The sequence below is a fragment of the Coptis chinensis genome, chromosome 9 (assembly GCF_015680905.1).
Source record: "Coptis chinensis isolate HL-2020 chromosome 9, ASM1568090v1, whole genome shotgun sequence".
NCBI lineage: Eukaryota > Viridiplantae > Streptophyta > Magnoliopsida > Ranunculales > Ranunculaceae > Coptis > Coptis chinensis.
Genome location: NC_141464.1, coordinates 2,095,022 through 2,239,200, shown reverse-complemented (window position 1 = coordinate 2,239,200; position 144,179 = coordinate 2,095,022). Strand labels below are relative to the sequence as shown.

General features: G+C 38.4%; 2 protein-coding genes, 1 long non-coding RNA gene and 2 pseudogenes across 7 annotated transcripts; 2 read left to right on the top strand and 3 right to left on the bottom strand.

Annotated features, from left to right (window-relative positions):
* Positions 1 to 50,907: 50,907 nt before the first annotated feature.
* Positions 50,908 to 76,372, bottom strand: LOC147474380 (putative purine permease 11 pseudogene; annotated as a pseudogene).
* Positions 76,373 to 83,524: 7,152 nt separating this feature from the next.
* On the top strand, positions 83,525 to 85,080 carry LOC147474379 (protein LIGHT-DEPENDENT SHORT HYPOCOTYLS 5 pseudogene; annotated as a pseudogene).
* A 9,418-nt stretch (positions 85,081 to 94,498) lies between these two features.
* LOC147474378 (uncharacterized) lies at positions 94,499 to 96,576 on the bottom strand. Its single transcript, XR_015207495.1, has 3 exons — positions 96,531 to 96,576; positions 95,722 to 95,806; positions 94,499 to 94,756 (listed from the first exon to the last, which is right to left on the bottom strand). It is a non-coding gene; the product is annotated as an uncharacterized LOC147474378 (long non-coding RNA).
* A 6,854-nt stretch (positions 96,577 to 103,430) lies between these two features.
* Positions 103,431 to 124,616, top strand: LOC147474377 (uncharacterized). 5 transcript variants are annotated; one of them, XR_015209619.1, is made up of 11 exons: positions 103,435 to 104,738; positions 105,023 to 105,072; positions 106,952 to 106,989; positions 107,156 to 107,215; positions 108,491 to 108,539; positions 108,635 to 108,744; positions 109,486 to 109,583; positions 121,868 to 121,916; positions 122,012 to 122,121; positions 122,837 to 122,929; positions 124,073 to 124,287. XR_015209619.1 is itself a non-coding variant. In XM_086585030.1 (10 exons), exons 1-9 carry the CDS (start codon positions 103,603 to 103,605, stop codon positions 122,900 to 122,902), a joined length of 1,668 nt encoding a protein of 555 aa, XP_086441156.1. In that variant the 5' UTR covers positions 103,432 to 103,602; the 3' UTR covers positions 122,903 to 122,929; positions 124,471 to 124,616. The 5 variants fall into 5 exon arrangements, 4 of the variants coding, with proteins under 4 accessions (XP_086441158.1, XP_086441156.1, XP_086441155.1 ...); XM_086585030.1 differs by lacking the exons at positions 109,486 to 109,583; positions 124,073 to 124,287 and adding an exon at positions 124,471 to 124,616 and having other exon boundaries at positions 103,432 to 104,738; XM_086585029.1 differs by lacking the exon at positions 109,486 to 109,583 and having other exon boundaries at positions 103,433 to 104,738.
* Positions 124,617 to 126,463: 1,847 nt separating this feature from the next.
* LOC147474376 (uncharacterized) lies at positions 126,464 to 127,141 on the bottom strand. The gene has a single exon (XM_086583617.1). The coding sequence runs from the start codon at positions 127,139 to 127,141 to the stop codon at positions 126,464 to 126,466; it is 678 nt and encodes a 225-aa protein (XP_086439743.1).
* Positions 127,142 to 144,179: the final 17,038 nt, after the last annotated feature.

Sequence of the window (144,179 nt, the reverse complement as noted above, 5' to 3'; positions counted from 1 at the left end):
AACACATTGAGGACCAAGTATTCGAAAAAGTGAAGAAGGAAATGAAGATATATTTGCAAACAATTTTGAAAGAGGTCCCTAACACAGTGGCAGCCAGAGTTCTTCTTGATAGGATTAGAATCCAAGTTTCTTTCACTCCATGTGTCCCCATCTGGTGCAAATTGTTTAAGCCTAAACCAGGAGAGTTAGTAGTAAACAGTAAACACTGATGGCTCTGCCTCGGAAAACTTCAATGGATTTGGTGGTGCTATCAGAGATGAAGCATAAGTAGTTTAGCTTGCCTATACAGGGAGTTCAACTAAGAGATCAGTCATGACACAAGAATTATTGGCCGTCGAAAAGGGCATGAAGGGTGCAATTAGTATTGGTGCTAAACGTATCACTATATGTACTGACTCTAAGTGTGTTGTAGGAGCAATAACTGGATTAGAGGAACCTCCCTGGTATTGCCTCAACATTGTTGCTTCTATTGATCTCTTGAAACAACAGTTTGAATTGGTTGATTTTAAGCATGTGTATAGATAAGCAAATAGGGTAGCTGATTACTTCTCTAAGTTATGTAAGGCTCATGAGGATTTTGTTTTCTATTTTCGTCCTCCTTTAAACTGTGCTCTAACTAATATTGTAATTGAAGATGCACAAGGTAAAATGTACTTGAGATTATAATTAATACAGGTTGGGGTTTGCCTAACCTTTAGCTTCTTCAAAAAAAATCTTGTTATTTGCCTTTGTTATTCAATCAATCAATCTTCTTTCTTTGTTGTTCTTGTTTCAATATTTCATTTCATTTCTTCAAGTTTGTGTTCTTTCAATCATTTACAGCTTAAGCTTTTCAATGTTCTTCATAAACTAGTAAACCAATACAAGTCCTAAACTAAAGATCCGACCTTCCTTTCTTCAAAACTCCCAACCATTCAAACTCTAAACAATCTATGGTGAACCTCACTTCAATATTTTTTGAAGACTCAACACTTACCACAACCTCAAATGGCGTCGCTGATAAATGTTAAATGTAATAGTCTACCTACGAAATGAACGATGAATTCACAACGTAAGTAAACTAAAACTATATTTCTTTCTATTATCAAATCTTCTACTCTCGATGCAAATTGCACTAAGTGGAGTAGGAAGTTCGTTCCACTCCTAGTTCCCTAGCATGGATTGTTTTCTAAGTCTAAGAAATCAGTCTTAAGTCAATGAGAGCTTTACGAAATGTTATGCTAACAAGACGCGTTATTTTAAATAACTAGATATAATAAATAACAAGATAAAATATAAACTAAAGATAATCTACTGAAGCTACGAAATACGATTGTTTGACTCTAGATAAAAGAAATAGAGGGAATTAAATCCACCTCGAATCCAACTTAATAACCTAGTATAGATTGTCGTGATTCTCGATTCTTACGCTTTTAACGGCAAGAATTTCGAGTCTAATCCCTAGTGTTCATGGCATTCCTACCGGATACTAACTAGCATGTGAGGTCGCCCACCCATTCTCATGGCTTAAACACGACCTTCTAGAGTGGAATAGATTCTACTACCAAATTCTATACTAACCACTAAGTTTTCATCAAGGCTTCATCAACCCCTCTAATGGAGGTTTAGCCTTGAGTCATCAAACCAACATTTCCCATTGAATCTAAACTAAACATAATGTAAGAAATTGAGATTTACTTAGTTAACAATAATGAATCTAATTTAATGGCTGGAATGGAATAATAACAAGAATTTAATTTAGGTCTAGAATGGAAATGACGAAATTCAAAATTGACAACTAACTATTTTATTAATCTAATCAATCAAGAACAATCATTCAAAGATTTAATCTAAAACAGGAATTGAAATGGAACTAAAACTTAATCTATTAATAAAACTAGATCTAGAATTCTATATATTAATTTAGGTCTAACTAGCTACCATTAACAAAGAATGAAGCTTTTGTTTTTATACATCCAGATCCAAAAATCGTGCATGGGCTTGGAGCCATGTTTTGGGCCAGAGAATCAGGCCCAAAACCCAATTCTTTCGGTCCAAAAAGGCCTCTTCAGCTGCAGTTCTCTTCAACAGACTTTTCGTCCACTTTTCCTCCTCTGATTGGGTCAAGGCTTGGACCATTGGAAATCTCTTTCCGAGCCGGTCGTTTTGACATAAGGTAGGCCCAATTCGAGGTCTGAGTCCAAAGATATGGCATTCGAAGTTCTCATTTGACTGTTGCCCTTTATCTCGCTAAAGTGGCACAGCTTTATTACATAATGGACTTTGAAGCCCGAAATGCATAAAACACGTAATCAGTATTAACTCTTACTTATTATTCACATAATTGGTCTAACAAGATGATTATTAAGGGGTTAAAACTACAGTTTGGGGCTCTTATCAAACCACCCCAAACAACATTTTGCTTGTCCTCAAGCAAAGATGAAAAATTAGAATAAGTGACCAAAAATGGAGTTCTAACTACTCTCGTTTATTGAGTCGCGATTGCATTGACCATATGCAACAAGGCCTTAAACCACTAGGAATTCCCTAGTGGACGAGTTATAGCCTCGTGAGAGTTTTTTTCGATGAAGGTACTCACAAACTTCATCTATACTACAACGACTAAGAAATAAAACTATTGTTTTCTCATTCATGTCTCAACTATCTATACATAGCAAATACATAAGAATAACCCAAATCGAGGAACCCTAAGCTAATATATGCATAATAATCAATCATCTAAAATAAACATATAACAATGAGTAATACTATGAAATGTAATAGCGTGTCCGTTTAAAAACTTCGAATAAGCGTCCTTAAGTAGGTCCTCACATAAATGTCAAGACAAAACCACTCTGATTTTTCCACTCAAGTTTAGCTTCTCCGATTGTGCAAGTAAGGCACTTTACCTTACAAATCAATGACAACAAGGAAGCCGAGTCGATCAAACACATCTGCCACTTACTATCACACTAACCTATTCCTAATTGAGCTAGAGGTCTTTATTAGGTGTTGCGGGGATTAGGAGATGGTTTAAGAAGGAAGGAAATGGATATTCAAAAGGACAAGTCTGAGATAATAGAGTCTTCATATTATGTAACTAGAGAAACCTTGTTATTTACTTTTGCTTCTACACTTTGTTTCCATCCTTAGCCATATTTTTTTTTCTTTTCTTTGGCTTTTGACTCCCTTTATTCTATTTTTGGAGTTTTGATTTATTTCTATTTTTTTTTTCTTTTTCTTTGGATGGAAACTTCTTTTTCTTTATTTCCCAAGCAACTAACTAATTTTTGTTTATACAGTGTTTTTCTCTTCTTCTTTCTTCATCATTCTATTCTCGGACTTATTCTAAATTGGGTAGGTTGATTTATTATTTTTTTATTTTGTTTTGTTTTTGTAACGAGGGTAAAGGAATTGTGGTTTATGGAAGGGCTAATGAAAGGCTCGAGGGGCTTACTAGCGGAAAATAATTCATAGGTTTGAATTTCTGGCTATATCGATCCAAAGAGGGCCTAAATTCTCGCTTAGGATATGGCATAGTGATCAAGCAAGTGGACGTGTGATTTCTCTATCCGGATTTTACTTCTCCCTTGTGTCATTTCTCAAATGTTTCACTCATATAAGGTTTTAGGCTATATTCTCACAGGATTTGTAGAATAAGTACTCTAGCCTAGATTTCAGAAACTTACTGCCAACAATCATAGATACTCATGCAATCTATTTATAGAAAGATACAAAGATTATTACCTACATATTAACCTAAGTTTCTAAAAACTATTCTAACGCAAAAGCTAACGAGAAACTTCTAGATTTTTAAGAACATAGAGAAAAAAAATAATACCAATATTCCTAAGTGTGTAGCATAACATTTATATAGCCTAAGTGTGTATCTAAGGCTTTAGGCTATATTCTCACAGGATTTGTAGAATAAGTACTCTAGCCTAGATTTCAGAAACTTACTGCTAACAATCATAGATACTCATGTAATAAATTTATAGATAGATGCAAAGATTATTACCTACATATTAACCTAAGTTTCTAACAATTATTCTGATACAAAAGCTATGTGAGACTTCTAAATTGTTAAGAGCATGGAGAAAGAAAACAATACCAATATTCCTAAGTGTATAGCATACTTTTATTTTTTTTTTTTTTTTTTTTTTATTTATTTTTTTTGAATTTTTGAAATTTTAACTAGAAAACAAGTGCATATTATACATATCTATATCCTAACAGATGTCTTAATTACCGTGTTTCTATGCCCCCAAAAAAGAAGCATGCTTTGTCCTCAAAGCATTTAAATAAAGAGGGTAGGAAAAATACCATTGAAACGCGTGAAATTCGGGAACATCTGCAAAAACAAAGTTAAAACATACAAATATAGTAATAAAATATCTTACGGACGAACTCTATAAGAGTTCCACCCATTATGGGGTTAACAGATTAAATTGTTTGGGACATAAGCGGACACTAACTTAACTAAAAAACTTACCTGCACCCCAAAGATCTACTCGCCATCTTCCTCTTCTATATGAGGTTCTTTTCGCGATCCCGCCATGCCATAACAACTTGCCACGCCCTTCCGTGGGTGTATCATCAACTAGTGCTAACCTCTCTAGTGTTATTTGGTCTGATGGGGTGTAAGGGGCAACCAAATGTGGTTGCACCTGCCATCCCGCCAAGTCATGGCTCGAATGATCTTACCACATGATTGGTAGGTCTCATGATTTCGACTCCTTTCCCAATCGGTATCGCGGTATGCATTATATGGGTAGGCAAGCATAAGGATAAGGCAAACCAAGACAGGCATAAGAAGGTACTTATGCCTCAAAGGAATGGCCTCGCTTCCAGAGTAGCAACTAAAACTCGGGGGGGAATGTCATACCGACGACGCCCCTCGACTAAAGCAAGGAAAACGTCACCAGTGATATTATTGGCAGAAGTAAACTGCCGTTCCTAGAATGTTCATCATGATGAACAACATGGTTGTGCCTACATTCAACGATAGGCTACTCAGGGCGATGTTATATTGGTCTTGGTCCATGATACGAAACACCCTTCCCCCATAATACTCATGGAAATAGGCATATTCATATAGGTATGAGTTATCTGTCATATATCCCCACGTGTGCATAGGGTCAGGTAATGGCAACCCCGAAACCAAAGCTATCAATTGCTTACTGAATTTCATAGTCGTGCCATCAATAGCAAGGGAAAATTTTTGTTCTCCTTCTTGGGTACAATAAAAAGTAATATTATTATAGAAGAATTCAGTTAGCTTAGGTGAAAAAGAGTCGTCATCACTCACCAGAGAAGATGCCGCCATCCTAATCGCATCGATCCGGCTCGCGAACGATGCTCCATAGGTATCGGTTCCCATCAAGTCTTCAAATGATCGCTCAGGAATCACTATAGGAGGTGTCATCTCAAAACTACGTGGTGAACAACAGCGAAAACCTGGAAGAAACCTCGAGAAAAATTGGAATTTCACCGTTTTACGGAGGATAGGCTGGCGCTTCCATTATAGAGCGTGAAGTCGCTTTAGGTTTTTGAATTACGGTGTTTGAGCGCGGGTCGCTTACTTGGCATGGGCGCCGCTCGGAGATTTTTCGATTTACAGTGTTTTAGGGCTGGTCGCTCTACTTGCGCTGGCGCAGCTCAACAAAATTTCGACAAAGTGTAGCGAGCGCGAGCCCTCCCATACGTGGCGTGCGTAAAACCGAAGTTGACAAGAGAAACAAGAAGAAAAAGCTTGGAGTAAAAAAGTGAGAGATGATTGTGGGGTGTAGTGTGGGTTGTGAGTGTAGAAAGATGGAAGTTTAAATAGGTTCGGGTTTCCAAAACGAATCGGCAAGTTGCCAAATTGTTTTAAGGCAATTTCGAACTTGAAAACCGCCAAACCCGAAAACGGAAACTATCCATAGTTTTGATTTCCTAACAACCATGGTATCTTTTAAACTTGGTTTAGCATAGTAACTTCTAAACTCTCCTACATATCATGCTACCACTACAAAAATCATAGCTATGCCGATATCGGCCCTAATTTTCAACTCTAACTCCAAGACAACCTTACGAAAAGATGATCAAAATAAATTATATTAAAATAATATGAAATCCAAGCAATCTAAAACAAACAACTTAATATTTAAATCTAACTACTGAAATAAAATTCCACTAACAAAACAATAAAAACAATGAAATAACAGACCTGGCCGATGGTGAACACCTAGGGTGCAGAAGAAGATGGTCCCCGAGATGGAGATCGGTTCTGGTGAAGAATGGCTTGAGCCATCGGCTGCTTGGCGGCGACCAGACGCTTCATGCCTCTCAGACTCAGCTGAGACAGACTCATCCACGAGTGGCATACGTCGTAGCATCTCTATCCTGAACAAGCGCTGTGCTTCCATCTCAGTCTTGAGTACTGCATACTGGGCTTGGTGATTCTGGTGGATAATCTCCAAGTTAGACAAGATATCTTCCTGACCCCTTTCGAGCATTTCAACTCTCGTCTGAAAGTTCGTTTGCTTATTTCGAATTACAATTTGTCTATGTCGGATATCTTCACGATCACGATAAGCGCATCGCGAACCCGGTTCTGGCATTATCATTAAGTTCTAAATTAGAAGTATGACTATCGAAATTATCCTCAACCAACATGTCATATCTTAGCCTTCATTATTCGACTCAACTTTATTCTCTGAGACAACGGCCAAGTCTCTTGGATGCATTCCTTATACATACCGACGACGCCCCTCGGTGCTAAAGGAAAACGCCACTACGATATTATTGGCGAGTAAAATGCTCTCTAGAATGTTCATCATGATGAACAACATGGTTGTGCCTACATTCAAATGATAGGCTACTCAGTATTTATGTTATATTGGTCTTTGTCCATGATATTTAAACACCCCCATAATACTCATGGAAATAGGTATATTCATATAGGTATGAGTTATCCGTCATATATCCCCATCGGTGCATAGGGTCGTAATGGCAACCTCAAACCAAAGCTATCAATTGCTTACTGAATTTCATAGTCGTGCTATCAATAGCGAGGAAAGTTTTTGTTCCCCTTCGGGTACAATAAAAAGTAATATTATTATAGAAGAATTCAGTTAGCTTAGGTGAAAAGAATCGTCATCACTTCACCGTAAGATGCCGCTTTATCCTAATCCGCGCACGATCCGCCATGAACATGTCCATAGGTATCGGTTCCCATCAAGTCTTCAAATGACTGCTCGGGAATCACTATAGGAGGTGTCATCTCAAAACTACTGTAGAATAGCCGAAAACCTGAAGAAACCTCAGAAAATCGAATTTCCGCGGCTTACGGGCGAGGACGCAGCGGCCAGATAGGCGCGAAATCGCTTTAGGTTTTTGAATTATAGTTGTTTGAGCCGGGTCGGTCGCGCGGCTGGGCGCTTCTGAGATTTTTCGATTTTCGATTGTTTGAGGGGCGAAGGGCGGGTCGCTGGCCGCCTCGAAAAAAATTTATGGAAGTGTATAGGCGCAGCGCCGCCGTGAAGTGCGTAAAAAAAAGGTTTACAAGAAAACAAGCTGAAAAAGCTTGGAGTGAAAGGTGAGAGATGATTGTGGGGTGAGCTGGGTTGTGAGTGTAGAATGATGGAAGTTTAAATAGGTTCGGTTTCCAAAACTAATCGGCAAGTTGCCAAATTGTTTTAAGGCAATTTCGAAATAGAAAAATCGCTTAAACCCCGAAAACGAAACTAACCATAGTTTTGATTTCCTAACAACCCTGGTATCTTTTTAAACTTGGTTTAGAATAGTAACTTCTAAACTCTCCTACATATCATGCTACCACTACAAAAATCATAGATATGCCGAGATCGCCAAATTTTCAACTTTGACTCCAAGACATCCTTTAAAGATGATCAAAATAAATTATATTAAAATAATATGAAATCCAAGCAATCTAAAACAAACAACTTAATATTTAAATCTAACTACCGAAATAAAATTCCACTAACAAAACAATAAAAACAATGAAATAACAGACAATAACCGACGGTGAACACCTAGGGCGCAGGAAGAAGATGGTCCCCGGAGATGGAGATCGGTTCAGGTGAAGAATGGCTTGAGCCATCCGCCTTCATTTGGGCGACGACGCCATGCCTCGTGACTCAGCTGAGATGACTCATCCACGAAAGTGGCATACGTCCGAGCATCTCTATCCCGAACAAGCTACTGTGGCTTCCATCTCACCTTTGAGTATCGCGATATCGGGTTTGGCAGGATTCTCGTGGATAATCTCCAAGTTAGACAAGATATCTTCCTCGATTTTTCGAGCATTTCAACTCTCGTTCCAAAGTTCGCTTTGTTTATTTCAATTACAATTTGTCTATGTCGGATATCTTCACAGATATCGATAACCCGATCGCAAAACCAGTTTAAAGATTATCATTCGCTCTAAATTAGAAGTTTGACTATCAAATTATCCTCAACCAACCATGTCATATCTTCTTCATTATTCGACTCAACTTTATTCTCTCGCAGACAACGCCAAGTCTCTTGATGCATTCCTTATAAATACTTGCATTAGAATGCAATTTGATCTTAATAGGAGCAGATTTAGCGACAAAATTTCTAAATGAGAGCATAATCTTAGTGATCAATACGAAGAAGCCATGCTCTTTCCCACTCCTCTAATCACATTCAAAATTAAATCGAGGATGCAGAAATTACACTCATTCGCTTGCAAAATCCAGAGAACGCGCAGACATCAAGTCCTATGTCACTTGACTTTGTCTTTCCCGAGATCGCCTTACCAATCCACCGAAGCTATGACCTACCGATTGGTTCTCGTCGTCCCGCTTAACGAATGAGATATCAGATTGTATTCACCCTCTATGACCGATCTTTCATCAAAATAGGAACCGCAGTATACCGATTCCCTGAATGGTCGTGATCTAGGTTGGACATGCGCGGATTCCTAATAGCTCACCAACAACCGCCTCCTACATCCCCTCCTCGCTCCTCGCTATCCTAATGAAAATCCTATTTCCCTCCAATTCTCGCTCGCTTTATAAACCGTTTCTACCAAATCATAGTGATAGAAATCCTCGATCGAATACCATAGTCCGTTCCAATCCCTCTTAATCATATTGGCGCCAGAAATGGTGCGAAATGGTCGGCCAAACGCTGCGTCTTAAGAACATTCTTCGTCAGTAGCCATTGGAGTTTGAACTGATTTGGGGGTTTGTAGATGGAGGTGGATGCAAGTTTGATGAAAAACAAGGAGAAACAATGGTGGTGGCGGTGGTGGTTACGTGGCAGGTTTGAAAACTTGAATTGGTGGGTGGTTTCTAGGTGGAAACGGTTGAGATTGTGGTTGGTGTTTCACAAAGGGCATGGATGTCTTTCTATTTTGATGTATTCTATTTTTATTTTTATTCTATTTTTTTTATTTTGGTTGCTGTGGTTTGAATTTAAATTTGTGACAAGCGGTTGGAGAAGATGAACTCGCGACGGATTTTGGAAAGAGCGCTGGCGCCGTAGGTGAGCGAGTCAGCCCAAGCCCAATTTTTTTTTCGACTTTCCGATTTTAGCAACTTCAAACTAAATTTCCGCTTCATTATCGGTCCGATTTTTTAATGAGATATGGAAATGATCAGGAGAGAATTTCCAATCCATTGATCCATAAACTACTCTATTCACTATGGGTGACATATAAGATAGTGGAAAACGCCTCGAAGTGCGTGCATGACGAAGTTATGCTTAACTTAATGAACACTAAATTAGATGACATCAACCCCAATGAACTATACTAATGGACCTAAGCAACACAAATAGAAAGTTCGAGTAATCCGGATGGAAAGATCGAGTTCCTTGAATTCCCCAAAAACAAATTTTAAACACAAAATTTGTTTTAACATGGCTTTTAAAGTCGATTCCCAAGACTTGTTGGATTGCTAGTTCTATGGGTTTAGATATATATCTATATCTAAAAAATGAAAACAATTATTATTATTATTATTATTATTATTATTATTATTATTATATATATATATATATATATATATATATATATATATATTTTTTTTTTTTTTTTTTTTTTTCATTTTTTTTTTCAATAATAAGCAAAAACATTAAGCAAAGAAAGACATAATTCACACCATAGAGAAACATGACTCAAAATCCCGAAAAACATGCAAGAGTGGAAAACGCGGAAATATGTGAACCGTGGACTTAGGATCCCAGATTTCATGTACCGACCACACACTCCATGTGGAGGGCCCGTTACCTTTAATGGTGCACTTACCATTAAATGGAAGTGAAAGGAAGTACACCAACGACAAGGGTCATTCCTCATATATGTGGTCCCGCAAAAGGACTTCCCTCTATATCGTGACGGGTTCGCGGAAAATGTTTTAATCGCTGGACCGTTAACTTGAAAGGTACCGTTGTCCTGGATTTACCAAGGTAATTGCCCCGTAAGTGGGTGACTTCAAGAACGAAAAGGACCAGACCAACGGGTTTTAGTTTCCCCGGGAAAATATGTAGACGGGAGTTGTAAAGCAAAACCTTTTGTCCGACCACAAACTCTTTTGCTATAAGATATGCTTATCATGAACACGCTTCATGTTAGCTTTTATAATCCTTCTCGAGATCGTAAGAATCGCCACGGATTTCTTCAAGCTCATTTAATTGTAACTTGCGCTTGACACCACTTTCATCAATATTGTAGTTAAGGCTTTTTATAGCCCACGCAGAGCACGGTGCTCTAATTCAATCCGCAAATGACATGGTTTCCCAAATACAAGTCTAAAGGGAGACATACCCTATAGGAGTTTTGAAAGCAGTTCTATATGCCCATAAGGCATCCGATAGACGCTTTGACCAGTCTTTCCTATCGTGGTTTATTGTTGTTTCTAAAATCTTTTGATTTCCTATTAGAAACTTCTACTTGTCCGCTAGTTTGTGGATGATAAGGAGTTGCTACTTTGTGTGTAACTCCATACTTTTTCACTAGGGATGCAACAACTCTTGTTGTAAAATGTGTTCCACCATCACTAATGATGGCTTTAGGAATGCCAAACCGACGTAAAATATATTCTTTAATAAAAAATACCACGGTCTTATGGTCATTGTTACACGCAAGCTAGGGCCTCTATCCATTTAGACACGAATCCACGCAACTAGAATATAAATATAACCGGGAAACGGGGAAAGGGCCCATGAAATCAATACCCCAAACATCAAAAAATGTCTACTATCAAGATTGGATTTAATGGCATCATATTACGCTCGCGGATTCGGCCCAAGTTGTTGGCAACGAATACACGCCTTGCAATGCATTTGAGCATCCTTAAAAGGGTAGGCCAATAAAATCCATTGAAGAACTTTAGCGGCTGTTTTTCATTCCGCTAAAGTGGCCACCTACACCATTTTGTCATGGCGTAACGATAGAACTTCATTATATTCCCATCGGGAATGCAACTACGTAATAATCTGATCCGCACAATACTTAAAAAGGTAGGGCTCATCCCAAGAGTATAACTTGACTCGCCAAGAACTTCTTACGCTCATTTCTTTGTCCAATTATAAGGCATAACATCAGCCGCTAAATAGTTTATGATGTCCGTGATACCATGGTGATGAAAAATAGCATACAGATGCTCATCGTGAAAAGAATCCGGTATGAACTCGTGAATCACTACTATCGCCATTTGTAAGTCTAGATAAGTGGTCGGCAACTACGTTTTTGACCCCTCTTTTGTCCTTTATTTCTAATGTGAACTCTTGCAGGAGAAGAATCCATCGGATTAATCTCTGCTTAGCATCCTTCTTTTGCAAGAAGGTACCTAAGGGTCGCATGGTCCGCGGTAAACTAAAGTTTTAGAACCAACCAAATAAGGACGAAATTTATCTAAAGCATAAATGACAGCTAAGAATTCTTTTTTCAGTAGTTGTATAATTCCGTTGAGCGCCGCTTTTAATGTTTTACTAGCATAATAAATAACAGTTGGACTTATTATCTAGTTTTCGTCCCAAGACAACACCAACCGTGATAGTCACTAGCATCACACATGAGTTCGAAAAGGTTTTAGACCAATCAGAGGCTGATAATAGGTGCAGTTGGTTGTATGCTTTTAAGGTTTCAAAAGCCCGTTTACAGTTAAAATTAAAATCAAAGATTGCATCCTTCAAAAGCAAAGTTAGTTAAAGGCCTAGCTATTTTCGAAAAAATCTTTAATGAAACGCCTATAAAAACCCCGCGATGGCCTAGAAAGGCTCTTAATCTCACGGACAGTCCGTGGTTTAGGTAAATTTTATCTTATCTAGTTTGGCTTTATCTACTTCGATGCCATCACTAGATACAATATGACCTAGTAATTATGCCCTTTTTGACCATGAAATGACACTTTTCCCAATTTAAAACGAGGCTCTTTTCTTCACACCGTCAAGACCTTAGATAGTTAGACAAACATTCTCGTAAAGGAGTCTCCATAGATAGAAAATCATCCATGAACACTTCCATAAAGCTTCTACCATGTCACTAAATATATGAAGCATACATCATTTGGAAGGTACTGTGGGCATTACAAAGGCCAAAAGGCATTCGTTTATAGGCATATGTTCGAAGGGACATGTGAAGGTTGTCTTTTCTTGGTCATCAATATCAATAATAATCTGAAAATAGCCGAGTAGCCATCCGTAAAACAATAAAAGGCATGACCGCCTAGACGCTCTAGCATCCGATCTATAAATGGTAAGGGAAAGTGATCCTTTCGGTCATAGCATTTAAACGCCTCAGAATCAATACAGATTCTCCATTTCATAGACCATGAGTGACAACATAGTCACCCTTCCCCGCTACGCATCATGGTAACTCCCGATTTCTTAGGAACTACATGAATGGGACTTACCCATTCACTATCGGAGATTGGGTATATAATACCCGCATCGAGTAATCGCAAGACTTCTTCCCTAACCACCTCTTTCATGGCAGGGTTCAAGCGACGCCGAGGTTCGCGAGAAGTCTTCGCGTATCCTCCAAATGGATAACGATGAGTGCAAACATTCGGGGTCAATTCCCTTAATATCGGCTAGGGACCAACCAATCGCAGACCGATGTTCCCTAATCACCCTTATTAAACATGTCTCTTCATCCTTAGTTAACAGAGAAGATATAATTATCGGGTGACTACCATCCGGATCAAGTTGAATATATTTTAACTCGGGGAAGAGGTTTAAGACCGTGGGACTTTGAATGTCCGTTGATGTTTCATAAGTGTCCTTATTTTGCGTAATGAAGACTTGCTTAGGTAGCAAGTCTTCGTGAATCAGTATATGGAGCAACCGACGGGTCTATAATTGGTGTGGACTCCAGGATGGTGTTGACTTCCTCTCTAAGTAGGAGTCATTTACAAAATCAGAAGTTCCAAAAGAAAGGAATTTGTACATATTATTTTCAGGAAACGTGTTGTTAAAATAATCTTGAGCTAAACTCTCGATCATGCTAACCTCCCCATCTACGCATCGAATCGGTAATCGCTTCATCATTTTAAAACATTTACCTCCTCGATTGGAAAGATGGCCAAAAGATAAGGACATCTTTCCATCACGACAATTTATAAAGCGCATTGGCGGTTGCCAAGAAGGGCGCCCTAAAATGATCGACAGAGTCATTAGCGACTTCAGATCGAGGATAACAAAATCAGCGGGATAGTAGAAATCCCGAACCTTAACAAGCACGTTTTCCACTACACCTTTAGGATACTTAATTGACCGTCCACTAATTGCAACGCGTTATTTTTGTAGGTTGCATTTCCGTAGACCTATTTGTTTATACAAGTAATACGGAGTAAGTTAACACTTTCGCCCCCGTGTCTAATAAGGCGGTCGTCGTGGTGGGAATCTCCTAAGGTGCACTTTCTGAGTAGGATCGACCGGGGTCCTTGTACTTAACAATTCCATTGTTTTCGGATAACGTGGGAACCGCTCAGCTTAAAAAGGCGCCTTTAGGTATATTGGTCTTACTCCTAGTAGTGCACAACTCTTTAAGAAACTTAGCGTGGTTAGGTAGCTTTTTAATAGCTTCGAGAAAAGGAAGGTTTATCGTTAGATTTTTAAAACGCGTCCTAATTTCCTCAAAGTTTGTATCCCCGGGTTAGCATGGCTAATTTTTAGGAACGGTGGTTTCGCTTCTATATTTAGTGTATGGCTCGACTTGAAGTGTAACCTTGGCTTTCTGTTTCTTAGGTTGTGGTTTAACTGGGACCCCTACGCTGGTAGGTTCTTCAGTTTCTATTTCGTATCTAGTTCGATATCCGTGTGGAGTATCATGGGGGTAACTATAGGCATAGTTACTTTGTTATCAACCACTCTTCCGTGAAATTTGAGAGTGGTGATGGCATTTAGGTCACCTACGATTGTAGTTTCCGTTACTAGAATTACCGTTTACCTCAAAGGCCGTGGTTTCTTTGTTTTAGGGTTTGGTATTGCTTCATTCCGAAACACGCTTTTGGTTGGGCTTTCGCTTGGGCTAACCGTTATGTATGATTTATGGTTTGTAAAATCATTGGTTTGATTGAGTCATTGTACGGAAAAGTTGTTGGGTAACTTGTATAAAGGCATCGACGATCCGGTTGTGTAGGTGTAGTAGTCGGGTGGTGTGGACCGAACTATCTCTCATTGATTATTTATGGGTGGGTTGTGATAGTTATTATTATTAACCGAAGGAATGATACCTCTATTGGTATTATAATTATTATAATTATTCCGACCTTGTGCTTGACCTTGTCGTGGTTGGGGGCTTTGGTTGTTATAATTATTATAATTCCCTTGACCTTTGTCCTTGTCCTTGCCTAGGTGGAGGTTGGTTATAATTGTTTGCTTGCCTAACGTTTTTGATTATTGTACCGGAGGTGTTACTTGTTGATTATTTCTCAACCAAGTTGGGATGTTGTCTCAAGGGGTTAGGAATAGGATAGTTATTAATAGAGTAAACATTATCTTGTTCGGTGGTTGTTGTTCATAAGCTAGAGGACAATAATCGCCGTCGGTGCTCTGGACTCAAACAGAAATTACATGGGTTGGAGTTTACATTCATGACTGAGGGGATAGGCTTTTGTTGAGCAAGAAATAGCCTCTACTTTTTAGTTAGAGATTCGATTAGATTTTTAAGTTCTGGATCGGTTTTCTTCTCAAACATACCGGCGGCCTTTACTGTTGAAGAAGAACTAGATGAGCGGGGGATATCATCACTACCCCCCCAATTATTATTCCGTTTAGTTTGGTCTTCTAAAAATTTATAAGCCTCCGAGGCTCCTTTACTTAGGAAACTACCCCATTCATTATGTCAAAGACTTCTTTTTTGTTGTGTAGGAGACCCTTTGAAAAAGGCACGAACTAACGTGTCTTTAGCTAAGTTATGATGTGGACACTCTATAAGGAGATCGGATTGAAACGATTCCATGCCTCGAGAAAATGATTCATGAGGATTCGCGGAAAAAAATGAATCTTGGAAAGCATCTCATCCGTCTTTAGGGGTGGGTAAAAATGTTCCATAAACAGGTGAACAAGTTTAGCCCACGAAGTCCACGAATTAGGGCTTGGGCGCTTAACCAAGACAGCCTTTATCGGCTAATGTGAAAGGGAATACCCTCGGTTTAATTTGTTCCGCACCTACCGTAGGATGATGGAATGTTGTAAGGACTTGTTCAATCCTACGCGATAAGCCGATAAGGTTTTTCATGGTCTAACCCATGAAAAGCGGGTAACAAATTAAATATGTTTGGGGATTCGAAAATCCCTCTAATCGGTCGCTAGAACGATGCACGATTTAGGGCTATCGCTCAAGGCTTTGTAAAAGTCGGGAGAGGAGTCTCTCTTTCTTCACCATTATGTCGTATGGTGTGTGTGATAGTAGTTAGAGGTGTCGTGTGTGGTATACTAGATAGACTTGTTTGTTGCCGCGGTAATTACGTTTGTTGTTTTGTTCGACCGGACCTTAATCTCATGCAAGACTAAGTTGAGCTTAACTAAACATGCAACACTCCAAACAATTCTAATATACTAGTAGAAAACCTCTAACCGGAAATGCGAGGTATGGAATAAAGGAATACCTCGATAGCGTCCTTGCTTCGGCTTATGAATAGCGTCTTGTGTAATGGCGTGTTCGGTGTATATAAGAGATTAGAACACTGAAAAATATGAAAGATCAAAGTTTGAATCAAAACCGTGAGGAAATCCGGGAATTTTAACCTTTGGCGGTCGCGCAAGAAGCCTCGCTCGCCCGAGTAATTTTCAGATTACGGTGTTTTAGGGTGGTCGCGCCCAAATGGGGCTGGTCGCTTCGGGAAGTCGAAGTTCCAGTGTTTGAGCACGGTCGCTTTGGTATGTGGCTTCGGTGGTAAACAAAATTCCAAAGAACTTAGCTGGTCGCGCTTCTCCTTGAAGCTGGCGTGCTCGTGTATTTTCTCGAATTTGTCACTGAAATGGGCAACCACACGGTATGAAACAAACAAGGGTGGGTGGGTTTAATGGGACTTAAAATTGACTACTTCTACTATGAAAACAATGCTAAAGTGTAACTAAGATGGCGGGCCCATTTGATAAAAGTAAAATGAATAGTCTACCTACCTAAATGAACGATGAATTCACAACGTAAGTAAACTAAAACTATTTTCGTGTCTATTATCAAATCTTCTACTCTTAATTGCACTAAGTGGAGTAGGAAGTTCGTTCCACTCGTAGTTCCCTAGCATGGATTGTCTTCTAAGTCTAAGAAATCAGTCCTAAGTCTAATGAGAGCTTTACGAAATGTTATGCTAACAAGACGCGTTATTTTAAATAACTAGATATAATAAATAACAAGATAAAATATAAACTAAAGATAATCTACGAAGCTACGGAAATACGATTGTTGACTCTAGATAAAGAAATAGAGGGGAATTAAATCCACCTCGAATCCAACTTAATAACCTAGTATAGATTGTCATATCTCGATTCTTACGTTTTCACGGCAAGAATTTAGAGTCTAATCCCTAGTGTTCATGGCATTCCCTCTGGGATACTAACTAGCATGTGAGGTCGATCCACCCATTCTCATGGCTAAAACACGACCTTCTAGAGTGGAATAGATTCTACTACCAATTCTATACTAACCACTAAGTTTTCATCAAGGCTTCATCAACCCCTCTAATGGAGGTTTAGCCTTGAGTCATCAAACTAACATTTCCCATTGAATCTAAACTAAACATAATGTAAGAAATTGAGATTTACTTAATTAAAAATAATGAATCTAATTTAATGGCTGGAATGGAATAAGAACAAGAATTTAAATTAGATCTAGAATGGAAATGACAAGAACGAAATTGAATAATAACTATTTTATTTATCTAATCAATCAAGAACAATCATTCAAGAATTTAATCTAAAACAAGAATTGTAATGGAACTAAAACTTAATTAATTAATTAAAACTAGATCTAGAATTCTATATATTAATTTAGGTCTAACTAGCTACCATTAACAAAGAGCTAAGCTTTTGTTTTTTATACATCCAGATCTAAAATTCGTGCATGGGCTTGGAGCCATGTTTTGGGCCAGAGAATCAGGCCCAAAACCCAATTCTTTCAGTCCAAAAAGGCCTCTTCAGCTGCAGTTGGCTTCCACAGACTTTTCGTCCACTTATGCTCCTCTGATTGGGTCAAGGCTTGGACCATTGGAAAGCTCTTTCTGAGCCGGTCGTTTTGACATAAAATAGGCCCCATTCCGAGGTCTAAGTCCAAAGATATGGCATTCGGAAGTTCTGCTGACTTTTGCTCCTTTATCTCGCTAAAGTGGCACATTTCTGCACATAATGGACTTTGAAGCCTGAAATGCATAAAAACACGTAATCAGTATTAACTCTTACTTATTATTCACATAATTGGTCTAACAGTATGATTATTAAGGGGTTAGAAATACAGTTTTGGGCTCTTATCAGTAAACGATGGGTACCTAAAATTTAACCTCCTTCCTTCTCTTCCCTTTTCTACTCTCTGCCTCACAAACTTCAGCTAATCATTTAGTGTAAGTCTCACTCATCACGAATAGGGAATGGTCATAGTACTTTTTCTCATAAACGACGTGCGCGATGGATGGGCTGGTGTATGCATTGTCAAACACCCTTTTGTCTAGGTCTTGACTTCCTATCCGATACTAGCCAGTTTAAGGTATACTTTGTTCGACACCGGTGCAAGCAGATAATCTTCATCGCCCATTTCTTTTCTTCCATGAGGTTGGGATTCGTCTTGAGAATCTGACGTTAAAAGACTCACAAACGTCTTGAGAATCTAACATTAAAAGACTCGATTCGTCTTGAGGATCTGACATTAAAAGACTCACCTTGTAGATATGTTTATATTGTTTCCTTTTCCCTTTGCATTAAGTTTGCACAAGAGATTCGTGTTCAACCTCAGATGTCGCATACTTGGAACACAAACGGGCAATGGATTCCACCAGACCAACCCTACAATTGGTTACTTTGAGTTCCCCTTGGGGCGGTTTGAGAATAGCCGTATGTAATAAGGGCAATATTATTAGACCGTAGCGCGCACGGTCCAGGATGGTACCGTCCTGCCCCTAACCCCATAATACATAGAGGTAAAGCCACAGTCTGGCTGGATTTGGTTCGCTCCAGAGCCGACATGACAGTTGTCTATGAATTTAGATGGTGACTCTTTTGGACATCTAGTGTTCTTCACATATATCTTCCTTGTATATAAATAAATTCTTTGTTTATAAATAAAACACCCTCCTTCTTTTCAAAACCTCTTGTGACCTTCAAGAATGACTTATACAATTGGATAGCATTTTTCCTGGTGATCATTTCGATATCTCATTCATCCAATTCGGACTCCAAACGAGTTGTGGGTAAGCGTTTAGATTTTTTAGGCTTAAATCGGGCTTTAGGCTTGATTTAGGCTTGGGAAAATTTTTGGCCCAACCAAAATATCGAAATCTCGGGCCCTTTAAACATGACAAACCTGACCACACGCGTCACCATCACTCACTTCGTCTCCCCAAATTTTCGGATCTTGCCCCCTCTCGTTTAAGTCTCGCACGAGACAGGCCCACGTTATATCCAGGTCTCGCGCGAGACCCCTACAACTCCGACCACAATTCCCTTCCGTCAGCAAGTCCCATTTCTCCCCCTCATCATTAATCAATAGCCAACCTCTCCCTAAGACCAGTGATGGCCGGAAATAGGCGAATTTGTGTGGAGAAATTTTTTGGAAATTTATTCGAAAATGGGATGTTTGCTCCATTCTTTGATAATGAAATTCACTCTAGAGGATGGGAGTACTTGTTATATGCTAATGGCGGGCATTATTCCAAGGATTTGGTGATGAAATTCTACGACAATGGGAGCTTTAATGGCGACCATTTTTGGGTTACCATCGAGAGTGTGCGCCACGAAGTCACACTTGTTTTGATCTCCGGGATCACGGGCATTCCTCTGATCAACCACGTGCTGACTCAGCAGCAATCCGTATACCCACGGACTTACGACCTAATGCTTAACACGCTAATCGAGGGAGAGTATAACATAGATGGGAAATGCGCGTATCAGCGCTAGGTGCGACGGAACCAGCTGGCTGTGACTCAATGGCTGGGACTAAACGTCATTGGCACCTCGAAGCCCTCGGACATCAACAAGACCTTCCTCTACCTTCTCTGGATCCTCCAAGAGCGAAAGGGTGGCATCTTTCTTCGTACGTCTTCTACAATGGCAGCTCCAAAGATAATTCCAGAACAATCCTTCCATTCGTTGCGGAATTCTCCTGCGTATGGAGATCTCTTTAGAGATTTCATCACACAAGTTGGTTGGAACTCCCTTATTCTACACCCAAAGCAGACATACTGATAAGCACCCAAAACTGTAATATTAAACCCCGAGAGACATAGCATTTTGGTCGATTATGTGTTTAATAATCATGTAATAATTATATTTTCGTACTTTTGCAGGTTTCCGCAATTAAAATGAATATAGTGATAAAACATGCATCGAAGTACGAGAATATGGGAATATTTGAAGTTTCCCACTCAACCCCCGTGAAGCCCAACAAAGCCTGACTAGAGCCGAAGTTTCCAAAAGAACAAAACCCGGTAAGTAAGCGGGTCCACATATAAAGAAGCAGCAAACTTCCGAAGCTCAAATCGGATAAATCTAGATGCCGACGTTGGCTAGTGAAGCTGCCATAGCGACCCGAGCGACGAACTCTGCGCAAGGACAGAAAGTCGTAAAAACGCCAAAATCGGCGCCGCCACTAGACACACTCTGCAGGCCCAAAGGCATGGCGAGTCAGCATAGGCAGGTGGCAAGTGATGGGTTCAATTTGGTGCCACCTTGCAAGAGGAAAGACACGTACCAATTCAATGTTTGAATTGAATTGGGCTAAAAGACGAAAACAAAACATATAAAGACAAAACCTTATAAAGCTTAAGGACAAAATTTAAAACAGGTAAAACAAAACTTTGATTCTCAAAGTTTTCAACAATTCAATTAGCATAAGGCCAAAACTCAATTAAATCATTCACGGGTAGCCTTCATATATCAGCCTATATATATGAGGGGGCTGCCTTCATATATCTTCCTTCAGCATTTTCATGCTTTAGCTTCCGCCTAGTTTAGTTTATTTCTTCAGTACTTACATTCTCATATTTTCATTCCAAAGCAGCCTTAAATATCGTAGTTATTTTTACCCTTAATAACGGTCAATTCTTTTCTAGTTTAATTCTCGTCCTCCGCATTTACTTACTTAATGTATACAACAAGTTTTATTATTCCTTCTATGACCGTGAGCTAATCCCCGTGGGGAGGGTTATCTTTTCGTGTAAAAATCGGATTGACTCTTTAATATTCTAGAATCACTACTTAGGATTTAGGCATAGATTAGACATCCGTCCCAAAATGGCGAGACTGTACCAATTTGGAGATCCGATGCTCGAAGATCCTCGCACCGACCAAAAAATGTCGAGCGACTCTGCGGTGTCGAATGACTCTCCAATCTGTCCAGCTGATGTGAAATTGAGCCAGGAGCTGAAATAATATACCAGAGATGAGATATTAGTTAAACTCCTTATGCTAGTGTAATGCGGCCTAGAGATGTGGGCATGCGCTAGGGATCAATATTTCGACGCCGCGTCTCGAACACGCGAGGCGAATTAGAGATGTAGTGATGTGGTAGTAAACTGTTGAAAAACGATTCTTGCATGAGCATGATTAACTCTCTCCCTGTTTCTCCATCTTTGTTTACCTACATCAAAATCACCATAGTAATTTACATTAATTGCATTACCGTAAAATTGATTAAACCAACTAAAAAACCTAAAAATCCTACTCACCAAAAGTTGTAATTCCAGTTGTGAACCTATCCGAGCCCTAAGGTTTGGACGATCCCTTACTCGACCTATCCTACCAAACCCAGTGAGTAAGGTAACTTGACTAAAACGTACGACTAATACGAACTTTGGACTTTGGACTTTGGTCTTCGGACTTCGGACTTCGGACTGTGGACCTCGGACTTAACTAAAGTATAAAAACCAAATAATGTGTGAAAACGACGGTTAATCAAATGGCGCCGCTGCACGCCGAAGGACTCTGGACTTAACGTAATAACTGGAATACATCTATAAAAACCCCCTCCCCTACCTCCTCATCTTTTTAATTTTCATTTCGGTTACAATACTAACAAGTTACGTAATAACTTTTTCTACTAACAAATATCTGTGAATCAAGTTTTGTTTATTTTCATTAGCACAGTCTAAGTATTCCGTAGGAATTTGAAGTACTGAACAGACAAAAGAGTCTCGGACGAGACTGAATTAGTAGCATCACGAGACTAACCTGGAGTATCAACACTCCTGTTTTCAGGTACAGGCCACTTTCCTTTTTAGTACTATTTTGGACTCTCTGGTCCTGTTTTTCTAGTAAGCATAAGCTCGGGAGTTAGTCGATCGCTATACGAGGAATCGCAGGACGCCAGGTTTCAAACTCTTAAACTCCTCAAACTTTGTCGAGGAAATTATTTGCTATAACATGTTTTACCTCGTATATTTGTATGTTGGCATGAGAACTCCTTGCATGTAAATGTGGTTCGTCATTACATATTCACGTTAACACAATTAATATGATTCGAATATATTTGGATATATGCGTAGTTTCAAACCACCTGCTTAGAATATTTTTGTATGTGTATGTTACATCAATTCACGTACGCGGTATTCAATTGCATGAGTTCGTTCTCGACATTCCCCTAGCTCACATATAACTCACATATAGTTGCACGTATAAGTAATATAGATTTGCATGTGTAGACTTTCTGCGTAAACTAGCATGTTTAGTTTCTATTTTGGCATCTATCGTTTTTAATTGCATGTTTCGTAATCACGTCTCCATAATACATTAATTACGTAAACACAAAATACAAAAAAATAATAATAATAATAATAATAAAAAAATCATAGTAATTAAAAATTTCATCTTAATAATCTTAATAATACCCCGCATAATACACCATCATAAATCATCATCCTATTCCATCAGTGTCTAGGAAACTCAAAAGATTGAGGTTGTCTAATTAAGGAATGTGCTAGCACGGACAACCTCCCTCAATCCTCTCAGGTGACCTGGCTGCTGGAATATTCACACGTTATCCTAGCTTACCTTTCGAAGTTAGCAGCATTTCGGGGAAGGCGTGCTTCACCTCCCTCCTTCCTAAAATCTAAAACCTCCGGGTCATTATTAAGTTCCTTATGAGCCTTAAATTAAAATTTATATTTGTATGAGACTACGATGCGGTAAGCATAAGGAATTAGAACTTACATATCATCGTCGAAAATACAAGAAACAAACTGTTTATGTTATCACCTAGACATAGTTCCTCCTCCAGTAAATCAACCTCGTCCAAACGTCTCCGTTGCCATTATCTCCTTTAATTATGGTGAGGAAAATATCACGATCGAGAAACCCCTTTCGATTTCTATATCGCCTTTACGGGAAGGACACGCTTCTGCATTAAACTCGATCGCGATTGTAGGTAACTTTTCGTGATTCCGCCAAACATTTTCGGTTTGTTACCTGTTTACCATGGTTTAGACCATGAAAAACCGTATAATCATCTTCGGCCGGATGCAACAAGTAGTCACCACTTTCTGCCATCCGACCGTTTATAATGAACAAGTCTTGCTTAGGTTGTTTCCCTTCACCTTAGGCGATAAAGCTTCGGTTTGGCTCACCGGACAAAGCGCCGCCAATCCATCGACACATGGGCCAAACTTGTTCAAGCATTCATGATAAAGTTTTATACTTTCGTAAGAAAACTACATAAATGCTTCAAAAGATTCAATTCTTTTCGCCAAAGACCCCGGGGAATCCTTTTCGGGCGTGGAGCAGATTTTCGATCTACTTCTCGAATGTCCCCATCATCAACTCGACATTTGTATTAGTCCTTTCATTCTTTAATGGTCTCTCGACCATCAAAAGAAACATTAGATATCATGAACGGCGGTTGTTGTTTCATGGACAAGGGCGCTACTTAAGCATACACTTTTCTTGAGAAACAGGCTTCACGAAGCACCCATTGGGGAAACACTGATTCTTCTAGATCTTCTAAAGACACTCCTACCAAAGTTACGTCTATGTTCGAGGTCAAACCCGATCCAGAATTAAAAACTCTAATCGAGTCCCTAAACAAAAAGGTCGATGCTCTTTCGGTACAAGTAAATGATCAAAAACCCAAACAGGTCATGGCTGCTAACGCTTCCCCATGCCCTCTTTGCTTAAGTCCTGAGCACGCCGATTCTTATTGTGCTTTAGTATACGAGTGCCCTCCCCAACCTTCTGAAGAGGCTTGTGCTTTCAACATCCCTAATGCACCTTGGCGACAACATCCGAATTCCCCTGTCCAACAACAAGCTCCTCCAGGTGGCAACAACGTTCCTGTACGACCACCCGCGAACTACAATTCCTATCGTTAAGGAAATCCTCCGCAATTCCAGCAAGGGCAAAGCAATTTTCCCAACAACGCAAATATAGGGTACCAAAACAACTGCAACCTTGTTCCCGCTAATCAAGGATATGGCTACGAAATCAACCCGTGAATAATAAACCGTGAACTAGTTCCTCTTTGCTCCTCGGTACAATCCATAGATAAAGCGGTGAAACTTTTCGACATACATGAATCAGCGAGAATCAAATCCTAGCTTCTATCCGGTCTCTTCATTTGTTAGCTTCGGGATAAAAGTCAAAAGGCGTGTTCCTCGCCAAGCGGTTCCAAACCCTAAGCCTACAAAGACTGCTTTTGAACTCAACAATGCCCCAGGATCTAGTAATCCAAGCCAGGGTGAGGTAAATGCCATTACCACTCTTCGTTCTTGCCGAACCATCGACAATAATATACGTATGCCAGACGAGGAATCGACGGAAGCCACGACTGATGTCCTTCCAACTCCTACCTCACAACCTATAACGGACGAAGTTGTACCTTCCAAATCTGCACCCACGTCCCTAGGAAAAGATACCCTGATCCTTATACGCAATTTCGCCCAAAAGCTCCGTTCCCTGTCCGTTTGGTAAAGAAGAAACATGACGAACATTTTGATGAGATCCATGAAACCTTCAAAAATTTGACCATAAACTTACCTTTCCTAGATGCGCTAAAGCATTTGCCCAAGCATGCCAAGTTTTTGAAGCACATGTGCACCACCAAACGACGTACGAATGTTCCTCAACAAGCGTTCCTCACTGAGCAGTTTCCCTCGATTACCACTACCAATGGTGTGGTAAAGTACAAGGACCCAGGTCGACCAACTGTACCATGCACGTTGGGCGACAAGTATATCGCTACCACACTTTTAGACCTAGGTGCCAATGTTAACCTACTTCCCTACTACTTATTTAAGCAGTTAGGTCTTCATGAATTAAAACCTACCAATATGACTCTGTAACTTGCGGATCGCTCCATCAAGTACCCAAAGGGCATAGTAGAGAACGTTATAGTAAAGGTCCAAGATTTTTACTACCCAGTTGATTTTGTCATTCTAGATACTGAGGTGGCCTGTGACTCCATTCCTATCATCTTGGGACGTCCTTTTCTTGCAACTGCCAACGCTCTCATAAATTGTCGGGACGGTTCAATGACATTGTCTTTCGGGAACCTTTCTGTTGAACTCAACGTGTTCAAATTAATGAAACAGTTTCCCGATCCTATAATGGAAGGCGAGATTAGCTTGGTTGATAGTCTGGAACAGGATTATTTCACAAACTCTTTTCCCCCAGACGAGATACACCAATTTCTTTCTTTTGATAATCCGGAGTTTGGCGATGACTTCGTACATAAAGGATGTCCATGCATTATTAGAGTCGATTACCACTATTTGACCCCTAATCTTTGCATTGCAAACCGATTCAGGAAAAACCAGATTCGCTCTTTTCCATTGAAGAGATGACCCTCACGAATCCTTGATCCCCAATCCTCCACTCTCGGATATAAAACCTCTACCCCGAATTGAAATACGTGCATCTCGATCTCGATGGTAGTCACCTATAATAATTTCCGCTCACTTGACTACCCGGCGAAGAGGCACATTTGATTCATGTCATTCGTGAACACCGCTCCATTATCGGATGGTCCTTAGATGATATCAAAGGGAATAGACCTTAGCATATGCACGATGCATACATCTTGATGACGGCACAAAGACATCGTGAGAACCACAATGCCGCCATAATCCCGCCATGAAGGAAGTAGTGAGAGAGGAAGTTTTCGTTTACTTGATGCGGGTATCATATACCCTATCTCGATAGTGGACTGGGTTAGTCCCGCCCACGTTGTTCCCAAAAAAGTCGGCATTCAAGTCGTTACAAAATGAAAATGGTGAGTGCATCTCCACTCGCATTCCTTTGAAATGGAGAATTTGCATTGACTATCGCAAACTTAATGCCAGAACCCGTAAAGATCACTTCCCTCTCTCATTCATTGACCAGATGCTAGAACGTTTAGCCGGTCATGCTTACTACTGTTTTCTTGATGGCTATTCTAGATACTTCCAAATTGTCATCGATCCAGCCGATCAAGAAAAGACAACTTTCACGTGTCACTTTGGAACCTTTGCATACAAACGAATGTCTTTTGGTCTTTGTAATGCCCCGGGCACTTTCCAACGCTGCATGCTTCACATTTTGATGATATGGTGGAACGTTATATGGAAGTCTTCATGGGCGACTTTTCCATTTCACGGAAATTCCTTTGTATTCGCTTATAAAACCTTTCTAAAGTATTAGCGCGTTGCGCGAAGAGAAAAATCTGGTACTCAAAGGACTTGTTTCATGGTCATTTCATGAAACAAAGGACTTGTTACCAAAGGACTTGTTACCAAAGGACTTGTTCTAGGTCATATTGTTTCAAAAGCGGGATAGAGGTCGATAAAGCTAAAATTGTTAAAATTATTTTCGCTACCTTTCCCACGGTTCGTGATATCCATGCCTTTTTCGCCACTGGTTTTTCTGGGAGATTCATTCAGGGATTTTTCTAAAGTTGCTTTCGACCCTTAACCAATCTCACGCTTAAGGATGCAGATTCGACTTCAATTTCAATTGCAAACAAGCTTTTGATACTCTAAAACCACGTGACTACCGCTCCTATCATTCAACCCCCTGATTGGTCTCAACCATTCGAACTGATGTGTGACGCTAGCGACTTTGCTATTGGCGCCGTACTAGGCCAACGACGTGATGACAAACCCATTGTCATTTACTACGCTAGTAAAACTCTTAAGGACGCTCAACGTAATTATACCACAACTGAGAAATAGTTCCTAGCTGTTGTCTATGCTTTGGATAAGTTTCGCCCCTACCTAGTTGGAACATCGACCATCGTATATACTAACCATGCCGCAATTCGGTACTTACTCGCGAAAAAGGACGCAAAACAACGATTGTTCCGCTAGATCCTTCTCTTACAAGAATTCACCCTAGAAATCAAAGACAAGAAAGGAACCGAAAATGTCGTAGCCGACCATTTATCAAGGCTGGTTGGTGACATCGATAGTGATTCTAAAGCTATCGGTGATTCCTTTCTAGACGAATACTTGTACTCTATTTTCTCATCTCCATGGTACGCGGATATCGTTAACTACCTAGTTACTGAGGAAGTCCATTCCTTTTGGTCACGTCCTGATCATAAAAAGTTATTATCCACTATAAAATATTATTTACGGGATGAACCCTACCTCTTTTAAGTATTGTTTCGACCAACTCATCATTCGTCATTTGCATTCCGACCGGGAACACACCGACGTATTATCCTTTGCCATGAACAATCTTTGCGAGGTTATTTCGGTGGAAAGAAAACTGCGTCCCAAGGTGTTACAATGTGGTTTTACTAGCCTACCCTTTTTTCGCAGAATGCACCACTAACATTGCATAGCTTGCATTCGTTGTCGGCACCTTGGTCGAATTACCAAGCGAAATATGATGCCCCTAAATCCTATCTTGATTGTGGAAATTTTTGATGTTTGGGGCATTGATTTTATGGGACCCTTCCCTATTTCTCAAGGTTTTCTATACATTTTAGTCGATTTGTAGACTATGTGTCCAAATGGATTGAGGCACTTTCGCATGTCGCTCAAATGACCATAAGATATGCCGTGAGATTTGTAAAAAAACATTTTTCTCGTTTTGGTGTCCCCAAAGCTATCATCGATGATGGGGGTACACATTTTTTGTAAAAATTTTGGGTTTTAATGAAGAAATATGGAGTTACTCACAAGGTTGCTACTCCATACCACCCACAAACGAGTGGCCAAGTGGAAGTCTCCCAATGAGAGAGATAAAGTCTATTCGGAGAAAATTGTCAACCCATCAAGAAAGGATGGTCTCAAAACTTATCGGATGCCTTGTGGGCATACCGAATAGCATTTAGGACACCTATAGGGATGTCTCCTTACGCATTGTTTTGGAAAACCTTGTCATCTGCCGGTTGAACTTGAGCATCGTGCCCTTTGGGCCATCAAAAGCCTCAATTACAAATATCAGGCAGGCAGAAGCGTAAAATGTAAATAAATGAAATGGAGGAGATTCGAGATTGATGCTTATGATCTCGAAATCCTACAAAGATAATATGAAAAGAGTGCACGACAAGCACATTTTCGCGTAAGGATTTCAAAATTGGCCAAAAGTTTTACTATACAACTCCAGTTACACATCTTTCTGGTAAATTGAAAACACGATGGTCCGGTCCTTTCATCAGGTAAATTTTTTGTGAAACATTATGGGGCAATCTCTTTGCTTAATCCAAAAGATAACAGCTAATTTCAAGTCAATGGATAACGCCTAAAACATTACCACAATTACGCTCACCGGATGTTGAACAAACTCTTCTCGGGGATCCAGGTTTACATCGACTAGATGTTTCGTTTGGCGTACTCAATCTTGTTTCTATAGAGGGTACGCCATTTTGGTAGCCGGGCCATCTTCTATCTTATGATCTCCAAAGTTCTTTGAAGTGTGTGGTTGTAAGCACCGGAACCTTAGTCCACGAAAACTCTTTTTCATAACTGAGTATAAATGTCTTCTGCAACACGAGCAAACGTACTTTTTGGTAAACGATGGGTACTGATAAGAGCCCAAAACTGTAGTTTTAACCCCTTAATAATCATACTGTTAGACCAATTATGTGAATAATAAGTAAGAGTTAACAGCGACATGCGTTTTTATGCATTTCGGGCTTCAAAGTCCATTATGTGCGAAATGTACCACTTTTAGCGAGATAAAGGAGCAAAAGTCGTGAGAACTTCGAATGCCATATCTTTGGACTCGGACCACCGGATTGAGGCCTACCTTATGTCAAAACGACCGGCTCGGAAAGAGCTTTGTAATGGTCTAAGCCTTGACCCAATCAGAGGAGCAGAAGTGGACGAAAAGTCTGCTGAAGTCAACTGCAGCTGAAGAGGCCTTTTTGGACTGAAAGAATTGAGTTTTGGGCCTGATTCTCTGGCCCAAAACATGGCTCCAAGCCCATGCACGATTTTTGGATCTGAATGTATAAAAACAAAAGCTTAGTTCATTGTTAATGGTAGATAGGGTAGATAGTTAGGTTAGAAAATAAATTAGATTAGTTAGCCTCCATTAAACCTTAGTTCTAGATCTAGTTTTTATATTAAAGTAATTAGTTTTATTCTTGTTTTAAATTTAGTATTGAATGATTGTTCTCCCTTGAATTAGATAATAAATTAGTTGTTCTTGATTCAATTTCGATTTGTCAATTACAATTCTAGATCTAATTTCAATTCATGTCCTTAGTTCAATTTAGTCATTAAATTAGATTTCATTATTGTTTAATTAAATAAATTTCAATGCTTTATATTATGTTTAGTTTTAATATAAATGGAAATGATTGCGGAATGATTCAAGGCTAAACCTCCATTAGAGGGGGTTGTGAAGCCTTGAAAGCTTGATTCGATTCGATTATCGTAGAGTCGTCGTATTTTCTATTCCACTCTAGAAATGATTAGTTCACCATGAGAATGGGTTTAATTGTTCACATGCTAGTTATGAATTGGTAGAAATGCCATGTATAATTAGGGATTAGGAATAACCAATTGTTCTGGGCAGTTCATTTCGGATTCTGACGATTCGATCGTTAGTGGATTAAGTTGAGTTAAGGTGGAATCAATCCCCTCTAACTCCTTATCATAGAATCAACGTAGCATTCCCTTAGTTGAGTGATAAGCGACTAGTTGCATCTTGTGGGTAGTTGCATCGTAGTCTAATTTCCCTTCGTAAAACTCTCATTGACTTAAGAGCGACTAGTTAGACTTAGAAAACAATCCATGCTAGGGAACTAGGAGTGGAACGAACTTCGTACTCCATTTAGTGCAAATTGCATTGAGAGTAGAAGCTTTGATAATTGACACGTAAAGTCCAAGTTTAGTTTACTTACGTTTTGGATTCGTAGTTCATTACGTAGGTAGACTATTCATTTTACTTATATCAGGTACCTAAAATTTCACCTCCTTCCTTCTCTTCCCTTTTCTACTCTCTACCTCGCGAACTTCAGCTAATCATTTGGTGTAAGTCTCACTCATCACGAATAGGGAATAGTCGTAGTTCTTTTGCTCGTAAACGACATGCACGAAGAATGGGCTGGTGTATGCATTGCCAAACACCCTTCTGTCTAGGCCCTGACTTCCTATCCGATACTAGCCGGTTTAAGGTATACTTTTTGTCGACACCGGTGCGCGAGGATAATCTTCGTCAAGCGCCATTTCTCCCACAGTTGGGATTCGTCTTGAGAATCGGCGTTAAAAGACTTCGATTCGTCTTGAGGATCTCGGCGTTAAAAGACTCGATTCGTCTTGAGGATCGGCGTTAAAAGACTCATCTTGTAGATATGTTTATATTGTTGCCTTTTTCTTTTGCATTAAGTTTTGCACATGAGATTCGCGGTCCAACCTCGGACGTTGCGCGTTTGGAACATAAGCGGGCAATGGATTCCACCGGACCAACCCTAGAATTGGTTACTTTTAGTTTACTTGGGGCGGTTTGAGGATAGCCGTATGTAATAAGGGAAATTTTATTAGACAGTAGCCAAGCGCCGCGGTCGGGATGATAGCGCCCCGCCCCTAACCCCATAATACATAAAGGTAAAGCCACCGGGCGATCGGATTGGATTGGATTAAGCTCGACATGACATGACGGTTGTCTATGATTATAGATGGTGACTCTTACGGACATCCGGTGTTCTTCACGCGTTTATCTCCCTCAGATATAAATAAAATCTTTGTTTATAAAAAAAACACCCTCCTTCTTTTCAAAACTCTTGTGACCTTTGAGGATGACTTTTACAATTGGATAGCATTTTTCGTGCCGATCATTTTGATATCTCATTCGTCCAATTCGGAGTCCAAACGAGTCATGGGTAAGCATTTTGATTTTTTTTAGGCTTAAATCGGGCTTTAGGCTTGATTTGGGCTTCGGGAAAAATTTTGGCCCAACCAAAATATCGAATTCTCAGTCCATTTAAACACAAAAAACTGGAAAACACATGTCACATTTACATCATTCTTCTTCCTAAAAAACCGGATCTTGCCCCCTCTCGATTTAGTCTCGCACGAGATAGGCCCACACTAAAACCAGGTCTCGCGCGAGACCCTCACATCTCCGACCAAGATTTCCTTCCGTCAGAACATCCCATTTCTCCCCCTCATTAGTAATCAATAGCCATCCTCTCCCTAAGACCAGTAATGGCCGGAAACAGGCGGATTTGTGTGGAATTTTTTTTTGGAAATTTGTTTGAAAACGGGATGTTTGCTCCATTCTTTGATCATGAAATTCACTCTAGAGGATGGGAGAGTTTGTTATATGCCAATGGAGGGCTTTATTCCAAGGATTTGGTGATGAAATTCTACGACAATGGGAGCTTTAATGGCGACCATTTTTAGGTTACCGTCGAGGGTGTGCGCCATGAAGTCACACCTGTTTTGCTCTCCGGGATCACGGGCATTCCTCTGGTCGACCACATACTGACTCAGCAGCAGTTCGTGTACCCACGGACTTATGACCTAATGCTCGACACGCTAATCAAGGGAGAGTACAACATCGACGGGAAATGCGTGTATCACCGCTCGGTGCGACGGAACCAGCTGGCTGTGACTCAATGGCTGGGACTGAACGTCATTGGCACCTCAAAGCCTTCGGACATCAACAAGACCTTCCTCCACCTTCTCTAGATCCTCCAGGAGCCAAAGGGTAACTTCTGCATTGTTACCTTTCTTTTTGATATTATCACACATGCCACTCTTAGGTCAGCCCCTCTTGCCGTTCTAGTAACGCAAGTTATGATTAATCTGGGTTTTCTGTCCGCCACCCCACTACTCCCCATACCACAATATGAGAATATGCTTGTCTTCAAGAAATGCATACTGGACCCTTGGGAACCCACAGCACCTAGGGCTGCTGAGCACACTAGCGTAGGCTCATCTCACCCACCTTACTTTGATGAGACGGCCATGAGTAAGATGACCCATCCCATAGAGGCCTTACGTGCTGTGAACAGTGGTTTGAGAAACATGTACACTCGCCAGATATCGATGAGACGTACCTTAATTGGGCGAATTAAGGACAGATATGACCACTCGCCACGAAGTCGATGATGATGACATGGGCTTAATTCCAGCAGGAAATGAGAGCTTCCATGACTGCATTTCGGGACAATATGCTTTTCGCGGAACCGGTTCAGTGAATGTTCATGGCGAGCCAAGCATCGATTTCAGCTCGTGATGGATACTGGGTGATATCCAGGAGCAGTTAGCCTCCACGGGGAGCTCAGACAAGACGACGTCGCGGGACTCCGGTTCTTCTTCCGCCCGAGGATTACGCGCTATAAAGACCGAGGATCATCGGTAGCTAGATTTATTTTTCCGGTCTTGTATAATATTTATATCGATATTTTATTTACGTGTTTGCATTTTCCAGCTTAATAGTAGATTGTTTCCTAAATATTTCTATCTTGATATATTAGCTATATCTAATATTATAGTATATAGGTAGGAACATATATTGGTAATAATAAATTATATACATATATATAAATATATATTTTAAATGTCATACTTAAACAACAAATTTTAACGTAAACTAACGTTTTATAAAACGTTCAGAAACCGATAATGAAAATGCATAAAAAACGGTCAGAAAATGGCAACTTTCTTTCTATAAATAAGTTCAACTCTTCCTTCATATTCACTCATTTCATATTCTTCTCTCTACACTTCTTATTCTAAAAAATGTTTTTAGATCACTCCAAGTTTCAGAATTTATGGATGCACTAGAAAAGTTTGAGCAGCAGCAGATTGAATATGCTACTCAAGTCTTTATGCTCGGTTGTTTTATTATAGTCATGTTGTTAATGTGGCATATAGTTCTATCTAATATTTAGGTTTGTATTTAATTCCTCGTATCATTATGTTATGTTTCCATACCATTGTACGTTCTTACATCTTATTGTGATAGTATATCTACATTTTCCTTGTCCTTCTACTTACGCTAGTTTAAAAAAAAAAAGGCACTCCTTGTCACATGCCCCATTCTTCTTATCCACCACACTACATCCACTTTTGCGCATATCTTAGAAGATACACGTGGTCTAACTACCTTGTGACACCTCGAAACGTATCTTTTACATTTTTGGATAGGTGCCTATTTATAACAAGGATAGACACCTCAAAAATCTAACTTCCCTTTTTCCAGAATAATATTTTTCTTCACCTTTAATGGCCCTCACCGAAGTTTCATGCCCGAAAGCAAAATTTTATGGAAAATTTCCAAAATGGTCTTTTTTCATCCTTTTTTGACACTGAAATATTACATCGGGATGGTACCCTCTTTTTTACACCATAAGCAAGCATTTTATTCCAGAGAATTGGTCTTGTTATTTTATAAAAGCGGTTATTTCCAAACGGACAATTCTTTTGTCCGTGCTAACGGATCGTGCATGAATTGACTATGGAAATCATCTCTCGAGGTACTTCAAATTCCTATTACAAACCAAGGAGTACACCTTCAGATTCACCTTCGATAATATCCGCATCGATGTTTGCAAGTATTCTTCATGGCTTAATACAACCGAAAACCGTATTGTTTATCAACGATCTTTGCAAAATAACCAATTATATCGCGGATCCAATGGGTAGCCCATAATATCCTCGGCACGTCTAAGACTTCCGAAATAACCAAACCCCACCTCCATTTACTCTGGGTCTTGCAGAGTAACTACAATGATTTTTGCATTATTAAATTTCTCTGGAACGCGATCGCACGTGCCAAGAAAAAGGCAGCTCCTTTACCAGCCATTGTGACACTTATCATGATACGTTGGGGTTTTTCTAGTACTTCTCCTCATACACCTCTTCGAACAGCTAACATTCTTACCATTCACTCAGTGTGTAGGAACGGATTCTGGAACCCCGACGTTGCAAAGAACCATGTCGGTGCAGAAACCGAAGTAGATTGTTCCGCTGACAACATCTTCACTGAAAATGCATTATGCAACGTCTTTAATCCCATGGAAGGCTTTCGTTTAATTCAACAAGGACTGATGACATTATTCAAATGTCAGAACATTATCATCACCAGTCTTCTTGAATTTCAGGACCTGCGGACAATAAACAAAGAGGAACAAGCACAATTCTTGCACAGCCACAACCAGTTCTTGGCAAATCACACTCTCTTAATGGATAACCACGCCGAGATTTACCAGACAGAAAGCGAAATGTTGCAACGGCCTGTTGCACGGATTGACAGCTTAGAAAATCTTATAAATGGATCCCTCTCACAAAAGGATCCTCGTCGTTACTTGGGCCAATGAAACCATTTAAATTTTGCAATTTTATATTATTTCTCATTTTCTTTTTAGTTTTTAATTTTCGTATGGTAATTTGTTTTTACTTAATTATTCTCATCATACTCTAATATTTATTTATCCTTGAATAAATAGGTCACTATTTTTCACACAATGGAAGCTCCAAAGATGATTCCAGAACAATCTTTCCATTCGTTGCTGAATTCTCCGGCATATGGACATCTTTTCAGAGACTACATCACTCAAGTTGGTTGGAACACTCTTATTCTACACCCGGAGCAGACATACTCCCCAAGTTTGGCAACTTATTTTTTTGATCACATGGAAGATCTACCAGCTGTCTAGGGTTTCCCTTTGAATGGTTTTACACTACGTATTGTTAACACCCGACACGCTTTTTATGAGCCAACAGTGGCTATGGCTCTAGACCTTCCTCCTCTTCAGCCAGATCTCCCCATTCAATACATAATAGAGAATGACTTTAATGACTATTCTAGGGAAGATTTTGCTGCCCGGTATGGCGATGGCCTTGCCCACGTCAAAGAACATGCCGAAGCTGGCCGATGGCTACACTTTACTATTCCACTAGCCAGTATGACCATGAATGTTGGAACTGCCATGTTATTTATTCTTCTGAACATCATGGGGGATTGGCATTTTTCCACCGCATCAAAGTCGATTGTGTAAGACATTCCATGCATCCCAAAGAACATATCGCCGACATTCTGGACCTAGTAATTGAGAATCTTAAGAAGGCTTGGTCTTTTCGGCAACACTATATCACCCTGCCAGTTACAGCATGCAGGATAGTGAGGACATACTTCCCTCAGTTTGCGGCCACCTTTCAGGACTGGGTAAAGGTCGACTCTATGTGTCCAACAAACAAGATAATTCGTTCTTTGCAATTTTGGACATGGCGACGCCCTGCAAGGTATCTAAAGAAAGTTCGTTCTTTCCCTAGTGATGATAAAATGATAGCTCATCTAGACAATGCAAAGAAGAGGAAGTGGAGTGAAGTCTGGAAAGCTATGATAGATTGGCGAGATGCAAAGGAATGGCATTTCTACAGGGACGAGGCAAGGATGGACTATCCCCCAGTTAAAGGTTGGGGCAATGTGAGTTGATGTATGTACATATTTGTCTTATGTTTTGATGTCAAATAAATAAATAACCTAACAGTATGCTACTCTAACAGTGTGTTTCTGCTTTTATGATGTATAATATATAGTGTATTACAATAATTTTCTATGGAAGATATCAGCTATATTTTTGCTCAAGCCTCTCAGGTATACTCTTTCTTCCTCTTAACACTTTGAGGACACAGCGTCAGATTGTTTGGGGGTGGTGAGAACCTTTCGCAAAAATTAGGCATGCATAGTTCTATATAGTTTACTTGATGTCTAAATAAACGTATTTAGTGACAAATTCTCGTTTCCCCTTCTATGATGAAAAATATTTAGAAATCTCACCCTAGCATCAGAATTAGGACTGGTTCTTAAAAACTTAATTTAATACGTATGCAATAGTTTTTATATCTTTTCATGAGCATTCATGCACTGACTATCATTAAATGTACACAGCAGTAAGTTTTTGAAACCCACGGTTAGACAACTTAGTTTCCATATCCTGTAAGAATCTAACCAAAAGCCTCAAAATGTGTGATATATGAGTAATGACACAGAGGAGTAGTTCTTCCGAATAGAGAAGTTCACACGTCTACTTACTTGATCACTACCCAAATCCTAGGCGAGAATTTAGGCCTTCTTTGGATCGATATAGCCAAAAATTCACACAAAAAAAAAATTTACCGCTAGTCGCCCCATTGAACCTTTCATTAATCCTTTCTACTTCACCAAAAAAATCATTACCCATCTATTAACCACAAATAAATAAGCCTACCTAGATGATGAGTATGAGAAATAGGATGAAGTGCAGAAAAATGAAGAGAAAAACCTTGTCACAAATCAAAATCAGTTACCTGTTTCAGAAGAAAAGAAAAAGAAAATAGAAATATGTTTCCAAAAATCAAAAGAAATATCAAGGTTAGAATTCCCCCCAAAAATCAAATCAAAAGGGAATACAAAAGCTTGAAAAATCCAAGTATGGAAACCATGTTAGAAGCAGGGAAAGAAAAAGGATTTCTCTAGTATAAATATCTCAAGACCTTATTCTCTCATACTTATCATTTTTGAATTTTCCATTCCATTTTCTTCTACACTACCTCCTAAGCCCCAAAAATACCTAATAAAGACCTCTAGCTCAATTAGGAGTAGGATAGTGTGATAATAAGTAGTAGTTGTGACTTCTCGACCTCGGCTCCTCTGACTGACATTGAGTATGTGAGGAAACGTGTGCCCACTGCACACTGGAGATAGCAAAACTTGAGTGGAAAAATAAGAGAGAAATCGTGTTTCGACACATACCTGTGAGAACCTACTTAAGGACGCTATCCAAAGGATCCATAAACGGCCCTGCTCATACATTTCATTATAAGATCACTACATGCATGCTCATACGTAGATGTTTTGATTATTGTATGTATATTAACTTTAATTTCAAAAGAATTAAATCCTTGTTTCCCCCGCTAGTGAGATGTCTAGATACCTGAGATTAATTAAGGAAACAAGCCTTTGATACTAAGTCGTTGTAGTATAAATAAAGTTTGTGAGTATATTCTCTGGAAAACTCTCACGAGGCTATAACTCGTCCACTAGGGAATTCCTAGTGGTTCAAGGCCTTGTTGCATACGGTCAATGCAACCGCACTCTGTGAAATGAGATTTAGCTTAGGACAACACATTTTTTACCACTTATCGTTTTAATGTCTCTTCTTTGCTTGAGGACAAGCAAAATGCTGTTTGGGGGTGGTGTGATAAGCACCCAAAACTGTAATATTAAACCCCGAGAGACAGCATTTTGGTCGATTATGTGTTTAATAATCATGTAATAATTATATTTTCGTACTTTTGCAGATTTCCGCAATTAAAATGAATATAATGATAAAACATGCATCGAAGTACGAGAATACAGGGAATATTTGAAGTTTCCCACTCAACCCCCGTGAAGCCCAACAAAGCCTGACTAGAGCCGAAGTTTCCAAAAGAACAAAACCAATGCAGAACGGGTCCACATATAAAGAAGCAGCAAACTTCCGAAGCTCAAATCGGATAAATCTAGATGCCGACGTTAGCTAGTGAATCTGCCATAGCGACCCGGGCGATGAACTCTACGCAAGGACAGAAAGTCGTAAAAACGCCAAAATCGGCGCCGCCACTAGACACACTCTGCGGGCCCGAAGGCATGACGAGTCAGCATAGGCAGGTGGCAAGTGATGGGTTCAATTTGGTGCCACCTTGCAAGAGGAAAGACACGTACCAATTCAATGTTTGAATTGAATTAGGCTAAAAGACGAAAGCAAAACATATAAAGACAAAACCTTATAAAGCTAAAGGACAAAATTTAAAACAGGTAAAACAAAACTTTGATTCTCAAAGTTTTGAACAATTCAATTAGCATAAGGCCAAAACTCAATTAAATCATTCACGGGTAGCCTTCATATATCAGCCTATATATATGAGGGGGTTGCCTTCATATATCTTCCTTCAACATTTTCATGTTTTAGCTTCCGCCTAGTTTAGTTTATTTCTTCAATACTTACATTCTATCATTTTCATTACAGCAGCTTAAATACTGTAAGTTATTTTACCCTTAATAACAGTCAATTCTTTTCTAGTTTAATTCCTATCCTGCATTTACTTACTTAATGTATACAACAAGTTTTATTATTCCTTCTATGACCCTGAGCTAATCCCCCGGAGGATTATGCTGCTCGTGTAAAAATCCGGATTGACTCTTTAATATTCTAGAATCACTACTTAGGATTTAGGCATAGATTAGACATCCGGTCCCAAAATGACGGGGAGACTGTACAATTTGGAGTGCCGATGCTCCAAAGATCTCGTCGGCGCGATCCAAAATGTCTACGACTCTTTTGGTGTCGACAACTCCCTAATTTGTCCAAATTGATGTGAAATCGAGCCGAGCTGAAATAATATACCGTAGAGATGAGATATTAGTTAAACTCCTTTATGCTAGTGTAATGCGCCCTAGAGATGTGGGCACGCTTCAAGTGGATCAATACTCGACGTCATCTCCCGAACACGAGACGAATTAGAGATGTAGTGATATGGTAGTAAACTGTTGAAAAACGATTCTTGCATGAGCATGATTAACTCTCTCCCTGTTTCTCCATCTTTGTTTACCTACATCAAAATCACCGTAGTAATTTACATTAATTGCATTACCGTAAAATTGATTAAACCAACTAAAAAACCTAAAAATCCTACTCACCAAACCCACGTGAGTAAGGTAACTTGACTAAAACGTACGACTAATACGGACTTTGGACTTTGGACTTTGGTCTTCGGACTTCGGACTTCAGACTTTGGACTGTAGACCTCGGACTTAACTAAAGTATAAAAACCAAATAACGTGTGAAAACGACGGTTAATCACATACTCCCCAGGTTTGGCCACTTATTTTTACGATCATATGGAGGATCTACCTGCTCTACAGGGTTTCCCTTTGAACGGATTTACAATCCGTATTGGTAACATCCGACACCCTTTTTACGAGCAAACAGTTGCTATGGCATTAGACCTTCCTCCTCTTCAGCCAGACATCCCCGTTCAATACATAATACAAAACAACTTTAATGACCATTCTTGGGAAGATTTCGCCGCCCGTTATGTCGATGGCCTTGCCCAAGTTATTGAACGTGCAGAAGCTGGCCGATGGCCAGACATCACTATTCCACTAGCTAGTATGACCATGAATGTTGGGACTACCATGTTATTTATTCTTCTGAACATCATGGGGGATTGGCATTTCTCCACTGCGTCAAAATCAGCTTGTAAGACGTTCCATGCCATGGCCCAGCAACATACAGCCTTCGACATCACAGACTTTATAATTGAGAACCTTAAGAGGGCTCGGTCTTTTCAGTAGGACTATATCATGTTGCCAGTTACAGCATGCAGGATAGTGAGGACGTATTTCACGTTATGCGGCCACCTTCGGGGATCGGGTAAAGGTCTAATTCTATGTGTCCAACAAACAAGATAATTCGTTCTTTGCAATTTCGAACATGGCGACGCCCTACAAGGTATCTAAAGAAAGTTCGTTCTTTCCCTAATGATGATAAAATGATAGCTCATCTGGACACTACAATGAAGAGGAAGTGGAGCGAAGTCTGAAAAGCTATGATAGATTGGCGTGATGCAAAGGAATGGCATTTCTACAGAGATGAAGCAAGGATGGATCATCCCCCAGTTCAAGGTTGGGGCAATGTTAGTTGATGCTGCATGTACATATTTGTTTTACGTTTTGAAATAAATAAATAACCTAACAGTGTGCTACTCTAACAGTGTGCTTTCACTTTTATGATGTATAATATAGTATGTTACAATAAATTTCTGTTGAAGATGTCAGCTATATTTTCGCTCAAGCCTCTCAGGTATACTCTTTCTTCCTCTTAACACTTTGAGGACATAGCGTCCAACTATTTGGGGGTGGTGAGAACTTTCCGCAAAAATTAGGCATGCATAGTTGTATATAGTTTACTTAATGTCTAAATAAACATATTTAGTGACAAATTCTTGTTTCCTTTTCTATGATGTAAAATATTTAGAAATCTCACCCTAGCATTCAGAATTAGGACTTGTTCTTAGAAACTTAAGTTAATACGTATGCAATAGTTTTTACATCTTTTCATGAGCATTCATGCACTGACTATCATTAAATGTACACAGCAGTAAGTTTTTGGGACCCACGGTTAGAGAACTTAGTTTCCATATCCTGTAAGAATCTAACAAAAAAGCCTCAAAATGTGTGATATATGAGTAATGACACAGAGGAGTAGTTCTTCCAAATAGAGAAGTTCACACGTCTACTTACTTGATCACTACCCAAATCCTAGGCGAGAATTTAGGCCTTCTTTGGATCGATATAGCCAAAAATTCACACCGGTAAAAAATGTTACCGCTAGTCGCCCCACTGAACCTTTTATTAACCCTTTCTATTTCACCAAAAATTCATTACCCATCTATTAACCACAAATAAATAAGCCCACCTAGATGATGAGTATGAGAAATAGGAGGAAGTGCAGAAAAATGAAGAGAAAAACTTGTCACAAATCAAAATCAGTTACCTGCTTCAGAAGAAAAAAAAAAGAAAAATAGAAATATGTTTCCAAAAAAAAAATAATAAAATAAAAAAAAATTATCAAAGTTAGAATTTCCCCCAAATTCAAATCAAAAGGGAATACAAAAGCTTAAACAAGCCAAGTATGGAAACCCATGTTAGAAGCAGGAAAGAAATGATTTCTCTAGTATAAATATCTCGAAGACCTTATTCTCTCATACTTATCAATTTTTAATTTTCCATTCCATTTTTTTGACGCACTACCTCCTATGCCCCCATAACACCTAATAAAGACCTCTAGCTCAATTAGGAGTAGGATAGTGTGATAATAAGTAGTAGTTGTGACTTCTCGACCTCGGCTCCTCTGACTGTCATTGAGTATGTGAGGAAACGTGTGCCCACTGCACACTGGAGATAGCAAACCTTGAGTGGAAAAATAAGAGAGAAATTGTGTTTCGACACATACCTGTGAGAACCTACTTAAGGATGTTATCCAAAGGATCTAGAAACGGCCCTGCTCATACATTTCATTATAAGATCACTGCATGTATGCTCATACGTAGATGTTTTGATTATTGTATGTATATTAACTTGAATTTTGCAAGAATTAAATCTTTGTTTCCCCCGCTAGTGAGATGTCTAGATACCTGAGATTAATTAAGGAAACAAGCCTTTGTTACTAAGTCGTTATAGTATAAACGAAGTTTGTGTATCTTCTTTTGAAAACTCTCACGAGGCTATAACTCGTCCACTAGGGAATTCCTAATGGTTCAAGGCCTTGTTGCATACGGTCAATGCAACCGCACTCCGCAAAATGAGATTTAGCTTAGGACAACACATTTTTGACCACTTATCATTTTAATGTCTCTTCTTTGCTTGAGGACAAGCAAAAGTGCTGTTTGGGGGTGGTGTGATAAGCACCCAAAACTGTAATATTAAACCCCGAGAGACATAGCATTTTGATCAATTATGTGTTTAATAATCATATAATAATTATAATTTCGTACTTTTATAGGTTTCCGCAGTTAACATGAATATAATGATAAAACATGCATCAAAGTACGGGAATAATAGAATATTTGAAGTTTCCCACTCAACCCCAACGAAGCCCAACAAAGCCTGACTAAAGCCGAAGTTTCCAAAAAAACAAAACCAGTGCAGAACGGGCCCACATATAAAGAAGCAGGAAACTTTCGAAGCTCACATCTGATAAATCTAGATGCCGACGTTGGCTAGTGAATTGCCAGAGCGACCGATGCATTTAACCCTATAAAAGACGAAAAATTGTAAAACGCCAAAATCACCGCCATGGATTACACTAAGTGGACCCACTCGGCGGGGCCAAAAGGCATGACGAGTTAGCATAGGCAGGTGGCAAGAGATGGTCACAAAATTGTGCCACCTTGCAATGTGAGAAGACACGTACCTGTTCAAAGATTGAAATGAAATTGAGCAAAGGGACAAAACAAAGCACAAAAAGGATCGAAACATTAAATGAAGTTTTGTTTTCAGTAAACAAAACTTTGGTTAAAAGGAATTCACATGCAGACAAAACTTTGAATATCAAAGTTTTGAACGCCTCAAATTGAGAAACGGCCAAAACTCAATTAATCCTTCTCCACCATCCGGCCTATATATATGGGGTCTTCGATATTCGCTTCAAAGATTCTTGCTTTAGCTATACATACATTTTTACTTTAATGTCCGTCAGAGTTTCATTCTAGCACTTAAACACTATTCTTTTTTATTTCATTTCAATCGTAAGTCATTTTACCCTTAATAAAATCATTTCTTTTCTAGTTTAATTCTGCCCTACATTTATTTACTTAATGTATACAAAGAAGTTTTATTATTCCTTCAATGACCATGAGCTAATCCCCTCGTGGGGAGGGTTATCCGCTTCGATGTAAGAACTGGATTGACTCTTTAATGTTCTAGAAGAATCACGCTTAGGAATTAGGCATAGATTAGACATCCAAATTCCCAAAATGATTGAGATCGCATAAATTTGGAGGCCGGATGATGCTCCGTATCGTCTTGCTGACCCAAAATATCTCGCTACAAGAACTCTATGGTGTCAGACAGCTCTCCTATTTGTCCAACTGATGTGGAATCGAGCCAGGAGCTAAAATGATATTCCAGGGATGAAATATTAGTTCAACTCCTTATGTTAGTGCGATGCGGCTTAGAGATGTGGGCATTCGCTAGGGATCAATACTCGACGTCGTCTCAGAAACGAGACGGATTAGAGCTGTAGTGATGTAATAATATAAACTGTTGAAAAATGATTCTTGCATGAATATGATTAAACCCTCTCCCTATTTCTCTATCTTTGTTTATCTACATCAAAATCACCGTAGTAATTTACATTATTTGCATTACCATTAATTTAATTAAACCAATTGAAAAACCTAAAATCCTACTCACCAAAAGTTGTAATTCCAGTTGTGAACCTTTTCCGAGCCCTAAGGTTTGGACGATCCCTTACTCGACCTATCCTACCAAACCCACGTGAGTAAGGTAACTTGATTAAAACGTACGACTATACGGACTTTGGACTTTGGACTTTGGACTTTGGACTTTGGTCTTCGGACTTCGGACTGTGGACCTCGGACTTAAGACACTAAATATAAAACCCAATAAAAGCGTGTATTAGCATTTTATCATTGGAGGACAAACAAAATGTTGTTTGGGGGTGGTTTGATGTTTCCAAAACTGTAGTTTTAACCCCTAAGGGCATTTCAATGGGGGGTGTAAAATTACACCTCCACACATAGCCACCTAGGTGCCATTAGGATTTTGCAACTTCAATTATAAATTATTGTAGAGTCCATAAATATCCACTCTCTATTGTTCCCAATGGAGAAGTGTAAAAAAGTTCAATTTTAAACTCAGACGTCACTTCATCAAGTGACGTCCCTCTTTAAATTAAAGTGGGACATTACTTCAAGTGACGTCCGAGTTTAAAATTTTCAAATTGTGACTTTAGAAATAGATAGGGACAACACTCCAAGTGACGTCCGAATGTTTTTTTACTCAGATGTCTGTTCGAATGTCACCCGGGCTTTTTTATTAGTTGATAGCGAGAGGGGGAATTCCCCACCCTCTCTATCAACTAATACTCTATTACCTACGGTATAACACCCCCATTGGAAAGAATTTTTTAATATTTGGGGTGTAAAATTTCCACTCTATACGGTTTACACCCACCATTGGAGATGCACTAATAATATCTCTTTTCGGCCAATTATGTTTATAATAATAAGAGTTTAGTACTGTTTACGTGTTTTTGTGTATTTCAGGTCTTGAAATCGATTATGTGAAGAAATACGTCACTTTTGCGAGAGAAATGAGTCAAATTGCGTACTAGAGAAGTTCTATGATTAAAGCCTAAGTTTCAATGAGAAAAAAACATTTTTAAAGCCTAGTCAAAATCAACGCGAGCAGAAATAAAGCAGAAAAGTCAACAGAACTTTCGCAAGCTGTATCTTTGGACTCAAACTTTGGAATTGGGCCCATTTTATATCAAAATGACCGGATCAGAAAGCCCTTTCTAATGGTCTAGGACTTGACTCGATCAAAGTAATATAAGTTGGTGAAAACACACACTATAGTAACATGATCAGAATTGGAAGTCTTAGATTCAACCAATTGGGTTATGGACTTGATTTATGGGTCCATAACCTAGCCTTACCCATGCACAATTTTGTGTCATGATATAAGAGAACAAAAACCCTAAACCATATACTTTCCTCTCTCCCATTAGTTAGAAATATCTTCTCTCTCCCATTAGTTAGAATAATATATACTCTCTCTCTCTCCCTCATTAGTTTAGTTTTAATTTAGGGTTTATATTATTAGCATTTAGCCACCATTAAAATACCTTCAAGTCCTTAGTTTTCATTCAAGTTATTATTATTCAATTGTTTCTTTCTCTATTATGTCATCCTTTTATTCTTATTTACATGATAGTCTAATGAATCATAGCTAAAACCTCCATTAGTGGGGCTTGATTGAAGTTTTGATGAAGACTTGATATTCTAGTATAGATAAGTTGTATTAAAGAGCTTCAAGTCTAGGTTTTTCTATTTAGCAATAAGTAAAATAAACCTAGACTAGAGGGTAGTTCATTCACCATGAGAATGGGTTTCAACTTCCTCTTATGCTAATTATTAGTTGGCTAGAGATACCATGAATAATTAGGGATAAAAAAAACCTAGTATTTATATTGAACCTTGTGTAAAAACATAAAGATTAGGGTTTGCAACAAACTCTATAATAGCATGTTAAGGATTAATCAAGGTGGTTTATCAAATCTCTCTAATTCCTTCTCCATATTTTATTCAAGTCATATTCAATTGCTTTAGTTAAATTAGTATAAGTTAAATTTATAAGTTTTATTTCATAGTATAAATTCACATCCATAAATATTGTTCTCACCATTGTTTCTTTGTGTTTGATTAGTTGAATTCGTTAAGTCTAAAGGTTTAAAGTGGAGCGTGGAACTCTCTCTCTCTCTCTCTCTCTCTCTCTCTCTCTCTCTCTCTCTCTCTCTCTCTCTCTCTCTCTCTCTCTCTCTCTAATTCTCTAGAAAGTAGCTACTTAAGTTAACTTAAAATAAATACGCATTACATAAAACTTTACCTACAAAATGAATTCAAACCTAATTTTTTGTGGTTATGAAGCACTCACCATAATGATTATCTTTCCAAAATTTTAGCTCATTTGGAAACCTCTAACATAGATAAAATTTGTTGTCATCTTTAAAAAGAAATCTAACGGTCTAGAAATGTTGAATTTTTGTAATTGTTTTTTACCAATGTTAGAGGTTTCCAAATGAGCTAAAATTTTGTAGAGATGATCTTAATATTGAGTATATCATATCCACAAAAAAATATGTTTAAATTCATTTTGTAGGTGAAGTTTTACTTACGTACTTATTTTAAAGTTAACAATTAACTTAAGTAGCTAATTAAAGCTCCCACAAGGGGTATTTTTCGAGGTATATTAAAATTCCACGTAATCTCCTATTAAAACGGGAATTTCTCTCATATTTGAAAAACGAGAATTTTTTTTTTTTACAACGGAAATTCCTCTACTATTAAAACAAATTATAGCACTTCTAATTAAAGCGGGAATCATTCTCCTATTAAAATAGAAATTCCTCCCCTATTGAAAAGAGAAAATCTAGCATATCTAATTAAAACGGGAATTATTCTCCTATTAAAACAGGATCTCTCTCCCAATTGAAAAAATGGGTTTTTAAAATTTAATTAAAACTTCATTTAAAACAATTTATTAGAAAATTAAAACGAGTTAGCAACTAAAGCAGTAGTCCCAATTTTCTAAAAAAAATCTAAATATTTTCAAAAGAGCCGGTGCGTATGCACGGACGGGCCTACAAGCTAGTCGTAATATTAAAGCTCCCACAAGGGGTATTTTTCTAGCTCTATTAAAATTCCACATCATCAACTTAATAGTTAACTTAAAACGGGAAACTTTTTTCTTTTTAGAATCCAACTTCAAACAGGAATCTCCTTTCCTTTTAAAACCCAAACTCAAGTAGTAGCATAAAAACTCTTTACTACGCGATATATTAAAGCTCCCACAGGGGTATTTTTCTAGCTCTCTTAAAATTTCATGTCATGAACTCATATTAAAATTGGAATTCCTCTCCTATTGAAAAAGAAAAATCTAGCACTTCTAATTAAAACGAGAATCTTTCTCCTATTAAAAACGGGAGTAACACTTCTAAATTAAAACGAGATCCCTCCTCCAATTAAAAAATGGGCTTTTAAAATTTAATTAAAACACTTTGTTGAGAAATTAAAATGGCCACAATGGATATTTTTTTAGCTCTCTTAAAATTCTACGTCATCAACTCCTGTTAAAACGAGAATTCCTCTCCTATTGAAAAGAAAAATTATAATACTTCTAATTAAAACGGGAATCATTCTCCTATTATAATGAGAATTCCTCTCCTATTGAAAAAGAAAACTCTAACACTTCTAATTAAAGCGGGAATCCGTCTCCTATTAAAAACAGAAGTCACACTTCTAAATTAAAACGGGATCCATCCCTCCTCCAATTAAAAAATGGGTTTTTAAAACTTAATTAAAATAATTTATTGAGAAATTAAAACGAACACAAGGGGTATTTTTCTAGGTCTCTTAAAATTCTACATCATCAACTCCTATTAAAACGAGAATCATTCTCCTATTATAATGAGAATTTCTCTCCTATTCAAAAAGAAAAATCTAACACTTTTAATTAAAACGGAAATCCTTCTCACATTAAAAACAGGAATCACACTTCTAAATTAAAACAGGATCCCTTCTCCAACTAAAAACCGGGTTTTTAAAACTTAATTAAAACAATTTGTTGAGAAATTAAAATGGGTTTTAAAGACTTCATTAAAACAATTTGTTAGGAAATTAAAACGGGTTAGCGATGAAAACAGAAATTACGATTTGTTAGAAAATTTATATATGTATAGTTATGATTGTTGAACAAGTTTTTAAAATAGCCAGTGCGTATGCACGGGTCTGCTTTCTAGTGTGTGTATATATACGGGCCGGCTAGATCGACATACTATTCTAACATACCATCTTGACATACCTAGCCAACCGTCAGATCTTGCAAAATCTAACATCTAGATATGCTTCTAAGAAACCAAACAAATAAAACATGGGGCAAAAATGTCATTTTCATTTTTCTCACGAAAGAAAAATCATTTTCTTCATTCTTCATTCTTCATTCTTCATTCATGTTCGTCATTATACTCTAAAAATACGGGCGGCTACGTATGTAACATACTATTCACTTGAATTGGGTGTAGTGCAAGCAAGGCTAAATTCACTAGCCAGCGAGGCAGGGCACCCTTAAGCAGAAGATCCATTCTTGAGGAAGAAGAATCACTAATAGCATAATAACATTTGTCAACCTTTTCTTAAAAGGGGTCATTGTTTAGGAAACTTTAGTGTTTCTGATTACCAATACTCTAGACATAAAATCCAACACGCCGAGTAAAAAATAAAAAATATGCCAGAACTACCACTAGCTGATCATTTAGTCATCTTTACAAGTGCTCTGTTTTCTCCTTTCTCCTCTTTAGTTTCATGCAGCCATCTTTGAGACTTAAACTGAAGTTTCTATTTTCTATATTAGCGTTGTTCTCTATCTCTCACGATCCAAGTATTTCTTTGGTTCAAATTTCTCAGAAGATCAGTCTTGAGCTTCCAAGGAACAATTATCACATTTTTTACAACTATCATATATCAGCAGCCACTTGCCAAAAAGGTTTATATATCTTTACTAGCAATCCAAGGTATTTCAAAAAAAATTGAAAATTCTGCCATCCTTCAACGGGATTCTCCACAACACAGAAGCAAACGGTTGGAATGGGCCATTTTCCACTTCAACAATTCTAGTTTTAATATTTTTTTTCTTCGACAAATTAAAGGCAGCCTCAATTCTAATCTTCGTCTCCTCCATGTAAAACTTTTGTGAGAGGAACGAATACGTGTTCATCTTCGATATGGATTTCTCTTACAATGATTGCTTGAAATGAAACTAGTAGAAATCGAGAAAAAGCAAAACATTTTTTCTCCTTTTTAGTTTTTTGAGTATATATACTTACGAACAAAGAATTTTTTTAGCAATGAAAGCAGGCCAACGTGAATGAAGAATGAAGAAAAGAGTTTTTCTTTCTTAAGAAAAACGAAAATGACATTTTTGCCCCATTTTTTATTTGTTTGGTTTCTTTGAAGCATATCTAGATGTTAGATTTTGCAAGATCTCACAGTTGTGTCAAGATGGTATGTTAGAATAGTATGTCGACCTAGCCTGCCCAAAATATATATAAGAGTAGAAAATAAATAATTAATAACGTAAGAATAAAATTAAAGAAATCTAATTGTGTTTTAATATTTATCAAGACCTTACAAAGTGCTTCGTTACAAACACTGACTATGCTAGTGCCATATGATGGAGTTGCACTATATTTTTTGCAGATTGTGTTCGTAGTCTTTTCAGGTTTAAAAGAAACACTATTGTGAAAGCCTATGTGTAATGCGTCAGATTGACCAACGCAAGTGTCCGTCATAGATCTTTTAGAATATGAAGTGTGTGTGTTACATAGATTTCAAACCCATCATCAAATCTCCACAACCTGAAGCCTACTCTCTTCGGACTTGGAAAGGAAGCTGAGTAGAAAAACTGTTAATGGTGATCTGTCCTCCCCATGACCCTATCTTTAGTATATGTTTCTCTTTTACTAAGAACAGTAAGTCTTATCTTTGCAAGTGTTTTACCTTCAACGTTTACATTTTTCAGCAAGGGGTCTGCTAGCCCTCGCAATCTTGTTTTGACATCGCTGAAATGGTACTTGTTTTTCAAACAAAAGATGAGATAGCACAATTCACAGGACATAAAGGAGAAAATATATAACCGAAAATGGGGAGAAAGCATCTTTGGTCTGTAGTCTCTAGTCTACACTGGTGCTGCTTCTTCCTCATTTGAAAATTCTTAAAGAAACAGCAAAAAACAGATCCACTAATTATTAGGTTTGTCCCCATTCTAAATTTTGCCGATTTATACCAGTAATTTACTAGAAAAAAACTTCAATAATAGAAATTAACACTGGTAACTGGGTTGGACTTGCAAAGATACTGTTATATGTGATTTTCCAGAACTCGCTTGTAAATGACAGATCTTGGTCTTTATTTAGTAGAGATCTTGTTGTCTTTTTCAAATTTTGCAATCATGTTCTTGCATTTTAGGTTGATAGATGTCTCCATGTGTTTTTCTCTCCTTTTATTGATATGAATTATATTATTGTGGAACAACATATCAAACAAAACCAAAGCTCAACTTTAATTCACAGTTTTATTAAGAAAGTGTTATTTGCGGCTGATACACAGTTGATAGTTTGATACTGTAAAGTGAAAATGTGATTAGGAGGCGAAAGATCTCAACTAAAGAAATCAACTTGGTTTAACAGATTGAAGAATAGCATAGAGGAAGAACAAGGAGAGAAGACAGTCCTCTGTGTTTGTTGACTGTGAGCAGAGCGAACGATCTTAGCTTAAAGGGGTTTATGGGTTATGCGGACAAAAACCAAGTTGGTTGGTTTCTGTCTGTCTATCCTCATCTCTTCTGTTCTTTCTCTTCGTCCCTCTCCCTCTCCCTTTCCCTTTCCCTCTCCCTCTCCACGCACTCTAAATCTCCACTCCTCCCTCTCCCTTTCCCTTTCCCTCTCCCTCTCCACGCACTCTAAATCTCCACTCCTCCCTCTCCCTCTCCGCTCATGCCCCCACTGCTTAGCAGTATACTAGTGTTGATTCGTCGTTTTAGTGCTCCTTATCTAACAGTCCTTATGAGCTATTACAGGGATGTCATAAATGAGATCTTCGGACCTTTTCAACAAACGTTATATGTTAAGAAGCGCTTTTAATGTAGATAATGAGTAATATGTGACTGCATATATTTTAATATAATATGGCGTTTCCAGAAAAGACAATGGTGGGAGGGAGAGTGAGAGCATTGTTATGTCTCCTACATTCATTTCTTTTTTATTGCAGTCCTATTAAGACTGGAGTCGAGGATACCTGGTTTGAAGGGCAGCCACAGCAGGTACATTCAAGTCCTTGTTGCATTTCGGCATTTCCTACCTTTGAAATTTGTGTTGTTGCGGGTAGGGTACCCCCTTGTTTTTTGCTACAAGGCTCCAATAAACACATTGTAACTGGGTGCAGGGATTGTACCAGTCAAAACCAGTGTTCATTTGATTGATGTGATGCACGTAGCTGGGATTGAGTTGAGACGATATATGTAATTATTTTGCTTGAGAGTTCGCAATTTATTCCTCTATATATATTTGTACTGCGTTTTCTGTGTATGTGTTATGTATTGAAATGATACGCTGAAAAAATTGGGTGGCAATATTGAGTTGTCAGTTTGTTATTAAGTTATTCTGCAAATGATCTTTTACTACTTCGACTGGTTAAGTGACAACGCCATTGAAGATTTGATCCTTGCACAGCCACACTAAATAGATTTATAAAAGATGACCATTGGCAATTTCCACCAGCAGTCATTGTGGTGCTTGATAGATTAGGGATCAATAGAGACACCTTACATGGCTATAATGAATACGGTCAGTTACTTGCAAACTCAATATCCTTACTCTAGTAGGCTAGTAGCATACAACTTATCGCTTAATGTGATTGTGTCCAGCATAACATCAAAAAGCAGGAAAAAAAACAAATAGCTGGGAGATATTCACCGCAAACCTTGTTTAATTATGAAACTAAGAAACCAATCATCCTATCCCCCTATGACGGTTCTCTTCGTACAGTAGGAGAATAAGAACGAGAATCATAGATCTCCTAGGTATTCGATGACAATGCTTTTAGCTTGCAATCATCAAGGTAATTCTGATAGATATAAGAAGGAAAGCCCTAGGGAGCCATCAACAAGGACACCACCTTTACACCGCCTATTTTGTTGTGGAAAAATATCACAGCAAAGATAGGAACAATAGGCAACGACAAGGTACTAATCACGTTTGAAAAGAGGGAAGAAACTGCAAATATCAACCCTACAACACCAACAGAAGTTGTCTGCCATGCAACAGCAGTCCAAACCAAAGTCATCACATAAGACACTCTTCCTTTATGAAATCCCTCCATCTCTCCTTTCAAACTACTCCATTCTCCATTGGCAAAAAGGCCTATTAGAGATGCACAAGTTGCAACAAGTGCAATGTAGATTTGCATATTCAAGACGACAGAAAATGTCTCCTTCTTTAAGATCTTCTGGAAGGAATACTGCATGAGGGAAATAATAAGAGAATAAATGGCTGATGCTCCGAGGGTGCATAGAAAGCCAAGTAATTACTTCCCCTTTGAAACTTCCGTTTATTCTGCTTCTGAACTGACACCCAAGAGAGAGGCAGAGAAGGTGAAAATGACAACAGAATTAAGTATCAATGCTGTGAACTTTTGGGAATTGATAAAGAATGAGAAAATTGCATGAAAGACCAACTGAGTTGCACAAAGAAGAGCGTAAGTAGAGACGGAGATATAAAAGGCCAACAGAATACATCATTGTGGAGGTGTTAGTCAAAGGCTTTGTGGAGGAGGAACGGAAGAGGAACAGTGGGATGTACAGAAACGGAAACAGTTTGAACAAGGGTTGCCATCCATTTGCTATTGCCACCCTGGTCATAGTAGAATCTCCCTAGAAGAGTTGAAACAGCTTGACCAACAAGAAGAAAAGTAATATTAAGTGCAACCAGCAGCTGCCACTTCTCCCGCTTGAGTCCACGGAGAGGTGTAATCCATGACAATTGTCTCTTTCACTGAGCCTGATATTTTCGATTCTAGCATGGAGAAAGTACACATTAAGTTCCGAATATAATGGAAAATAAAGAAAAACATGTTAAGAGAGTAAAACTTCATAAGATTGTTATATTTCAAGTTTTCAACATTATACGGTTGTCATGAGATTTCACAGATGCAATCACATATAAAGTGGATTCATAATTTATCTCGTGATGCACAGAAATATACTTATGAGCTAAACTTTTTAATCTTCCTGACTAATCTTCCACAAGGCTGTTGTATGCAGATAAAAGAAAACAATAGAAGACAAGGACAGAATAACAGGTAATAACCAAGGCGCGGATTAGGCTGTCCTTAAGGAAAGATTTCGCCCTTCCAATGGTGCGTAAAGGCAACAGCGATGGCGTCTTCCTCACAGATTCAATGGTTAACAGCTGATCTAACTTTGCACTAGAATAGACTACCCTCTAGAACAAAGCAATATAAACTCTCTCGGCGGGCCGACAGAAGAAGAGAATAAAGAAAGCAATGATAGACTTATCGCTTTCTCGATTCGGGTATGGTGAGATGAAGGAATAGTCTCGCGACGAAGTTCTCGTTTCGTTTATTGGTTCAGAAGTAGTAGCAGCAGCTTGCACGACTTCTATCTTAGTCGATATAGACAGCAGCAGCACACGAGTTCTATCTCTCTGCGTCCTCTCTCTCTCTCTTCGTGATCAATTCCTCTAATGAACACAGCAGTGTTTATATAGAGGTATGATCGAATCATAGATGGAGAAGGACACCTCTCTAATTCGGTTTCACAAAACCAAATCAAAGTAGAACTCTCAAGCTGATACAGAATCCAACTGTTAGTGGAACTCCAGCCGAAACTTGTTCAAAAAGAAAAAGTTTAGGCTATTGATGATCCACTACCCACTAGTCTAACAGCCCAAGCCCAAGCCCACGACACCGACACGACGCGACTTCGGTCGCGCGGGCGGGCGCGCGCCACAAGGTGTGGTTTTGGGTGAGTCCTCCTCCTAACACAAAAGCCTTTGTACCCTAAGGGCACGCCCTTATGCTAGAGGTTCACCCTCAAATACCTCACTAGCTAGTGGTGGTTCATCAATGTGGGACTAAACAACACACAAGTATTTGAAATACACATGAAGATTCCAACATCCCCCACTATTTCAAAATACTTATAGTCCCCACTATTTTGGAATAGGATATTACAAAAGAAATGGGTTAACTAAATGCCGAGAGAATTGAAAAAACAATGCATAAGATATCGTTGCTTTTCTCGGGCTTGAACCAGCCATAGGGTAACATGTCTTATAATACGTGAAAGTGGTGGATTAAAAAATCTTTGAACCAACATTCCCTTGTAGTAAAATAGAGGACATGCACCCACATTGCTCCTTCATTATATGCCTGTTCTGCGGTGTTGCGCTTTTTGGCCCTTGCGCTACCTGTGTTAAGTGAATGCTCTAGAGTATTTGCCTGAATACCCATAAGAACCGACCCAGTTCTACATTCACGTAGGTGGATATCCATCAAGTGTACATAGCAGTTAAAATACACTATCTCATAAAAATAATGGACTATGGATTCCATTAAGAGTAAAATAACTCATCCTTTTTCTCATTGCTATTCAAGTTATACAAAGTATACAAAAATGCTATCTAGTCATAGGGTGGGACGTCTCAAATAAAGACAATAGCATACCGTATTTACTAGGTGACTTGTTTTTCCCTTTGAACCTACTTCATGGGATCTCCAATCACATAGGTGGGGTTGCCGCCGCTGATTAAGCCCTCTATCTAAGGCAAAAGTCCCATCCCCTCGACGATCAACCACTTGTCTCCTATTAAGTGGTTTTGTCGTCGAGGATCGCCAAATTTAACTCGACCTCACATAATCTAGAGCCACAACTCCAGATTCCAAAGAAATGCTTTATAGATCAGGCTGTAGTCTCGCATTTAATATGCCCGCTTTTCCCATTATACAATTTGCTCTTTGCCTTTGCTATTGCGGCCCCGACAAATACAATGCATAGGTATGTACTGGAGGCGGTTTTGTACCAATAGGAAGATCCGCCAAGAGGTTTCTAAGCCACTCAAACCTCAACACTTGCTTTATCTAAAGCAATAAGCTCGACTCCATGGTTGAACGAGCTATCAAGGTCTGCTTAGAAGATTTCCAAGCGATCGCACCTCCACCTAGGGTGAAAATATAACCACTAGTGGACTTGATATCATGAGAATCGATATCCGGTTTGCATCACAATAACCCTCTATCACAGGTGGAGTTTGTCTAAACCTTATGTCGTAATTCATTGTTCCTCTCAAGTACTTGGCTAATCTCTAACGACTCCAATGTTCCCGACTAGGACAATGAGTGTATCTCGCTAGCCTCGCTAACCGCATAAGCAATGTCGTCTAGTGCAATTCATCAAGTACATGAGACTACCAATAATTTGGGCATATCTAGATCGAAGTACACCATGTTGAGCATTTTTCGAAGTTCACTATTTGCCTCATAAGGTGTCCATAATAAAGCTTACTATCATAAAAGTTAAACTTCTTCAAAACTTCTCAACATAATGCTCTTGTGAAAGCCAGATAGCCATCATCGCATTTCGATGATTTTGATTCCAAGAATCACATCGCCTTCTCTCCCAAATCCTTCATTTCAAATTGGGAGGATAAAACATCTTGGTGTTTCTCACAACATCAAGGCTAGGACTCATGATTAACATGTCATCCACATATAGACAGATAATCACATATGAATTCACATCAAAAGATTTGAAGTAAATACATTTATCAAAGATCATTTATGTGATATCCATTAGACATCATGACATCTGTCAAACTTTTCATGCCATTGTTTTGGCTTTGTTTCAACCCATATAAAGACTTAACTAACTTGCATACCTTTTATGCTCATTCCCCGGTACTATATCAGACCTCAGTCGCTGCATCATATATATTTCTTCATCAAGATCACCATTCAAAAATGCAGTTTTTACATCCATTTGATGAATAAATAAATTATGAATAGCAGCTAGAGCCATTAGAACTCTTATAGAAGAAATCCTAGTTACAGGAGCATAAGTATCAAAATAGTCAATGCCTTTTTTTTCTCGAGAATCCCTTGACTACAAGTCTAGCCTTGTATTTCTCAATGGAACCATCTAGTTTCAATTTCTTTTTTGAAGATCCACTTGTAACGATATAGGTTTTTCCCCCGTGAGGTAGATCAACTATCTCCCATGTGTGATTAGCTATAATCGAATCTAGCTCGAGTGTATAGCATCCTTCCGTAAAGGTGCATCTCGAGAACTGATTGCCTCATTATACGTCACAGGATCATCATCAAGAAGAAATGTGTAAAAGTCATCACCAAAATTGGTGGATTTCCTGCCTCTCTTTTACTCTTCCGAATTTCTTGTTCAGAAAATTCAGGATCCGGTTGATTGTTGTTCACTAGGAGCTACCAACCTCTCAATGCCAATTTTCAAAGGAAACAAATTCTCAAAGAAATCAGCATTTTACTCTATAATAGTGTTAGCATCGACAAGGTTATTATCAGATTTTACTACTAAAAATCTATATGCAGCACTATTATGAGCATAACCAATGAACATACAATCAACAGTTCTAGGTCCCAATTTTCTCTTTTTAGGTTCGTTCACAAGAACCTTAGCAAGACACCCCCACATTTTTAAGTATGTCAGGGTAGGTACATGACCTTTCCATAACTCATATGGTGTCTTATTCCCTGTTTTTCTTGTTGGGTATCCTATTCTCAGATATGGCAAGCAGATAGGATTGCTTCCCCACAAGTTCAGTGGAAGCTCCAGAACTTACAAGCATAGCATTCATCATCTCTTTTAGTGTTCTTTTTTTCCGTTCGGCTACTCCATTAGACTCAGGAGAGTATGGTGGAGTAGTCTCATGAATAATGCCACTCTTGTCACAAAAGTCCTGGAAGGGGTTAGACTCATATTCTCCACCCCTATCAGACCGAAGTCTCTTAATCTTACAGTTAAGCTGGTTTTCAACTTCAAACTTTGTACTTGAGAAACATCTCACCCGCCTCATGCTTGTGTCTAAGTAAATATACCATGGTGTACCTAGAGAAGTCATCTATGAATGTAATATAATAAAACTTCCCCTCTAGACATGGTACTTCCGAATTCACCCAAACTGTATGAATAAGAGTTAGTAATCCAGTTTTATCTCTAGACACGCTTCTATTGTGGTTTCTTCGTGGCTTTAGTCTCAGCACATATCTCACATTTATCATTAGAAAAATCAGAAATATTAGACAATAAACCACATGCTTTCATCCTTTTCATATAATTGAACATTCACATGTCCTAGTCTACCATGCCATATATTAAAAGAGTCAAGCAAATAAGCAGAAGCAGATTCATTCTTATTAATAATAATGTTGTCAAGTACATTCAACATGAAAAGACCACTGTTATTACAATAACCTTTACCAACAAAACCCTCATTCTTTGTCAGAACAAACTTGTCACTCTCAAAAGTCACCTTGACGCCAGCTTTTCCCAGTAGGGACACAGAAATCAGATTCGAATTTAATCTCGTGAACATGAAGAACATTACTAAGTGAAAGTGGTTTTCCCCGGTTAACTTCGAAGAACCTTGCATGTTCCCTCAACAGAACAGACCTAGAGTCACCCATATAAACCTTTTCATCTTTCACTAGTATGTAATCCGAGAAGGCTTCAACATCACCACAGACGTATGGTGGCACTGAATCTAGTACCCAGCCTCTTCGGTGGCTATGAACACTTGTGACACGACAGCCAAAGAACAATATCATCTCCCTCAACTAGATTAGCATTGGGAGGATCATCGCTGTCTTTTTGTGTTCTCAGACCGAAAAGCCCTATGTCCAGGTTTACCACAAACATAACAATTTCCATTGCCAGTACCACTCCTTTTAAAAGAAGTGCCTTTGACCTTGAAATTCTTATTTTTGTTGGACTTCTGCTTCTTAGAGGTTTTGTTAGATTTGCTGGGATTACCTTCAATGATATTGGCTTTAGAATGAAATTCCTTAGACAACACCTCATCCCGAGTCTTGTTCTTTTCCTCTATGTGAATGTGAATGATCACATCCTCAAGAGTCATCTGCTTACGCGTTTATGCTTCATACTATTTTTATAGTGTTTCCAAGACTCGGGGAGTTTCTCAATCAAACATCCAAAGAACAAAGGATTCGGGTAAATTAATACCCCGCCAAATCATTAATCAAGACATGAAAATCATGGATTTGAGACGTTACATCTCTATCCTCTCTCATATGGAACTTAAGAAAATTCCCAATAGCATATTTCTCTCGAAAGTACCAAAGATCCTCTATTATGTATTTCTTGTTCAAACTCTCCCAAATATCATGTGCATTCTTATTTGAACAATAAATATCAAAATCTCATCGACAAGGTACTCAAAATAGCATGACGACATACCTTATTCCCATTGAGCTAAGCCTTTGATTTCTTTTCAAATCATTAGAACCCTCCATGGGTGTTGTGACGTTGAGATACTTTGCATAGTTGAAAGTACATCTAGGGCTGGAACACCCTTTCTCTCCATCGCTTGAAGTGTGAACCGCTGAAGGATTCAATCTTTGACACATTAGGTAAAAATGCAGCATTCAAGAGAGGCAAAGATCTCTCATAGACGGTTACTTCCATGACTCGCATTAGTTTCTTTGATCGGCGTGGTGTCAACAGGTGTAGACATCTTGTTCTTTCCTTAAGATTGTTGTATGCAGATAAAAGAAAACAATAGAAGACAAGGACAGAATAAAAGGTAATAACCAAGGCGCGGATTAGGCTGTCCTTAAGGAAAGATTTTGCCCCTTCCAATGGTGCAGAAAGGCAACAGTGGCGTCTTCCTCACAGGATTCAATGGTTAACAGCAGTCTAACTTTGCACTAGAATAGACTACCCTCTAGAACAAAGAATATAACTCTCTCGGCCGACAGAAGAAGAGAATAAAGAAAGCAATGATAGACTTATCTGTTTCTCTGATTCGGGTATGGTGAGATGAAGGAATAGTCTGCACGAGTTCTGTTTCTGTTTCGCTGGTTCTGTAGTAGCAGCAGCTTGCACGACTTCTATCTTAGTCGATAAGAAAGCAAAGACACGAAGTTCTCTCAAGGCCCTCTCTCTCTCTCGTTTCGCGGATCAATTCCCCTCTAATGAACACAGCTGTGTTTATATAGAGGTATGATCGAATCATAGATGGAGAAGGACACCTCTCTAATTCGGTTTCACAAAACCAAATCAAAGTAGAACTCTCAAGCTGATACAGAATCCAACTGTTAGTGGAACTCCAGCCGAAACTTGTTCAAAAAGAAAAAGTTTATTGATGATCCACTACCCACTAGTCTAACAGCCCAAGCCCACGACACGACGAGACGCGACTCGGCTCGGTTCGGTGCGGGGCGGGCGGGCGCGCGCGTGTGTGGTTTTGGGTGAGTCCTCCCTCCTAACACAAAAGCCTTTGTACCCTAAGGGCACGCCCTTATGCTAGAGGTTCACCTCAAATACCTCACTAGCTAGTGGTGGTTCATCAATGTGGGACTAAACAACACACAAGTATTTGAAATACACATGAAGATTCCAACAAAGGCTAGTTCGCTGTATTGGCCACTCATGTAAGTTGTTCAACTTTGGAGCATCCAACTCAACAGGCTTTCTCTTAAACGGACATATCCGTTAACGGACATGTTTGTGGGGCAGCTTATATAGTGTCTTGAATAGCTTATATAGTATCTTAAACAACTTTTTAATTTACGCTTATTAACTTGTTCGTGTTGGGGTTTATACCAATACCAATCGGTTCCCCCACTACACAGATAACTTGTATTTGAACACAATTCAACTCCGGACAAAATCTAAATATCAACTACAATCTATACTAACATGCCCAACTCGCTAAACAACTATTAACAACAGATAATAATGTAAAGCAGTAAAAGCAAACCACAACACAAAGATTTACCGTGGTTCGGCCAATGATGCCTACTTCCACAAGAGCCAGTTCTTAATAAAGTGGGAAGGAAGATTACAATCTCTCCTTTCGCCTCTCACCTTACTAGATCACTCTTTATCTCTTTACGTGGTTATATCTCTGTAAAGGTTCTCTCTCTTTGTTTTAGTCCGATTCCAATCCTTTCCGACTTGTTAGGTTAGGTTTTCCAAAACCTTGATTTTGGTTTTATCTCCAAAACCAAATTTCATGGGTAATCAGAGCAAAGGCCCACGAAAATTAGACTGAAGAAAGGAAAGCCTTCTTTGAGCGCTGAAGGCCAATGTATCTTGGAGATCGAAGCTGGTCGCCCCTCTATGAGAGCTGGTCGCCCTATTCTATCGAACTCGAGCGAAGTCGCCGCTTCATCCGAGCGCTGGGCCTCTAACATTTACAACGCCGATTCGCCTTTCTCTTCCAACTCTGTTTTCTCCTCATGTGAGGGATAACTCAACAATCTCCCCTCGAACAGTGAGGGGATACCTCCATGCAATTGCCAAATCAACAGAGGAGTGTGCTGCCATTCCGCAATAGCACAACAAACATCAAACTTACCTTTTGGTAAGACTTTGGTCATCATATCCGACCCGCTCTTGTCGGTATGGATCTTCTCGATACACAAATGCTTGTCCTCGAAAGTACTTCTCTAATCCAATGATAACGCACGGTATGTGCTTGGATCTAGAATGAAAACTCGGATTCTTGCTCAAGTGGATGGCGCTCTGACTGTCACATAGAACTACAAACTGTTTCTGCTTTAGCCCTAGTTCGTCAAAAAACCTCTTCATCCATAGCAACTCTTTGCAACACTCAGTGGCTGCAATATACTCGGCTTCAGAAGTGGAGAGGGCAACACACTTTTGCAACTTAGATTGCCAAGAAACCGCTCCCCGCAAAAGTAACCGTGATAACCGGAGGTGGACTTCATCGAAGTCAACATCACCGCCATGTCCGTGATCGTGTAGCCTTCAAGTAAGGGCTTACTTCCACCAAAGCACAAACATGATTTTGAAGTGCCTTTGAGAGATATCTCAATATCCACTTAACACCTTCCCAATGCTCTTTACCCGATTTGATGAAATCGCTTACAACCCCAACGGCGAAAAGCAATATCCGTCTAGTACACACCATGGCATACATCAAACCGCCCATCATGGATGCATAAGGAATCTTTTTCCATCCGACTCGCCTCATGCTCACCCTTTGACACATCTCTTTGGTCATGCGGAACCGCCACCAAGCGGATTAACCGACCGGGTTTCGCTTTTGATCCATGTTGAATCTCTTCAACACCTTTCAATGTAGCTTTCTTGAGAAAGCCACAACTTCCCACTCTTTTTCGTCACGAAAGTGATCCGTGATCCCAAGTATCCGCTTTGTTTGACCTAAATCCTTCATCTCAAAGGACTTACTCAAGTCTTTCTTCACTTTGATATCTTGTTGATGTTTGGGCCAACTATCAACATATCATCCACATACAAAGAATAGCACAATGAAATCCCCATCCGAAATCTCTCAACAAACACACAATGATCGGAAGCAGACTTCTTGTATCCTTGTTTCGCCATAAAGGAGTCAAACTTTATGTACCAATCGCCTCGGTGCTTGTTTCAACCCATACAAGCTCTTTATCGCCTTGCATACTAGGTGCTCCTTGCCTTTGACCTCAAACCCCTCTCGGGTGGTCCATGTAGACATCTTCTTCAAGGTCTCCATGAAGAAAAGTCGTCTTAACATCTAGCCGCTTCAACCTCTAGGTTCATACTTGCGGCCATACCCAATACCACCCGGATAGAAGTCATCTTCACTACAGAGAGAGAAAATCTCATCAAAGTCAATCCCTTTCCTTTGACCGAATCCCTTCACAACAAGGCGAAGCTTTGTGCCTTGGGTGAGGATTGTTCTCCTCATGCTTGACTTTGTATATCCACTTATTCTTGAGAACTTTTCTCCCCGTGGGTTTCAACTAACTCATAAGTGTGATTCTTATGCAAAGAATCCATCTCGCCATGCATGGCCTTCAACCACTTTTTCTTTGTCTCCGTACCTTCAAGTGCCTCTTGATAGTACATAGGTTCTCCACCATCCGATAGTAGCACGCACGTATGTGGTGGATACCGGTTGAAGCTTTATTCTCCTCCGTCGTAACCTCCTTGCCCCATCGGGCCGGGTGCCTCGTGAGGTTGCACTTCGCTTGCTCGTGGTTGGTTCATGCATCTCATCTGCATCTTCTATACCAATAGGTTCTATCCCATCATGAGCAATAGGATTCTCATCATGAGCTTCAAACTCATGGTTCTCGTGATTCTCAATGCCTTCTCGCGACGCTCCACAAGAGGGAACTTCTCGTTCTCAATCAACAAGATCATTGGTGAAAGCCTCAGAAGCTTTCACCCTCCTCAAAGTCTGCTATGGTTTGGTCTTCTAAGAACACAACATCTCGACTTCGATTACCTTCTTGTTAATTGGATCATAGAGTTTGTAACCAAACTTTTCATCTCCATAACCCAGAAAAATGCACCGCTTTGGCTTTGTCATCAAGCTTGATCTCTCATCCTTCGGAATATGCACAAATGCCCCGCACCCAAATACCCTCAAGTATCCATAATCAACATCTCTCACCGACCATACTCTCCGGATAATCACTATTCGAGGCTTTGCCGGGCGACAATGTTGATCACATGCACGGTCAGACGATTGCTTCTACCCAAGAGTTTCTAGGTAGCTTAGAGTGAGATAGCATGCATCTCATCCTCTCTACAATGGTACGGTTCATTCTCTCGCTATTCCATTCTGTTGCGGTGTCTTGGGAACGGTCCGCTCATGATTTAATCCCATGACTCGGGCAATACTCTTCAAATGGCCCAATGTACTCACCCCCATTATCCGAGCGAATACACTTCAACAACTTCCCAGCTCTCTTTCCACCATGTCGTGGAATTTTCAAACACGCCAAGTACTTCATCCTTGGTCTTCGACTATAGGCCCATATCTTCTTTGACGATCATCAATGAATGTCAAGAAGAACAAGCTCTCCCGGTGGGACTTCACTCTCATAGGACCACATAAGTCGGTGGTGCACTAGCTCAAGGACGTTGTCCTTTCGCGGAGACGGAATCTTTGGAAAGACACCCCGTGTTGCTTTCCTACCAAACAATGAGTACATGTATTTAAATGTGTACCTTTAATGTCCGGCATGGCCTTTTGCTTAGCAAGAACTTCCATCCCTTTTATGCCCATGTGACACCTCTCTTGTGCCACAGCTCAGATGAAGCTTCTTCTTCTCACAGATTCGCTTCGCTTTACACAAACTAGCCTCGCGGTTTTGTAAAGAGAGCAAGTTTTCTTTTCCTCCGGCCGCTACAATGGAACCTCTCGCGGCTTCCATACCCCGCTACCAAACGAGTTTACAAAGCCATCGTCATCTAGTTTCCCCGGCCGAAATTAGGCTTAACCGTATGTCGTGGACATGTCTTACATCCTCGAAAGTGTCAAGGTGTAGCCGACATTGGTTTCTACATGAACATCTCCAATGCCTATAATCTTCGAGACTCCATCGTTACTCCATCCTCACTTCACCATATTCACCACATACCGTAGGTAGTGAAGAATCCCCTGCGGCGGTGTGACGGATAGGATGCTCCCTCAGATCTATCACCCACTCAGATCCCGACATGAGGTACTAAGACAAAGACACACCACAACGACACAATTCCCACTAGGTCGCCGACTAGTGCGGTAGTATCTCCGCCTGTGTTTCGTTCCTCGCACCATGTCTTCATGTACACACGCTTATTCTTCTCATCCCTCTTCGATGTTCTCGCGACTCATATCTGAAGTGGCCTTTGTGGCACAATAGTAACATTGCCTCTCCGCCTTTAGGAGTTCTAGCTTCACCCCCTAGATTTACTTCGCCATCACCTCTAGAACGAGATGGTTTTCTGTTTTGACCTCTCCCCGCTTTCTCGCGGAAAAGGATCTCTCGAGTGAGAAGAGCCGCTTCTTGCACTCCTTCTAGTCTCCTCATTCAACAAAGACGTGGTAGCCATCTCCATGGTAACAATTCCATCCTTGGTCGCTCCTCCAGAGAAACCGCTAATGTCTCCCAACTTTCGGTAGAGCCTAATAGAAACAAAGCCTCAACTTCGCCTCCCAAATTGATCTTCATCAAATGCATCCGATTGATGATATTTCGTACTTCATTAAGATGCTCGACATTGAAGAACCTTCTTGGTACTTCGTGGTTCCGCAAACTTCTTAACGACTAGCACTTTGTTTCCACCCGACTTCCTCTCATAAAGGTCTTCGAAGTTTCTTCCATGATCAAGGCCGTAGTCTTTTGAGCCACATGGTGAAAGACACCGCCGCCAATCCATCGTCGAATGTATCCAATCGCTTCGTCAAGCTTTTTCCACTCAAATTTTCATCGGCCTTTTTTCTCGGTTTTACTCCCCTCATTCTCAATGGGAAGTGCCAAGTCCTTGCAAGATAGCAAGTCTTCCATCTTGGCTTTCCGAGATGGTGTAGTTCTTCCTATTCGACTCATCATACGAAAGTGTTCACGGAATGGTCCATCTCTACAAGTTATTTAACCTCAAATCTTCTCTCGTGAATTTTCACAAACACCTTTCCGACCAAGATTCGATAACACCCTAGGCTATTCTAACCAAGGCTCGATACCACTTGTTGGGTTTATACCAATACCAATCGGTTCCCCACTACAATGATAACTTGTATTTGAACACAATTCAACTCGGGACAAAATCTAAATATCAACTACAATCTATACTAACATGCCCAACTCGCTAAACAACTATTAACAAATGATAATAATGTAAAAGCAAGAAAAAGCAAAACCACAACACAAAGATTTACCGTGGTTCGCCAATGATGCCTACTTCCACAAGAGCAGTTCTTAATAAAGTGGGAAGGAAGATTACAATCTCTCCCTTTTCAGTCTCTCACCTTACTAGATCACTTTATCTCTTTTTTACGGGGGTTATATCTCTCAGAAAGGTTCTCTCTTTGTTTTAGTCCGGATTCCAATCCTTCCGACTTGTTAGGTTAGGTTTTCCAAAACCTTGATTTTGGTTTTATCTCCAAAACCAAATTTCGCGGTCTTGAAAGCAAAGGCCCACCTAAATTAGACTGGCTGAAAGCCCTCCCCTCTTTGGCCAATGTACCGAGATCGAGCTGGTCGCCTCTATGAGCGGGTCGCCTCTATTCTATGGAACTCGAAGCCGAAGTCGCTTCATCCGGCTGGCTGACAGCCTCGACATTTACAACCCGTTTCGCCTCGCTTTGTTTTCTCTCCTCATGTGAGGGATAACTCCAACAGTTCGTGGGTAGCTTATATATCACGCTATATAAGTTGTGCAAGACACTATATAAGCTGCTCAACAACACACTATATATGTAACACTAGTTTCTAGATAGAGCAATCGCGTAAAGCTAGTGTGCAATTTGGACTGCTAGGCACAAATTATATCAGCAGTCGAGAAAATTCCGCAGCCCAAACTGCGAATGTAGTTTGAGCTTTGAAGGGAGCACTGCATAATTGCAAATCAGTGTCTCTGTCCTTGTTCCTGTTGTTGTCAAAGCGTTTACTTTTTCACATTCTTGTTTGCAATTATTTTTCTATCTTTTTGACCGGTCATGCATCTTGGTTGTTGACTTAGTTTAAGACTTCAGGCGAAGAGAGCCTCCAGAGTCCAGAGGTCGTTGGTTCAGGTGTCCAGGTGATCAAGTTGTCTATACAGATCTTCCATGGCTTCTAAGCTTTGAAATGAGATTTGAAACACAGAATTTTGTTCGTTTATAGATGAACAGTTGATTATGGTTTATGAATATAATCAGAAGACATGATTGTTTACAGTACTGTTAACATGATAAGCATATTGCTTTGCATCGATCATGGATATGAAAGATGTTGCAATTCACTCAATTGTTGTGTATGTCGATGCACAGTCAACAATGTGGCACTTGTTAGTCTCCAAGTTCCATTATTTTAGAGCGCTGCTGAAAAACAGTTTACAGCTTGTCCCCAGGGAAACTGTGAGAATGCAATATATGAACAATGAGTACTCGCTGAACAATAACGTTTGTTACTTAACCTAAGAGTACAAAGTTACTTACTGAATTACAGTTATATAGAGATGTGCTAACTTTTACACCCGATTAGACTCACAGATCATAATCTATAAGAACTTTTCATTGAAAAGTTCACACTAAAATGATGAGTTCACATGAAAGTATTGCAAAGCTAAGGACCTTTTGGCTTGTGGCTAATGGCTTTAGCCTACCCATGCCTTTAGAGACCCACTAATACAGTAATACTTGTCTCATCTATTCCTCTCTTTCGAATTTTCCAATTGTTAAGGCTTTGCAAAAGGTTTGACAGAGAGGCATTTTACATGTACATTTGCATTCAAGATTTCAAGCACACATAACACATTAACACACAGACGCAGTCGCTGTGGAATGTGGATACACTTTTTATGAGATGTCGCGCACATTTATCCCCATCTTTGCAATTCCCCTTTTTAATCCATCGCCGGGTAACATGCATGGGTTTTTGGTTTGTGTTCTCAAAAGAGTAAACATGAGGCCCCTCTCACCCAAATTTTAGGTTCAACCAAATTCAAGCCTTGCACATCGGCTTTATGTCCCTCCTAGCTAAATGATTTGTGCCTTGTATTACGATCGTAGGACTCATTTTCTCTGATCATGGGTCTAAAAATAGGGCGGGTCACAGGTTGGACAGTAGTCCAATCGTCTAAGCATTTTTTTTGGTGACTCAATCGTCTTAGCTAATGGGGCTTTTAAGAATTAACTAGCATGTGTCCTGTGCTACGCATCAGTTCGCCAGTTGTTTCTCTCACTAAGAAAAGAGAAACAATTTTCTAAAAATGGGAAAGATATACAATTCCTATACATAAATTTTAGCTTTTAAATTAAGAAGACTATCCTAAAATTATTGAAGAAATAGGTGGTTCAATTTTAATAGAGATTAGGGAGCCAACTGTAATTAATAAATAGGAGAGATGTAATTTAAATAAACGTAGGGAGGTGGCTCTAAAATCTTAAAATAGAGAGATTAGAAATACACTGTTCGGTTGAGAAGTGTGGCTCCTACAAACCTGGCTATCATATAGTGTAGAGATGTCTGTAAACGGACAGTCCATTTAAGAGAAAGCCTATCCAACTCAAAACCAATTTGTAATAAGTAAAGAGGCCCAATCACTTATATACTGTTATACAAAGCTTCCCGTGTGGCACTACTTTTGCCTAACACGTGGACAAACATGCGTGGGTGAAATGGAGTAAACGGGCCATGTGAGGGAGTAATATTCACATCCAATGAATATCAAACACATGTCCAACACAAACAGAGCTACCAACCGACCTCAAATCCTCGTCCTCATAGCTCCCTTCATAGTATATTGACTCGACTCATGCAAGCGACCTATGCAACTAGTGCCCAGAGCAATGTCACCACCAACCGATCTCGTGTACTCGTCCTACAAGTTCGCTTCAAAGTGACTCGAGTAGAGTAGACGATCTCGTATAGTGCCGATCTCCTCAATACTCACTCTCCCCATCCCACAACGGCTCGTAACGTATGTCTTTATTACTGACATGCATGAAGACCGGAGCTTCAGGTACGCATCACAGTAAATATCCATAACTCGCCATCATGGCTCGCAAGTGACCTGAAGATTTGAACCTGACCTGATGCGGGAGAGCAGGAGGAGCGGGCACTTTGCCTATATAAAGAGGATGAGAAACTACGTCTGACCTAATTCAAGTTGGACCCTAGGGAGAGAACTTGATACGTAGGCGGTTCGTCCATACGAACTCGGTCAAACCCATATTCAAACATCATCTCCTTCATTTTCTTGCATCTATAAGGTTAAACCAAATACAACCTTTACAGGCCCTTTAGGCCAAATACGATAGCATGCTCTTATACCATATTAAACTTTGGAGCGTCCAACTCGAAACCAATCGGCAATGAGTCGAGAGTCGGGAACTTTAACATATACTACAAGGCTAAACATCCTATGAGGAACTATACTGAACATCTTAGAAGTAACTTTGAGTTTTCTCGGCTGCAATGTTGGACTAGTCCTACATAATTAACTAGGACACACTTTATACCTTAATAAGTGCACTTGGGTAAGTAACTAATTATTCATACCATAATGTATAAGTGAGTGTGAGAGACCAGATATTTTGGTATGAGGTCCTGTAAATAGTTGTAGAAAAGACGCGTACAATTAGGATGAAGTAACCAATATAATCTAGAATTACTATTATACGTAAACACAAATAATCAATCACATAAATAAGTATTTAAATCAATATTCCTACTCTCAAATAATAATGAAGTAATATATAAAGAGTCAGGATTCGTTCCACTCTTAAACTACCAAGACTTAAGAAATTCAACTAATCAAACACAAAGAAACAATGATGAGAGTAATGTTATATTGAGATATTTCTATTATACGATTATACTATGGATTCAAATAAATCTAAATTAACTAAACTAATAAAAATAGAGTTTTGATGGAAGAGAAAGTTATAGAGAAGAGTAATCAATAATCCACCTAATAACTAGTTTCATGCAAGAATCGAATTATTCATTGAAAAGAGATCATATTTAGGTTTTCACGCAATGATTCAACTTAAAGCCTCAAACTTTATTATCCCTAGCAACAACCTACATCTCTATAGTCATTATTACTAGCATGTAGGATTATTACAACCAAGTCTCTGGACTTAATTACAACAATCCCCTAGTTTAATTTATTATATGCTTATTTTGGAAGTCATACAATAAACTAAACTCATTGAAATACATACACAATGAAATAATTCTACTAAGCAATCTATTCCTCATTAGGTTTCATAATCACTCTCTCTAATGGGGGGGGGGGGGATTAGCCTAATATCATTGGATTAATTAAACTAAAATAATGAAATGAAGACATAATGTAAAAAAGAAATAATTATTGAATTCAATACTAAGGCTTTTATTAAAAGATTCTAAACTTATAAACTAAAACTAACAAGAGAGAGAGATAGAACCCTAATTTAAAACTAAACTAAATAGGGGAGTAGCCAATTTTTGTTTTAGCCTTAACCCTCTTTATATAGGAAAGGGTTAAGTTATAATTTTGTGCATGGACTCTTAGGCTAGGTTATGGACCCATAAATCAAGTCCATAACCCAATTGGGTAAATCCAAGACTTCTAATTTTGGTTGTGTTACTGTAGCACGCAATTTCACTAATTTATACTATTATGATCGAGTCATGGTCTAAACCATTAGAAAGAGCTTTCTGAGCCGGTTATTTTGATATAAAATGGGCCTAATTTCGAAGCTTGAGTCCAAAGATATGGCCTTTTGAAGTTCTGTTGACTTTTCATCAGCTTTCTAATCCAGTTTGATTTTCACTTAACAGCTTTGACTTAGGTTTTTTAAGAACTTTTTCTCCATGAAACTTGGGCTTTCTTCATAGAACTTTCATATCAATCACTTTGGCTCCTTTTAGCGCCTAATTAGTAACGAATTTATATTTATTCAACTCCGAAGCCTGGAATACTCAAAAACACATAATTAGTGATAAACCTATATTATTAATAACATAATTGACTAAATAGAAATACTATTAAAGGGTTTAAACTACAGTTTTGGGCTCTTATCAAACCACCCCCAAACAGCATTTTGCTTGTCCTCAAGCAAATATGTGAAATTAAAATAAGTGGCCAACAAATGTATTTTTAACTAGTCTCGTTTCGTTGAGTGCGATTGCATTGACCATATGCAATAATGCCTTAAACCACTAAGAATTCCCTAGTGGACGAGTTATAGCCTCGTGAGAGTTTTCTAGAGAAGGTACTCACAAACTTCATTTATACTACAACGACTAAGAAATAAAAGTAATTGTTCCCTAATTTTATCTCGGAATCTATACATCTTACTAGTATTTAAACAAGGATGATCATTCTAAAACTTAAACTAATACATGTATAATAATCAAATCATCTTAAGATAAACAACTATACAATGAACTATGCAACGACTATGAAATGCAATGGCAGGTCCGTTTCTGAAATTTTTGGGTAGCGTGCCTAAGTAGGTTCTCACAAGGAATGTGTCAAAACACATAACACTCACTCAAGTTTGCTAACTCTAGTGTGCAATGGGTACACGTTTCCTCATAATCTCAATAACAATCTAAGGAAGCTGAGGTCGATCAAACACATCTACCACTTACTATCACACCAACCTATTTCTAATTGAGCTAGAGGCCTCTATTAGGTGATACTGGGTGTAGGTGTTGGTTAAAGAAAGAAGAAAATGGATATTAAAAAAAAACAAGTCTGAGAAAATAGGGTCTTCATATTATGTAACTATAGAAAACCTTGTTCTTATTTTGCTTCTACACTTTGTTTCCATCCTTAGCCTTTTTATTTTGGCTTTTTGACTCCTTTTATTCTATTTTTGGAGTTTTTATTTTATTTTATTTTTCTTTTCTTTTCTTTGGATGGAAAATTCTTTTCTTTTTCTTTTCTGAAGCAACTAACTAATTTTTGTTTACACAGGTTTTTCTCTTCTCTTTTCTTTACTCATCCTATTTCTCAGACTTATCTAGATAGGTAGGTTGATTTGATTTGATTTATTTTGTTTTATTGGGTAAAGGATTTTTGGTTTGTGAAAAGGCTAATGAAAGGCTCAGTGGGGCGACTAGCGGATAATAAATTTCATATAGGTGTGAATTTCTGGCTATATCGATCCAAAGAGGGCCTAAATTCTTGCTTAGGATATGGTATGGTGATCAAGCAAGTAGATGTGTGATTTCTCTACCCATAATTTACTTCTCCCTTGTGTCATCACTTAGATATTTCACTCTTATGAGGCTTTTAGGCTAGATGCTCACAAGATATGTATTAAGTACTCTAACCTAGGTCTTAGAAAAATACTGCCAAGTACAATCAAAGATGTTCATGCAAGATGTTCGTGAAAAGATGCAATGACTATTACCTATATATTAATTTAAGTTTCAAAAATTAAATCCTAATTCAAGTACTACATGAGATTTCTAGACTAATATTATCATGGAGAAGGGAACAATACCATAATCACTAAGTGCCTAGTATACACAATATTTATGATTTTTTAAATATTTTATAAAGAAAAGTGCGTAATTTACATCCTAAAAGTGCATAATTTTTGCAAATGTTTCTATCCCACCCCCAAACAATTGAACGCTTTGTCCTCAAAGTGTAAAGAAATAAGAAAAGAATTTACTATAAAAATGCTCATGCAAGATGTTCATGAAAAGATGCAATGACTATTACCTATATATTAATCTAAGTTTCAAAAATTAAATCCTAATTCAAGTACTACGTGAGATTTCTAGACTAATATTATCATGGAAAAGGGAACAATACCATAATCACTAAGTGCCTAGTATACACAATATTTATGATTTTTTAAATATTTTATAAAAAAAGTGCGTAATTTACATCCTAAAAGTGCCTAATTTTTGCAAATGTTTTTATCCCACCCCCAAACAATCAAATGCTTTGTCCTCAAAGTGTAAAGAGATAAGAAAAGAATTTACTATAGAAACGTGGTAAAAATTAGCAGTACCTGTAATAGAAATATTATAAAGATGATATGATAACATGAAATACAATTAAACTGTTACGTACTAACTAAATTGGAGTAAACGTGACAGACAATGGGTGGCAAAACGTTTTGAAATAAAATACCAAAATACGCCACCCCCAAACAAAATTGGAAAACTCTTTTTAAGTTTGAAAATTTTTGTTTGGCCTATACTTTAGAAAAGTGGTATTGTACAAAAACTTGGGTCTTTTAAAGTTAGATTCCCTAGACTTAATGTGATATATATGTGTTAATATACAGTTTACCATATATCAATAATCTAAATAATTGTGGATCTTTCCATAAATAGTTAACATGGAAAGCACCATCAAACAAAATTAAGCACCAAGATTTCCTATGATGTGGTTTAGTGGAATGGGAGTGAATTCTGATGGATCTAGAACCTAATTGAGCATACAGTTTCTTCTTTGTCCTCCTACGAAAGGGATGCTAAGTGAATGAACATGAGAAAATGGATGGTTGTGGAAGATATATGGGATGTGGATAAATTTGAGAAGGAAGGAATGGTAAAAAATGAAAAAGTGTCAGGTGGCTTGTCCTTGGGTGTTACTTCTTCACCTGATGGGTTTAGAAAGTTATGAAGCATAGGAGAAACAAGAAGGTCAAGTACAAACTCAATGGTTCTTTGAAAAGGTAGAGGGCGAGGAACATTCGTGATGGAAGGTGAATGAATGACATGAGGATGTGAGGTGGGTGAATGGTGCTCAACTAGTGTTCTTAGTTCTATATCATTAGAGGCCTTGAGATATGCAAGACATTCCTCAATAGGTGGGTAAGAAGAATCACTGGGATAGAGGGTGAAAAATTCTTCTTCTGTCATGGCGTCAAGAGATGAGTGGATGTCAATAGGAGGGGACTGGCGAGGTGGCAATTATGAAAGGTTGCAAAAGAGTCGAAAGAAATCTTCATCGATGTTATCTACATCTAGGGAGTAGAAATTGTGATCCTTGCCTTCTTCCATAAGAGGGGCATCTACTAGTGTGGGGACTAAAGCGTCAGCCGCACTAATATAAGGTACAAAACTCTCAATGGAATTCACTTCTCCTTCTACAGGCAAACCTAGTTGTCCCTGCTTTTGTCTAAACATATTAACTTCCACAGAAAGATTCCCAAAAGAAAGAGTCATTGAGCCATCCCGACAATTGATTTGGGCATTAGCGGTTGCCAAGAAAGGACGCCCTAAGATGATGGGAATGGAATCATGAGCAACTTCTACGTCGAGAATAACAAAGTCAGCTGGATAGTAAAAATCCTGAACTTTAATGAGAATGTTTTCAACTACACCCTTGGGATACTTAATAGAACGATCGGCTAACTGCAAAGTCATTTTGGTTGGTTGAAGTTTTGTTAGACCTAGTTGTTTATATAAATAAAAAGAAACTAAGTTAACACTCGCTCCCAGATCTAATAAAGCAGTTGTTATGAAGGTATCACCTATGGTGTATTATACAGTAGGACGACCAGGGTCCTTGTACTTAACAATTCCGTTATGTTCAGATAAAGAGGGATATTGTTTAGTTAAGAAGGCTTCATTGGGTATGTTGGTTCTCCTCTTCTTAGTGCACAACTCTTTTAGAAACTTAGCGTGTCCAGATAAACTTTTTATAGCATCTAGAAAAGGTAGGTTTATTGGAACGCCCGTATTTAAAATACGTATTTAGTTATTAATTTATTAATTAATTAATTTAATTATTTATTTAAAATTCGCTGGATTGGATTTGGGATACGTGGGCCTGATTTCTGGGCCCGAGTCTGTGTTGGGCTTGGGTTTCAAACTCAAGTATATATTCGTATTGTTCTAGAGAATAGGGTTTTAGAGAATAAAATAAAATAAAAATGGAGGCAGAGATAGAAGCTGGATTTCTAGAGAGTTGGAGCGTGACGATTCGGACGATGAGGGATTCGTCGAGTTGAGTTTTAATACATGTGAGTAGTTATGTTTTCTTTTTATCGAAACTAGAGTTTTACGTCTACGAATAAAAACATTTACTGTCGAGTGTTTCCGACAGTTTTTATAATTATTTATTTCTGTCGATATCTTTTGGTTTTTATTTGAACTGTTGAAGCTCGAAAGAGCGTCAATGGAGGCGCGAACCTCCTCCTCTTTCCTGTAAATATTTGTATTGAAATACTGTGATACTGTGGGGGGGGGGGTGTCGATACATTTTATTGAACTGTGGGAATGGTTCCAAACTCAGGAGCTTCGTTAATGGCGTCGCGAGCCAAAATAATGGAATCGTTCTGTTCTTGGTTGGTTGAACTCATTTTTGTTGTTGTGGGTTTGTGGGTGTTTGAACTCGTTTTTGTTGTTGTGGGTTTGTATTGTTGGAAAGGAGTGGGGTTGTTCTAGTTATGCTGATGCTCAGTAAAAATCGTTAATGGCGGCCAGAGAAATCGCCCCTTTAGATTTGATTAGGTGAACTGTTGTTGTTTGGGTTGGAAGGGATTGTGGGTGATGGGGTAGTGTAGTGTGTGTGTGGGGGATGTAGATGGTGCTGCTAGAGCTTAGAGAAGCCATTAATGGCGGCCAGAGATTTATCCAGATCTAGTTTGGAGGTAGGAGATTGAGTTAATAAATCGAGTTTAGCTTTTGTTAAAGTGGTAGGGGTTTTGCATTGGAGTAGTTTCGGTTGGGTTTTGTGGGGTGGAGGAGAAGAACTAGTGGTGGCTGGTGTGGTGGAGGGGATGATTGCGATTTGGATCCAGTGCTCCCCAGCTCACCAGTGCAAGTCTAATTCGGTTGGGCCTTGGGCCGAAATATGTTTGGTTTGGGCCAGTTTTGTTTCATTTGGGCTTTGGGTCAAAGACTTTAGATTTTAGTTGTTGGGCCCGGTTTTGTTTTAAGTTGTTGGGCCAGTTCTAGATTAAGTTCCATGGGCCATTTTCATTTGTTTTGATTGGGCCTGGTTTTGTTTTAAGTTGTTAGGCCAGTTTAGCTTGATTGTTTGGGGCCAGTCCATAGGACTTAAAAATAGAGATCCAAATGGGTCTTTCAACATTTAAACTTTTGGGGCCGGGTTCTAAGGTTTTGGCTTGGCCAGTTGGGTCCGAACCATTACCTTAGTCATGAGCCCATGAGCCATGCACATTGACCTTAGCCATGAACCATGGCAATGACCCTGAACCTGCTGAACATGGAAACGACAGTTTGACTTTGACAATGACGTGTCGACTCTGACTTTGACCTTGACCGTTGACCATTGACTTTGACTTTGACCATTGACCGTGGACTGTTTAATTGTGCTACGTTTTATGTGGTAAATTGTATGGACAAATCAAATGCTAAAATGCGGTGGAAACTTGTATAAATTTGGTTGTCATTATCTAAGAAAGATTTGACGTTGATATTGTGTATATTTTGACACGTGACGAGATAGAAACTTTAGGAGATATAATATTCCTAAAACGCTATAAAAATATTATGCGATACGTTTGAAGCAATTGTGACATTATATAATATGTTGGGATATATATATTAAAGGCAATAGTTTTGGAGAAATAAATGTATAAACGCTCCATTATTTTATCTGTGAGATGCTACTAGGAGGTAGTAGAGTATTTGTGAATATTTCCCATGGGAGTGTGGCGTAGTGCAATAATATATTGGCACGTGAAAGAATGAAAGTGGTTATGAGCTATAATTAAGATATTTCTAAATATTGTGGCTTAGTGCAATAAGGTATTTGACCTGCACGTGATATAGTGGAATTATTATGAGTCATAAATGTATGACACTTGAATAAACTACGTAATGAAAATCCTAGAACCTAGCTACCACAACTCTTGTGATTTGACCCTTCGGGCATTCAGTGAATCTGAATGGCCCTTCTGGCGTAAGTAATGTTATTGGCCCTTCTGGCGTTTCAATAAAGCTGAATGGCCCTTCTGGCGTAGCCGAATGGTGGCTTGATTATTCCGCTCAAAATTAGAGCGAGATCGAGATGCGATATTTTATGCCGTATAATGGCAGTACTTACATAATGGCTTTCGTGTGAGGGTTACCTAGTGTGCAGCATCCCGCTCAGGGTAGTTACGCATGGAGTGGTTCATTATGTAAGGGGAGGCATGTGGATGTACATGTTAGGCGTTGGGAAGCGATTGTGGTAGCCAGGGAAACTAGGTAAGACATAGATACGATGTGATTTTAGGGACATGCAAAGAAAGCCTTAATTAATATAATTATGGTAATATGTTGGTTAATGATATACCTTTAGATAGATGATTGTATATGGTTTTGCAGAAGGGTGGGTCAAACTAAGTACTCGTGCAGAGACGACCCACTCTGTAATTGAGCATAAAATACGGTACGTATATAATATGCTTGGTTGGTTATTTGTTTAGTTCGAACCTAAGGCGCCTCGATGGAGGAACTACATGCCTTATTTATTATGCGTATGGTTTGTTGTGTGGTTAGTGGGAAGTTAAGGCGCCTCACAGTGGCGGAGCCAGGAATTTGAGTGAGGGTGAGCCACCCAAACAACCAAACATACAAAAAAATAATTAATAATAACTAATTTCTTTTAACTAATAATTCAAACTTAACCCAACCACAAAATAACTATATTTCGAACATCAAATATCTTATAAAATGATACAATAGGAACATTGGATCAAGAGTCTCTAAAATGTAATGTCCAGAGAAGAGGGCAAGAGCTGGTAGAAAGCAGTAGACAACTAGACAACGAGGAATATTGAAGTGAGCGGGTAAATGCTAACGCTAAGGTATGCAACCCTTTGCAGAAACTTGAGGCAGGGACTGGCAAGCAGAGTATTGTTGCGAGAGTAAAAGATCTCAATAGGAGCATTTTAACATTTTAAAACCCACCACTGAACAAATATATAATGAAAACGCTAGTAAAACAAGATCACGGTGCAAATTCCTTCTTGAACACCTACAGAAGTAGCTACCAAACGTCCCATTACCCAAGATCACATACGGAGTTTACCAGCTTCACTAACGAGTAACGAGTCCATTTCCATAATCTTTGACCAAAAGTCATCATATCCACATACCACATAAGGACCTATTTACAGTCATTATTTTCCAACACCCTAGCATGGGTTGGAACATCTTCAATCTTCATAAGGAACACCAATATGCTGGGATCTTGCATCTGGCATAAAAACTCGTCCCTAAGTCCCTAACACAACCTCTATTGACTAAAAAAAGTAAACTCCACCATTTAATTAAACACACCTCAGGTCTCAGTTGGCAGTCACAATAATGACAACCATAATTAACACTAGAACACATTGACTCCCCTAAAAAACTCCTAAATACAACTAGAAATAGACCTAAAATAGACAACAGACAAATTGCCCTTACAGTTGCAAACCTAAGTATTTAGTAAATTCATGACAAGAAATTAAGTAAGAGTTGCCATTAAATAATATGGTATAGGAATCAGTACAAAAAGATAAAATAAAAAAAAAAAAAAAAAAAAAAAAAAAAAAAAAAAACTAAATAATGTGAGTCTTACCTAGTTACTCCACAAGAAGTCAAGAATAGTAGAAACTTTTTAGTAGAATAATTGAGAAGGGAGTTAAGGAGGAGAAGTGGAGTGCCTGAGGGGTTTATTTTTGTTTTGGGTTTATGGTGTTTTTTTTCCCTTTATTTTGTTTTTTGTTTTTTTTTTGGTTTGACCGATAGATATATTTTTTTCAGGAAAATTGAGGGTAAGCGAGTATTACCACTGGCCCCCCAGGCTCCATTTTTACTGGCGCCTCAATGGAGGAACTACTTGCTTTAATTATTGTACTTAAGGATATTGTATTAGTCGTTGAAAGTTAAGGCGCCTCGGTGGAGGAACTAACTGCCTTATGGATTATGTATATAATTGTATAAGAATATGTTGTATTTTAGAGCTACTCACACCAGCATTTTTTATAATACTGACCCGATTTGCATGTTTGCTTATCGGGTGTGTTCATTAAATGAGCATAGTTGATAAGTCTTGACAGGTTTAGTGTTGAAGAAGAGTGGTTGCTGCTTGTGGTTTGCGTTAGCGTTGCATTTCAGGATATGTTGTTTTCCCTTGAGGTGATATAGATTTTCAGTCTAGACAATGTTTTTTGTATTTTCATTTGTAATTTTAATTAAAGAGTTATTGAAAGGAGAGTTGTAACCTAATCTTATTTGTGAAGTTTTGTAATGAATAGGACTTTTGTTTAATGTTAAATTCTTATAGGTTTTTAATTTTCCACATAACTAAATTGTTTATGGGTTTTTGGGAGTTGAGAGTGCGTCACACCTCGAAGATCGAAGAGTCAGGAACAAATAATGTTTTTCCGAATTCTATCGAAATTCGGGGTGTGACATTTATAGTCAGATTTTTAAACACTTCCCTAATCTCATCAAAATTCTCGTCCTTTTTAGACACAACTAGTCTCTGGGGATACAGTGGTTTATCTCTATATTTAGCATAAGGCTCAAAAGTATTATTAGTCTTTGCGTTATTTTTAGTCGTTTTCCATCTAGGTGTCCATATTATAACCTCTACAGGTGTAGGATCATCAATTTCTATGGTGGCATTTAGTAAGGTTGCACCTCTTGGTTGTGGTGGGACTGGAACTTCTACAGTTGTAGGGCCTTCAGTTTTTATGATAGTATTCGGTATGGTTTCATTTTCAGCTTTCGTTTGCGGGCAATCTGTAAGCATAGTCACTTTGTTATCAACTACTCTCCCTGAACGAAGGGTAGTGACTGCCTGTAGGTCCCCTTGGTTTATCTTATCATTACAGTGAATACTGTTTATTTCAAAGGCGGTGTTTGTTGACTTAGGATTAGGTAATCTTGACTGACCTGAAAAAACACTTTGTTTGGTTATTATTTTGGTTAGGAGACATGTCAATAACCTTTTGGCACAAAGACTGCATCATTTGCATCGTTTGTTTCATCATATTAGAGTTTTGATCATGGTGATCTTTCATCAAGTTGGAGTTTTATTAAATAATTTGATTTTGTTTTTCCAACAAGGTCACTACTACTTTGTCAGTAGATGGTTGGACTGGAATAAAGGCTTGTTGAACGTTCATGTCTTAATGTTGATAGTTCTGGGTCATGGGCACTAAACTTCTATTCTGGTCACCTAAGTATCCTTGCCCTTGATGTGGAGTTAACTGGTTGAAGTTTGATGGTTGTGGTGGTGGTTGTGCATAGACAAGAGGACAATAGAAGTCGGAATGCTCAAGACATAAAATAGACATTACATCGAGTATATTTAATGTTCATGACTGGAGTGGGTTGTTGTTGAGTAGAGAGAACATCTACCTTTTTAGTGAGGGCATCGATAAGAGTTTTAAGCTCGGGATCATGTTTAACCTCAAGAGAAGAAGGAGAGGAGCGGGAAGAGTCATGACCTCCCCAATTGTTGTTCCTCTTAGATTGATCTTCTAAGAATTTATAAGCCTCCAAGGCTCCTTTACTAAGAAAACTACCCCTAGTCATGATATCTAGAACCACTTTATGATAATGTGAAAGCCCCTTAAAGAAAGCACGAACAAGCGTGTCTTTTGCAAGGTTATGATGCGGACATTCTATGAGAAGATCAGTGAAACGGTTCCAGGCCTCTGAAAAGGATTCATGAGGGTTTTGGTGGAAGAAATGAATCTTTCGAAGCATTTCATCGGTATTCACTGGTGGGTAAAATTGTTCCATGAATAATTGAACAAGATTAGCCCATGAGTCCACAAAGTTTGGCGTTTGGGTAGTTAACCAAGACGCCGCCTTGTTGGCTAGGGTGAATGAAAACACCCTAAGTTTAACTTGATCCGGACTTAGGCTAGGATGATGGAATGTAGTGAGAACTTGTTTTATCATACGCATGTGTTGATATGGCTTCTCGTGGGCTAAACCATGAAAAACCGGTAACAAGTTAAATATATTCAGGGGAATTCAAAAATCCCCCACTAGGTCTGCAAGAACGATGCACGACTTAGGGCCATCGTTTAGTGCTTTATAAAAATCATAGAGAGGTGTCTCTGGTTCTTTGGCCATTGATGCAGGTGTAATGTGTAAAATTCTAGATAGGCGTGTGATATTATGTCTACAAAAAACAAGCCTGATTATACTAGAATTGAAACTCCTCTGACAGAAGAGGCGAGGAGTGTAAGAAGGAGTACCTGAATGCCTCGCTGCTACGCTTATGAATAGCGTCTTGTATACGCAAGCTTAATGTATTTAACAAGTTAGAAACACTTAATAACTTGAAAAAATGGAAGTTTGTACTAACCTGTGAAGATTGGGCTGTTCAGAAGAGGGCGCGGGGTGCGCTCAGAAATTGCCTGTGAAGGACGCAGGTCACGCTCGTGCCTGAGGCGATGTCCAGTGAGTTGAGTGCGGGGCTCAGAATTTGCCAGACACGGGCGCAGGTCGTGCTATTGCCTTTGGCAATGTCCAGTAAGTTTAACGTGCTCTAAAAAATTTGAGATTTTTACAGTAGTTTGCTAAGACGTCTATCAAGTAGCCTGTACAATTTTAGATCAATCGGAGCTATAAAAGTCCTTCTACTCCCCTTCAAAGTTTGTGAAACAGTTTTCGAACACAATACAAACAACCGAATGGTTAACCAATCAAAACAGAACCAAAAATCGCCAAAATTTTACTGGAGACTCCTGACAGATCCTACGTATTCCTATAAACTTTTTAGAGTAATTGGAGTTCTACAAACCCTCCTTATTGGCTGGTGTTCCAGAAATTAAGTGTTTGCAAAACTACAGAAACACACTGAAAACAATCCACTAGTTAGGTGCAAGGCCCAAAATTTCGATATCGGTTAATATATCGGTGTACCCAAAAACTGATATATATCGGATATATCCATTTTTTTGGTGACCAGTCCAAACTATTTAAAATATCGAAAATATCAGATATATCGGAAATATAATATCGAAAATATCGAAAATATATTGGAAATATCGGATTTATATTAAAAAATAGTCAAAAAATCAACCGATATATATCGATTATATCGGCGATATAAAGTTTCATATCGGAAATTTTGATATATATCGGAAAAAAGGGATTCAATATTCGGTGGATATATATCAAAAATATCGATATCGGTGTACCAAATTACCGAAATATATCAGCGATATATCAGATATATCGGCGATATATCAGATATATCGGCGATATTTTGGGCCTTGGTTAGGTGGTCAAAACAAATAAAAAACTCATCAAATATTTACTGCAAACTATTGAATTATGATAGATACTCCTGTAAAAATTTTAAAATTTTTGGAACTGCCTAAGTAACCCTACTCGTCTGTTTTTCAATAATTTACTGTTTGAAAACGGAAATGCAGCATTGTAAAGATCATATTAATTCACTAGGTAACACAATTAGGAAAATTCTGAAAAAATTACAGTAAATCAATAAAACCTTAAGGATCGTGTCTATAAAATTTCAGAATTTTTCGAAATTTACAAATACCTTTACTGTAGTCTTTTCCTCTATGAATCCGCAACCCCTATGCCCAAAATAGTAAACGATACCGAAAATACAAGAAATAAGAATGAAAAATTGAAAGGGTGTGTGGGTTGAGAATTGGGGATTGCCCCTTGGATTCAAGCAATTGAATTATTGTCCTGCAAGAGTTTAAGATGGCAGAGGCACTATTTGATATTTACAAATTTACGTAAACTAACTATCTATGCGTAAACACAAATAATCAATCACATAAATAAGTGCTTAGATCAATATTCTTACTCTCAAATAATAATGAAGTAATATATAAAGAGTCTGGATTCGTTCCACTCCTAAACTACTAAGACTTTAGAAATTTAACTAATCAAACATAAAGAAACAATAGTGAGAGTAATGTTATATTGAAAGATTTCTATTATACGATTATACTATGGATTCAAATAAATCTAAATTAACTAAACTAATAAAAATAAGGTTTTGATGGAAGAGAAAGTTATAGAGAAGAGTAATCAATCCACCTAATAACTAGTTTCATGCAAGAATCGAATTATTCATTGAAAAAAGATCATATTTAGGTTTTCACGCAACGATTCAACTTAAAGCCTCAACATTTATCATCCCTAGCAATAACCTACATCTCTATAGTCATTATTACTAGCATATAAGATTATTACAACCAAGTCTCTGGACTTAATTACAACAATCCCTAGTTTAATTTATTATATGCTTATTTTGGAAGTCATACAATAAACTAAACTCATTGAAATACATACACAATGAAATAATTCTACTAAGAAATCTATTCCTCATTAGGTTTTATAATCACTCCCTCTAATGGGGGGGAAATTAGCCTAATATCATTGGATTAATTAAACTAAAATAATAAAATGAAGACATAATGTAAAGAAGAAGTAATTATTGAATTGAATACTAAGGCTTTTAAAAAAATTCTAATGGAGGCTACAAACTAAACTCATAAACTAAAACTAACAAGGGAGAGAGAGAGAACCCTAATTTAAAACTAAACTAAAGAGGGGAGTATCCAATTTTTGTTTTAGCCTTAACCCTCTTTATATAGGAGAGGGTTATGTTACAATTTCATGCATGGACTTTTAGACTAGGTTATGGACCCATAAATCAAGTCCATAACCCAATTTGGTAAATCCAAGACTTCCAATTTTGGTTGTGTTACTGTAGCATGCGATTTCACCAACTTATACTACTCTGATCGAGTCATGGTCTGGACCATTGGAAAGAGCTTTCTGAGTTGGTCATTTTGATATAAAATGGGCCTAATTCCGAGGCCTGAATCCAAAGATATGGCCTTCTGAAGTTCTATTAACTTTTCTTCAGCTTTCTAATCTAGTTTGACTTTCACTTAACAGCTTTGACTTGGGCTTTTTAAGGACTTTTTCTTCATGAAACTTGGGTTCTCTTCATAGAACTTTCATATCAATCACTTTGGCTCTTTTTAGCGCCTAATTAGTAACGAATTTACATTTATTCAACTCCGAAGCCTGAAATACTCAAAAGCACGTAATTAGTGATAAACCTATATTATTAATAACATAATTGACTAAATAGAAATAATATTAAATGTTTTAAACTACAGTTTTGGGCTCTTATCAGTTACTGTGGATATCTGATAGTGTGGGGTTTTCAAACTCTAGACAACAGTTTCCCAGGGGGTCACCCATCCTTAGACTACTCCTATCCGAGCATGCTTAACTATGGAGTTCTCACCAACCCCACAGCCAAACGATCCAGAAAAGGCATCGATGTTAGGATTTGGTAGATCAATTACTTATAGCCAAGATCTTTGGAAAACTACTTAAGAGAAATGGGATCACACCATGGTGCAACCGTCACCCATTCCTGGGCTAGGCGCCTTTTCATCATAGCCCCTCTTCGGGCCACGCCCAGGGGTACCACAATCCCACCACCTTAAGATCGAGCCGAGGACAACTCTGATACCATTTTGTAACGACCCGCCCCCATCCTACCACATCGATACTATCCCCACTTAGTCACTGCAGACATCTGATCGTGTGGGGTTTTCAAACTCCGAACAAACAGCTTCCCAGGAGTTCACCCATCTTTGGACTACTCCTGCCCGATCACGTTCAACTGTGGAGTTCTCACCAACTCCACAACCAAACGATCCGGAAAAAGTCTCAATGTTAGGATTTGGTGGATCAATTACTTATAGTCAGGATCTTTAGACAACTATTTAAGCGAAGTGGGATCACACCATGGCGCAACCGTCATCCATATTTGGGCTAAGCGTCTTTCCATCATTGCCCCTCATCGGGCCATGCCCAGGGGTACCACAAATTCACTCCTAGATAGATACATAGACCCAAAGACTAATTAGACATTAAAAGTTCTCCAAAGATTAGACATTGTCCTGTGTTGTGTCCTCGTATATGTCTTCTCTCGCTCTCACTTCTACCGATCCATATCAAAAGCACTTCTTCTCCTCCAACCTTTCTCTCACCGACCAAAGTTCGAATCCACATATTCGTCATGCATATCCTGATCTTTGTCTTTCTTAATTCTTCACTCTTTTTTTAGTGCTTAGATTAGTACGTATGACTAAAGTTTTTAAATCCATATTTGTAAAACTAGTGGTGACCAGAGATTCTATTTTGAAGGACATTTAAATATGGAAGAATGACTAATTAGGTTTAAGTATTTTTGCAATTTTGATGAAAGTATTTTGGTCATATGAATTTATGTAACTTTCAAACAGTTGCAAACACATGTTGACGTCTTTAAGGAAGTAGAAGGGTTTTTACTTTGTTCTTACTTAAGTAGAATTAGGGAATATCACCCATGTTGCATTCTTTTACGTCCAAAATTTATATTATTCTGAACTAAAAACAAAATTGTTTTGGATAGTAACAATGATTTAATTGGTATACGAGCTTGAAAGAGTAAAGAACGTTTGTGTTTTAATTTTCTTGGTCTTGTACATAGTTGAGCCTTTTGAAATTTGACTGTTTTCTTGAGGTGGTCAGTTAGACATTGGGTCATTGGACGTATTGTAATGAGTCCTGTATTGGGCGCCACCAAAATTGGATTGGGCAGCCTCCAGCCCAAGCCCAAATTGCGAAGCCCAACAAAAAGCCTACTACACCCCCCACTTCCATCGCGAAACTGGAAAAACCTCCCCTAGCCGGTCATCTCTCTCGTGCACTCGGCCAAAAAACCTTCGAACCCTAACCAAAAAAATCCAAAAACAATCAAGCAATCCAATCCAATTCTCGCCCAATCCAATTAGAATCGGCTTAACTACAATTGTAATTGAGAATCGCCCAATCCAATTGAGAATCACCCAATCTAATTGTAAGTTTTCTTTCTTCTTTAACTGTCTTTAACAACCAACTTCATATATTTTTTTCTTGATATCTAAATTTTCTTGTTTCTTGAATCCATGGCCAGTGAAGCTACTACAGCTACTACTGTTGTTGTTCCTGATCAAACTACTACTATTGAGGTGAATGATCCCACCCCCATCTTCTTTGTTTTTGATATAATCATGTTTGTTTTTGTGTTTTGTGTGTTTCATTTTTAGATTAGTATGTTTGGAACTATCGAAAAATCTTGAGTTCTTAGTCTGTTAAGTTCTTGGTATATATCTTGAGTTGTTCATGTTCATGTTCTTAGTTGAAAATGCACTTGTGAGTATGTATTGCGAGTTGTGGGTGTGTATGCAAGTTGCGAGTTGCGAGTATGTATTGCGAGTATGCGAGTTGCGAGTATGTATTGCAAGTCGCAATATATATCGTTTGAGTGTATTGCGAGTTGCGAGTATGTATGCAAGTTGTGGGTGTGTTTGGGATTCGGTGAGAGTTTTTAATGGTATTGCAAGGTCTGATTTGGTGTCTTGGAGCTCATTAATTGGTGGGTTTGGGGAGAATGGACTAGAGGAAGAAGGGTTGAGACTCTTTGTTGTTATAGAATAAGCTTTAAGAGTTAAATGATCATTGAAGTACCAATAGAAGAAACAAAACGTTTATGCTATGAACTTCAGTGCTGAAGTAGCAATATTCAAGTGCAGCTAGCTAGGAAACTATATGAAAGATGAAAATAAGGAAAAGAACCCTACAAAGGTATATGCAGTAACAAGATATTATTGCAGCATCAAACTTGTATGAGCATAAGAATGGTGTTAAAAAGGAGATTCAAGAAAACCAAGTTATGGAAAAGGTTCAATAATAACAAAGCGTGATTTGGAATCACCAACTTATATGGGTTCATGATTTAAATTAGTTCAGGTGATTTGGACTGAAGTTGCAACTTTAACATTAAGCCCAATACTGTAGAAATTTGGTTTCTTAATATGTGGCATTTGTGTTTGCAGTTTTAAGTTACGGACTCAACATTAGAACCTTCACCTACATTATGTATAGAATCCACACAAGACTCATTACTAGTTCCACTAAGTCGTTACGAGACACAAAAGAAGAGAGACTGGAATACTTTTTTGAAGTATTTGAAAAACCATCAACCCCCTTTAGTTTTGGAAAGATGTAGTGATGGTCAAGTTATTGACTTTTTGAACAATTTAAATCAGTTTGGTAATACTAGGGTGCATTTGTTGGACTTTCATTATTATGGCAATCCGAATCCACCAGGGCCTTGTCATTGTCCATTTCAACTACTAGGGTAGTGTTGATTCTATGATTGGACGATTGAGTGCTGCTTATGAGGAGAATGGTGGAAGAAGCCTTCAAACGAATTTGTTTGCTTCAAGATCTGTGAGTATGTATTTGAGGAAAGTAAAAGATGGTCAAGCTAAAGCTAGAGGGTATGAGCATAAGAAGAGAAAGAGACCTGCAACAACAAAAAATTCAACATCCATATCACCCGGTATTAGAGCCACTGAGTGGATGGGCAGCCTCCAACCTGACCCAATCCCAAATCAAAGCCCAACAAAAAGCCCATGTACACCCCTACCTAATCGTGAAACCGGAAAACTTGTTGTAACGGTCATCTCTCTTGCGATTTCTCACCAAAAACCTCGACAAATCCCTCTCGCGATCCTTCAATCCAACAAAGTATCTACTCCTAACTCTTAGTCTCGTCCAACAGTTTGAGAAGAACAATTTCTATCTAAAAACACAGACTCCATTCATTTTGGTATGTATCGAAGCCTTCATTATGAAATAATACAATATACAACATGCCCCCGGAGAAATCACGCCTCATTATTTGACACGTAAAAAATCGGAGTGCACTGGAACTTAAATTTGATCAAGTCATTCCTGGTAAGATAGGTTTTTTTTTTTTTTTTTTTTTCTTGATTTGTTTTTGTTTTTTCCTTTTGCGTCAACCTATTCCAAATGCTGAATTTAGAGAACCTGTAGACCACCAAAATACAAAATTTAGTAATTATTCACCAAAGTTTATTGAAAACCCCCATTTTGGAACATCTGTAGTTTTAGGATAATATACCAAAAATATATGCACTGAACTATTGCACTAAAAATCCTAGAACTTTTATTCTATTGCTCCTCCAAGATATCCTTGAATGAAATATCTCCACAGAACTAACTAGTTGTTTATTGGATAAATGATATATCATCAGTGTCTATTTTCTATTCTCTAATCTATAGAAATTCATGTCTAGCTCATTGTCATCTTTTCTTTTCCAGAAGTTGTCGTTATCACTCTGTTTTTCATACTCTACTTTGTTGGACTACAACCTATATTTTGTGAGATAAACTGATGGAACATGATGATGGCGGTTCACAACCAATCGAAGATTTCTTGTATAAACTAACAAGCGAGAAACCAAAATCATTTTCACTTGATGAACTTAAGAGATTTACGCCAAATCTCGGAGAAGAATGTAGTCTTTGGTGGGTTTGGAGGCGCCTCTACGTGCGTAATTCCCTAATGGTGTCAAAATAGCGGTGAAGGTACTAAAGACAACAATAACACAAAGGAAATTATGAGGAAACAATTCGAAGCTGAAGTGGGCACCATGGGCAAAACTTCCCATCAAAACCTGATCAAACTATATGGGTATTGCTTTGATACCAACATGAAAGCACTTGTTTACGAATACGTGGAAAACGGATCATTTGATAAAATTTTGTTCAAGAATCACCTTAACATAGAATGGGGGAAGTTGTATGAGATTGCAATTCAGATTGCAATTGGGATCTCTTTTCTGCATGAGCATTGTGAGCCACCAATAATTCACTACAACGTAAAGCCTGATAATGTGCTTATTGAAGTAAAGACTAAGAGTTAGGAGTAGTGCTCATCTTTCATACCTAGTATTTTCCTTTAGGGCCTGATGTTATAAGAGAAGATACTTTTACCATTTTATGATTAGTGTTTTTCGTACATTCTTTTACTCACCTTTCATCTTTGCTTATGTTCTTGAGTCTTGACTAATGAGTAATGACCTTGATCACATGCAGCTTTTACGAAGTACTTGCTTAAGGTGCGGATCTGAGGGGGAACAAAACTGGCGGTAAGGCATTATAGGTGAGAAGCTCTTTCTTTGGTTTTCAAACTTACTGAATGTATGTTATCATGGTGGTTTTTTTGGGTGGTTTCCCCTATGCTTGACGAGGGACAGAGTCAAGTTCATTTTGTTGTAGAGAGAGTCCAGTTATTTTGTTGTAATACTTGATGTACATAAATGGCCGGTTCATATAGAAACAGATCTTTGTATATATATACATTTTGCCTTTGTCGTGTAAAAGTTAGGTTATATGTACATATGGTTGTTGGAAGGATGTCATTATTGATTTCTAGGTTATGACAGGTTTAAGTATACGAAACATTGACCAAACAAAGGAAACTCTGCCCAAAATTCGATAGAATTTGGATAGCGTAACGCCTCATTCTATTTTTTCATATATACTTGGAGTTATCATAGCAAGCTTATAAGTATATTAGTTTTACGACTGGGATGATCTCCCTTTTCTACTATTTTTCTTTGTACATTGTTTCTTTAAATATGGTTTATTTAAATATGGTTTACTAATACTTGTTTTATTTTTCTTTGTAGCGATGGGTCATCGATCAAAGAATGTGAAGAATGTAGCGAAAACTACATTCAAGGGTATGAAGAAAATGTTTGGTGGTGGTTCCTCTAGTGGTGACGTAGTTGGAGGAAAGAGACAAAGGGCAGAGGGCTTAACGGCATCAGTGCGTAGAGGGGACTATTTGGAAAAGGAGGTTCCCGAGATTCCTGAGGTTCCTGAAGTTGATTCATCGAGTGAAGATAGTGTACATAGTGTAGATAGTGATACTAATGTAGGTTTAGATGTAAATATGGACAAAGGGAAGAATATAGTGGAAGAGGATAGTGAGGAGGATGATGAGGAGGGTGATGAGGAGGATGAGCAGGATGAACAGGATGATGATGTAGAAGAATATGGTAGAAGACGTACCACCAGTGGAAGAAGCACCTCCGGTATTGGATTTCGTTAGAAAATCCAATGATGATTTGGAGTTTCAAAGAGGTGTGTATGGGGGTGGCCTGTATGAGTTAGAGTTGTTGTATGATTATGCGGTGCATGTCGCTCGCGACGTTTGGGAGAGAAGGGTAATATATTTTGTTTTTCTTGGGTACTTTGATTTTCTTTTACAAAATCTTTTGTTTCTGCTCATATATATCTAATGCGTGCTCGGTTGTTTCAGGAGGATCGCGGAGCGTTGAAATGTGTTTCACACTTAGCGAAGTTATCCCAATGGGATTTCAAGAATGAATGTGAAAGGTTTCTGAGATTTGCTCAACAGTTGAGAAGGACTGGGTTGTTTGATCTCGTGGAAGGTTATCACTAGCATATGGATCCACCATTGATCTCTGCGTTTGTGGAGAGATGGCATCCGAGAGACCAATACCTTCCATATGCCAGTTAGGGAGATGACTGTGACTTTGGACGATGTTGTCCAAATTTGTGGAGTCACAGTTAGAGGAAGAGCGGTGCAAGGGGACAGTGAGCTGAACTTACAACAATCGATAAATCTCCTACATCTTGCTCTGGGGCTCCCTATTGATTTTATTAGGGCGGAGATGGAATCTAGCAGGTTCACTTCAAAAGTAAGGCTAGAATTCATCCGGAAGCATTTTGCGAACAAGGTTCATGATAGGCCTATATGTGACGATGCTGGGAAGGTGGTGGAGAAGGCCTCGAGTTTCCAGGAAGTTCAACGGGCTGTCAGAGCTTTTATTCTATTTTTCTTTGGATGTGTCGTTTTTACTGACAAGTCTGGGACTGGAGTGCCTATATGTTATCTGAGGCCGTTGTTGAAATTCGGTGAGATAGAAGAGTATGCATGGGGTGCGGCAATTTTGGCGTTTTTTTATAGAGGTCTTGGGGCTGCCACATGTGCGAAGGTGAAAGGGGTTACAGGTTATATGACTCTTCTACAGGTAAAACTTGAGTATTTTAGAGTTTATTTTTTTTTAATGTTAATTTTATTACTCTATCAATATGTTAACTATTTGTGTATATCTAGACGTGGATCTATGAGTATTTTTCGGGATTCATAACAGTCCCAAACTTGAATTATACCTCGTCTCAGCCGCGTGCTCATAGACACATCCCAGTCGCTCCACACTATTACGATACAACGTATGCATTGCAGTTTTATCGAGCGATAATTGATGATTTGAATGAATTCAATGTAAGTATTAAATTCAATGTATGTAAGTATTTAAGTTTAAGTTTAAGTATTTAAGTTTGTATATATATATATATATATATATATATATATATATATATTTTTTTTTTTTTTTTTGTAATTGATCATTGGAGTTGTTAATGACACATTTGATTTTGTTTCAAGTTGTTTGGCATCCCTACAAAAATGCCAGAGATACAAACCCGATCGATGACATTGTATTTTTTGAGGGATTGCTATGTTTTTTCAACATTGTTGAGCTTTACGCTGTCGCAAGGGTGGTGCGTCAGTTGGGTCACGTGCAGCTTGTACCTAAAGATCCTCTAAAACCAAATTGGAGAACAAGAACTGTGGCAGGACACGGGTATGAGGTGAACTGGACCAATATTGGGCCACCTTACTGGGAGTCGTGGCAGAATCACGTGATCCAACCCTGCAACCGAGGACCTATCTCGTCTTATCCATGGGAGTGTCATCAAAACTACATGACTTGGTATGCGAGAAATTCTCATGTAGTTTTGGTGAACCCTGAGCTTCTTTCTATTCATCCCTCCCTGGAGACACTGCCTAACTGTTCACCGATTGTAAGTATTGTGATTTTTAATTGAGTTTCTCTAACTGTGATTTTTTGCATTCGATTAATAACTTATCTTGATTTCTCTTTTTTCGACAGAACGACGTCATTGATGAAACCAATCGTTTGCTAGAGAGAGGTCTGCAATTGGCTGGGAATGTTATGCCAGAGGAAGCAAGGTAGTCCTCCTTCGAACGGGTGTACAACTTGACTAGGTGCAAGTACATTGGTGGGCGCTATAGTTCATGATTTGTTTCAGTTTAGGGTTTGTAACTTTGTAACTTTTTGATGGATGAATTATTTGAAACTTTGTTAACTTTGTTTCAGTTTTAGTTTGATGGATGTAATTTTTTTTCAGTTTAGGGTTTATAACTTTGTTAATTTCAAATGGATGGATATGATGTTTGAATGAATGTTTGATGTTTGAATGAATGTTTGATATTTGAATGGAATTTCATGAATATGAATGGATGAATTTGATGAATGGATGTTTGATGTTTGATGTTTGAATGGAATTAAGTGGAATTTGATGAATATTAAAGTGTTGTAAAAACGAAATGAACTTTCAAAATTTTTTTGTCCAAATGACCCAGCCGCATCGTTTGGTATAAAGGCCAAACGACCTCGTCAGATCGTTTGCCCTTTATACCAAACAACTCCGGCAGATCGTTTGGCTTTTATACCAAACGACCCAGCTCCGTGTCGTTTGGTATAAAGGTCAAACGACTCCGACAGATCGTTTGGCTTTTATACCAAACGACCCAGCCATATCGTTTGGTATAAAGGCCAAACGACTTGATCATGTCGTTTGCCTTTAAGCCCAAATGATGTTGCTGGGTCGTTTGGTATAAAAGCCAAACGACTTGACCACGTAGTTTCGGTCATTATTGACAACATACGAACATTATTTCAAATCACTCGATTGCCGTCCGAATCAACTTAGTCGATCACTCAATTTTCAAATCAAATCAAATAAAAGTCCTAACATAACAAATAACATAAAAATCAAATCAAATTACACTTGTTCCAAATTATATCAAAATTTCAAATTACATCAAAATATCATATCGACAACATACAAACAACTTAGTCGATAACATGTACTGTTGGGTCTTCAACGAGCTCGTTTTCCCATATTAAATTGGGAATGTTCAATGCCATAAATTACAATTGCCTTGCTGTCAAGGCCAAATTCCAACTTTCAGCAATATCATATCGAGCTCTAAGCCATTGGCGCATTACTGGAGGAACCGGACAATCTTCAACAAGTTCAACATTGACAAAATAATTTCCACCAACATAATGCTTACCCAACACTTGGGTCACTCTCTCTCGGGATTTGCTTGGGTTCTCAGCGGCATGATAAGGAAGCAGCGACGAGCTCCTAAATGCAGAAGGACAACATTAAATCTTGAAGCAAAATAAGTATCCAACCAAAGGGCATGCTCATCCACTTATTTAAGGGTCGCGTAACCTTCTTCATGTAGGATTTCCTTCACCGAATAAAAAACCTCACTTTGATTGTACAAAGTACAATAAAGGGGAGGTTGTCGATAAGCTCTTCGCATGACAACTCCCTTCTCATCTGTGGCCATTCTTCTTGACTTCTTCTTAATGCAATGCAAAAAGCTCTATAACCGCAGTTGCCATCGCCAACAGTGTCATGGACTCTAACAATGTATTTATGCATTTCTTTAGAAATATCCAACCCGTAATCCTTAGGACCCCTCATTTTTCCAAAGTCTAACCCATCTCTCACATTTCGTGGTGTGGCTGTTTTTGGAGAAGGCTTATTTCTTGGTGTGGTTGTTTTTGGTGGTTTTGGAGAGGGCTTATTTCTTGGTGTGGTTGTTTTTGGTATTTTTGGAGAAAGCTTATTTGTTGGTGTGGTGTGGATGTTTTGGGTTGGTATTTTTGGAGAAGTCTTCTTTCTTGGTGTGGTGTGGGTGTTTTGGGTGGGCGTAGTGTTTGGTTGTGACGAGACCCACTCCTCATGGTCACGTTGAAAATGTTCAAAATGAGATGGATCTCGCTTTGAAGAGTTCTCATCTCCAGTTGGAAGCTTTCTACTACAGCTACCTTTCGGCCGACCTTTGGTTTTTGCTTCCTCACGAGGCGGTACTAGCCATGTACTTTCTGGTACGGCAATCTCCATAAGCTTCCTAATCATAACCCTCTGCTCTTCTTCAGAAACCATTGCAAACCTATTCATGAACAAGTCCATCGAAGGTGTAACATCGGGACCAACACCCACTGACACATTGGGAGAAGCAGATAATGTTTTCCAAAAGGGGTCGATAGCAGTCAATGGGATGGACCGCTCTTGCTCTTCAAACTCAATTAATTCATGAGCACATGGCAGTCCATGGCTCGTGCGCAAATAGCACCAACACCTTATCTCTCTATCTTTAACACGCTTTACGCGGATATCTATTTCTTCAAATAGCAAGTCCAAACACTTGCGTGAGACAAGGCCTCTGAGTTCACAAAACAAAGGAATCCGGTGGTGGTGATGAGTTACAATCATACTTCTCTCGAAGGTAGCTCTAATCTCGGACATCTGGATCTCTAGAATCGGGTGGATTAAGCTAAACATACTCAAAAAATCATGACAGTTTGCATTTCCTAGTACACGCTTCACCTGAGCATGAGACCCTTCAACTCTATTGGTCGTTGTACTCCACTACAAGAATACTTAGCATTAGCCACGGCCATCAACCGTGGCTAAAGACCTTTTGCCACGGCTATAGGCTGTTGCACGACCGTTGCCAATGTGCCTGTGGCTAATCTCTTGTCATAGCTATGGGTTGTGGCCAAAACTTGTTTTTTGTCCACGGTTCTGAACCGTTCCATGGGCTGTGGCTAATAACCCTTTTGCCACAGCATTCAACCGTGGCCAATGTTGACATGGACCGTGGGGTATGCTTTAGAACTATAATTTGGCCATGGTCCTAGGCCGTGGAAAATGACTTGAATTAGGTAAAAAAAAAGTTTGGTTCGAACGCCATCACACACCACACTGCAGTTCTTACAAAGTTCTACCATTTCCAATCAAACCCACAGGAATACTGAGCATTATCCACAATTCAACATTTCATATACGGCTTGGCATAAGACTTTTTTACACAATAGATCCGATTAGAAATGCTAACCTACATAAAAGAATTTACAAATACTATTGAGAATAATTCCTAAAAAAATTGAAATAGCGCCTAAACATCACCATTCCTAGCATCTAAACAACGCCTCAACTTCTTCGGATCAAAGTTTGCATATTTCTGGTTCGCTGTCATGTACCTTTTCATGTTGCCTCTCTAGCATAATAAGAATCCTTCCCATCAGTTGCCTCTCTAGCAGCACGGAATGTCTCTTTTGCCTTGAGCCAATCATTATTCTTAAGCTCCAAAGCACCAATCATCATTCTTATATATTCAACATTTGGAAGCCCAATGCTCCTCACCCAGACCAAAACGACCTAACACTATATGACAACAATATACAAAAAACAACAAAATATAATATAAAACAAAGTAAAATTTTCGAACTTTAAAACTTGTTAGGCAGATGAGTCGCATTTCAGTGTTAACCAACAAAACATAATTACTATATTGTGTTATGTATAAAAATAGTGTTTTAGTTTTTTCTCATTCACAAAGCAAAGAAAGTAGGCTTTGCCCCAGCTACGGCTATCATTCAGAATAGATTTAGTTGTTCGTCAGTACTTAAACAAGTTCCATGAAATTAAACCATATACCTTGCACTTCTGAACCATATCATCAAAGTACTTCTGCTCTTGTAAAGTTTGAAACTTTTCAACACTGTCAATGTCAACCTTATGCTTAGTTTTAGGCTACCAAAGGGACATGTCAAGATAGCAATCTTAGCATTTCGAATTTTTTTTGGCATCTGGGGATGGCTCATATCTTTGCCAACGATAATGCCATTAATCAGCAAAACGTTGCATCTCTCTTTTTGCTGCTAAGATCTCTACGAACTTTGTTACCATGCCTAGGTTTTTTTTTTTTTAGTTTTTTTGTGCGGAAGTCTATTGTGCGACAAGCAACAATAAACACCATCATGAAACCCTGTTACCTAAACTAAAAAGTCTAAAGTGTTTGGTTTCCCCCCGCAAAGCCTGTGTAACAATATTATCAATTGACTAATTATTATCAACTAAAACGTTTCTAGAGTGTTAAAACTATATAACTCATTCAGTCTCACTCTCCAATAATAAATAGAAAAAAAAATGGTAGGAAATTAAAGATGGGCAAGACTTACTGCAAGTTCTCGGTATGTAAATTGTAATTTCAGCATGAGACTGAAGTTGTATCAAGAAAGGATGCAAGCCGACCGGGTTGTGATAATAATTAGAGCAGATAGGATAAATGCACGATAATCGATGACTTATGATAATGAAGGTGTCTTCTGATCCTGAGATGCTCCTTTAATACAGTCCCTACATCTGATTCATCTTGGAAGACTTTAGCAAAGTCTTGGAACCTCAATAACTAGAGATAGCAGATTAAAAGGTCTCATGGATAGTGTTCGAAGAAAATAAATTTTGTCGATTCACTTTGTATTTGTAATTCAAAAATAGTGCAGAAATCCTCTCTGCCACGTGCACTTCCCTCTTACATTTTGCCTTTTTCCTCTTTTACCTTCGCCCTTCCAAATTCTGTATACCTACACTCTTTGCTGTTACATCTTCCTTAGCCCACTTTAAGCCATAGGATATGTGTGTCGTATTTAGAATGATTGAATGATTGACAAAGGTCACTAGTATCTACCAGACTACCACCCATTGCAATTTTGGAATCGAGCAAATAAGTGTAGAATATTAGAATCTAACCCATTCAACCCATAAAATCATCTCAACACTTCTCAAAAGTTTGATAGGAATGGATTTGCAAAAGATACCTTCAGCCCAAGGTTTTGGATTTTAGGCCAACTACGAAACGCACAGCTGAATGGATACTTTCCAAATATTCATGATCCAGATTTGGCCCATCCTTTAACAAGTACGTATTGATGCACTTGATCAACTTGTGTGAGATATTTCCCTCAAATCCACTAAAAAAGTTTAGCAACAGTAAGAGACAATATAATTTGGAAACAAGCTCATACACATAATCAATAGTCCTGCAGGAACTAATTCAAATGTACCTTACGAGTGACCAAATCGCAAGTAATCCCTATACAATCTCTTTTCTAATATTATCAGGGAAGCTCCAGGTGGGTTTTCCAATAATGAATGAAGCGTTGAAATACAATTCACCAACTCCTTTTTAGATTTAGCCTGAACACTAGCATAATTCTTAAGCTCCAAAGCATCATTCTTAAACTTTCACCATTTTCAGGATAAACCTCCAAGACCTTCTCAAAGTTTGAAAGATCGAGAACCTCTGAAATCCCCCAACTTCAGTTGGACTTGTCCCAACCCTATTAATAAATGTTTAAGCGAAAATCAATTACAATGAGAAAAGTAGTAAACACCATGCAACTGATAAAATTAAAATATTGACTGAGCAAATTTGGACTTAATAGTACCATACAGTGAGAAAGTATTGATGAGAATATTTGAAAATTATAATGACCATTGACCACCAATGCAACTCAAATAATGTTTCAAAGGCATATGGAGGTGAGAAATAGTGACTAATAGCACGCACCAATTAGGCAAGGTACATATACCCATGGACCAAAATATCGACGATATATATCGGTATTTTGGTACACCGATATCGATATTTTCGACATATATCCACCGAATATAGTACCATTTTTTTCCGATATATATCGGAATTTCCGATATAAAAGTTTATATCGCCGATATAATCGATATATCCGATATTTACGATATATATTGTTTGACTTTTTGACCATTTTTTAATATAAATCCGATATTTCCGATATATTTCCGATATTTCCGATATTTTAAATAGTTTGGAATGATCACCAAAAAAATAGATATATCCGATATATCTGATATATATCGGTTTTTGGGTACACCGATATATTCATCGATATCGATATTTTGAACCTTGCATATACCAATATAAAAGGAACTAAAATATTGATGAAACGTGGAACTTGCCCCACCCTAACAATATATACTGATACTTTATGCTTTTCACACGGCTTCAAGCCAGAAAATATGCTTTTCTCTCTATAACAACGATTAAGAGGAAAGAGGTGGTTGAACCTAAAATTCAAAAGTAAAATTTAAATAACGAATCTTATCAATTTTTAAAAGAGAAAAAAAATTGATAATCAGATTTGTAGGTACAACCTGATTGCAAATAATAAAAGAAACTAAAAGCAGTCAAACTGTCAAAGAGCAGAAGCACATCATATTTATAAATGTTAAGATACATAAATTTCAACAATCTGAAATGAACACCCACCGTAGTAAGGCAACACAAAGTCATGAGGCCTACTAATTTCCTTGGCAGATGCCATGTAATAGAATCCAGCTTTCTCATAATCACCCTACAAGCATAAAAACGGCATTGTTATTGACAACCCAGGAAAGAGGTAAAAGATGTGTGCACAAGGAAGAAGCTTGACACATTCACAAGCTTCTGAGAACAGAGTTTGATATTTTTTCACCATGTCTTACTATTATTACTTCATTTACTTTTAGGGGGGTTGGGGAAGGGTCAAAATGGACTTATCGTTCTAGTACCATTTCGAGATATCTAAGAAGTTTACATATGACTACAATGGTTTATCAAAGGACACTGGTATTTCCTTTACTGGGCCATCTCAGGACTGGATATTTTGATAATAGTTTTACAAAAAGACAGAATCACATCAATATAGTAACATTTATTTATATTTTGTATATATAAATAAGACAAATTAGGATGGGATATCCTACAAAACATTGTAGGAAACAAGAAAACACAAAAGAATGCCAAAAAAACAGAAACGCTACAAAAGACTCTCAAGAGGTAGTGCCAACTGAAAAGAGATCTTGTAGAACTGAATAAAGGAGTCTTGCATGAGAAGCCACTAACAGACTAACATAACAAAATTTTCACTTTTCACTCATCATTTATGTAAAGCTGGTAAGATTATCTCGTAAATTGACACCTCCTAGTCTAATCAGTATTATTAATAAGAGGAAAAAAACTTTAAGCTCCTCGTCCCATCTTTATCTACATCACTCAAAGGGAAGAGAGAAACAAGTAATAAACTAATCATTTCGGACCTTGCTATGGTATGATCTTGCCAAGTTGTAGAACGAGTGTGACTTCGAAGACCGGGCTCAAACTACTGCGCTAGTCAAGATGTCGGTGAGTCTTCCAACCGCATGATGTCGATCCATGAAAAAGAAGTGGTTAGCTAAATAAATTAATGCCACTGCACGGTATGGGTATATCTCAAAAGCTGCTTGCATTTTCTCCATTCCCTTTTGAATTTCATCACCTACCAAAAATGTGATATACCATGAGAACTTTTACAAAGAAAGTATTCTGATCTAGTAAAAATAAAAAAGGATATATACATACCTTCATTTGTTTGCAAATCCATCAATCCAAGTGCCACAAGGGCCTCTACATTGTTGGGGTCTAACTACAAAAAGAAAATTAGAAAACTAGGCACTGTTAATTGAAAATTTGGTGATAAAGATCTATTCACATACATGTACCACTCAACTACATTAACAATTTACTTCACTTGCACGAAGAAACATTTGAAGGCACGGCGAGCTTTATCAAACCTGACCTAGCTTGTAGCGGCGAAGACCTATTCCAAGCCTTACAGCTCGGGACAACTAGGATACACCTTCAATGCCCTCTTAAAAAAGTTCACACAAAATCATGTCAAATATGGTTTTCCCATACTAGAGGAGGTGTCAGGTTAGTTGCATAATAGGTGAAGGAACACACCTTGTACAACTCTAAAGAATCTGAGTAGCGTCCCCGACTAAACTGTACACATGCCTACAATAAATATATGAAACTATAAAAACAACTTACATCAAAATATCAGAAAAAAAAACAACAATTAAATATACAAAATTCCCTCCATATAAGACACATTCATGAAATATGTCTAGAAGAAATTAATTGGAAAATAATGTGGTAGCCGTCATTTGGTTCTTAGCCACATAATTGGTGAATATTATCAAATCAGTTAAAATCTGAGTTTATTTCTCCCTCATACTTCTAAATGCAAACACATACTTGGAATCTGTGAGGACGAAGTCTGCAAGGGACTTACTCTTCTATCACATGCCCGAAAACGGTACACATGAAGAATTGAGAAGGAAAAAGATTATAATTCTAATGAACCATAATTTAAAATGACTTTATTTCTATAACAATCGAAGCCAACGCCCAAACAATAGATGGGAAAAAAAAACGCACCTTGATGTGAATAAAAAAAAAGCAAATCCAGATCTGTTTACATTAAATAATATAAACAATGATTGAAGGACCATATTAAAGCAATACAATAACCCTTTATTAACAATTTATTTGGTTCATTTGCTTGGCGTATCAAACCGAAATTCTTATCATACATACTAGACACTTATCCTCTAAAATCTTGTCTAACTCCCTCGATCCAGTCGTGATCTGAATGATTTCAAGTCTTTGTGCATGGATATTGCTAGCACTAGTAAACCCCAATGGAACCAACTTTGACATAGCTAACATTTGAGGCAATGTGGATGTCAGATTTATATTCCCCACCCATAACAAACATATGAGCATCTTTGCTTGGGGCAGAAATGAAAACCTATTTTGCACCACCCAGATCACCAAGACATCGAAAACAAAGACAATATAATTTTAAAAGGGGCAAATATATATATATAAAGGTTAGACATTATTGGCATTTTACTAGCTGGTTCATTTTAAGATAAGGAGTTGAGAATATAACTTTCATATCTTCATTTGTGGTTGAGTGTATATATATATTTCTAACCTTTAAGTTGGCAGCTGCCTTGTCCTTGTCACTGATAATTAGACGGAAAAAAGGTAAATCAGAACAATAGTGATAATAGCAAAGTACAACAACAACTTCCTTGTTATGGTGTAGTGTACAATACAACAACTTCCCAAAAGGATAATATATATTTTCCTTTTTTTGTATACAGAAACCTCCATTGTTAGAAATCACACTTCCTTCCCCTAGTTGCGGTTTCCAATCAACAATTCTGAACGAAATAAAGCAAAAGAGAAGAGCATACCTGCGAGTGGAATATCGTCCCTTCAAAGAAAATTCTTTAATGAAAATGGAGAACAAAAGAGACATACCTGCGATAAATCGAGAATGATTGAAGGAACCCAGAAATTTTAGTTGGTAGTGAAAAAGAAGAGAGAGTAGAGAACAGTCAAATGGAGAGAGTACAACAATTAAAATTAGAAGACCCTAAATTAGCAAATAAAATCGAAAAAAACAGATATGAGATAGAAATCGAACCTGGTCCTCGTGACCCTAGTGTGTGTGAGGGAAAAAATATATGCTTGTCCCGGAGTAAGAGACGAAGGGGAAGGAAATATTTGATAGAGGATAGAAGAGAATTTCATTTTAGAGAGGAGAGAGAATAAGAGGTTTACATCTCTTTCGATATTTGATAATTGTTTTACATCTCCTCTTATTTTCGCAAAGGTTTAATGTGATATGAACCAAACATCGAAAACCAAGTCTAATCCAACAGTTGAAAAAACAATGGACACAACCGTGGCCAAAATGGGAAGTGAGACCCAAATATACAAACAATACCCCACGGCCACCGAAAAATTTGGCCACGGCTATGGGCCGTTGGACAATTGCAACAGTTAATAACCGTGGCTAAAGCTTGCTTGTACCTGTGGCCAAAGCTCAATTTTCTTGTAGTGCTCCCAAAGTGAATGTGTTGGTCAGTCCAACAACATACGAATCGATCCCTGTGAGGAAACCAAGTCTCTCGCAAATAACTAACAAAATTGGAGTACTCAAGGACCCTGTAATATTTTTCCAAAGCATCCCATCTACGCTGGAAAATAACCTCTGTCTTCGATTTGACTACAGTGTTCCACGGCTGGGGCCTTCTACAAGTTCTGTAGTTGGAAAAATATCGTAACATTTTGAAAGGATGCACATAACGATATGCCATCTACATAGATGCTTGTGTGCGTTAGGAAAAACTTTGTAAGCGACACTCATCAGGGCCAAGTCCCTGTCAGACACGATCACAGATGGGCTTATGTCACCAAGCAAGCCACTAAAATGATGCAGGGCCCACTCATAGTCGACTATTGTTTCAGACTGATGAAGCAGCACCTGACACACGGTGAAAGAGTTCCACATTGAAGTCACCCCAACAAACTGTACGAAAGGCCATCGATACCTGTTAGTTTTGTAGGTAGCGTCTAACATGAAAACTGTTGGAAAAGTCCGAGCCAACTTAACACCTTCTAGATGGGCCCATAACAACCCCGTTATCTCCTTAGTATTCTCATCCTGTTTCAACTCCTCAAAATAATGTTCTTTTGCTAACAACTCACGCCAAATCTCGCGAATTGTGTGAAACCGTTCATATCCAATTTTCTCACCTTACGCCTTTACGATTGTAGACTTGGGATATACTAGATATGTTTTCATGATACCTATTCTTGATGGAATCCAAAATTTGTTTAGGCTTTATTCCACACTTACTCATCTCTGACAAGTACTCGAACTCTAGAACAGTCAGACGAGTAGCAAATGCATGTCCTTCAAGGGTCTTCGCCAATACATGGTTGTGAATACCATTTCTAACTTATATTTTCCAACTATCGACAGTGCCGCGTTGGAAAACACCTTTTAACTTAAATGGACATCCCGATTTCTTGGTTCCCGACCTTCTCTTTATTAGCCCTCTTCGCTTCCTTCTTGTGTGACCGATACACACCCGAAAGCACTCGCAAAGCCAAATTCAATCTTGCTACTTTCGGTTTCCCCTTGGCACACTCTGACTTTTCAATGACCACAACAACATTAACTTGTCTTCCTCTAGCGGTTGCCCAACCGATTGCCTCGTTATGTGTATGAAAGACCTAAACACATAAAAAACAACAACTATTATTAATACACTAATAAAATTATATTTAGAAAATTTAAAAAAAAAACGAAATCAATGCCTACTCAATCATACCTCTTCCGTAATAAAAAAAATTTTGTTGTATCACTTAAAATCGGTTGACAATCCACATCATTCGAGTTTGTAGAGGATCGGTTCCCGGATAGTGGCAAAGAATTCTACATATAGAAGAATAAAGCAAGAGTCTCAAACAATTTGCATTTAGTTTCAAAGTCATAAAAAAAATGAATTTTTAACTAAATTTAGTCCAAACAACCCAGCCATGTAGTTCCATAGTGTCACCAAACGACCCGGCCATGTAGTTCCATAGTGTCACCAAACGACCCGGCCATGTCGTTATATAGTGTTATCAAACTACACCGCCATGTCGTTCCATAGTGTTCCCAAACGACCCAGCCATGTCATTCTATAGTGTTCTCAAACTACACCACCATGTCGTTCCATAGTGTTCCCAAACGACCCAGCCATGTCGTTTGGGCTCGGGTTTTGCATTCACTCAAGTGTTTTGCATCCATTCATTAATTCAATCAATCAAGTGTTTTGTATTCATTTTAATCAAGTGTTATCTCATTATTTAGGTTTGCACTTTGTCGACGACGATTTCTCGGCATCTCATTTGCTCGACTTGTCACATCTTCAAATTCTTCACCTTGACCTTCAACATTTTGTTCCACTTCTTCACTTTCAACACATCTTCTATTTTCTCCTTCTCTAATATGTTGTTCTTCTCTAATTTGTTGTTGTACCTCAAACATTACCTCAAATGCTTCTTCTTCATCTTCATGTTCCATTTAGAGAAACTTATGTATTCTAATACGTAAAGAAACTTGAGTATGTAGAGAAACTTGAGTATTCTACGTAAAGAGTAAGAATTTTGATGAAAAAATAAGCAAGGAGGAGTAATGAGTATTTTATATATATTTGAAATTTTGATATATTTCGAATAATTGAGTGAAATATATTTGTAAACCCTAAACTCTAACCCCCCCCCCCAACAACTAGTTTATTATTCACAATTGAATAAAAAAAAATGGAAAATAACAAATTTAGATATAAAACAAATTATTATTTTAGATTTAGATAATTGAGTGAAATATGTTTGAAAATAATTTTTTTTTTTCGGCATTTAAATTTGTAAACCCTAAACCCCAAAAACCCCAAACCCCAAACCCCTAAACTAGTTTATGATTCAAAATTTGAAAAAGAAAATAAAAAATAATAAGTTTATAAATAAAACAAATTATTATAAAATAATAAGTTTATAAATAAAACAAATTATTATTTTGAATAATTAAGTAAAATATGTAGGTACGAAATTTGTAAACAACCCTAAACCCTAAACCCCAAACCCCCAACCTAGTTTATGATTCTCAATTTTAAAAATAAAATAAAAAATAACAAGTTTAGATATAAAACAAATTATTATTTCAAATAATTAAGTGAAATATGTTGGTATGAAATTTCTAAACCCTGAACCCTAAACTCCAAACCCCAAACTAGTTTATGATTCACAATTGAAAATAATAATAATAATAACAAGTTTAGATATAAAACAAATTATTATTTTAGATTTTAGCATGTTTTAACTTGGTTATAAAGATAGGTGACTATGTCATAACAGATAAAGAGTGCATGTTATGTTGGTGTAATTGTGTTGTTTCTAACCCAATTTTTTAAATTGGATTTCAATTTTCCTAATTCAATTGGAATGTGTTGATAATTGATCATTACTAATTCAATTTTGAACATAATTATTTAAATAAATTATTATAAACTTATGATCGATTAATTATTTGTATTATAAGAAAAATGTTAGTGTTTATGTATAAGAAAAGTGTAATTGGTGTTTATGTCCAAACGACTTCACCATATCGCCCCATATAAGTCCTAAACGATATGATATCAAATGATTAGCCAAATCTAAAATACACACACAAACGATATGACCACGTCGTTTGAGTGCGTTTGAGTGTACACTCAAACGACATGTCCACGTCGTTTGAGTGTACACTTAAACTACGTGACCATATCGTTTGAGTGTATACTCAAACTACATGACCAAGTCGTTTGAGTGTATACTCAAACTACATAGACAAGTCGTTTGAGTGTTACTCACACTAACACTCAAACTCAAACCATTGACCATCGTCGTTTCAGTGTACACTCAAACTACGTGGTCACGTAGTTTGAGTGTACACGGAAACGACGTGGTCACGTAGTTGGAGTGTACACTCAAACGACGTGGACATATCGTTTGAGTGTACACTAAAACGATATAGTCACGTAGTTTGAGTGTTAGTGTGAGTAACACTCAAACGACTTGTTCATATCGTTTGAGTATATACTCAAACGACTTTTCCATATCGTTTGAGTATACACTCAAACGACTTGGCCATATCGTTTGAGTGTAACTCAAATTCAAACTAACACTTAAACGATGTGACCACGTGATTTGTAGTTTAGTTAATAATCACTGAAACGACGTGGTCACATCGTTTCATTGTACACTCAAACGACGTGACCACGTAGTTTGAGTGTAGACTGAAACGACGTGGTCACGTAGTTTGAGTGTTAGTGTGAGTAACATTCAAACGACTTGTCCATATCGTTTGAGTATACACTCAAACGACTTTGCAATACGTAGTTTGAGTGTAACTCAAACTCAAACTAACACTCAAACGACATAACGACGCGTCGTTTGCTTACACTCAAACTACATTGGTCACGCCGTCACGTCGTTTGAGTGTAAAACGAAACGCCCGAGGTCACGCATCGTTTGAAGTGTTAAACGAACGCCGCTTGAAGTGCGGGAGGAGGGTTCGTTTTGGCAATATCGGTTGAATTAGTTTCTGGGCCTGGGCTTTATGGCAAACTTATAATATGGCAAATTTGTAAAATTTCATTTTTTTTAGGGGTTGCTCAATCCAATTTGATGAGTGCGGCGCCATTGTAACCTTTTTTCCTGTAACTTGTCCTTATTCAGCCAACGCCTCATTTCCTTGATTTTTTTACCGCGGAACGATGGATGATCCCACGTAGAGCTCCCCACGAAGTCCAAAAGTGAACCTTAAAAATACCGACAAACTTAAATATGTCGGTTGATGGAACACCGACATAGCGACATATAAAATGGGGGTCACCAATGAGATAAGAGGAAAAACCAAAAAAATTAGAAACCCTAGGCGATCAAATTCGTGAGTCTGGAAGGATGAATCCTGGTTACACTGATCTCAAGAGGACGGAAGAGGAAGAAGACATTAGTCTGTGCTTTTGGGCCAGGAAGAGAAAGCATTACAGCTGGTATAAATTCAATCCCAAGAACGAAAGTAGTAGTCAACCTTGTTTAATATGTGATATTCCTCTTGAAAAATTGAAGCCTCAGTTTGGATGTACCGGGTTAGGTTCAAAAGTTTATGTCGTTGGCGGTGCTGAATATAATTCCCCTCACAATTACATTTCATGCGTTGTTCCCTCGTCTTATGTCTTTTCTATTGACACCTGTCATCCTGGCAAGTTGGAAGATGAAATTCGGATGATTGGAGGCAAGATCAGCCCTACTTTAGCCGTTTTGGATGAAAAAATTTATGTTCTAGGATCTACCCACGATAAGGATCCCGTACCATGGGCCGAGGTTTTTGACCCCACTACAAACAGTTGGGATTTCTTGTCTTCTCCTTCGGCAAATGTTCTTAAAGACAACTCAATACCCACGAAACGCAAACATGTTGTTGATGAAAAGAATAACAAGATATATGCCTACTTTGGACTTGACCCCGGTGGTGTTTGCTCTTTTGATGTCACTACTAATACTTGGGAATATGGCCTGCACAAGGATATTACTCACAATAATTTTGCATGCCGAAATGGGAGACATGTCATTCTTGATGATGTTCTCTTCATGTTTTCTAAGAAGCACTTGTATGCCTACAAATTAGTCCAGGAAGCATTTCCTTCCACACTTGTCCAAGATCATTCTACCTCTGATGATGATAGTTCTGATTCTGAAGCAGATGATGAAGATTATGGTACCAACAATCAGAATAAGCAGAAATTGATAAAGGTCACTGGCCTAGAGGAGGCAGTTGACGCCATCTTAGCTGCGGATGATACACCTGTTTATTGTGTTTACAAACATCGAGTTCCAGTGTTTCTCCTTCATTTAGGGAATCAAGACCTCTGCATGCTTTGGCATTCTTGTGGTGTTCAAGGAAGTGGCGGTATCAATGTTAATTGTGCAGTATTTCACATCCAGGAAAAACCAGATGGTAGCTTCCATGCCCATGTCCACCGGATCGATCATCACCCCCTCCCAGATGTCCTTCATATGAACGACTGCTTTACCTTGTAAGCACCTTTGACCCCCTCTCCTGGCCCAGCTTGCTAGTTATTGTCCAAAAGAACGATAATACCCCATGAAATATGCATGCTGGCATCTATAGAGTATATATAATAAACCAAACTATTAGAAAGTTAAACGTACTTTCTCATTCTCTCATCAGCAACCCCTTTGATGCCAACTGTATATATTTTCAGAGCTGAGACGACTAACACAAACCAGTGGAGCACTTAGTTCCCAGTTTCTAAGTATTGCCAATTTTAATGTGTCCATTTTTCTACACTTTCTACAGGAAACAGTCACGACAGCACTCTTCAGCTTCTCCTGACTCTGTTCTTGAAGGTTTGTGCTATACTACTCTGTTTCCTTGCTATCTTTTTTTCTTCACCTTTTCAAACATTTTTCTACTCGATTACTGGGATGAACATTTTCGGGTTTGCTTTTCCCTATCAAATACTGTGTCAAGTATATTGCTTTTTTTTTTGCAAAATGTCATCTTGCTTGTTGACATTACTTGAGAGTCTTGTTGCCTATTTTCGTTTGTGAGGTATTATGGATCTTTCAGACTTATTATATATATATAAGGGCCAGCCAACATTTCATGGATTCGTTCTTCCTTCCAGTTAGATCTGTGATGCAGATTATCTGAATTCCTTTTTCAAGATACAAATTAATCAATTACGACATGACATAAGTTATATATGAAATTCTTGAGTAGTCCCAAGGGATCCCCTGTCCATATATCGAATAAGGAATCCCCTCTTAAAAGAATACCTTATAATCCACAAGGGATTTACCTGTCCATATATCCTTCCATCCGATCTTTCAGGTCTTACTTCACCTCGCCGGTTGTGTGCTGTTAAAGCCTATATGTGATGGATAGACTCGCGTATTCATGCCATATTTATTTACTTATACGTGAACATTTGTTGTTGTTTTTTTTTTTTTTTTTGGTTAAACTGGCCTCGCGTCTCCAATGGTTGTTCCTTCTTTTCCATTCTCTCAGCACGTTAGGACTTGAATATGGTAGAATTTGTTCATTTTTGTTTTCCCTTTTTTGGATTGAATCGGAAACGAACGTTTTATGAAAACGTGTAAATACCAAATTGTGAGTGGGCGAAGTTTCTTTCTCTGATTAACATATATATTATTGTAAACAAATATCTTGTATTGATATTTTAACACGGAAGAACACAAAGATTGATGGAAGAAACAAGTATATGAAATTTTAGTGACACGGTGTTATGTATCAATACGAATCAAGAACTAATTGATGTGTAACGAAAAATAATATTTCGAAGTAACCGCAAGTGTATCACTTGTGGACTAAATTCACACTTTGGTAGCACAAAATTGTAAAGGAACGAAGCCCCACTGCCACTTGACAAAAGCAAACAGAGTAGAGAAGTAGAAGAAATCAGGTTCATAATATTGTCAATTTCGATTTTTTTGTGAGATAGAAAACTTGCATATGTAACTCTCCTGTGGTGGTTGGGCAGGAAATGGTGGATAAGTAGATACATTACTGGAGAAATATTTTGGTTTTGATGTTTGTTATTGGTGGTGATATCCCAAGGACAATTGTTTCTCTTGGAGTGTGATTAACTTTCTCTAAATATTCGAAGTCAATGGACAAAACTGAGCAACAGTATTTCTTTAAAATTCTATATAAACGGAAGAAGGAATTGGAGTTAAGTTTATACTTTATATACTTATCAAATTTTGTATTTTTTAACTAAAAGTTGTTGTGCTTATGGTTGATACTTTTGAGTTTTATGCTTTGTTCTGATAACAGCAGTCTTGCCCTTTAAAACATGTTGTAGTATTTCTGTAACTTGCAAGTGTAATTCACAATTGGGCATTTGGAGCTAGAATTGGTGGGCTGCACATTTAATGCTCTTATCATACTGAACTCCACATGTGTAGCTCTAAAGTCTACACCTTTATGCAGCTTTCACATTTACGTGTATTGTTTTATTTCTAGCTTTGATTCCATGGTCCCTTGTTCTTTAAATCCATACTCCTGCCCTATATAACTGACTATAATATACTAAAATGGTACATGTATAATACTTGTAAAATATTCTTTTCATAAAAGTTTATATTCTCTTTTTCGTATATACAATTTGTGTATCACACGCAACGCTTGTGCAATGTTTGTGATGTTTAATAAAAAGGTGTTTTAACTTTTATGGTCCATTTGTGTTGCTTCTTGCTGCAGTTGAACAGGCAATGTCAAGGATTCATGTGATGTCACAGGTGCTTATGCTCAGAAAGATTTGGTTTTATTGTTATACATTGTTGAAGTTTTTCTTGGTGGTGTCACTGTTAATGTGAATTTGGGGCTTCTGCATTGGTGCTGATGCAAATCATGTCAGAAGTCCTAACTCCTAACTGTGTATTTGTTTCCATCTTTCCTGTGTAGGCTTCTAGGCATGCACGTCGATTATATGTTGGTGGCCTTCCTTCAGAGACAAGCAAAGAGGTGTTGTTATGCTATTTATTTAAGTTACTCCATCGTCAAACCTGTTCTTTCCTCGTATGAAGAGAATGTCCATTAACATAATAAACATTTACCCGTTGTATTAAAAACAGAGATGCCAATCAAAATCTTAAAAACAATTTTATTTCGAAGTGTTATAAATCTTAAGAGTACAATATATTTCTTCAGAAGCTATTTATCTTAAACTGGCAAATCATTATTTCTCGAGATGCATAAGTGATATAAAAAATCGGCCCTAGATGAACTTTTGTCCCTAGGTTTTAGGCAGTGCATCCGTCTACTCCCCTATGTCTCTAGTCATTTTTTAAATTGGCACCAACGGAGTGGTAAAAGAGCAGCAAAGACAAGCACGGTGCACAAACTCGAGAAAAAACAAGAACTCCACCACCATGGAAAGTCACCAAAGGGATACGAGTTGTATCACCGAGCAAACTCCTTTGCAAGAAAAATATAACGACTTCATTGAAAATACTAGTTAATTTCCATTACAAGTCCTAGAGATATTTATAAATAAATAGAATATGCAAGTCCATAGAGACAAGCGTTAGAACTGATGCAAATTTTCCTGGTCAAAACTGAATAGATTGCTGGCAGAAGTTTTCAACCTTACACTTAGGCAAGCCTTCCACATATATAACTTGACTGATTGTCTAGGCAATTGATCGAAAAAGAAGAAGAGAGAATGGTAATGGTTATTGCTTAGGCAAGTCTAGTCAGGTATGTGCTTAACACTCTATTGTCTGGGATCAGTGGAGCTTGTCTAGCATTTCTTGTAGGTGTTGCTTATTTAAGCTTTTTATAGGTGGGATACTGTGCGACTTTATAGGGAAGCACAACAATCTATCTTAATTAGTTTGTAGAATTAACAAGTCAATGTAGTTAATAGCACATCTCTCCAATGTAGATATTGCCCTTTCTATTTTCTTACTCTTGGAGAGAGAGAGAGTTGAGAGTTCTTTTTTTCGCCATTTCTTCTCTTTTGGACTGCCTTTGTATTCTCTTTTGTTGCTTCTATTATTTGCTCATAGTTTTTTGTTTTCCTGCTTCTAGTTAATTTTATAATTTCCCTATATCAATTGAATGTTGAGTTTTCTTCCAAAATGACAAAGATACCATATGCATTATAGCTGAAATATGAAAGTGAAATCCAAAGACAGTTATTGGTTCGCATATTGGCATTGTATTTATATGTATATATTGCTCGTATTTGCCTAATGTGTTACTTCATATATCTAACTGTTGTATCACTTCAAACAGGCAATTGTTGAGTTGTTTAATCGTAAAGTAAAAGGCTCTTTCTATTCAGGTTGGTTCTCACTTTAAATATTTAAATATGTACTCATATTATTTTGGTTTCTCATTATACAAGTTCACTTGTCGTGGTTGCATCTGTGTTTGTAGGTGTTATACTTGATGTCCACGTTAATCAAGAGGAGAGTTATGCTATTGTGGAATTTTTTTCTGTGGAAGAAGCAAGTCGAGCGATGAAACTAGGGACTATATATTTAGAGGTGCAATTTTGATCTTGTGTGCATTATCGTTTGCACAATATTAATTAGTTATTTTCCTCATTGTATCGCATTATGCTTGCCTTTCATTCCGTCTTTTTTAGTGATGGAATTGTGGTAGCTTTAACAGCCTTAGAGATTATGAATTGTTTCAACTTTCGAATTGGTTTAAGTAGAAGCTTTCTATTAAATTTGAGGAGGATCCAACTCAACCAATTGGCATTGAATGTAGCAGTCCCAGGATTTTTTTACTATTATGCGAGGCTTTAGTCAATTGAGCACTCAATATGGAATTATAAATTTCAACTGCCTCTTCATGTTTAGTGTATTTTGAGCCTAACGCGTGGACAAGTTTTAAATGGGTGGCATGGAATAGCCTTATTTGAGCATCCAATTGAAAACTAATTAGCAATGAGTTGAGAAGCCCTAGGAAGTTTATATTATTATGCAAGGCTTTTTAGACACTATAAATCTCAGCACTTTCTGCAGTTCATTTATACTATGGTCAGTATTACATTAATACTTATTGTTTAAGCTGTTGTAGCTTCAACTACCTTGGAGATTATTATCCGTGAATCATTTCAACTTTCAAATTGGTTTAAGCAGAAGTTTTTCACAATTTATTTCGACTATGTTGAGTATTACATGAATGATGTGATTGATGCGTGAGTTTCAACAAATTGATACCTGCTCACCCAATTGTTCTCAGATACTTGATCAGTCTAATGCCTTTCATATAAACAGGGTGCACAATTGGTGATTCGTAGGCCTAATGACTACAATGCTAGGTTGGACCCAACATACCATGTTCCTGACTTGCCTTTTAAGCCCCACTAACCACAGTATGTTTTACTTCATTGGAATTTTTCAAGTTGTGCTTATCCGTGTGTGTTTGTATATTAGTGTTTATGTGCATAAGTGGCAGTGGCGAAGCTTGTTTGTATATTTATATGCCTCAACTCCCTATTTTTATTTTAAGTACTTAGGCGCACGTGTACATGCATTGCTTGGTCGTTGTGGACACTTTTTACTTCAATCCCAATGTACTTTTTTATTTATCTGATTTGATTTACATATTATATTTAGAATAGTTTAGGTTAATGATTTTTTATTTTGTGTTCTCTCCAATAATGAAAGTCTAAACCCATCGTCTCAAAAGAGTGTTCAGCGGGGCATGTTGTTGTACCAAACATTTAATATTCACACCTTACATCTAAATTAACCTATCCTGACTAACTCTAATGATCATAGAACTTAAGTTTTAAGCAAATTTGACTTTTGATATAGATTTGGAATTTTGTGAAGTGTAAATAAGGAAGAGGGTTCAAAGCATAAACGATAGAAAGTGTAAGTACATACTATACTGTTAATCTCCACTCACTCTTATATCTCGAGCTGTTAGAGCGGGCATACTTTATGGATACTAAGAGGGGACCTTTCTTCGAATAGTTGGACAACAACTAAGAGCGGGAGGAATAGTAAATTTCAATATGTCACCCTTTGCTACACTAACGTTTCCTGCTTACAAAAAGTTCAAAATATGGGATTTGGTGGAGTTTTTCCCAGAATAAAGTAATAGTGAGAACATCACCACTCTCAGGCTCCGAAGGGGATTATAAATGTTTGGGGTGCATTAGAAGAGCACTTCGTATCGGCACGAACAACTTAGTATGAGAATCAAGTGGTTGTGCAACAATTGTTGATGTCGTTATTACATCTTAAATGGGATAAATGTGTCTGATTGACCCATGTATGGAGACCATTTGGCAACACTAATTTACACAAGATTAATACTACGCAGTAACCATACAGTGTTTCGGAGCTAAAGGTATGTTACATATCAGTTAGTAATCCTACTTTCACCAGGTTTCAGGGAATAAAGTTGCATCTCAATTTCGGTCTTACTATTTGTTTCGACCCCACAAATGTGGCCCAATAAAAGCCCAATGTAATACCAAAAAGCCCATACTCAGAGCTTATCTACAAAAAAAGTTCACTTTTCGAGTTTATCCACAAAAGCTCACGCCGAGCTTTATCTACAAAAGCCCTTTCGAGAGCTTATCTACAAAAAGCCTACGCTCGAGCTTATGCTCAAAGCCTACATACCTACACGTAAAATCAATATCAATTGCGCACATATTTTGCGAGTCAAACAACTTTCCCAACTTCGTCCACATTCAAGATTCACTTCCATCAACTTCAGATCGTGTGACAGTTCTCCAATTTCATCCGGATAGTTCTCCTGCCAGTTCTCCAACTTCATTCCACGAGTGGACAGTTCTCTCGCCAGTTCTCCAACTTCATCCCACGATTGGACAGTTCTCCCGCTAGTTCTCCAACTTTATCCCACGGTTGGACAGTTCTCCCGCCCAGTTCTTCAACTTCATCCTACGATTGGACAGTTTTTCTGCCAGTTCTCCAATTTCATCCCACGAATGGACAGTTCTCCTGCTAATTCTCCAACTTCATCCCACGATTGGAATATTGGAGAACGAGGAAGTAACTATCACCAATCCTACTTATAAAATCCAACCTTCGTCATTTTTCCAGAACTACGCAATCAAAACTTGATCCCAAGCAATACATTTGGTATGCGTAGGCAACTTCACCGAAGTCCGGTCTTCATCTTTCCCCAACAACCATCTCCTTCACCATCTCCAAAAATTACTTCCGACCCTCAATTTGGTGTGTTTTGGCAAATCTTCTTTAAACATATTAGGCCGCTCAGGTTCTACCCTCAACCACAAAACAAAAGTTATGTCAATGGCTTCTCGAAAAACAAACAACGGTGAAAGTATTCCTATTACCGCACAAATTCAGCACTCCCTTTCTGTTGGGAATTCACTTTCCAAGTCCGATGGTCCTCGGCCATTTGCAACTGAGAGAGTGGGTATCTATGTATCTGATCCATCAACTCAGGTCGACAGTCGTCTCCGACAATTAGAGAGCAAGAATAACAATTTGAAGAAATAGCTGCGTCAACTCCTCGAAGATGATTTAGGGTCCACGACAAAAAGTGTTTGGGATCGTTTGAACACTGAAGCATCTCTGTCAAAGACTCCAAGTACAAACTCCCACACCAAGAGAAACCGCGGCGAAGTCGCTACTTAAAGGCTTCACAAGAAACGGAAATGTGCAACGCCGAAAGCCAACACTTTCCAAAGGTAATCGTAGTTTAATCCACAAACTCCTCTCGGGCCGACCTTTGATGTCAACCACCCCCCGTGGATCACCAATTCACAAAAGATCTCATGACGAAAAAACAGTTCAAACCGATTCGAACCGTACTAAGGGAGATCGGCAAAATATCCATATAGATCGGCAAGGTAGACTACCCAACCAACGAAAAACCAATGAAGTTTTACCCCAAGCTCTAGGAGGGGTAGACAAGCCACTGCAAGTCCTCGTCGCAACAGCAGTATGCGTTGATCTCGACAGCAACACTATTCACCAAGCAATTCTAGTTCACAACATAGTCGCTCAAGTTGTAGTTCCAATCCAAGAGCTCATTGTCGGCCAAAGTATGTTGATAATGGTAGCCATGGAGATGGAGACTCACTTGCAACAAGTCAAGAAAATGGTTGTGACAGTCCATCACTCCGTCCGTATTCTCCCGATGTTTACCATAGGAGATGAAAGAACCGATCTCTACTACTGGCTCGGTCACCTTCACCTGCATGGACTGGTCGACGAGAACTCACTCCACCTCTAAAGAAATTTTGGCCAAAACGTCCACAGTTCGGTCGTGACCATCGTTGAGAGAATGTTCTATTTTCTGAACGATGTCTCCATGAGATGATATTGAAGGCTGTTATTGATAAGGAGTCACGAGAAAACAAAATACGAAGTCTCGCTATAGAGAGTGGTATCGATTCTCCCTTCTCTCTTCGAATCCAAACAATCGTTCATCACAAGGATTTCAAGCAACCAGAATTCGAAAAGTATGATGAGATTGATGGAGATCTTTTGATGCATCTTGTTAATTACAGAAACAAGATGATTTTATGGACTTTCGACGATACTTTTCTTTGCAAGTTATTCCCGACCACACTCATTGGGATTGAGTCGATGAGATGGTTTAACATGCTTCCAGAAAGATCCATCACAATTTTACTGATCTTGCTTACAAGTTTGCCGAGCATTTTCGTCACAACTGGAAAGAACCGAAAAATATTGATTCACTATTCAGTATTAAACAACAAAAGGACGAAAAGCTCAGTAAGTTTGTTGCAAGATTTCGGAAAGCGGCTATTGAAATTCCAGATGCATTTGATATTCTTGTCATTTATGCTTTCAAGGAAGACATTAATTATGATAGGGACGACGTTTACAACTCTATAGTAAAAGACGTCCCAACAACTCGTTATGAACTTTTTGCTCGAACTCAACAGTTTATTCGAGTTGAAGATGATGCATCGGCACGAGTTCACAGAGATAGGGATCGAATAAGCAAGCCGCAGGAACAAAGTCAAAAACCGAAGTTTCAACAAACTACCTATCAAAAGTTCAAGAGTGATGGTAGGCCACAACAATGGAACGACAAAGAACAAAAGAAACTTCCCGAGTTAAAGCTTACCACCCTCAACGAGAAGTATGTTGTTATCTATGAGAAGATTAAGGGAAAGAATATCTTATCTCTACCTTTTCCTCTCTCCGAAGATACTAAGGCTACACGTGACAAATCATTGTGGTGCAAATTCCACGACGATTTTGGTCATGAAACTGAACAATGCCGATCTCTCAAGGGGTAGAATCCAAGGTTTGATCGAGAAGCGGTATGCTCCGTGATTACGTCTTTGGGTAAAACGAAACAAGCTTTAGTCGCGGACCATTACACAATGTAATCAAAGTCGGTCATGCCGAGTTGATTCAATGTCAAACACCCAAAGGTAAGAATTTCAATCACTCCAAGATCATCGATCTCACCCACCACTATGTTTATAGTGGATATGATTTTCTCCACGGTATGGGTAATCGGAGACTTATGAAGAAGGACCTTTTCATTGGATCCGACAATGATCCGATAGAGTGCACCATCCTCATTATGATGCTATCAGAATACAAGCTTTTGTTGGAATTCATCGTGTGCAGAAAATCATGATCGATATAGGTAGTTCGGCAAGTGTGATCTACAAGCGTTGTAACAAAGGACTCAATCTCCCCGAGAAAATGATAGTTCCTGATCCAAATCCTATCATTGGCTTCGATGGGACAGTAGCAAAATCAGTTGGTAGATGCTCTCTTCCGGTGACATTAATGAACAAGGAAGTTACAATTGATTTTCTTCTCTTGGATTGTAACTCCTACAATGTCATTTCGGGAAGAGATTGGATTCACTCAATGGGAGCTGTCGTTTCTACTTTCCATCAGATAGCAGCTTTGAAGTGCCATGAGTCTGTGCTCGAAGATTATAAATATTTGGAAGTCAAGGGCAACACCATCATAAATGTCGATGGGGGAAAATAGCAATTACAGAATTCCATTGGCCGGGTAAACGCTGTGGAGGAGCGTTTAGGTGGCCCCCGACCATCGACAGGCTCCTTGAAGTACAGATCGGCAACAAGGAAGAAGAAACCACTTTTATTTCTGCGGAAATTTCCAAAAAGGAACAGGATGAACTCATTGAGCTTTTGAAGAAAAATTACACAGTGTTTGCGTAGACGGTCGAACAAATGCCTGGGATTGATCCTTCCCTTGCATGTCACAGGCTGGATATCGACAAAACACAAAAGCCAGTGCGTCAGAAGCCTCGCCGAATGGCTCCCGATCGAAAGCTCAAAGTGAAAGAAGAAATCGACAAACTTCTAAGTGTTAATTTTATTAGGCTCGTACTATATCCGAAATGGATATCCAATGTAGTAGCAAAATCCATAAGAAAAATGGGAAACTTAGAATCGTGGTTGATTTTATCGATGTCAATAAAAATGTCCCGTTCAATTCGTATCCCTTTGCCTCGCTTTTTCCGAAATGGTTGATGCCACTTCGTGGTTTAAACAAATTTCTTTTATGGATGCCTTAATGGGATTTTATCAAATTGCATTAGCTGAAGATGAACAAGAACATACAACTTTCATAACAGACCAAGGCTTATTTTGCTATAAGTTAATGCCTTTCGGTCTAAAAAATGCACTGGCAACATATCAGAAATTCATAAATACATCATTTTCAGACTTCTTAGGCAAGTTTATGGAAGCTTATATTGACGATATGGTCATCAAGTCACATGAAGAGTCTTCACACCTTCATCACTTGCAAAAATTCTTTGATCGGCTTGTGCATATTCGAATGCGTCTAAATCCAACAAAATGCGCATTTGGGTTAACATCGGGTAAATTTCTTGGATATCTTATGACCAAACGAGGCATTGAAGCTAATCCTGATCAGATCCGTGCAATTACCGAAATGCCTTCGCCAAAAACAAAGAAGCAGATCCAGCAACTTATAGGTAGGATAGCCGCTTTGGGTAGATTTATTTCAAAATATTCAGATCGGCTCCACCCCTTTTTTCAAGCCATTAAGGGATCCCCACAATGGACAGATGAGTGTGACGTAGCTTTTCAGAAAATGAAAGAATACTTAATACAGCCGCCAATTCTTGCTAGTCCGACTACTGGACAAACAATTGGCATCTATTTGGCAAAGATCGTAAATAGGCCGTGAGTGTCGCCTTATTCATTGATGATGAAAATGAACAACCAATTTTTTCTTCATAAGTAAGACCCTTACAGCTCCAAAAGCAAGGTATTCGAAGATTGAGAAAATAGCTCTCACTTGTCCATAGTGCACGAAGATTGAAGCCTTATTTCCAAGGGCATATCATCAATGTCTACACTGAATACCTCTTGAGAAAAGTTTTTCGAAATGTTGATTCGAGCCGATTAGCAGAATGGGAAACATATTTGAGTGCCTACGAAATTATCTACAAAGCCTGATCATCTGAGAAAGGCCACTTATGGCATCACTTATGGCCGATTTTTCTGTCGATGACATACCTACCATGGAAGAGCAGTTTGAGGAACCTCCTCTTAATTACTAAGAAGGATCGGCCGATCTTTCCACAAGTGCCGACCCTTCTTTATGGATTCTACACACGGACGGTTCCAAGAACAAATCAGGTTCAGGCCTTGGTTGTGTTTTGATCCGACCTGATGGCGAGAAAATTGAAAAATCTGTTCGCCTCGGATTTTGAGCATCAAACAATGAAGCTGAATATGAAGCAGTTCTTTATGCAACGCGAACAACACTTGACACGGGGGCTTACAAAGATCGAAGTTATTCATCGACTCAAAGCTTGTTCATAATCAATTTGGCATGGATCTTTTGTTGTTGAAATGATAAGATGGTTGCATATGTCCAAAATATGCATGAGCTATCCATTCATTTCAGATCCATTCATAGGTTCACCAAATGGGCCTCGCGAATGATAATCGCCACCGATGCCTTAGCCTATCTCTCTGCCGCAGTTGATGTTAACAATGAAAGAAAAATCTATATTGATTTCCAACCTTTTCGAAGCATAACTGTCATAGAACATGTTCAAAACTTATATATTGCTCATCTATGCTATTTCCAGACGACATCTCGGAATTTTGAATTTGAGCAAGTCAATGCCGTAACAACAAGGAAAAGAAAGAGAGAAGAGCTAGCTCAATCAGCCGACACAAGTTCATAATCTCACTCAAAGGAAGCAGCTCAAGAAGATTTAGCCGACCATCAAGGTTTGGCTGATCATCGTGTTGAGAGTGATTCTCCACTCACACATGATGTCGACCAAAGCAATGTTGATAGGGAAGATGAGTCCCACGAAGCAGATAATTCTCCAGAAGTACCACATTTGGATTTCCAATGTATCGATGGTGATTCTTCACTAGATAATTGGAGACCTACTTATTTAGAATTTTTGCAACATGGAACTCTACCTGAGGATTCGTCGCTTTCCTACAAAATTAAGAGAGATGCCTGGAAATTTGTCATAATTCCAAATTCTAAAGGAAATCTCCTACTTTATAGGAAAGCAAATAATTTCAGTCATCTTCTCAGATGTCTTTCCAAATATCAAGGTCATCTAATTCTCGAAGAGATACACTCTGGACTTTGTGGAAACCATTCTGGGGGACGTAGTCTTGCACATAAAGCCATGACTCAAAGATATTGGTGGCCTAACATGCAAAGACACTCAACAGAATTTGCCCAAAAATGCATACCATGTCAAAAACATGCAAATATGGGCAAACTTCCAACAACGGAACTCCCCCCAATTCTAAGCCTTTGGCCTTTTGCGAAATAGGGTTTTGATTTGTGGGACCCCTACCAAAGGCTCCTGGAAGTGTACGATTCTTATTGGTTACGACTGATTATTTCACTAAATGGGTAGAAGCTCAACCGCTTGTCAACATTTCAGCAACAGATGTACGACGTTTCTTATGGAAATACATTGTTTGTCGCTTTGGAATTCCATCTAACATCGTCTCTGACAACGATAAACAATTTGATGCGGAAGAAATTCACAAATTTTGCGCCTCACTAAAAATTCAGCATAATTTTCCGCACCATATTATCTACAGACAAATGGACAAGCAGAAGCAACCAATAAGACGATTCTCTCGACTTTGAAGAAGAAGCTTCATGAAGCATAAGGAAATTGGGTTAAAGAGTGCGAGTAGTGCTTTGGGCTTATCGCACCACTCCAAAGCATTCTACCAATCTTTCCCCTTTCAACCTAGCTTATGGCATGGATCTTTGTCGCCCTCCGAATTAATTAATTGCACCAACCAACAAGGACGTATGCATAAACTGGAAACAATGATGCTGCTCTAACTTTGGTGATAGACTCAATTGATAAAACTCGAGAAGAAGCTTTACAATGTCTAATCAAATATCAGGCAGACATGAAGCGCAAATATGATAGAAAACTTTACCTCAAGAGTTTTGAACCAGAAGATTGGGTTCTTAGCTGCAAACAGAAGCTCATTGAATCTGGGAAGCTGTCAGAGAATTGGGAAAGACCGTTCATTATTGATAGACCAGCATCTAAATGGTTTTATTTCCTTCGTCGAATCACCGGAGAAAAATTTGCCAAGCCATGGAATGCTTTTCATTTGAAAATGTTTTATCGTTGAATATTTGTTTTTCATTCATTGTAATCATTTTATAATTCAATAAAATTCGATCCATCTTTCGTTTAACTAGGGATCAAATATCCTAAATTTTATTATCATTACACTATGGGGGCGGCGACACCCCAAATTTCATTACATTATCATTACACTTTGGGGGCGGCAACACTCCAAATTTCATTACGTTATCATTACACTATGAGGGCGGCGACAACCCAAATTTCATTGCGTTATCATTATACTATGGGGGTGGCGACACCCTAAATTTCATTATGTTATCATTAAACTATGGGGGCGGCGACACCCCAAATTTCATTACGTTATCATTAAACTATGGGGGCAGCGACACCCCAAATTTCATTACGTTATCATTACACTATGAGGACGGCGACACCCCAAATTTCATTACGTTATCATTACACTATAGGGGCGGCAACACCCCAAATTTCATTACGTTATCATTAAACTATGGGGGCGGCGACACCCCAAATTTTAATTACGTTATCCTTAATACTTATATCTATTTTGCCGACCTACCTCAATGCCAGATTACCTAACTCTTATATATTATGACCGACCCTTTATATTTTGATCTATTCTGATTACCAATCTAATAAAAAATATATAAAATCCAAATATCATGAATACAGTGGAAAAAATAAACATAATCGAGAAAGGAAAAACTGTAACCTAACCTCACATCATCCTAACAATAAAAAACAAAAACTTCACTCAAGAAGTTGCGGCATAATGCTATCCTCCACTGGAATTGGAACACCTTTTAGATCCGATAGTGATACATCTTCCAACTTCCTATAACACATAGTATAATAATCGACAAATTATTTGTAATTTTTCCTGTTTCTCAGAATCTTTCGATTTCCAAAGTCCAACACTTGCCGATGCTTCACGCAACAACGCCCCAGATTTCTTAGTTTCAACTGTATGCTTCTCAATCATATCATCCTTCTCTTCACACCCAACCCTAAAATATTCCACCCTCTCATGATATTCATCTAACTCCTTTTTCAAAAATGCATTCTCTTTCAATAGTACCTTATAGTCTCCTCTAATCCCCTCAGCCTCGCAAACTCATTTAGCCAATTCCAATTTCTCACATTTTAAAATCTCAACTTCATCACTCAAAACCTTCTGCTCCCTGAGAACAACAATTTCTTGATTCTGTTTCGACAATTCAGCTTTCATGATATTCATTTTCATCTCATAGTCGTGCAAAACTACTTCATTTCTTATAAATACTCCTCTCATACGTTCATTCTCCTGAAAGATGAGCTCTCTCTCCTTCCAAATATTTCTCAATCTTGCATATTCACTGGTTTTAATCTTATAATTTTCTTTTGCTTCTAAGATTTCTTTAGCACAATCCCCAAGCTTCGACGCCTAAAAGAACAAAAATAATGTGTTACTAAAAAAATAATGTGGCCCTGTTATGAGTCCTTATGGGTGCGGGGTTTGGAAAGGCATTTTAAAAGTTTGGGAGGAGTTTCATAAGAACATTAGATATGTCTTAGGAAACGGAGAGAGTTTCAGGTTTTGGGAGGATGTTTGGATCAGTGATAGGCCTTTATTTAGGATTTTCCCGAGATTATATGCCTTATCTGTTTTGAAAAATCAGCCAGTTCGCTCGTTCATGAGGATTGATAATGGTAATACGTTTTGGAACATGGGAATTGATACAGCTCTCTCTGACAGGGATATAGTGAGTGTGGTAGCTCTTACTGACATGCTGGAGTCCATCCCACCTGTGAGACCGGACAAAGATAAACGTCTTTGGGCAATCAATAAGAAGGGGAAATTTTCCATCAGATCTTGGTATTATGCCTTGAGTTCCCATAACAGACCTCGGGCTCTCAGACACACCCTGTTTCCTGGCCGTGTTATTTGGGGGTCCAAAGTTCCTTTAAAGGTCACTTTCTTTGTATGGTGTGCAACCTTGGGTAAAATCTTAACAGTCGATAATCTTAGAAAGAGACATTTCAAGGAAGCATTAGTCAACGTCTGTCCTTTGTGTTTGAAAGATGGTGAGTCAGTGAATCATATCCTCCTTCAGTGTCTTTTTTCTTGGCAAGTTTGGTGTTTTCTCATTCAGGGGTCAGGTAGTTCATGGGTCAGTCCAGGTTCGGTGAAAGGTGTGTTAGCCTCGTGGTCTTCAGATATGCAATCTCAAAGGGGAAGACGTATATGGAGAATGATTCCTTTTGCGGTTTTGTGGGGCCTATGGATGGAACGGAATAGAAGAACTTTTGAGGGTGTTGTGGGTTCTTTGGAGGAAGTAATCATGTCAATTAAAGGGCTGTTATTTTTCTGGGCCAAAGCTCATGAGGAAACTAGTAACATTCCTTTTGAGCACTTTGTGTGTAGATGGGAAGATATTTTGATTTGAGAATGGTGTTTTCTGTTTTTTGTGTACATTTGATGTTGTTCTTTCTTTTAGTTGGTTTTCAATGTAAGGATACCTCATCCTACTATTTCTATGTTTTTATATTTTTATATCAATGAAATATTTATTTACCGATCAAAAAAAAAAAAAAAAAAACACGCACACACACATACACACACAAAATTACCTCTGCTAGCTTTGAATTCAACATATTAACGGTTTTTACAAAATCTACACTTCGTTGATAATCCAAACACAATAACTCTGGATTTGAAATATTAGACAAAATGATTTAAAATAATAATATATAATAATAAGTAAATACTATAAAAATAACTATTCAACATCTAACCTTCAATTGCCAAGGCTTGCACGTCGAATATATGTTGGTGGCCTTCGTTCACGGACAAGCAAAGAGGTGTTGTTATGTTATTTATTTAACTTACTGTATCGTCAAACCTGTTCTTTCCTCATATGAAGAGAATATCCATTCACAAAATAAAAATGTACTAATTTTAATTAAAACAGAGATGCCGATCACAAGTAGGGATACTTCGAAGTTCTAAAAATCTTTTGAGTACAAAATAGTTCTTCAAAAGCTATTTATCTTAAACTGACGAGTCATTATTTCTCGAGATGCATATAAATCAATACAAAAAATCAGCCCTAGAAGACCTCTGCTGTAGTTTATTTTAGGCGGTGCATCCGCCGACTCACCTATGCTTCTAGTCCTTTGTTAGGTTGACACCAACTGAGTGGTGAAAGAACAACAAATACAAGCACACTGCACAAACTCGAGAAAAAACAATAATCCACCACCCTATGGATAGTCACCACTCACCAAAGGGATACGAGTTGTATCACGGAGAAGAACTCCTTAAGAAAAGTTTTCGACCTTACGCTTAGCCGGCTTAGGCAAGCCTCCCACATATATAAAGCGTAAGTCTTCAAGCCTTCCCTCCAGACGCTTCTTGACGTTGTTGATTGATCTGGGCAATTGACCAAAAAAAGGCCAGAATGGTAATAGTTATCGCTTATAGGCAAGTCTAGTGAGGGATATACTTAACCCTCTATTGTCTGGGATTGATTGAGCTTGTCTTGCATTTCTTGTAGCCTTGTAGGTGTTGCTTATTGCAGCTTCTTATTGGTGTGATATTATGTGACTTTATAGGGAAGCACAACAATGTATCTTAAATGGATTGCAGAATAAACAAGTCAATATCGCTAATAAGTAATAACATATCTTTCCAATGTGATATTGCCTTTTTCTATTTTCTTCCTCTGAGAGAGAGTTGAAAGTTGAGAGTTTAACTTTTATTTCCCCATTTCTTCTCTTTTGGAATGCCTTCATATTCTCTTTGTTGTTTCTATTATTTGCTCATAAATTTTGTTTTCTGCTTCTAGTTAATTTTATAATTTCCTTATATTGACTGAATGACGAGTGTTTTTCCAGAATGTAAGATACCTTATGCGTTATGGCTGAAATATGAAAGTGAAATCCAAAGACAGTTATTGATTCACATATTGGCATTGTATTTCTAGGTATATATTGCTGGTATTTGTCTAATGCTTTATTTCATAGTTCTAACTGTTGTATCCCTTGAAACAGGCAATTGTGGAGTTGTTTAATCATAAAGTAAAGGGATCTTTCTATTCAGGTCCCTTCTCACCTAAAATATTTAACTATGTACTCTTTTTGTTTTGGTTTCTCATTATACAAGTTCACGTGTCGCTCTTGCATCTGTATTTATAGGTGCTGTACTCGATGTGTATGTTAATCAAGAGGAGAGTTGTGCTATTGTGGAATTTTTTTCAGTGGAAAAAGCAAGTCGAGCGATGAAACTAGGGCCTATATGTTTACAGGTGCAATTTTGATCTTGTGTGCGTTACTGTTAACACAATATTAATTAGTTATTTTCCTCATTGTATTGTATTATGCTTGCCTTTCCTTCTGTTTTTTCTTAGTGATGAATTGTGGTAGGTTTAACAGACTTAGAGATTGTGAATCATATCAAATTTCAAATTGGTTCAAGTAAAAGCTTTCTATTAAATTTGAGGAGCTTCCAACTCAAAACCAATTGGCAATGAGTGGAGCTGCCCCAGTAATTTTATAGTATTATGTGAGGCTTTAGGCACTCGAATACTCGATATGGGATTATAAATTTCAACATGTCCCCTCACATTTAGCGTATTTTGAGCCTAACACGTGGACAAGTTCTAATGGGTGACATGAGTACATGAGCCCTTTGGGCTAGAGGAATAGCCTGCTGCTCTGATAACATATTAAATATTAGGAGCATCCAATTGAAAACCAATTGGCACTGAGTTGAGCAGCCCTAGAAAGTCTAAATTATTATACGAGGCTTTAGACACTATAAATATCAACACTTTCCCCAGTTTATTTAGACTGCGATCAGTATTACATTAATACTTATTGTTTGAATTATTGTAGCTTTAAGCCTTTAACAACCTTGGAGATTGATATCCATGAATTGTTTCATCTTTCAAATTGCTTAAGTAGAAGTTTTCCACACTTTATTTCGACTATATTCCTAATTAATGCCTTTCATATAAACAGGGTGCGCAATTGGTGATTCGTAGGCCTAATGACTACAATGCTAGGTTGGACCCAACGTCTTCCTGACCTGCCTTTTAAGTCCCCCTAACCACAGTAAGTTTCACTTCATTGGAATTTTTCAAGTTGTGCTTTTTGTGCACAAATTGGATTAACCTTGTGTAAATTATTGTTGCCAATATTCAACTACAATGCTAGGTTTTTGTTACATACCAGTTAGTAATCCTACTTTCACCAGGGTTTAGGCAAAAAAATTGCATCTGAATTGCGGACTTATTATTTAGATTCCTGCTTTTACAAATTTATTTGTTGTAAAATTCTGGTGTTAATGTTTTATTTTTTCAAGTTTTGGGTTTAATATGTTTAGGCTGTTTCTTGTTAGCCGCCTAGTTGTAGTAGAACCTCTGCAATCAAAAGGTGCTGGCACTCCCTAGGCTTTTGAGGTGAGCCTAGGTGTAGGGCCTAGGCGAGGTGAAGCGAGATTCGAGGCATTCTTACGCGCAAGGGGCTTGGGGTGAGCCTAGGCAAGCCTTTGACTGCATAGGTTAGGATTTAATTAGGAAGGCAATTTTAGGTTTATAAGGCCGTTGGTTGCAGAAACATTCCTGTGGTGATGTTTTGTGAATTAGAGTGATTAATGGTCGAGTTGTGAGGGTCTTTTTCATGCTATCCGTTTACTGAATTGGGACCAAATTTATGAATTTAAGTTCGCAATCCTTTAAGTTGCTCTTCAACCCAAAAGTAGATGGGAATCAGTTGGTGAGATTTAAACAATCCTGTTTTGATAATCTTTACAGATGAAGCAAATTTTGTTGGTTTAGGGAGTTTCACTTGGAGTAAGCACAAGCTTGTTGGTTGTAGTGAAAGTTTAGATTTTTCGATTGGAGGTATAGATTGTCCAAGTGCAAGCTGTCTTAGTGGGGATCGATTGGAATCGTTTTCCCCAACATTTTTTTCGTGTAATCCAATCAGATTTTTGTAAGGTGGAGAGGTTCACATGAAGGCGTATGATCACAAAACATTATAGCTTGTTGTTTCGATAGATCGTAGGATTTTCAATATTCGAAATGCCCACAGTTCCTGGTTGGACCGGTGGGTTGGAGGTGAACCACTAGAATGAGATTTTGCCCTTTATTTTTAAGTTCTTAGTCTTTATGTTGCATTGGAACAGAGCAAAAGTTATGCATTGCAAAGTTGGGTATTGAGCTGTGGTGTCATGGTTTTGGTTATCTTTTGCAGGACCCCTTTGCAGAATGAATGCTTGCAGATTGCAGAGGATCATAGTAAAACCTGTACTATCCTACTAGGAATGGTTCAATTATTCAGTTTTTGATGTTTGTAGTTATGACATGGAGTATCATTTTCTGGGCACTTGCAACAAAGAGGTTCTATTTAAATTTTTCGTAATAATACATATGCTTAATTGCTTATTAAAAGAATGAACAGTTCATGTACTCGGTATCACTTTGAAAAATTATTAAGCCCCATTACCCTTTTTATGGTGATAGTTTGGTATAGATATCTATATGTAGAATCTTTGTGATATATAAATTAGAGAACAATGACAAAGTTGGAGAAGGATGTTGACAAACATGGAATAGCTTGACAATTTTTTTTCCTTTTTTCCGTATGAGTAGGCGATTTACCATGGACATGTGAACAACCCTGTATACATGCTAGCTAGCAGAACCAAATGATCCATTTTAGACGGGTTACTGAATTCAATTTTGCTGCGATTGAATCCACAATAGCCAAGCAAGGTTACTTTTTCTTCATCCCCATACTAATATGTGACCACTAGCAATCTGGAATGTGTAGTCAATCAGCAGTGTCATACTAAGAACTGTAAACTATTATCCATATTTTATCCATCACATTGTCAGGGCTTTTGGCTGATCGATGCAATCGAAAATTCTCTGTTTGTGAAATCTTGGGATACAGATGGTCATTCCCCAGGTTAGATTCTACAGCCTATGCCACATCCTTCAGAACATTTAATAGTAACTCTCCTTTTGATATGGTAAGGACTTTATACTAAGATCGTTCTATATCTCTAAAAGGAAGATATTGTAAAACGATGACCACGATTGGGAAATCATGTTATTCAGGTATATCTCTGCCTTTCTGTTTCTTCATATACAAGTCTTACATGGTGAATCAGTGCATGTGACTATTGTGTATGTATTGGAGCTTAATTTCGATAAACCTGTCCGTGGGACAACAACTATAGCAGTGGTTTTAATGTGTTTCAGAGTGGCTGCATTTAGTTGGTCGTGGATCCTTTTACATGGCATATTCCAAGCCGAATATTGCCTTTGCAAGTCTGATTCACCCGTCAAAGTTCACTTTCATATAAGTTCACTTTCACATTCATATAAGTCTGTTAACTTTGGGTTCACTTTGTAGAGTGGTACAGCCTATTCAGGATTTGTCGTTATGCCTCGCTCGAATCTGAAATTACTGGAGCAGTAATCTCTGCCACAATATATGCCATCTGGATAGAGAGGAACTTAAGGAAATTTCAGCAGAAGAGGCACTCAGAAGCGCAGGTATGTGCAAAGATCAAGGCAGAGATGAAGACGTATCTACAAATAATGATGTCTGAAGTGCCTGAAACAGTGGCAGCAAAGGTACTGCTGGACAGGATCGGTATCCAAGTGCAATACAAAGTTCGCGTTCCTGTGTGGTGCAAATGGTCCAAGCCGCAACCAGGGGTTTTACTGGTCAACACGGATGGGTCGGTCTCTGCTGACGCTAATGGGTATGGTGGTGTTATTCGAGATGAGTTTGGCGCCGTTAAACTAGCGTTTACAGGGAGCTCGACTAAAAGTTCGGTTATCACTCAAGAGTTGCTGGCAGTTGAGGCTGGAATGAAGGGAGCAATCCAGATAGGAGCGAGAAGGATTTGTGTATGTTCAGACTCGAAGGGAGCAGTAGGATCTATTACTGGAACAGAGGAGCCGCCATGGTACTGCCTCAACATTTTGGCTGCTATTGCCCGTTTGAAGATCCAATTTGAATGGGTGGACTTCAAGCATGTTTTCAGGGAATCAAATCGAGTTGCTGACTACTTCTCTAAGTTAAGCAAGGATCATGAGGATTCAATTTTGTATTTCCTACCTCCTGTAGACTATGAACTCTCAGAAATAGTAAAGGAGGATGCACAAGGGAAAATGTATTTGAGAACATGAGTTTTTTTTATTTAATACAGGTCGAGGTCTGCTTAACCTCTAAATGCTTCAAAAAAAAAAAAACTTTGGGTTCACTTTCACATTCATATAAGTTCATTGTTTTTTTTTTATGCAAATCATACTACTTTATATTAGCAACCTTCAAACAAACATAGGAGTGCAGTTGACCAAACTGCTGCATCCCCATTAAACTCCCTACTAATCCATCTAATCCATATTGGCTCTTACAGCTTCCTAGACCCATCTACACGATTTGCCCTGTAAAGCTTTAATCACCTCTAAATTATCTCCTTCAAACACAAAATGCTGCATCCTGAGTTGCTTTAGCTGCTTCTAGCTCAGTTTCTGCTGCCTCCAAAGCTCTAAACCGTCTGACCGTTGCTCCCACTATACATTCTTCACTATCAGTTGCTATAGCCCCAGCTCCAGCCCATCCAGTTTACTTGTAGAAAGAGACATCAAATCTAATGATTATGCTATCATTTGGAATAACCTGAAATACTTCCTCAATATTATAAACTACTGTAATTAAAGAAGGGATAGGATTAAGATGTTCTTCTCTGAATGCCAGAAAGCATTTGTCTGCCAGAGCCTTGCTTTCCCTGATCATCCTTTCCCAATTTGCCATTCTATTTTCAAACTTGAGTTCATTTCTAGTTTTCCAGATCTGTTGTAGCAAGAAGGCTATGTGGATACCAGCCAGACTTTGGTCTTTGTCTGTACTGCAGCTCCATGACAAACAGAGATCCATTCTTTCTCTTGGAGTAAGCTTTTGATCCTTGTGTATTCTCATGCGAACTTGAGAGCTAAACCACACTGTTCTTATCCATTCATAGGTAAAGAATAAGTGTTCTGCAGTTTCAATCTCCTTGAGACAATAAGGACAAGAAAAGTCCCCCTTCATCCTCCGCTTAGCTAGAATATCCCCCATAGGCAATATATTCATGTACAACTTCCAGATAAAGTTTTGGATATAAGCTGGAAGAGGGGCCTTCCAGATATGCTTGAGGGTGAGGGGGTTGCAACTTGAGCTTTGGCCTACTTCATCCTCTGGCTTAAGGAATTTATATGTTGATTTAACTGTTAGATTCCCATACTTGTCCTTGTCCCATCTCATTTTATTAGCTGTGGCAACCTCAGGTCTGACTTTAATCTCCAGAATGTTTTTGCATATAAAAGGATCGAAATGATGGGTGAGTTTAGCCTCATCCCAACCACTCTTATCTTACAAAAACAAATCAGAAACAACAAGATTTTGCAAAGAGGGGTGGTAGTCATAGGTCTGTTTTGGCATTTAAGCCAGGGATCTTTCAGAATTGAGGTGGTATCCCTTTTTCCAATGCCCCAGATCAAGCCTCCACTTATTGCATTGAAAGTCTTATGAATATCTTTCCAAAAGTAAGAGGCTTCATCTGGGGGTTTTTCCACATCTCCAATCCAGTGTTTACTATAGATACTGAACATAGTTCTGGTCCAGAGGGACAGAATATCTGTGGCAGCTTTCCAAGGTAATTTAGCCAACATAGCTACATTCATGTCTCTAGCTTTCCTTAACCCCAAACCTCCAGTTTGTTTGGGTTGACATATGTGATCCCACCCTATGGTGTGGACACATTTAGTTTGTTCCTTTCCAGACCACCAGAAGTCTCTACATGCCATATCAATCTTATTGCAACTAAAAACAGGAAGCAAATAGGTTGACATGGCATATAGAGGGGTTCCCTGAATCACAGCTTAGATAAGAGTAGTTCTCCCAGCCTGGGACAACACCTTAGCATTCCAACCTTTAATCTTATTATGTATCTTGTCCACCAAATATTCAAAGTTCTCAGACTTTTTTCTAGATAACATAATGGGGACTCCAAGATACTTCTCCTTTGGAGCAAAGCTCCTAATCTTCCAGAATCTCTCGAGTCTGATTTTTTGTCTGTAAATGACATTCCTGCTAAAGAACACACTTGATTTCTCAAAATTTATCATTTGACTTGAAGCCCCATAATAGTCATCCAGAATCTTTTTAAGATTCCCACTCTCAGCCACATTTGCTTTAGAGAATAAAATGAGATCATCAACATAAAGCAAGTGGGTTAGAGTAGGGGAGTGTCTTTTTATTTTTATACCATGCAACTCCTCATCTTGTTCAACTTTTGCCGCCATCCTAGGCAAAGCCTCAGAGACCAAGATAAACAGATAAGGGGATAAAGGATCCCCTTGCCTAATCCCTCTTTCAGGGATAACTTTCTCAAGAGGTGACCCATTCAGCATCACTTGGAAAGAAACAGTAGAGACACATTGTTGAATCATATGTCTCCACTTATTATTGAACCCAAGCTTCTCAAAAATACCATCTAGAAAAGACCATTCACCCTTGTCATAGGCTTTAGCCATGTCCAATTTTAGGGCAATCCAACCCTCATTTTTTGTTTTCATATTTTTCATATTGTGAAAGACTTCACAGGCTAACCCAACATAATCCCCTATGCTTCTGCTTTTAATAAAAGCCCTTTGGAATGGGGAGGTAATTTTATTAATAAGACCTTTGAGTCTGTTGGCAAGAAGCTTAGAGATAAACTTGGAGGCATGATTAGGATTAACAATCTTTGGAATCAAAGCTATATAAATCTCATTAAACCCATGATTAAGGAAACAAATGAGTGAAGAAATCCTAAACAAAGTCAGTCAAAGTAGGACCAATGATGTCCTAGCATTTATAGTAGAAAATTCCTTAGAACCCTATCAGGTCCAGGAGATTTTAAACTCCCCATCTTTCGAACCACAACCCAGATGTCCTCTTTTGTGGGGACAGCAGTAAGAATTTCATTCTCTCTGGCAGTCACACAAGGTTGAAACAACTCCAAGATATGCTCATTTCTCCCAGGGTGATCTGAGGCAAAAATCTCTTTAAAATACTGATTTAAAGAGACCCCTACTTCAGTCCTACCCTCCTTCCATTCTACATCATTATTTTTAATTTTATCAATGGTATTCTTTCTTCTCCTATAAATGGTGGAGAGATGGAAAAACTTGTATTTCTGCCTCCGTCTTTAAGCCAAGAATTAGAGGATTTTTGTTTCAAAAAATTCTCCTCTTTGATACACCAATCTAGCAACTCTTCTTTTAACACCTTAGCTTTATTATAATTTATAATGCTAAAAGGTTTAGCCAGCATAGAGTCAAGTTTAACTTGAGTAGCTTTGATGTTAATAAAAATGTTCCCAAGCACATGTTTATTCCACATAGTAAAATCCTTTTTGGTATTTTCCAGCTTATGCATTAAATTGATATTAGGAAGATCATGAGTAATCGAGTTCCAGGCTTTTTCAATGACATCCATGCAAGACTCATTATTGAACCACATATCAAAGAACTTAAAAGGTCTCGGAAGTTTCTCCTCTCTCTTAGCTAGGTTAATGAATAAAGATATATGGTTAGAAGTAGCATTAGCATAAGTTCTGATTTGGGCATTAGGGAAAGAAGCAAGCCAATCAGGCTCTATCAAGCCTTTCCAGAATATGATCAATAGGCCTTATGTTATTGCTCCAAGTATACTTTGGGCCTTTAAAACCCAAATCCACTAACCCCAAATCATTAATCAAGCTATTAAACTCATTTATGCTTTTGGTAATTCTACTTTTGCCACCTATCTTTTCATCCAGACTAGCTATCACATTAAAATCCCCAAACAAGCACCAGAGGCCAGGAACTAGAGGGGCAACTTTCCTCAGTTCATTCCAAACTTTATTCCTATTATGCGCTACAAGTTCACCATAGATAAAAGAGAAAAACCAAGGATCTTTATGAAAATAATTTAAAATTTTACCTGTCACTAAGGGTGTTCATGGGTCGGTTCTGGGTCTATTTTTAGCTGTTCCTATCGAGTTCGATTTTTTCGGTTTTTTTTCTTATATTTTAAAAACCCGGACCCATACCCATTAATTAAGTCGGTTCGGGTTAAGGTTTTGGTTCCTTCTCGGGTTATATATTTTTATTGCTAAAATTATTATTTTTAGTTATATAACCGATATAAAAGTTGGTTTACGACGACTATAACACTTGTCATCGATATTTTTGTCCTCTCATAAGAAGTAATGGTCCTAAATTCAATAATAGTATTTGAAAGTTATCTAAAAACTTTAAATACATTCTCATACATTATACGTATGTGTATATTTTAAATCGAACATGTGTATATTATACTATATGTAATGCATCATATATAGAATAAATACCACATGTACCACAATTGTTAGTTATCATTGCACGTATTCGTTATCCTATATATATACATGTAATATATCAAGCACGTACACGTTCATGCATTAGTTAATATAGACAGTGCATTAGTTAATTCATAATATACGACTATATGTGTAGACGTAGACACGTAAACATTATTATTAATATTTATAATACACATATTTAATGTAATATTATAAAAGATGCATTTAATAACACACATTCACTATTATGCTAAATGTTATATATATTTAGTATAATTTTACACCTAACAAATATAGACTATATATAAATAATATAATAATAATGTTTGGATTTGCCTTTATTTAGTGTAAAATAATACTAAATTCTATATATCAAAATCATACTAATTGGTTCCGATTTCGGTTCGGGTACCCATCGGTTTTTTACTATTCGGTTCTAACGGTTTCGGTTCTTTATCGGTTCGGTTCTTGAAGACCCACTTTAAATGGGTCTAACATTTTAGGACCCAGAACCCCTATAAATGGTTTCGGTTTCGGTTCCGGTAATTAGGTACCCATGCACACCCCTACCTGTCACTTGGTTGCGCGATGCCCCAAGAATTTCCAGGTCCACCCCTTCCTTCCACAAAATAGCCAAGCCTCCACTCAGTCCTATAGCTGGAACTGCAAAATGTCCACCGAACTTGATCTGATTACTTAACTTTTCTATTCCTTCCTTGCTAGCCTTGGTTTCTGACACACACAATATCTACTTCAAACTTTCCTATTAAGTCCTTTAGTTGTTGAACTATTGTGGTGGTACCTATCCCCCGGCAATTCTAGGCATGTATCGTCATGGAGACAAAGGTAGCTGTGAAGGGACAGCCACCGCGAACCCTAGGGGAGAAGAATACAGACCCCCACTGCTAGCTTCACCAATATTCTCTTCATAGCTCTTGTTGTTTCCTGAGTAGCTTTCCCCCTTGTCTCCATTCCTATTACAAACTTGTCCTACCTCTTGACTGCCCTAATATTGGATTTTTTTTCACAACTGTAGAGTCATCCATAGCCAGGGGAACTGGTTGGAACTCATACTTATCACTGTCATTTTCTAATCCAGCCATGTCTTGCACTTCATAGTTAATCACTTCCTATTCTGGATGATCTTCATCTTTCTATATTTCTTCCTCCATCTCCTCAGACTCTTCCGGCTCTTCAGACTTGGTATCCAGATCATCTGATTCCGTTGATGAAGGTTCCGATGATGTAACCATTCCATCATCTGCTGAAGAATTTTGGGATCCAACTGAATCACTTGATATGGGGATTATGTTTGCTTATGTTGGAATCAGCATGTGTCCCTCCCCTCTTCTTCTCATCTCATCAACATGCCTTTTTGCCCTTTTTGATCTTTTCGCAACCCCTCTAATACTTCTACGTAGCCAGCTATTCCCTCCATCATCTGCCATAATCACCTTTTCCAATTCTTCCGAGCACCCCTTTCTCTTTTCTCCTATTCTAACAACTCCACTTGAACACTCGCCTTGACCTCCAATATATGCCAACCCACTTGATGTGCCCTGATATTTCTTCTTTTTTTTTATTTCCTCGGGAAACCATAGTCTTAATACCTCTTCCACATGTTGCCTTGCTTTGGAATCGATATCCTGGTATTGGATATGGGAGATTGGGCATAGCTGCTGCGCTTGGCTGGATTTCCTCGGCTGTAGAGTCATTTTCCTTGGAACCAGACGAGAATAGACGTGTGGAGTTGCTTGACCTACTTTCCTATACTTCTCGTGATTTGACCCTCATTTGTTTCATCTCTTTGGGTTCGAGGATTGATCCAACCTCTGTCTCTTTGAGCTATCAGTACTATAGCCCATCCTAGGTTTGGACTCTCTTGTGCTCCGTCCTGGCTCATTCCTTTCTTGGCCCATAACACTAATTATCTCATTTGCCTCTAAACGGCTTTCTATTCCCCTGTCTGGACGAGGGCCCAAAATACCATAGCCCAGTATTCCAGGCTCATCCATTCCATCTTTATTTCGATTGGGCCCATGCCTTCTTTGAGCCGTTAGGGATCCAGCCATCTGATTTATATCCGTTGGAGTTACATCCAACTAGTTTCTATCCGTTATAGTATCCGTTGCATGGCTCCCAGTCCTGATATCTGCCACTGACTCCATTTGGTTGTCTCTATTAGCAGTTGTCCCCCCTGACGTGGATTTCTGCCATCTTTCTTGTCTTGCTCTTGCACTGTATCCCCGACCACTGTGGGAGGAGGTTGCCGGTGTCTCCTCGAACCTGAGTTTTTGTGGAGTACCAGCTATGGTAACAATTTGTTTACTTGAGTATGCTATACCATTGAAGAATTTGTTTGCTTTCATCTGGCTTGTGAAGAAGGGTTTGATGTCCTTTGGTAAGCCTCCCCATTTTGATATATCGTATCTATGTTGTGCTATAATCCGACAAGTATATTGATCGTGCCCAATGACTCCACAGAAGTAGTAGCAGAAGATATCTAGCTTTTCATATTTGAATCTTACTTTAAAGATATCACCTGTTTCCAGTTTAACCTTCTGATCTTTGGACAATCTTTCCTTTATGTCCACCTCGACTCTTACTCTGGCCACTGGTTGGTTAAACTCCGAAGGGCATGATAGGTCAGCTTCACAAACCGTCCCTATATCAGTTCCTATCTTCCAAACATTTGCTTTGTTAATACGTGTCTTTGGAAGATCCCAAATCTGAACCCAAAATTTTACAAAATCAAACTTATACTCATCCATCTTGCTAGCTCCAATCCATTTCTTGACCGAGAAGATATGCCCGTATATTATCCAAGGACCGTTTTCCAGCACATGTTTCCTTTCATTCTCCTCTTCAAACGTGATACGGACATGCTCCCTGTCTATCAGCTCCAGACAAATTTCTCTATTTGTTTGCCACATTCGATGGAGTTCCTCGCTTAACTCCTCCAGATCTATAGAGTGTCCTCCATATAGCTTTCCCATCAGAGTGAGTTTCCCATTGAATTGTTCTTTTATGTTTACGCAGTCTATTTCGACCACACTCTGTTTCTTGGCAAAGAAAAGCTTGTACATATCTTTATGTAACTTTTCGATTTTCCTATTTCCTTCTGTTACCACTGCCATAGTTTGTTGATTATTGATACCTTGTTGCATGATTTGTTCTAGATTTATATCCTACCTCAAACCCCAAAACTAAACTTTATAAGAACTAAAGGAAAAAAGAGGGAAAGGAGAGACACACAGAGAAAAGAGAGTATCAAGAGAGGATATCAAGAGACTCTAGAAACTTTTAAAGAGACCAAGAGAAGAAGCTAGTTCCTTATACAAAAGGACTTAGAAGTTTTAATGGAGACTCTGCTATCGCCCACAGGAGAGGCGTATGATATAGCTTGCCCATCAGAGGCACTTGTTTTGTCACGGCTTCTGGATGATTGAAGAGACAAGATTATAAGTTCATTGTTCACAAAAGCTCTTTCTCCTTTTGCGCCTATTTTATTCCATACTCCTTTTTGGCTTATTTGTGGGGTTGCGTGCTCTGAATTTGTAGTGTATGTTAAAATCACATTTCAGAATTTTATGTTGTACGTATAACTTGCGAAATGGGATATTCTGAAAGTGATCCGTATTTATTTTGTGTACAGTACTTTCCATTCAATAGGCGTTCCATATATTCTAGAAAGATAGAACTAACCCACATGGCCAAACACAAAAAAAAAAGTCCGAAGTCGACTCTAATTGGTGTATTACAATAAAATAATGAGTCAAACTCTCTCTCACTTCTCTCCTCTTTCCTCACCAGCTAATCACAACTGGCTTGGCAAGTGTTTTTTTGTGCTGGGCCATGTGTTGTAGTCGCCCTCATTTTAGAATGTGAAAGTCGTACTCCTAATACCAATGGATGTTTTACTATTCTACTTCTTTTGGTTCGAAGTTGATTAGACCAAATTCAGAATAAAATATCTATATATCAGCTTTGAGGAGCTTTTTGCTAACTTACTTAGGGCATCTCCAATGGGGGTGTAAAATTACACCTCCACCTAGGCTCCACGTAGGTGCCATTAGGATTTTACACTTCTAATTGTATACTATTGTATAGTCTATAAATATCCACACTCTATACTCCCCAATGGAGAAGTGTAAAAAAAAAATAGATTTTAAACTCGGACGTCACTTTAAGTGACGTCCCTCTTTAATTTAAACTGGGACGTCACTTTAAGTGACGTCTGAGTTAAAAAATTACTTTAGAATTAGAAAGGGACATTACTTAAAGTGACGTCTGAATTTTTTTTTACTCAGACGTCTGTTCGAGTGTCACCGGGGCTTTTTATTAGCTGATAGCTAGAGGGAATGTGATCATACATAGTTTAGCTTTAAAAACTTAAGAAGGTCGTGTTTGTATGATTATAAATTTAATAATTTGTTTTTTTTTTTGTAGAATGGAATGGGGTTGTTTCGACCCCCACCTACGTGGCAAACGTCCATTAGTAGGGGTCTCTATTTTATTCATTTAATCAACAGGGCTAAAGCCCAATTTACAATACCATGGATCAATGTACAGGCCCATTAACTCATATGTCTAAGGCTGAACCTTAGCCACGTGGCTTGCCACTAATGTACATTGATTTATGTCCAGATTCATTTCTTAGCAAAGAGATAATTATCAGTTGACAGTTATACTCTATTACAATTACTCAATTACTTGAGCTACAAGGACTCTCTACTCTACCTATATAAATACCACATTATTTTTCATAAGGAACTACGTGGAAACTTGATCCCTAGAGAATAGATCTTGGGTACGTAGGCAGCCATTATTTGGTTCAGTTTCATCCCCCCCAACATCAAAATCCTCTATTTCTTAGTGCGTTCGTCACCATTGCTCTCGTTGTGTTGAAGCAGTTTACTGCCGAAACATAATTGGCGCCGTCTGTGGGGAATTTAGAATTCATTATCACGTGAAACAATCAAGATGGTAAGCACAAGAAGCAGACCAAATAGTCAACATATTCCTCCTACTAATAGGAATTGCAACCCTCGAAATTCAAATCGGCCAATGCAAGAACCGTTGAACAATCAAGTTGCTCCTAGTGGTAAGATCAATTCCCAACATCCAACCGTAGCAGCGCCACCGCCTCCGCTACCGCCACTCTTAATACGGTTGAGCGTGAGTTACGATGAGTCAAAAATTTAAAATAGGAACTTGAGAAGGAAGCTGGCAAAGAGGCAAAGGCCGGTGGATGAGGCTGCAAATTCAACAACATTAGGCGACCACGAAGGGACGCAGGTCATTCTAGTGTATGGGACAGTCTTGAAGATCCACTTCATCGTCCTCAACAACGTGTTATTTCTCAAACACAATCAACCAGTGCACACTCTAAGAGTAATGACCCTATTACCCGTACTTATGGGGAGAATCGGATTGGCAGGGATAACTACTACCCTAGACATGTCCGATCTAAAATGGAAGATTTACCTTTGAGAAGCAATTTCAGAGAAGACCGCCATCCGAGATATGTCCGACATGACTGGGAATGTGGGCATCCCAGACAAGAGCAACAAAATATGGAGAAGTGGTATAATTATTCCGACCACCCGGCCAAGGGTGACTACCGGCCTAGACAGGCTGGTTACAGGGATAGACAAAGACAATCACCGGTCGGAGCTGATCGTGTGTACCGCCAAAGATCTCTAACTCCAATAAGAGATAATGGAAGGTATCCTTCTCCACATGGGCACGACCGGGGGCGTCCAGTTGTTCGAGCCAATACTTTAACTCTAACAGACCAACAGTTGAAAGAGTTGATTGCAAAAGAACTTAATGATAGAGAGTCAAGGGATGTAAGAATGAAAAACTTTGATACCAATGATGGCGTACTTGATAAGTTTTCGCTCGACATTTAAGAAGCTTACCACCATCCCGACTTCAAACAACCTGATTTTGAACTTTATGATGAGTCAGAAGGAGATCCTGGCTTGCATGTTCTATCGTTAAAAAATAAGTTGGTGTTATGGGGTGGAGATGATCCGCTCATATGTAAGCTCTTTCCATCAACTCTAAAGGGAGAAAGATTACGCTGGTTTAGTGAGTTGCCTTCAAGATTAATTCACCAATTCAATGAACTAGAAAATCAGTTTGTTAATCGTTTTCGCCACAATTGCAAGACGCCAAAGGATGTCGACTCACTTTTGAACATCAAGCAACAACGTGACAAAAAGTTACGTACTTCTGTTACTATGTTCCGGAAGGCCGCAGCACCGCCGCCGCCGCTACCGCAAACGGTGGTACAAATGCCTCCGAAAGAAGGCGTCACGGAAGAAAGTATAAGGAAAACCTTCATCCCAGACTGGACCGACCTAACAGGGAAGGCCGACCTCGCAAATTTGAGGAAAATCGCCATCCTAGATAGGTCCGACCAGGCAGGGAAAGAAGGCGTCGCGGAAGAAAGTATAAGGAAAACCTTCATCCCAGACTGGACCGACCTGACAGGGAAGGCCGACCTCGCAAATTTGAGGAAAATCGCCATCCTAGATAGGTCCGACCAGACAGGGAAGGAAGGTGTTACAGAAGCAACTAGAGGGAAGACCACAATCCCAGACAAACTACCGACCTAGATAGGTTGGTTACACGCAAAGAAAAAGACAATCTCCAGTCGGACCCACACGTGTGTACCGCTTAAAATCTCTAACTCTTGTAAGAGGTAATGGCAGGTGTCATTTTCCACATAAGCTCGACCGGGGGCGTCTGTCTGTTTAAATCTTCTGGATAAAATGGATTTCACCCCACTTAGCACGAAGTCCCTTTGATGTAACTTCCCACTCATCATAAAGGTCATCTGAACCTTAACGGAGCTTGTCCGATTCATCCGTATCCGTTGCCACGAATTTCCGAACTGGTGAACGCCACTTCGGGCTTCCAACGCCTATCTTTCATGGATGCTTCTTCAGGGTACTACCAGATATCTTTGAATGTGGATGACCAAGAGTTCACCGCCTTCATCACCGACCAAGGCATTTTTTGCTACACTATTATGCCTTTTGGTCTGAAAAATGCCGGTGCAACCTACCAAAAGCTTGTCAATACAATTTTTTCCGATCGGTGGGAAAAATAATGAAGGCTTATATTGATGATATAGTCGTTAAATCGAAGCATACTGGTGATCATCTTTACGTTCTTCAACTTGTTTTGATAGGCTTAACAAGTATAACATGAAACTCAATCCGCCAAATATTCTTTTGGCCCTCTTTCCGAAAATTTCGGGATTCCTCATGACTCGTAGAGGTATTGAGGTTAATCCTGATCAGATACGCGCCGTTATTGATATGCCATCACCAAAAAAAGAAGACGAAGGAAATTCAACGACTTACTGGTCGTCTTGCCGCTCTTCATAGATTTATTTCTAAATATTCCGATCGTTGTCATCCCTTCTTCCAGACTTTAAAGGGGGCGACAACTTGGAACATTGATTGTGAGATGGCATTGCAACAACTAGATCGAGAAATACTTGGTCAGTCCTCCTATATTGACAAGTCCTTCAACGGGTCAACCTAGTGACATATACCTGGCAGCTACAACTCAAGCTGTTAGTGCTGTTCTTTTCATTGATGATGGTAGACCCGTCTTTTTTATCAGTAAGACTTTAACCGGAGCTGAGTCTCGTTATTCAAAGATGGAATAAATTGCACTTGCATTTGTTCGTGTCGTTGCCGATTGAAACCATACTTCCAGGGGAGGTTGGTCATAATTATACTGAAAATCCCTTACGCAAGATCTTTCATGATGCACAGGAATCAAGTTGATTAGCCGAATGGGAAAGTTATCTTAGTGCATATAGCATTGTCTTTGACAGTCATACTACTGAAAAAGGACATGCTCTGGCTTCTTTGATAGTTGATTTTCCGATTAATGATTCTCCTATTGATGATTTCTTGCGCCAAGAAGAATCTATGGAAGACATTCTGCGGCCAATAACTGGGGGCGACGAAGACCAACATGAAAACACAATTCCTAATCCCATTGACTTATGGATTGTTTATTGAGATGGCTCCCATAGTAATCTGGGTTTGGAATTGGATGCATTTTTTTGTTAAACCCGGCGGAGAAAAGATTGGGAAATCTGTGCGACTTAGTTTCGCCTCTTCAAATAACGAAGCCAAGTATGAGGCTGCCATTTGTGCCTTGAGAACAGCTTTGACACTGGGGGCGCGAAAGCTCCAGTTATACACGGATTCTCGCCTTGTTGCCAATCAGTTTGGTGGGTCTTTTGAAGCAAGAGATGAGCGTATGGCGGCTTATCTTAGTTTGATACGTAGTCTTGCTCGACAATTTGATAGCATCTCTATCACTCAAAGACCCCGAAATGACATGCGTCATGCAGATTCATTGGCTTATCTCTCCGCCGCCGTTGGTCAAGACACATCACTTTTGCAGTCATCTTTTCGTCAGTTTACGTTTGAACGTTTTTTATGCTCGCTTAATCATTACTATCGCTACGACAAAATCTGACGAAGTTACTACTTTTAACTTCGCCAGTCTAAGTTTGAACGCTTTTACGCTCGCTTAGTTCATTACTATCATTACGAAAAAAATCTGACGAAGTTACCACATTTAGCTTCGTCAGTTTACGTTTGAACGTTTTTTACGCTCGCTTAGTTCATTACTATCATTACGAAAAAATCTGACGAAGTTACCACATTTAGCTTCGTCAGTTTACGTTTGAACGTTTTTTACGCTCGCTTAATCATTACTATCGCTACGACAAAATCTGACGAAGTTACTACTTTTAACTTCGCCAGTCTAAGTTTGAACGCTTTTAATCATTACTATCGCTACGACAAAATCTGACGAAGTTACTACTTTTAACTTCGCCAGTCTAAGTTTGAACGCTTTTAATCATTACTATCGCTACGACAAAATTTGACGAAGTTACTACTTTTAACTTCGCCAGTCTAAGTTTGAACGCTTTTACGCTCGCTTAGTTCGTTACTATTGTTCCGACAAAATCTGACGAGGTTACCACGTTTAGCTTTGTCAGCCTAAGTTTGAACGCTTTTATGCTCGCTTAGCCTAATTTTGCAAAGTTAAGTATGCATTGGGGGCGTTTTTCTCTACGTGGGGGCATCTCGTTCTATTTCATTTCAACTATATAAATCAACAACATTGTCAGTTTTCCACAGGTATGTTATCTATCACAACAACAACATTCAATAGCAAACGCATACTTTATTTTTATTTATTTTTCATCAAAAGAAGTTTTAGCTCTATGGTATTACATTCACACAGTTACCTAATCAATTGTCTCTGTCAATTATCTTACGGTCGCTCAATTAAATCTTCATTTTCTTCTTCGAAATCTGTATTTGCTTCGCTTAGCACTTTCGGTTAATTATCTTCCGCATTCATTATTTTTTCCAAAGCATTGCGCCGCTCTTTCTCAACGAAACTTTCCGTCGGCTTCTAAGGCATTGGGTCGATATTTCTGAGAGACACTTTTCGTCAATTTTTCTGAGCGAAAATTTTCTCTGACTTCTTTATTTCTTCTACGGCATTGCGGCGCGATCACCCTGAGCAAAACCTTTCTTCATCTTCCTTATTTTTTCTAAGGCCTTATGCCGATCTTTCTGAGTACAACTTTCCGAGTTAAACTTTCCGACAGCTTCATTATTTAATTTCTTCTACGACATTACTTGACATCTTTCTGCGCAAAACTTTTCTCCGTCGACTCTTTGTAACTATATTTTGCTCGTAATTCCGCCATTTCAACCTGCGACAAAAATACAAATCTTTTCGTCAGTTTTTCAGACTTAACCACAATTTTACGATAACTGATAAATAAAAATACTAACATACCGTTTCATCTTTGTCAATAATCATTGGCACCGCTTTTTAAAGTATTTTTCGAGTTCATCCACGGTGAACGACACTTTTTCTTTAGCCATTGGTTTTCGAATAGTCACCCCGACATTCTCTATCATTCTTTCCTTTACAATCCAGTTATTTTATTTTCCGCTTTCGGTTAACTATTTTCCGCTATCGAAATATGCATTCGCTTCGCTTCGCGCTTTCAATTAACTATTTTCCGCAATCATTCTTTTTCTAAGGCATTGTGCCGCTCTTTCTCAACGAAACTTCTGTCAGCTTCTTTAATTCTTCTACGACATTGTGTTATTTTTTCTAAAGCATTGTGCCGATCTTTTTACGAAAAATTTTCCGAGCGAAAATTTTCGTCAGTTTTATTATTTTTTCTAAGGCATTGTGCCGATCTTTCTACGAAAAATTCTCCGAGCGACAATTTTCGTCAACTTCATTATTTTTTATAAGGCATGGTACCGATCTTTTTACGATAATTTTTCCTAGCGACAATTTTCGTCAGCCGATCTTTCTACGAGAAACTTGCCGAGCAAAAAATTTCGACAGCTTCGTTATTTTTTTCTAAAGCATTCTGCCGATCTTTCTGCGAGCAATTTTCAAAGTGAAATTTTTTGACAGCTTCATTGAGCCAATTTTTCTGAGCAAATCTTTCTGAGCGAATTGAACTTTTGCAACAGTTTCATTATTTTTTTCTAAGGCATTGAGCTGTTTTGTCCGAGCACATTGAATTTTCTGATAACTTCGTTATTTTTTCTAAAGCTTTAAAGCATTGAGCCGATCTGTCTAAACGAAATTTCTGTCATCTTCTTTAATTCGTTTATGACATTCATTGACTTTTGTGCGAATCCTTTCTCTGTCAACTCTTCATGATTTTTTTTTTCCGCCCGTCATACTGCCGTTTCTACCTGCGACGACAAGAATAATCTTTTCATTAGTCTTTCAGACTTAACCAAAATTTGAAGCTAACTGGAAAATATACTAACATACCTGTTTTATGCTGTCAAAACTCTTTGACACCGCTTTTTTCATATTCTCCGAACTTTTCTCCGTCTTTTTCGGCAGCCCAAAATAACTCAATAATTGCGTAATTTCTTTGTTTAACGGAATTGCACTCCCGCAACTTAATTATGAGTGAGTCGTTGCTACTTCATCTTCTTCGACTTTCGTTTCAAATGCATACACTTCGTCCATCTCAAATCTCTCGAGTACTAGTATTTTCCGTAGTTCCTTAAGCGACCATCGACGCGGTTCCAGGTAGTCGCTGTATCTGTCACCTTCTTTCCACCTCACCAAGTCTGCGATCGTCATCGAGTTTTTCTTCTCGAGTATTTTTCGCCCGTATAGTACAGTAGTTCTACCTACAAAAAACGAAGAGAAAAATCGGGTCAGATTGCTCGAAAACCGGATTCACTAAGTCCACAAGGACGAACCAGGCCAACTCAATGGGACACAGGTACGGTGCCCTTCCTTAAAGGGCGTTTCACCGTATCATGTGTGTTGATAATTTCCGCATGCACCAAGCCGGATTTAAAACAGTGGTTACGATGCCCTTCCTTAGAAGGCGTTGCACCATATCGTGTTTGATCTGTATTGTTTTAGCTACAGCGCCATCATCGTCTTCATTCTTCAGCAGCTTATGCAGACGTTGTGCACAACACCAAAACGTATCCTTTTTGTCGTCATCTACACATGTTCGCAACAGAGATGATTCCTGAGAAAGGTGTTCAACAGTTCAACGCCCATGCAAAAAAAAAAAAAAAACACACACACACACACACACACAAAGCACAAAACAGCATAATGCGCAAGGGTCACTTACACGGTATCATCAACCTCCAAGATGCGCTGAAGGGTGCGTATTCCGCTCTCAAATCTTGCTGTAGCGAAAGCTACAAAAAATCTTTTGCCGGCGCCAGTAACAGGATGACTTTGTGAATAGCCGTTTTTCGTGATCTTTCCGATCACTTTTTACTGGTGTGATAGTAAGCATAGATGAAGACGATGAGGAGAGGAGTTGCCTGGAACAATAGGAACGTATAGGTGGATGAGAACGATACTTACCTTTTCTTCGTCTACCCGCAACTTTTCTTCAGCGACACTAACGCCCCGGCACAGTACGGACCCTTCTTGTCACAATGGTTTAGTACTTTGGAGAACACGGTGGTGTTTTCTACCGTTTGTCAGTGCTAAATCGTGACTTCTCTCTAAGATTTCTGCTAAGTATGTATTTCTCTGTGTTCATCTGTTTATATATATGCTGGTCCAGTGTTTAAGTTCGTATGTAATTCTATTTGGCCAAACCGACTTCATGTGTAAGACTTGATGATCAGCATTATCCAATCCGGATTTAATTTTGGAGTCCTAATTTCTGTGGTATTTTCACGTACACATCTTCTCGTTATTTCGGACATATATCGAATTCCAATTATTTCGTTCACAAAAATTCGCCGATTTATGTCCGTTCCGTCGGATAATTCGCGGATTTTTCTCCACAGTTTTCAACAGCCTAATCCTAGTATTGCTATTCCGCTGGTACGTGTCATCGACATCACTTTCGCCTTGTTACGAAATGCGTTCGGTACAGTATTCGGCACTCAATTTCTTTTTGATATTTTCGCCCGTATTTTATTTATGTGCATCTTTTATTCTATCTATGCGTTTTCGGCCGTTTTTTATTTAACTACGTCATTGCGTCCCGTATACGTTAATTTGACATTTTTTCATTTCTGCTAATTCACGAATTTTTCCCGATTGTCCATTTTTCTTATCGTTTACGTTCACACGACACTTTGTTATACACTCCGCTTATTCTTTTCTTATTTCACGTTTTCCGTGATTTATCTTCTCTTCTTTGCCATGTGAACTTTGTTCGCCTGACAAAGAGGGGGTGGTGTTTCGACCCCCACCTACGTGGCAAACGTCCATTAGTAGGGGTCTCTATTTTATTCATTTAATCAACAGGGCTAAAGCCCAATTTACAATACCATGGATCAATGTACATGCCCATTAACTCATATGTCTAAGGCTGAACCTTAGCCACGTGGCTTGCCACTAATGTACATTGATTTATGTCCAGATTCATTTATTAGCAAAGAGATAATTATCAGTTGACAGTTATACTCTATTACAATTACTCAATTACTTGAGCTACAAGGACTCTCTACTCTACCTATATAAATACCACATTATTTTTCATAAGGAACTACGTGGAAACTTGATCCCTAGAGAATAGATCTTGGGTACGTAGGCAGCCATTATTTGGTTCAGTTTCATCTCCCCCAACATCAAAATCCTCTATTTCTTAGTGCATTCGTCACCATTGCTCTCGTTGTGTTGAAGCAGTTTACTGCCGAAACAGGGGTCAACTTTAATTAAGTAGAAAGTTGAATGTCATTGAAGAATGAGGGGAGGTTTTGTAGGGACAAATGCTTTGGATTCCCTGATAGAGTTAATTATTACTTACAGGTGTTCCATTAATGCATTTAATATGTAAATTGTAAATAGGGCTTTAACAAAAGCTAGGTAGAGTTAGATTGATAAATGTTAATATCTACTACAGTGATATATGATTTTTTTTTAAAAACCAAATACATTTATTACAAAATATGATGCCATGAGCAAATATATTTATTCAATTTAAAACATACATATGTTAAACAGTTTACATACATTTGCAGTTTACATACATTTGTTTAGGCTTAGACCCCTAAAGCCACTTTCCATAAGTGTAATAAAGCACAAATCAGTATTGTTAATATTATAACTATTTTTGTATCTTCAATCTCCCTTTCATCAATATCAAATATGTTGTTCATAGTTGTCGCTGTAGTTAATGATTAAAAATATGTCAATAGTAAAATAAATTAATTATGCGTCAGCTTGATGACAACACGAACAATTATAAACTATAACAAATAAAAGAATCATCAAATAACATTGTATAATAAGCAGTTTGAATTGTAATCAAATGAATTACATTAAGCGGTTGGAACAAATTCAACATATTTCCCATTGGTACCCAAACTGGAGCCTTGTCAGTGATAATAAGTTTGT

Bases quoted from the DNA above. Each gene is read 5' to 3' on its own strand.
- LOC147474377 (XM_086585030.1), top strand. From the start codon at position 103,603: ATGAATCCTGGTTACACTGATCTCAAGAGGACGGAAGAGGAAGAAGAC. The intron at 104,739-105,022 runs GTAAGCACCTTT...CACTTTCTACAG, and splicing joins ATGAACGACTGCTTTACCTT to GAAACAGTCACGACAGCACT. The intron at 105,073-106,951 runs GTTTGTGCTATA...TTCTTGCTGCAG, and splicing joins TCCTGACTCTGTTCTTGAAG to TTGAACAGGCAATGTCAAGG.
- LOC147474376 (XM_086583617.1), bottom strand. From the start codon at position 127,141: ATGAGATGGGACAAGGACAAGTATGGGAATCTAACAGTTAAATCAACA.